Genomic DNA, 118,566 nt, shown 5'->3' on the forward strand with positions numbered 1-118,566 from the left:
AAAACGCTGCTTAGGCCTAATTCAATCTTGTTGCCATAGCAATAATCACAGAGTGACGTCACACAAGGTGAAGTGTCAATTGTTTACACCCATCGAGGTAAACAAACAATTATTCAGAATAATCAATTGCTAACAGCTGTCCTCTGGGTGTAGGGATGGTGAAACGCAGTCACATAAGTGAGCATAGTTTCCATAGAAACATCTCTAGTGATGACGTTACATGACGTAAACTATAGTATGTTTACTTTCTTCAAAACTAGCAAAGAACGATTCGAATTTATCAATTCCTAAACGATTCCCCCCGGTGGGTAGGGGTGGTGACGCACGGACGGACGTACGCAAGGACGGACGTACGCAAGGACGGACGTACGCACGGACGGACGGACACTCAGTGTACCCCTTTGACGCATTAGAGAAAACTCGCTCGTTTCGATCGCTCTCAAATTACTGCTTTGGTTGGTACGTGTTGCCAATTTCACACCTGCCAACATGAAACTCTGCTGCCTGATGCTCCGAAGCTTTAGCCGCTAGACAAGCTCCCTAGCCCTTCAAAGACATCCAGTTAACTTAATTTGTCTTTTCGCTTGTGGCATTTCGAATTTCTGCTATAAACAGGGCGGTGGAACGACTTGCAAGTGGAGGGCGAGGCAACTACGAGCCTATCGTTTTCTTACAAAAAATAGAGGTTATACTCAAAGTTGAGGGCTCCCTCACTGTCCATGGTGAGAGTGTTGTCATTTTCGTTCACATAGTAGTGTACGCAGCCAGCTGAAGATGCCTTCCAGTTTCATCTTGACTTGTGATTGTGTTGGTGGTGGAGTAGATGTAAGATTGAGCTGACGTTTTCTAGGAAATAAATTTATAAATTTGATTGACTTAACTTAATTAAGCATATCAAAATGACATTTACTAGTTTTACGGTATCCGTAGGCGCTTTGCATTGGTGAGTAACACGTCCAACGGAGTTTTCTGTCCGTCTGCTGCAACGCCGCATCCTAGCTAAAACAAATCTCAAATTTCTCCTCCCCACGACCACGTTTCATGATAGGACCTACCTTAAAATATCGTTTCCGTGTCCGACTACAGATGAGTCTAAGAACAATTCGTGCAAGTGTCCAAATGGCGAAGAAAATGCTTCATGAACTTCCGTCGCCCCATCCTTTTGTATTGTAGCTAGGGATTGTGTGTACTTGACAACCAAGAAACACCTTCAGGTGTTGAAGCCACCTACAGTCAACTATTGACACGTCCCATACAATCAATCCTTTACTACACTGTGCTGCATCTAACACTGTTGATAGTCAATGTTTGCCGATATCAATTTCTATGTCAGTCAATACCATACCACTGTCGTTACAACGGAACAGAGTGCATACCTAGACTGTACATTTCAATTGTCTTGATCACGATCGCAAAACGACGACTACCTATACCAGGCCTATAGACGTAATATAAACTACTATGAAGTTTGCATGTTTACTGAATGACAGCTAGGGTTTCAACAAATACATATTGTCTAGCTAGGACTCGGCATTTCAGTAGACGGTCTGAAAACTCTGTTGGACGTGTTACTCACGAACGCGAGGCGCCTACGGATACCATACAACTAGTGAGGGATTGATCATACTGTAGTACGGGACGTGTGAACAGTGACTATAGGTGGCATTCAGCTTGTGAAGGTGTTTCTCGGTTGTCATGTACACACAAATCCCTAGCTACAATACAAAAGGATAGGGCGACTGACTTTATGGAGCATTTTCGTCGCCGATTGGTCACTTGCACAAATCGTTCCTATACTGATCTGTAGTCGGCCCCGAAAAGGATTTTGAAGTAGGTCCAAAATGAAACGTGGTCGTGAGTAGGAGAAATTTGAGGTTTGTGTATATACACGGATATATGTATGTATGTATATATATATATATATATATATATATATATATATATATATATATATATATATATATATATATATATATATATATATATATATATATATATATATATATGTGTATATGTATATATATATATATATATGTATGTATGTATGTATGTATGTATGTATGTATGTATGTATGTATGTATGTATGTGGTTCAATTGGTTAGAGTGTGCAGTTGGAGATTGGCAACATCCGGGACCTTCGGGTCAGAGTTCGAGTGCGGGAGGGCCACATACATAAGTTCCCTTGGGCAAGGAACTAACATACACTTGTCTCTCTCTCCGGAGTGTCAGTTCTGTTCAGCAAGTTTGAAGCATGAAGTATGAAGTATGAAGTACAGCAAGTATGACGTACATAGTGATATGATAGTGTGACTGCTGAAAGTGTAGAGTATAGCAAGTATAGAAAGTTTAGAGTGTCTGCAGTAACCTGGGCCCTAAGGGTCCTTGTAACAAAAAAATGTATGTATGTATGTATGTATGTATATACACCGAGAGTTCGATAGAGAGCCATATAGGACCAGGCCCCTTTTTGATGTGCGACCCGGATTAAATCCCTCGGTATGCTCGGCAAAAATATACTGAATTGTGACATCCAGAGGGAATTTCGGAAACGTACATGTATGTGCTACTATAAATTTATGTTTCACTATCGTCTCGGAACAAACAGTACTTGATATGTAATTCTGCATGTATGCTACTGTCAATGTGACGAGAAATAGTAGGTGTTGTAGATTTACCGCACATGTACCAGCTTACCGGTGATGTGCTACTGTACCCTAGTGATCTATTACCACCGGATGCAGATCACCAAGCATATCTATGGAGGTTCGGGTGTATAACGAAGCGACATACTTCAGACGGAGGTCCGTTCGTACTGTACACGATCAATGTGTGTGCAATATTTGCACCAGATGTAGAAGTTGTAACTGCTGAAGTGCTAGGCAGGGTCCCACGTTCATGATGTACCTGTATAGATCGATCTAATAACGTTTAGACTCCAAGACAAGATCAAACCAATCACTAGCTTTATTCGGCTTGTCTAAGTAAAGAATTACACAATCCCTTAACAATGTTATAACATCACAATGGCAGCAACCTAGGCAAAAAAATTTACAAACCTAATGTTAATAACCACTCCGTGGGCAAACAGCTTAGTTCCATTTAAACTCAACAAATAGCATGCAGATAACCTACTCCCAGCAACAACCAGCAAACACATGCAATAATGAACTAGACACTAAGCAAATAGATGATAAGCATATAATGAACCCGGCACTAGATTGCAGTTTTTGGAATGAGAAAGTGTTATTGAAGCAACATGTCGGCAAGATCCTGTCTCGATACTTCATCCGACAACAACGCATTTGCCAAGTGCGACTTTAACTGACTTGCTTCAGCAGTTCTCTTTTTATTTTTCCATCGTTTGAATACCTCGCATGCATTTCCTGCACACCATAGATTGCTTCTTCCAATCCTCTGCAGATAGTATTGATTTCTTTCTTATAACTTCTGTCAAAGAAACAAGGCCGTCGCGATTCAAACTTTGGCAATTTCCTCTTTTGAATCAGATAATACTGTAGCTAAAGAGACAGATTCATACAAGTCTGTAGTTTCCACTATTTCGCAAGTAGATCCCTGAAAAACACAGTCTTGTCAGTATAATTATTGTCTTTCTCTGCAACTTGACACACATACAAGATCGTCAAACTTTGCAAAGCCGTTTGAAACGCGGACTGAATAATTTACGAGTTTGCAACTGTAGTAGCCAATTGACGGACCTCCTCTGAAGACATTCGATTGCGTGTTTCCTGACGCTATGATTCCCAAGGCAATTGCGACTAGCGCGCGTGCGAATAATAGATGGCATGTGGGTAAGATTTCAAGTACAAGCTTTATATGGTTCTCTGTTTTTTCGTTTGAAAGGGCTGATCAATCATACGAAAATTCATGCCCTTTTACCTCCACAGCACGGACGAGCGCCATTGCTTTCCTCCAATCGTCGGTAAAAGGAAATATTCGTGGTAGCGCTGATGGAGTATGTAGTATACACATGTTAAGCATGTGTACACACAAGATTAACTAAGCTGACTGATTGGAACTTATGGAAACGAGGCGTATCTGCTTGACACGACTACAAAAATTAGGGAGACTAAAGACCCACAGGCCCTCTGACTCCCTAGATACCCGATGTTTCAAGCCAATCAAATTCGAGTGTTTCAACTGCATTTGTCACCACCCAAACATTTGTAGTAGATGGTGAGTAAGAGTAAATGGTGACGGTGCAAATGGCTAAAAATTATCAAACCTAACGCTATTATGTTGGTGTGCCTGCGAGCCTTCATTGGGTGTTTCAAATATGACGAAGACTTTTAGTATATATATACGTACGTCTTCTTAATTAAATCTTTATCTTATCAATGCCCTCAATGGAGCAGCTAAAATTTGCTGTTGAATAAACAAACCTGAAAATGCCAATACTTTCAAACAAAGCTATTGTTCGTGTTTAAGTGCGCTTCTAGAGATTTAAAAAGAAATATTATGTAACTTGCGTGTGCGTGTAAGACTCGATGGAGAAATCATACGCAATGTCAGCAACTCAGCTTACCTATAGTTTAAAGAATAAACAAGATACAAATTGCGAACCTTCTGTTTGTCACAAATACAGAGCACAACCTCCAAGAATTATGTGTTGATTAGCGTGCGCTAACCCGACTACATATAAAACCAACGGATAGGTTTAATTAGTGTCGGACTACTGTTTTGCTAATTTATATAAGTATAATTTTTTGCAAATTATCTGTAGTAATTTTTTACTCTACGTCTGCCGAAAGGATCTATTTACTAACATTGATAACCCTAGTTAGTTAATTAAGATAAACTTTATTGAATGCGTTAGAAAGACCTAAGGCGTTCAAAATGCATTCTATAGCACCAACTCAATTGTTTATAATAGAGTAATTAATTTAGACCGTGTAAGGTTAGCTCAAATTACTGACATCTTATATCATTTGTCCAACATCTAACGCGCGCTATTTAACCGAATTTAACAGTGTACATCGAAGAAAACAGGCTTAGCTTATGGTAAGCACGTTTAAAGGTTAAACCTAATCAAGCGATCAAGAAAATTATTCCACCTTATTCTTTTCAAACCAGACTGAATTTAACAGAGCCTTTTTAACGCCAGACTGAATTTATTAACACGGATACTTTATTTAACACATTCTATGAATAATTTCAGTCGGTAGAACCGACTGAATTCTTTGTAAAACAGCGCACTTCTATCAGCTACACTGTCGCAATTGTACATGCATGCACTCATGGATTGTTCTACACAAGCAATAATGTTTATAAACTATACTACATTTCTTCCCTATGAGAAGACGTCTGGTCCTCGAGACTAGACGGTCCCATCTGATAGTCTTCCAGCCATAATATCTGGCCTCCGCACGAGCCTTCTATGCACTGCCAGGAGTCCGTCTTCTGACTCAGAGTTTTCACGACCATGAGATAAATCCGGAGTGTCGAACACTTATATTTCGAACCCGCGCAGTAAACTAGATGTAGTGTTTAGTTGATCGTTTGCAGTATCGTCGATGCATGGTCTCCGACTTCGCAGTCGTGTTTTGGTCGTGCTTGTCTGCTGTGACTTCTGCTGGAGCCTCCACGTGATCGTCGTCTTCACTCCACCACCTGTAACATGCTCAAAGATTGTTCGCATGTACGAGCTGCCCACCTCCTCTCGTATGTTTTATCAAGTAGTTAGTATCTCCTTTTAACTCTACCACTCAACAGAATCCCACGAAATGTTTAGAAAGTTTTCTGGATTGTCCTGCGTGTACCCACGTGTGGAGTCGTCTTGTCAACGACGTGCTAATTTACTAGTTATCGCCTAGTCCTGTTGTAATTATGAGCTCGACACTCTTGTGCAACGGTCCTTTCCTCTTCTGCTGCGTCTCTGGCTGTGCGTTTTCTAACCGTTATAACTCCTCAATACAAAAAAATGTTAGACGACTCACAGAATTATCAGCCGTACACATGCATCGCCGATGATTACCTTGTTGAGGAGTGTTTAGCCGACTGATAGGCGCCAACCACAGTAAGCAGCCATAGGTCCCAGTCATGTGAGCATTGAGAACAACGTTTGGCTAACATGTCAATAATTGTGCTGTTTATTGTTTCTACTAGACCATCTTTCTGTGAATGGTACGGGGATTTACGCATCTTCTCTATCCCTAAGCTTCTGCACATACAGCTCCCTGATGAGGCTGCTTTCAAAACTTCGTCCCTAGTCTGAGTAAGTATGTGTGTCACACCGTGTCTCGTTATGACACAGTTAATTAGTGCTCTAGCCGCCGTTTCACTATATTGGTCGGACAGTTCGACTGCCTCCACCCACCGGGTGAAGGAAAACGTGATAGCAAGTGCATACCTATTTGAAGTACGTGATAGCAAGTGCGTACCTGTTGCCTCGTGGCGTGCGTGGTAGCTCTAGAAAATCCATCGCTAGGATTTCGAATGGTCCACCTCTATCGGTATCAAACTCAGAGTTGCTTTGGAAGTCGGTCTCTTAAGCTTCCGTTTTTCGCAAATCTCGCAAGAGCGTATAAATTCTTCTATAACCTTGGTATGCCCTGCCCAATAGGTAATAGTATATGTACCTCTCGAGGATGTGGCCTGCTGTCTTTTCTACCCCAAGGTGTCCACTCAAGAGTTTTCGTGTAGTTTCGCGATGACCGTCTTCCTATAGTTGTGGTGGTAAACACAATAATTTGTTTGGCATTCTGTCGGAGTCAAGGTTGTCGTGAGCGGTTAAGCAATCCGTCTACTAACAATAGCTGTTCCATGCATATTAAACGATATCGATTGACGTAGCAAGAATTGCCGTCAGATGCCGTAGGAGATTTGTGGCCGGCCCAATCGTTGCTCCTTCTGTTCACAATTTCCTTCAGTATGTAGTCAGTTCTTTAAAGCGGGTGACGTCTGGGTTCCAATCGACTAACGCACATGAAAGCCTCGGCGTCTTCTCTATCGTAACCATTTTGTCCGCTACCACCTGTGCCGCCCAGGGTTGTAGTGGGTGTGGCAGATAGCCGCGAGAGGACGTTTACGTTCGCTTGATTTTGCCCAGGTAGGTACTTGACGGCAATCTCGTCTTGCCCCAGCTGCTGCAGCCAGCGCGGGCATGTCGATCGACGCGTTCTTTTATGGATCTAATATAAGTAAGAGGTTTGTGGTCCGTAATAGCGGTGAAGGTTTCTCAAAAAAGATAAGGTTTGAAGTAAACGATTCCCCAGACAATGACCAGCATCTCTCGTTTCGTCGTACAGAAATTTTACTCTGCCAGGTTGTGTTTTCAGCTAACGAAAGCTACAGAAACTCCATCCTTCCTCTGTGACAAAACTGCCTCCAAGCACTGCCTCCGCATTAGTCTTGAGTCGAAACGTTAGCTCAAAATAAAGATATTCCAGACCGGTACCAAACACATCCGGCTACGCTATACTTCAAAGGCTGCGTTGTCCTGTCCTTATACTAGACAATTAAAAACTTGCAGTTTGCTTGTACGGCCGATTTGGTTATTTCGGAATCAGAAAACTCTTTAGATTCACCGGCTGAATTGCTGATATTGCGCGATCTATGGCCAAAGAGGCGTACAGACTGTCAGTAATGTTAGTACGAACACACAATGTACAGCCGATGCTCGAAAACGCCAATATGGCAAGAGCGGGTTAAACTTTCGTTTGTGCGAAGACGGTGATTTGGTGTGGGTAGCAAATTACAGCGGGAGGGAAAGGAAAGTCTCGTACACTTGCACCACGTTGGACTAGCCCAAACGTCATCGTCAAGAAATTGTCTGACCTAGTCTACCGTCTACGTCGAAGGTACTCAACAATAGAAATCACTCTACATCACGATCGACTAAAACCATATGGCAAACGAAACCTATTCCTATTGACAGTAGAGCAATTGTGGTCGATTCAGACTCTGATGATGACACTGACGATAACAGGACCGTGCCAGTGCCAGCTGATGATAACAACCACGAGATATCATGTTAAGATTCCGACAACGTGCAAGACGTTCCACCACCAATGCGACGGTCCTCACGACAGCGGAGACTCCACGAGAGAAATAATTGTTTTTATGTGGATTTTAATGAGAAGGGTAGTGATGTAATGTAACATACTTTATAGTAGCGCGCGTTAGACATATATATTTATATAACGCCAAGTACATTATTAATTAATACAGTCATTCGATATATCGCCACACTTGCGTTCAATAGCGAAGATTATCGGTCTTACACAAGAAAACAATTTATGAAGTAGGTCTTATACTGAAACGTGATCATGGAGAGGAGAAATTTGAGGTATGTGTGTCTACACCGATATGTATACATACATACACACACACACACACACACACACACACACACACACACACACACACACACACACACACACATATCCCGGATATGTCATTGCGACGTCTACGCTATGATTCTTGTCTGCGATTTCTTCCTCTGTTTTGGGTCTTTGATAACTGTTATCTCGCTTGTTTACACAAGGTCAATGCATTCTTCAGTCTGCTTAGTTTCTGATAGCTGCCTGCTCGATCCCGTTCGTGTTGGAGCTATGTCTGAGTCTGATGAGGAAAATGATTTTCCAGCTTCCTATCCTTCTCAACGCTGCTCCTCTCAAGAAGTTACAAAGTGTCCTCTTTATGCGGTTGTCTCGAAGAACACATCAATTCATGTCATATCACTTATCGTCAGTTCCCGGATACGGATTTCCTTGAGTCTTACAATCGTCGCCTCTGTTCTGATTGTGGGTTTGCTTACGAGAAACGCTTTAGTCGGTGCCGTCGTTCTTTAGGATTAGGTATTTCCCGATGCAGAGGTGAAATGGTTACATCTATGTTGTCTCCATGGTTACGTGGTGGAACTTCACACCGCTGTACGTCTGAATCTGCTGTCGATGGTGCTGAAGCTGATGATGATGCTGAAGTTGCCGATGGTGCTGAAGCTGCCGATGGTACTAAAGTTGCCACTGAAATGCAAAGTCCTTGTGTTGAAAAGGTAATCACTGACATAGTTCTAGACGGTTTAGAAGCAGCTACTACTCTTGGCAAGCCCCATGGAGATGAAGAAGAAAAGTTTTATTCTGTTATGAGTGAAATTGCCACTTTACCTGTAAACATCATTCTGCACGTGCTAGCATCTGTCCACTTCTTGCCCAAGTTCTTGCTAATGAATTCAGTCATTGCAACAGCAAAAATGGCATCTGGGGATTTCCGAGGCTATTTATGTTTGCCAAAGCTGCTCTTTGTTCCCCGCCCAGAGGAGGCAGAAGTACACGATGTGTAGTGAAAACAATCTTGAATACTCGTTTACTACGTTGGAAGAAGATGATCTTTGTTGTTTATGGCAGGAGGCCAAGGCTGAGGCTAGACCCCGAAAAGTCTTGTCTGTACAGCACAGTAACAGTATTCGGGCACTGAGATTGGCAAAAGAGGGCAGGTATGGTGATGCAATGCGTTCCTTGAGCTCCCAAGGTTGTGCATCTCATGACAATGAAAGATGCACTAACAGATTTGCAACGTCGTCATCCAGATCATGTTCTCCCTACTTGGTGTGAAGAATTACCTCCACCAATGGTAGCTGATTCAAGTACGGTCCTGTCTTGTCTACAACCTTTTCCTAGAGGGTCTAGTCCTGGCTTTTCACAACTTTGTGCTCAACACCTATTAGATGGCATCAAAGGCACCAATGTTCCAGCGGCTAATACTTGCCTTGATAATCTCTCGAAGCTTATGAACTTGCTGTTGTCTGGGAAAGCTGATCGACGCATTGCACCTTGGCTACTTGGTGCACCACTAACAGCAATTCACAAAGCAGTGCTGTGTTTCGTCCTATCGCAGTAGGTGATACTCTCCGTCGATTAGCAAGCAGAATTTTTTGTTATTTGCAAAACTCCATCTTCCTGAGCTATTTCTTCCTTACGGTCAAGTGGGTGTTGGAATCAAAGGAGGCCTTGAGAGTGTGGTTCACACAATACGTACCATTATTGATCGTCATAGCAGTTCAGAGAATTTCGGCTGCTTCAAGGTTGACATGACTAATGCATTTAATGAATACAACAGGACTACGTTTTTGAAACGACTTGTGAAGGAGTTTCCAGAGTTGATGGCATGGGTGCAGTGGTCATACCACACAAAAGGAGAACTGAGGTTTGGCAATCACCGCATTGTTGCATCAGCAGGAGTACAGCAAGGAGACCGTCTAGGCCCTTTACTTTTTCGCTTGTTATTATGGAACTTGTGGATGAGGTTGGCACTATTCCAGGAATAGAACTCTCTCTCTAGTACTTTGATGATGGCACTTTGGTTGGAACCCGACAGGCTGTCAAAATGCTATTAGATGCTCCACTACAACAAGGCCCTTCATATGGCCTACTGGTCAATGTTGATAAATGTGAAGTTTTCTGGCCATCTGGCGATCAGACCTTTCCCGAATTTCCATCTGAAATCAAACGAGTCTACCAGTCAGCGGGAGGCGCTACTCTACTTGGGTCACCAGTGTACGGTAAAGATGATTTCATTGATTCAACCCTTGCTAAGATTGTCGATAAAGTTCTGAATTCTCAAAGCCATCTCCAAGATCTGGTCAATCCGCAAGTGGAACGACACCTCTTGAGAAGTTGTCTGGGTTCTTGTAAACTGAACAGTCTCCTACGAACCGTTCCTCCAAGTCTTGGCAGTGAGCAGTTTGTACGCTTCGACAAAGGACTCCGGAGATCTTTGAGTGATATAACCCACTCGTCTATCTCTGATTCTGCATGGCATTAGGCTACACTTTCGCTAAAGTTGGTAGTCTTGGTTTAAAAGAAGCTGTACCAACCTCTTCTGCAGCCTTTCTTGGAAGCTGTAACTTTTCTCGGAACCTTGTAAGCTTCTTCCGGGCAAAAATGCTTCCAATACAACTGACTTAGATGACATCACCAACAGTCGTTATGTCTGCATTCCAGGTGAGAACCACGCTAGGAACATATTGCCCAAGTATCTTGGAAGTGACACGATCACTCCCAATCTCTCAAATGCTTCGCAACGTCAAATACAATCAAGAATTGATTGTCATCTGTTGTCAAATCTTAATTAATACCATCTCTACAACTCATGCAGGAGTGTGGTTAAGGGCAATCCCTAACCCAAAGCTCGGCCTGGCCATGCTCCGACATGAACACATTTTAGCATGTAGATACTGGCTTGGAATCTCTATCTTTCCGGACAGTCAACAAGCGGCAAGATGTCCATGCGGACATGTCATGGACTGTTTTGGTGACCATGTTCTTGGCTGCGGACATGGACCTCTTCGCATAAAACGCCATAATGCAATCAGCGAGGTTATCTGGCATGCACTGCTTGTTGATAACAGAGATTGCAAACGGGAACAAAAGTGCCAATGGGAAAGCAATAATCGACCTAGTGATGCGTTTCACCCAGATTTCCTGGAGGGCCGTCCCGCATTCTTTGACGTGTCATTGAGGAATTTTATGCAACCATCCTATGTCTCCAAGGCAGCCATAAAACCAGGTGCCGCAGCAGAAGCTGGTGAAATAGAGAAAGACGAAAAGAATGACAAGGTAGTTACTCAAGCAGGAGGTCATTTCTACCCGCTCATAGCAGAAACTTTAGGACACTGGTCTCCCTCAAGTCTAGAGACGCTGAAGATCATAGCCTCAAAAGCATCATCAATGAACAGCATACCTTTTTCTCAGACATACTCAAATTTGATGGAACAGTTGTCCATGAGACTGCGGCAGTATAATGCCAAGCTATTATACAGTAGACTGAATCTGGACTTTGATGATTTGTGGGATTATCCTGTCACTGTAATGTAGTTATGTTTAGGGACTGGGTGGGTAGGGTAGTTTGGGTAGTCTGGGGCGTTTTGGAGTAGTTTGCATAGAAGAAGAATATTTAAAAATATATATACATATATATAATAATAATAATAATATATTTCACTTCATACCAGCAGATGCAGCCTCTCACAAATGAGAGAAATATACATACAAATACACACATACACATAGACACCTCAACAACAAACAGACAGCTAAGTATATAACAGAGAACGTAATTCCTTCAGCGATATATATATATATACCAAGAGTTTAATGGAGAGTCATATAGGACCACGCCCCGTTCTGTTGTGCGGCCCGGATTAGAAGCCTCGATATGCTCATCGGTGAAGTTTAGTAGAAATAATCTAAATAATAACAATAATTTAGTTAATTTAATTCAATAAGTAATATTACCTATTTTTCGGTATCCGTAGGCGTCTCGCGTTGGTGAGTAACACGTTGCAATGGAGTTTGCTGACAGTTTACAGCAGCCTACTGAAACGCGTCGTCCCAGTTAGACAGTCCACGTATTTGTTGAAAACGTCATGGAAATTACCGCAAACATGCAAACTTTTAGTAAAGTAAGAGACGTATAAATTGTTGACTGTATGTGGCATTCCGCTCCTGAAGGTGTTCCTCGGTTATCAAGTACAAATAATACATATCTACAATACGAAAGGATGGGGGACAAAACTTCATGAGGCTGTTTCGTCGCCGCCGTTTGGTCACTTGTACTAATATTTCCTCTACTGATCTGTAGTTGGACACGGAAACGAATTTTTGACGTAGGTCTTATATTGAAATGTGGTCGTAAGAAAAAACATTGAGGTTTGTGTGTACACCACCCACAGAAGCACACATGCGCGCGCACACACACACACACACACACACACACACACACACACACACACACACACACAAACACACACACACACAGCTCGGTGGAAAGCCCTATAAGGCCACGCCCCTTTCCGTTGGGCGACCCGGATTAGAAGCCTCGCTATTTGGCAACTAGTTTTATGGTCCGTAGGCGCTCGCGTTGGTGAGTAACACGTTCAACAGAGCTTTCTGGCCGTACTGAAACGCCGCGTCCTAAACAATACGCATTTGTTGAAATCCTGCAGCTGTCATGGAAGTAAACATGCAAACTTTCTAGTAATTACGTATGTAAGCGTGATAGGTAGTCATCATTTCGCAATCGTGATCGAGACAATTGAAATGCACAATATAAGTAGCTATGCACTCAGTTGCGTTGTAGCAACATTGGTATGATATTTACTGACGTAGAAATTGATATCGACAAACATTGACTATCAACAGTGCTAGATACAGCACATAGAGTGCAGTAAACGGTTGAGTACAGGACGTGTAAATATTTGGCTGTAGGTGGCATTCACCTCCTGAAGGTGGTTTTGGTAGTCAAGTACACACAATCCCTATCTACGATACAAAAGGATGGGGCGACGGAACTTTGTAAGGTTTTTTCTTCACCGTTTGGTCACTTGCACGAATCGCTCCTATACTGACCTGAAGTCAGATACGGACACGAATTTTTGTATTAGGTCTTATAGTGAAACGTTGTCGTGGGAAAGAAAAATTTGAGGTTCGAGTGTACACACACACGAATATATATGTGTACACACACACACACACACACACACACACACACACACACACACACACACACACACACACACACACACACACACACACACACACACACACACACACACAAATACATAAGGCGGAGAGCCATATAGGATCACGCTCATTTCTGTTGTTTGAACCGGATAGTGTCAGTAACACGAAGACCTTTTATGGTTGGTGGTGCCAACGATACTCCCGTTCCTGCGTCAACAACGCCTCTGCTTACTATTCACTATAGCATCGACGTAGCCGACGGTATTGTGTGAGTGTACTGGGGTGAGTGGCGTTACACGTGAAGCTGGTATTGGTTGTGACACGGACACCGAATAATTGGACGTGCGTTTAGTATACAACCAACATCACTATGGGCTTCCCACACGGAGGCTCATGGCATTTAGCACTTATGCGACCGAGCTGTCCGCAGTTACAGCCTGCGCCCTTGAATCGTCCGAAGTGTAGTTGATTGGCAGTCACCGACAGCTGGGCCAGTTTCATGGTCATGGCCTCCATCTGCAGTACTAGTGTGGTAGTCAACTCCATTTGTTTACCAGCGCGATAGTTAGTTCTGGATGTGTGATTGCTCTGCCAGGCGCAGCTACTGTAGGTTGCTGGACGGCGAGAACGCGCTTGGCGGCTCCTTGTGGCGGTCTCCAAGGTGACACTGTTGGACGTTTCAAAAGTCACAATTACATGTATAGAGGTAAGTATAGTGACTATTCAAGCCTTGAATATCATGGTAAAGGTTTGGAGTGTAACCCCCTCAGTCCCTCATGATCAGTTCCGACGCCTATGCATATCGGAGGCGTCGTACTTCAGAACTAATGCTTGCTGGTGGTTTCTAGTTGGATATAGAAGTAGGAAACTGAAAGAAGCGAAAAGGAGATACATTACATCAAAAGAAGAACGCTACGCTGGAAAATACAGACGGATTTTCGGCGATAATATGGAACTGTGTCCTCTTCTCACTACGTACGCTACTGCATGACTATACACAAGAATATCGATAGTCACAACTTCATATTGTAATAATCGTATAGCAAGTAACTTTGCTTGCGACTGAATATTAAACAACTCTAAGCTTTTAGTTAAATGGAGAAATATTGTAATTTCCGTAACATGCATATTATTCGAATGGAACGATTGACAAGACTAACTTGTTTTGAACACTCTATAAATTAAAACATACGACTAATATTAAACAGGCAGCCGTATGCACTGCCATGTCCACTAGCTACATACTGCTAATGTCAGCAAACAAATCGCATAAAAGTCATATAGGATAATACTAGTGCTACGATACTTCCCATTTCAAATTTCTCGTCTACACAAAGTTCCCTAATAGCTACATCTTGACCAATGCATTATGCAGCTTACCAATTGCAATTAATTAACCCTAACATAAGTAAAAGCGCAACATCACATACGTATATCATGCTCACAATTAATTACGCAAGTTACTGAGATTGAGCAGTTTCTGTTTGAAGCAACATGTCTGCAAGGTCTTCTCTCGAAACTTCATCGGACAGTAAGGCACTTGCGAGGTGCTGCTTGCGAGAATCTTCTGTGATACCCCTTCTCCTAGCGGCATCTTTCCATCGTATGATGAGCTCGCACGCCCACGCCTTCACGCTATCAGTTGTTTCACTGGCTTTCTCAGAAATGGTAGCAATTTCTTTCTCGTTAAAACCCAAAACATTTGCTAAAGATAAAAGGTCTTTTAACTCCATTTTGGCAGCGACATTTTCTTCCTTGGACGATGTTGTCGTTGTTGATATGATCGCTTCTGAGAATAGGTCTGTTTCTAAATCATCCACCATCCCACAAGATGATCCCTAAATGGTACAATGGTAAATTAAATATTTTAAAATGATATTAACAATAATGAGTTATGACTGGCCTTTTTTGGAAAACTATGCTGTACATACAAACTGGTTCCCAATAATTTAAACGAAACGGAAAACGTTTCTTCAGCAGTGTTTGGTACGCGATCAATTGTGTACTCGAGTGGCTTAGGACAACTACGAGGTCTTCCGCTGTGCTCTGGTACGGTGTCCTAAGGCGACATCAAGTTAATGCTTTCATCATATCACCGACAAAGACTTGTCGAACCTTCATGTCGTTTGCAAGACGCCATCCGCTGCCGACATTGCATGCAACACTCAACTGTTGAGAATTAGTTTTTGCCTCGCGCGGACCGTCGACTCGGTACCCAACGCGAATTCGACTTTTTTCCAAGTTGTCTAAAATCTGTAGCACAAACACTGCAATTATACCAAATAGAATAATACTTTATTACATCACGCTTCTACGCTTAGTAGAATATATACTGCACATACGAACGAGAATACTTAACGAATGCAATTTCTATTTAACATTAAGCATGTCACAAACCTGTAGTTTTTCGTTTGGTAGTACATATACTCTAAACTTCCATCCGGTTCCTTCCTTCGGACACTCTGCGGCATACAAACAAGCCACGAAATCACCAGAAATGGTGTTACAAAGTCCAGACTGGCACTTTGTCAACGCCCATAACCCAAAAAGGTCCTTTGTCTTAAATGATATGTTGCGCTTTTCTGCAGATGTCCAGCGACAGATGACCTTCTTCCAATTGGGCAACTGGTATTCGTTAGTTGAACTGTGCCACAAACAAACGTTAGAGTGTACTCGTGAAAATCCATCTGGCAAAGTGACGGATACTCGAAGTCTTTCAAACCGGTCAGATTTGCGAAATTTCCCAAAGTAAAACACAGGGCTCAGTTTGTATTCTCCATTTGCTAAAGTGCAAGGAGGATCCGCCTTACCAGGAGAACAAAAAAATGCCGTCATCTCAGAAAAACCTGCTGCCAAATTATCTGTGTCCGCACTGTCCTCTTCTGAAGCTTCACTGACCACGTCATGTAACTCACTAAGTTCCTGCAGACCTGATGGGTGCTCGTCCCTAACGGCAGTTTGGTCGGCTACAGTAGGATTACAATTGTCCATATCTGAAATTTCCATGCTTGCAGCTTCACTGTCACTATCTGCAACTACAAACTCTTCAGCCATAGATTTACAATACTTATTGGTACTTTCATTTTCTGCCGATCCCACATGCCTTTCCGCAAACACAACTGCATGGTCACACGAGATCTTAATAATTCTCTTCTCAATTTCCTCTACGCAGCTTCTTTCAGTTTTCGCTAGCTTCTCATGAGTAAATCGATATGGAAGTTTTAAGACCAACGCAACATCTTCCACGGCTAGACGTCTAGGAGTCAATTTGAATTCAGCTTGTCTGCTGATGTTTTCTGTCAGAGGGACGGCACAAATTGCTTTAGAGGTCGATGCAATAAAATAATGACCGTTCATCGGTGGTTTTGGTTCGTTATAAGTAACAGCAACCGCTTGCACATGCGTACAGTCAACATAGTCTACCAGTGTACGATCAAAAGCCATATTAAGTATATTAAACACTTCTTCAAAGCTTTTTTCTTTAGTCATCGAAGCTATCCAAGAAAGGTGTTGATCACTCATGCTGCTCCAATTAGAATAGTTAATATCAAGAAGTAGATTCAAGCACTGACGAGTACGTTCCGCGTTCAATGGAACGAATAGATCATGTCTGATAGTGGCATCAAGCGACCATCCAGAATTTTTTATTATCTTTCTTGCTTCGTTTTCCATATTCTTACTGACACTGACAACCATTTGTAAGCGTTTCTTACGCTTCAACAAGTTATCTATTAGGCGATGCAAAAATTCTAAGTTACTTTTGGATGCCGTATCCAGACTCTCAGCGTAGATAACTACAGAATTGTTTGTGGTATCAAGCAGCGATTGAAAAAAGATTTGCTGCAAAGAGCAAAATTTCAAAGTATTTGCTGCAATCCAAGTGTACCATCCTGCTACTTTGTGAGCAATAAAGGAAGAGATCCAATGACTCAGAGCATCGTTAGGACCAACAATGACAACACAACTCACATTCCCAGGAGATCCATTTTGCCTACAGTGCACTTCTATGCTTTTGTACTGGTGGTCTCCAATGAGAGTCGACAAAATCTGTTCGCGGGGCAGTTTAGCAGAGTAATAGCGAAATATATCGGACTCGACTAATATACCGCAATGTTGGGGATAACGGCTCATTTCTAAAAGTCTCCGTTTACCATCGAAATACCGAAGTGCCTGTTGTTTAGTTTTAATCCGATTGCAAAGATGCTCAGGAACAAAATCTGTACGACGGTTTTCTTCAGCTCTTTCCAAAATGAAGTCATCCTGCAACAAAACGTCGACATTGCCGCCGATTTCTTTCAAACACTTGTAAACGCTAGTTAAACTAGAGCCCATAAGTTTGTGCTGAATGCGATTTCGTGTTTCCTGAATACCAGAGGAAAAGCAGCAATTGACGATTTTGCCGATTTCTTTTCCTGTAGGATGAGAAATTTCCACAAGCAAACTAAAGCTGCTCAAAACTGGATTACTAATAACCCACGGGTTTGAAGATGTGCAACAAACGCACAAATCTACGTTTCTAGGAGGTTGCAGTTTGAGGAGAGCCAATTGAAGCAGAAATTCTGGTTCTCCATTGTCAGCATTATAACCGTCCCAATTGTAAAAAGCTAAATCCAATTGGCTAAACAGAAGTAAAACGCTAGAACCAGAAGCTGCTGACCTACCTCTTTTAAAAGCGTTTCTAATTTCATCACGTTGTTCTGCTCCAGAAAGGCCATTCAAGTCTGTTTTATCAACATAGAAACCATGAGACGATGCCAAGTCTTTCATAATCTCATTCAGGCAATCATGAGAACTCCCGTAAAGTAAAACAGAGGTATCTTGTCGTTCCCGGCCATGATCTTTGTGCGAAGTTTGTTTTGCGTATCTAGACCAGATTGGTCGCAAAAAGACAAGAAGTTTGAAGTAGACAGAACTTGACAAAACCAATCGAGCTGGCCGTGACTGTAACCTATCTGTATCAGATTGCTCCTGAATACAAAGCCATTCGACTTGCTGATTGTAGCCATCAATTAGTGGAACAACAAACTGGCTTTGTGCGCAGTCTTGTGCTATTTTCATAAACTGATCTCTCAATCCATTCCATGTCCGTCCGCACGGACAACATTCTACTTTGCAAGAAGACCTCTGTCCAACGAATTCCTCTTCAAGCCAATTTTTCATCTTAAGCAATAAATCAACAGCTTTTGTTTCGCTGTAAACCAAATACATTCTAGGAGGTTTGCAATTTAAATTTCCTATTTTCCTTATTTGCGTTTCGATATCACTGTTATCGGATGCATTGTTGTGACCATCAGAGAAAAACGCAATAACTGGAGTTTCGTCCGATTTCAAGTTTTCTTCAATAGCAGATTTGGCCTCTTTCAGACCCTCTGCAAACGACGTATTTCCTTCTAATGTAATATCTTTGTCATTGCTAACAGAGTCTGCATTAGCTATCATTAAGCTCGATAGGAAAGATTGGGAAGATGGTATATTAGTTCCATTCTGCAAAATGTCAGAAAACGTTTTATCTGCTTCATATAGTGATTTTCGCTTAAATATTGCAAGTCCTTCGGATGAAAACGTTACCATGGTCACTTGACATCTGTTTGCTATCCATTGATGAGACCGAAGCATCTCTAATGCACACCACAGCACTGCTCCAAATCGGTTTTGGCAGGTTTCATGGACACGAATATCAGAAGGAGGCTGAAAGTCCGATGTCGTCATTGATGCCGAAGTATCAAAAACAAATACTATATGAAAATTGGGAGTATGATTGCATTCAAAATGATGCCCATCAGAAGACACAAAGCAACGCTCGTTTAGACAAGCGCTTGATTGGTTATGCTCATTTTCGTCAATGTGTCCAAGCTTTCTTGTGCAGTAACTACTTTCACAAATTCCGCAACGAGCGCGACACATATTGAACTCTTCGTTGCGGCAAGGATCGTCAAATTCCATACGTATCCAAAAGTCTTCGTGAGAACATAAACCTTTTTGGTAACCATCGTCAGGAATCAATTCTGTTTCCAAAGGGCGATATTGCAAAGAATTCAAATTTGGATCGTCATCTATGTTACAAACATGAGAATGTCCCCTTCCTCCGAAAGCGTCTATCAAACAAACTTCAGCACAAGTTTCCTTATACAAGAAATCGGATATAGCGTATTTGGTTCCGTTATCGCTACTTTTTATTGGGTTTTGATTACTATTTCCAGCCAGATACGAATGCAACATTAAGCCATGTCCATTTTGAATACCATGTCTTCCCCTATGGCTACCCGTTTCGTTCACAGATTTAGTGCAAAGTTTACGACACAGGGGACATTTTGCTTGACAAGTATGGTCTCCTCTACAACTGTGCTGTTTTTCATGACTGAAACTTGAAACGGTTATGACGTTACTGCACTTGGCTACTTTAGAAGTCTGTATACAATACTCTTTAGAAGCCTCAACGATTTCCTGTGATTCAGAGCTAACATGAGTAAACAATATCAGAGTTTCGTCAGATCGGTTCATCCGTTCGCAGACACCTACATGTTGACAAAGAGCAGGACATTCGTGAGTATGTCCGCAAAGATGTGGCCTAGAATTGTCTGACACATGTCCATGAACTTGCACACAAAAATTCAAGCAACCAGGCAATTCACACAGATAATTGCAACGAGGCTCGCTGCAAAGGCACAAGCTGTGCTGGCAGTCAATTCCAAACTTACATTCGGCGGGACAAAATAGTACATTGCACTTGTTCGGGCAATTATGCCGATTTCCACAGTCGTGAACTCCATCGTGCTTTGCTGACTTGTTGCATCTCTCTTTACAACCATTTTTTAGTAAACGACATTTTTGCAAGCATTGATGATTTTCCGAACTGCATTTGTGTTCAACATCTCCGGAAATAGCGTGATGACCAGCCCCTTTTGTGCACCTTGCCTTTTCACCGTCTTCCCCTTTACAACCATAAACACAATCCTTTTGGCACAAATGTACCTTGTTTAAGCAGTTATGGCGGTTCCTTTCTCCAACAGCATGTGTGCAAGGCAGTAAGCAAGTAAAACGACAATTTTGTACACCACACGCTGCACCACAAATGCGAAACCACTCAGAAAAATTCTTATAGCGATGGTGGACCGCAGGCGGCATAATTCTAGTAAACGCTTCTTTCTCAACATGTACTTCCTTAGCCAATACTTCAAGCCACAACTTCACTCTATTACAGCGCCTTTCTACAATCTCTAAGATAAAGTCAACAAAGTTCGGCTGCCACTCATTCTTCTCATTGCTTTCAGTTCTCTCGCTTCCCTTTCGAAACATGTCAAGCACTTGCAGCAAGAATTTTTGTGCTCCATCATAAGTGTCTTCTAATACAAAAAAGTCATCACGTTCTATCAAATTGAATTCGTTTGCAGAGGCAAATTTTGGATCAATTTCTCCTGTTGAAGATACTACAACATGTGACAAAGGCACATTCGACGCATCTCTTTCAACAGAAAGTTCGCCTTTTTCGCTGTCGAGACACAGTCTTGTTACAAAGTTGCAAAAGCCTTTACAAGCAAACACAGCCTGACCCTTCCAATAACCAACCAAAAAGTATTTCTTGCCGATTGAGGTTGGTTTTCTAAGAGTAACATCTACAACAAACGGCTTCGTGCTAATTCGACTATCGTCAGATATTTCGATTTCACCAGCAAACGAAGAGAATCTGCCTCTCACCAAAGCATCTTCAATGGCCTCTGTCACGTGCTGCTTTGTTGTGTCAACGAAGTAATCTTGAAGAGACCTATTCTCGTTAGTCATCAATTGCCTTACCACAGCTCTTACTTTTCGTAAAAACCATGCTCCATTTTGAAATAGACACAAAGACGGCTCTACAACATGCAAGTATAGTTGTTCAACATCTTTGTAGTATTGTTGGGTTTGGAAAGTCCGTAACACTGCAGATGCTGTTTTCTTAAACAGAATTTTCAGTTGGGGAGTTCTGTTTTTAGTTTCAATCATTTCATCGTGAATCTGAAAACTCAAACTATCGATCTCATCTGCCTGTATATCCTTTAACAAAGGCACAAAAGTTCCTTCAAATAGAGCAATGTCGCCATAAATGAAATTTCCATATTTCAAACTAGTGTTTTCTGACAACTGGTGACCTTCAGGTCTATCCATAGAGGCTGTACAGATCGCAGAGACTCCAGATGCAAAGTTTTTCAACATTTTTTGAATGCCTCTGTCCAATGCCTTTCCACTCATATTTAGAAAGATTACTGAACTAAGAGAAAAGATTAACTGAGACAACAGAGTGTCGCCCCTAAGCACGCGATCTATCGAGTCAAACCCTTCTACATCAAACGCAACTAAAAGCGTGGGACGGCGACAATCTTCTGAAATTTCCATACAGTTGTTACACCGACATGTCGACATACAATGACAAGACATCCAAACACCGTTGGTACATTTGGTAGCCGCTACCTCAAAGAGTGATCCGAAGAGATGATTTCCAAGATAACTCTTTCCTGTCGAAGAACGACCGATGTTAGAAATCACCTTGACACGACCTCCATAGTGCTCTATCACTGACTCGATTGGACCAAAATCCATACCATCACAGAGGTTTGATCGATTCAAAACACGTGACAACCTTTCTAAAGTCATGACCTTTAACCCGCTGTTAATTGGCAAAACGTGACTTTCATTTGCTCGAACTATCTGCACAGGTAGCAAACAAATAAGTTCGATTATCAAAGTTCCGAAAATAGACTTCCTCGAATATTCTTGGGTATTCAAATTTTTCATCGACTTCACAAAAACATTCTTTACAAATTTTAATTTCCTTACACTTTTTCCTTGCTCTTTGACAGCGGAAACGATTTGTGATCCAAGCCATTTTCTCAAGAGAACTGAGAGATCTGACAAATCTTCATTGTCTTGTCGTACTACTACCAATTTTTCAGAAAATGTTAAATCTTTTGAGTCACATGGAGTCGTAGTGGGAAATACACGGAAACAGTCTCGGAGAGCAGTCTGAAATGCCTCAAGAGGCGTTTTGCTAATTTTGCGTTCATCGCCAGTGACCAATTTGGTATCAATCTTCCTTTGGTCCAGTGGAAAATTACAATGCTGAAAAACAGTAGTTTTGGGGCCCACAAACGATATTCTAATTTCATCTTTGGTAACGGCTGTAGCAAGAAAGTAGCAATCTGATAGTAAGCAATCCAAACTTGCGCACACATTAATCGATGACAGACGACAAGTCTCGTCTACTTGTCTGTCTCCTGGGACTGTACACATCCGGTAGGCAGAAATGTTAAGTTGCTTGCTATCGATGGTTTGGGCAAGTAAGAAATAGCAGCCATCTGGAGAATAAGATAAACAGTCGAAAGTTTGTGGGAAAGTAACTCTGAAGCGCAACTCTGGAGAATCAACTTTCCAAATATGAACCAACGAGTCTTCGTATAAAATGCTTAGAAGTCTCAAACGTGGAATAAACTGTATTCTTTTTATCTTCAACTGTTCTTTGGACTTTGACATTCGAGTTACGGGAAATGAAAAATAGTCTCCACTGCCCTTTTCGTTAGACAATACTTGAATCGAAGCAAAACTTGGTGTTACGGTTTTTTCTACCGAACTAGAAACCATGGCTATAAGATGTAGCTCATCAGACATATAAGCAGCATGCTGAATGCATTGCACGCTAGTTGGAAGAGCATGTACGGAAGGAGTGCGCCGATTCGAAATTGAATAGATAGAAATAGCCTTATCCAAGCTAATTCGGTTCTGTAATATGACGCAAACATAATCGCGAGAATTGAAAAAACAAAAAAGGACTTCATTTGCAGCAGCATCACAGCACAGCTGAGAGGAACGTTTGTGCACCATTAGGAAAGGTTGAGAAGTAATGGTAACTTTACCAGACAAAGAAAAATTAGTACAGCCTGGGTTAGTATCGAAACTAGTAAAATGAAGTTTAGCTACATCAGAGTCGCTCCTAAAAACAACTTTGCACAAAAGATGTGATCTGTGTGTAGTATATGTCTCTAGAGCAGTTGGGTGGCTTTTGTGGCTGATGTCAGTACGTTCTTCCGCACTAAACCATGTTATTTTCTTCAAACTAGACCAGCTGGACTTAGCTGTTTTTATTAGCCAGCGAATATGCTGCGGTTTACCGCTTGCTGGTTTTGGTTCTTCTAAGAAGCCAAAAAATGCTTGTCCAAATTCTTTGGAATTCATCGTGCTAGCTTTTAGCTTGTCAGCAGCTTTGGACGTGGCAGTTTCTAAAAGTTCCAGAAACGCAATGCATTCGCTCAAATCTTGTAAAAGGCTATCAGAAGGTTTCATGTCCTTGGCTTTATCCTTCTGTTTAGACAAGCGATCCCATTCCTCTACAAACCGTTCGTCAGCCCGAACACCCGTTTCATCGCATGGACTACATTTAGATTCTGCGCTGATACTATCACACGTTTTACAAAAGTATAATTGGGAATCGCACGATTGGTCAGGTGGTTCATCTATCAAGGCTGTACTTAACCTCTGAGTTAAGAGAGAAAGAGCCTCTTGCTTTCTAAACATAAATTCTGCCGTTGGACACAGAGAAAGCAGCAACTCTTCAGCTCCTTTCAATTTTTTTTCCAAGTTGGGGCTCAGGTTGAGCCTTTCTTGAGTCAAATTTGTTGCAAATAGAGTTGTAAAACTGTTTTCAAACTCTACTAAATAGTTTTCCAACTGCCTAACGATATCTGTAAAATCGCCACATCTTGAATAGCAGTCTGACACTAGTGGCTTTGATTCCGTCCTGTCTTCGACTCTAACGCCAAGCGTCTCAGAAAGAAGACAAAATCTCGTATTGTTAGAGATGACTTGGTAGCCATTATTGTCGATTTTAGACTCACCCTTCAGTACAAACGGAGCGTTACCAACCAATTCCTCAAAATCATCTACAAAAGTTAAAAAACATAAACCATTTACTGTATGCCACGCCCATAATTTCCGTGTACCTTGTTTCATCACTGTTGTCAAAAGCTTCACTTCAGTATCTTTCGTTGCAACACCCCTCAGAGTTTCAATATTAGTATTGTCAAATACCCACAATGCAGAAGTTAGTTGACACAATATTCTAAGCAATACTAACGCTTTTGACTCAAACGCACTGGAATCATTGGGATTCCAAAGAATGCAGAGAGCAGGATATTCGCCCTTTGAAGTACAAAAGTACAAACCAAACGGCAGACTGCTTGCATCTTTCTGTAAAGATTTTAAAAAACTGTCGGAAATTTCGTTTCTTTGCAGTAAATACTCTGCGATAAGTAAGCATTGACCGCACATTCCAACAACAGTGTACTCATTCGTCAGCTCTTCAAAGCGAATTCTCTTTCTGTTGGTTCTTGAACAAGTCTGCACGGATGTTTTGGTATGATCTTTGCACAGCCTGTAAAGCTGCTCCTCGTCAAATACCAATTGTTCCGACGCTATATCATAAGAATCGTGAGCTTTGTAAATTAGCCGATACAGATTACTTGGAATGAACGTTGGTTTTGGCTCATCCAGCTCTACAACAACACCATTTTGCTAAAAGAAATAGTAATACACAATCATTGAAGTTAAACATTGTTATTTACCATTTTGCAGCTCGTCCTCCATGCTCCAAAGGCAGTAAGATTTAACGAAACGTTGCACAAACAGGTCGTCAAGCTGTCAACGAAACGAAGAGTTACGGGAAACTTGTTGGATAATATACAGCTCATTAAAAATTGAAGAATACTCTAACACGCAACTAAAATATGGACGAGTTTTCTAGATCATTCGCACTAACTATAAGTCATTAAAATCAGATCGTGACTGTACTATCTTTGTTTCGTAATGTTTTAACAACATACCTCTCTACTTCAAATAAACTCAGGTAAAAGTTGGTCTCCAATTGTTTGAATGTAAAAAAGACATAAATTATTTAAAGTCCACTAGCTTGTTAATTTGTAGCTACGCCCGATTTGAAGTTTCAGCAATGTACATGTCTGTCTCAAATCACGTAACGAGATAATGAGCTACCTTTACAAATATCTTGCCTATACAATTCTCAATTGCTTATATTAAATTAAAGGAGCACCTTACATTAGCCTCGAACTTACAAACCAGACAGCGCGTGAAGCGCTCGACTCCAGTCTGGACCAGAACGGTACGGACACGATTTTGGAAATAGCCAATCAGTGTCTTAGATCCAGAATGGTGGCACCAAATTTTAATTGGTTAGGCAGTGATTGGTTATGCTAAGTGCACTAACGCTGGTACTCGCGTTGGAAATCCTCGTTGGCGGCTAAGTGTACGCCAGGGCCGTAAATAGAGACTTTGGTGCATGCAAGCTTGTTAGTTTTAATTTCAGCTCCAGTTCAAGCTTACGGTTATAGGACATGAACAGCAGCGGCGCAAAAATCCATCGCCTCGACTGGTGGAGCAGTTACACTAGCTAGCGTTCTGCCGCAGAATCAGAGTATTTGTTTCATTCCGTCCACCAAGGTATCGCCGCAAAAACAGCAGACGTCTCTTCTTTGTTCGTGAGATCTCGTGGCATTTACAAATGATATGTTTGCGTAATGCAAAAGCAAGGTATCTTTTCACCTCATTATTGGACTAGGTAAAACGACCCGAAGCTGTTAGACTACCTCTTCGATAAATACTTCCGAAATCATTTTAGCATCGTTTGGGTTCAGACTAGAGTCGCGCAATCTCAGGTCTAAAAGTTCGAAGGAAAGCGCTAATGACCGAGAAGTTGCAATTCGTTCAAGACAATTCATGTGGAGCATATATAGAACGTATGAACGCGACTGAGTCGCTTATGAACTGCAACATGTACTCTTTCACTGCCAGAGTTAGCTGAAGCGTCTGGATCCGTCTCTCATGCATTTAAGTAGCTAGTCCACAGCAAGCGTTCGGTCTGCAGCCCAAGACCTTAACGTAAGTTTTTAACATGCGTCAACGGATAAAATTTTTCTTTAATGAAGATAGGTGTCCAAACGAAAATTTATTTCTATATAATAAGAATTATACTTTTACGCAATCGCGAGAATAAAATAGAGAGAGTTGTTTCCTTACTAAAGCTTTGCAAACAACCAGCTCAGCCTTCTTGAGGGCATGTGTGGGCAATAGTTTGTCTAACTTTCCTGTTCGAAATTTTCGTTTACACACAACATGTGAAGTTCTTATACAGTTGCATTTACCGCCGAAATATACCGCTTACAAGAGATTTGAAGACTGCTATAAATGAGCCTCACAACTTCGGCAGCAGTGCAGAACAAAAAAATCTTACCAACTTTAGATGATGCAGTTGCTGGAAAAGCCAAAATAGGCTATAAGCAAGACTCCACAAGACAGTGAAAGATACGCAATTTGGAGCATTTATTGCAAAGCGTTCCACCAAAGAGGACCTGTCAAAGCTTATTAGTTGTAGCGGAATCCATTGCGAAAATGGCTGGAGACTATCCTATGCTAGCACCATTTCTCACATTCCAACGTACAGTTCCGAACTGTTGCGCTTTGCTGCTTCAGAGAAAGTCTCCCTCAGCTAAGTGACGTCCACAGCTGCGTTCTTCCATGCTAGGAAGAAGTAGACTCTAAAGGATACCATCTTCTCGCATGAAAAAGTCGCTGGAGGTCCGAATAGGCGACATAAACAGGTCTTTGACTGTTTTTAGGACCTGCTCAGGTCTATCGACTTCCGCTGAAAAGAGCTTCCAGCCCAGTTTGAGAAAAAATAACGTAGCGATATCGCGATCTACAAGTATAAAAATGTTAAAAAGCTACTATTAGATGTTACAGTCACTCATCCTTGTGCTGTAAAATACTGTCTGGAAGCATCACAAACGCGCATGAATGACCTCATTATTATCACTGGTATCGAAAGGTTTCAAGAGCTACCAGATGTCGATAATCCTACGTGTCAGTCTATGTGTCCAGCCCCCGGCCTTCTCACGATGCTAAGTAGCACGCCTGGCAGTCTGTAGTCCTGCGTGTCGTTACTTGCGTGTGAAGTAGCTGTTCTGTGTTGTTGCCGGCCAAAATCAGTTATAGCAGCCGACCCCTAGCGCATGCGCTCATTAATTGTTATCCCTGGTGTTAATTAGCGTGCCAGATGTCGTCAATCCCATTTTCAGTCAATGTGTCCAGCCTCATTCTCACGTTCTTCGTGTTAATTACCATTCACCAGTACAGTACGTGCAGCAGCTGTTCCGCAACCTATAGCGCTAGCAGCGAGGGTCTAAGTTCTTCGTTATTTCCAATCAGGTCATTACAAGAATGTGGGTTCCAATGAAACCAACAGAGAAATTACAATTAGCCAGCACTGCTGATGGCAATAGACACCACACCTCACACTGCAGTTCATAGATCTAAAATACGACTTTGCCAAATTCTGCTTAAAGTATGCAAATGTATCTACGACAGTCATTGATGGACCAACATAGCAGCAAGATCTTCTAATTATGAGACAACTATACCATAAAGATTACTGGTAAACAGCAGGGGAGAATAGCACAAGCCCAACTGGAGCTACTTGATAAATGCCCTCTTATAATGACAAAACACAGGATTGTTGTTCATCGAATAGCTTAGAAGGCTTGACCCAGAGAACTTTCAATCACTTTTTATCAATTCCGAAATAATGACAAACTTGTGCTCAAACCTGAAAAATACCATCACAACAACGAGAGTCAGGTTTGGCATCTCTCTTAAACAGCTCATGTTCTTGTCAAGTCAACAGGATATAAAGAAGGATGAAATTTATGTCTCTTTCTGTTTCAAAATTTCTCCTACTGTAATAAGTCTTACGTCTTCTTTCAATTTGGGTAATGCTGTAAAACGAGTTGCTGACAGCAATGTTGAGATTGACTTAATTTCTGTACAAGCAATACAACGATAGGCAACATGCAGACATTAGAAGCAAATCTAAGATCAGACACAACAACTTTCAGATGCTCGCAAACTACCAATAATCAACGATTGTAATAGTTAACTTACAAGTTACTCTAGCTGCTGTGATTATAAACAGTTTCAACCATTCACGTTAAATCCACGTACTTCCATACGAATAAGTGTGAAGCTGCTGTGAATCAAAGCGACAGTGGAGCGACTCGAAGGTGAGGGGTGTAGCATGGAAGGACACTGTTTTACATGAACTACGGAAATTTGTTGCTTGACAATCCAACTATCTGCTTACAAAAAAAGGTTTGTGCTCAGAGTTGAGAGGGCGCTGCACTCCAGTTCACAAGCTCCACAGCAAGCGCAATGGTAACAACTCGCTGATTCAAATCAGCAATCACATGTTTCTCAACGTCTATCCATTCAAGTATGCAAGTTATTGTAGACATCAATGGAGCAAAATTGGAAGACTGGTAGTTCAAAAGAAAGATGATTTGGTTTACTTAAAGAGTGCAGTGCATGAAGATTTACAACTACAGCGCATATGATGCTATGAATGAGTGAGTGTTTGTATTCTCCAAGTCCTATTATTTCCCTGATTCATGAAACTCCAAGTCCACAGACTTTGCAGTACACGTGGAAGCTGCATGTCAGCTGCCAGTGATCACTATCTTCCCCGTTCTGAACTAAATTCTGGCTGCCAAGACAAAAACAAACTAGCTTGTGTAGTTGAACGCAGTACGGTAGGGTTGAAAAGGCAAGTGTGGGACCACAGTATGGTATGCTGTTTTCCATACAATAGCGTTAGCAGATAGCTTTGAAATGCAAATAGAAACCCGTTGTCCCTCCTACCAATACGATTTGTGACAAGCAGTCAAATGTGGATCGAGAGGTTCAGTGACAACAATGTCGCGTCTGGTTTACATTATATGTATGCACTGCAGATTCTGATTCTTATCGACCAAGACTAAAGAAAACAGAGCAAACGCGCGTGCATGGATCCCACTGTATGCAACCCCACATTGATAACACCACCCCTTCCCGCCCTGCAACTTACCTTTACGGTGCCTTAATAGGCCAGGGCCGGTCAGAACACAACAGCAAAACTGTTCAAGTGATCTAGAATACAAAGAACATGATGTACGCACAAAACGTTTATGAACAAGGATTTGACTAACTTGTACAACCACCACCAAAGTTTCTCCGTGAAGAAAGCTGTTGCCAGGATTTAACTACAAATGCCAATTATTCAATTCAAATTGACGCTCTCTACAATGCCAGCTATATACATAGCTATACACTAAGAAAGTTGATTGATATGACAAGCTGGACTGATGTCGTCGCAAAGATTACAATCCCACACGAGATAGGTGTGGAAAAAGAGTATTACCGAATCGAATTGTCCACGTCATTTGCCTCGATCTCACGGTTACAGATTGTCATTAGCGGGAGAAATAGTATTTGATATGGACATGCTTATCGTAATGGCTGTTTGCGATAATTGACAGTCAAGCAATACCGAAAGCAACCGAATCGGTGGGTTTGTAAGACAAAGACGTTCCGTGCTCTCTATTCTGTGGGGTAAAATGTGATTGGAGTGCAAATACGTAGAACTAGACTAGACTAATGCAGAGTCCGTGCTGTACTGCGCAAGAGATCAATAATACAGAACAATAACACTGCATGCTATAAGAAATGAGATTGCAAAAAATTGAGTATGACACTCCAGAAGCGTTTACGTTTCAGAAGCTAGATAACTGGCGACGATGGAAGAAGAGATTTGAGCAGTTCCGCGCAGCGTCCGGGCTGTCGAACGCCTCCCAACCGCGTCAATTCCCTCCGATATGGCATGTGATACGACGCAGAGAACGTTCTAGCATCCACTTATATCACGGCCGAGAATGAGCAAAATATGCCAAGGTGATGGAGAAACTGGACAGGTTTTTCACAGTAACAAGAAGAATGTGGTCTTTGAGAAAGTTCGGTTTACAAAGTGACACCAGCGAAAAAGTGAGACAGCAGAGCAGTAAGTATATTACTGTACTCTACAGACTGGTAGAAACGTGCGAGTATGGCGACCTGAGAAACGAGATGTTGTGCGGCCGCATCGTGGAAGGCTTACCATATCAGACACTGTCTGAGAAGCTCCAAATGGATGCCAATTTAACGCTGTACAGGGCTAAAGGGCCGTACTGCAAAAAGAAGCGTTAGTTAAACAGCATCAGAAATTGGAGGATTACAGCAGCAAGAAGCACCCCATAGTGATTGACCAGGTTATAATTAGAAGCGTAAAGGTGGGAAAGCAGCCGTGAACGGCGGGAAAATATGTGCGACCGGCGGTAAAGTTGGCGCTAAATTGCAGTCACGCGCCCCTGGAAGAGACGTCAAACGGCAGCCATGCAAACGATGTGGCAGACCGCATAGGCCAGATGTCAATTGTCTTGCACTTACAGCAACCTGTTTCAAGTTTAACAGAAAAAGGTCAATACGGGGCACATATCTGGGTCAAAATATCTGCAACGGTGGTCACATCAGAGTCTAGCCAGGATACTGCCTACTTATTCCCCTTACATCAGGAAGGATCATTCATCGACATTTGCTGCGAGGGTGGCAGACTAGCCAAGACTTTCACGTTTGACACTGGGGCAGAATTTACGGCAATTAGCAAGAAGGAGTACCAGAATGTGCAAGCACGCCGTCTTGAGCAGTCTACTAAAGTTTTGTATACATGGTCCAAAGTCCCAGGCGCTGAAACCTGAGTTCCCGGGGACGCTCTCTACTGATGGAAAGTCAACAGAAGAGACTATCTATGTGGCACAAAGTCTCGAAACCAATTGTTTGGTCTTTATAATGTACTCAGACACGTGCTCAACTCTACGACTAGGTACGCCATTTGCCGCTCTCACACTTACCCGTATGTTTGCCCCGTATGTTCATATATAGCACTATTGAATACAATACATCCCTCCCCTTTAGATAAAACTACAGCTGCATAGGCACAGTCAAAACAAGATTACAAGTCTAAAAGCTGTGGTGGTCTCCTTGTTCTGTTAGATCGTCTGAGTTCAGTGGTTGATTCAGCTTGAGGTACTTCTGTTTGAGATACTTTTGTTTGTAGGCGCTCGTCCACATTGGGTACTTTGTCATCGTCCTGTATCACTTCTTCCTCTTGGCTTGGTAAGTCTAGAAAGGTCAGCTCTTGTTCTGGTAAGTCGTCCTCTCCTGGCGTGGATCCAGCTTCGTCTGCATTATTCCTGCGACTGACGGAATATCTCTCCCTTAGATAATCAATGTTTCGCTTAACCCTTCGACCGTCCCTCAGAGTGACAAATGGGAAAATGGTCCAAGACCTTGTGCTATTACTGCAGAAATCGAAAGTGGTCCTGTTTCAAAATTCCGGAGGTACGCTGTCTGTCCTACTTGCAGGCCCCTGTTGCTGTGTCTTTGATCATGGTAATGCTTCTGTTCCTCCTGCTCCTTGAGTACTTTTCCCGTCCGATTTGGCCGTGACAAATCTAGAACGACCTTCGGTTTCCTTCCAAACTACAGCTCCGCGGGAGATATCTCTGTTGTAGAATGAGGCGTATTCCGATATGAAATCAAAAAAGTTTTCAATTTCTCCTGCATTGTGCCTTTGTCAATCTTTTTAGACCTTGTTTGAGCGTTTGCACAGCTCTTTCTGCTAGCCCATTTGATGAAGGATGATAAGGAGAGGATGTTATGTGAACAATTCCTCTCGCCGCACAAAACTTGGCAAATTCACTACTTGTAAAGCAACTGCCACGGTCGGACACTACCACATCTGGCAACCCATGCACTGCAAAAGACACCTGCAGTTTCTCCACAGTGACCTGCGTTGTAGCCGTCTGTACTGCGTACGCATCTATGCACATAGAATACGCGTCGACAACAACTAGGAACATCTTCCCCATAAAAGGTCCTGCTTAATCTATGTGTACTCTGACCCACGGCTTACCGGGCCATTCCCACGGGTGGAGAGGAGCATGAGATGGAGCCTTCGCATGCTGTTGGGAAGCCTCACACGTCTTCACTGTTTGCTCTAAGTCTTGACACATCCATGGCCACCAGAAATAGTTCCTGGCCAGAGTTTTCATCCGGAAAATTTCCGGGTGAGCTTCGTGCAATTCCCTTTGTACGGAAGCCCTTCCAGATGTTGGTACCATCACTCGGTTGCCCCAAAGGAAACACCTATCTTGAACTGTCAGCTCATTTCGACGCTTGTAATAGGGTAACAAACTCTGGTCTACCAAGTCAGGCCATCCTTCATGACATGCCTGTAAATCTGACTAAGTAAGGGATCTCTTCTAGTCCACTGCCGAATGGCTTTTGCCGTGACTGGCTTCCCTGATAAGTAGTCAATCCTCAGTACTGTCTCTGATGCGTCCTCCTCTGCATTTTCCTTGTCTTCTAATGGTAATCGACTCATGGCGCCTGCAGAACAGTTGTCACGACCAACCCGAAATACAACGGTGTAGTGATACGCCGCCAAGGTCAACGCCCACCTTTGTATTCTACTAGAGACCATGGTTGGCACCGCTTTGCTCTCATTGAACAGGCTGACCAGTGGTTTGTGATCTGTTACAATCGTAAATGCTGTCAATAGCGGCTTCTGGCCAATTCCTCTAGCCGTCAGTCACAGCCACTAAAACATTTGCCACTGCTTATGGCAGATATTGCTTCAAGAAACTCCTTTTCGGAATTGAAAGTGCACAAGAATTGTTCAAGAGGAGGAGGAGGAGAAAGATGATAATCTTAAAAGGACTAGATGGAGTTGTCCGTTACATAGACGATGTTTGCTGGCACATGGATGACGCTCTCGTCTACGGAAGCAACAACAGAAAGCAAGACGGTTATAGCAAGTTCTGCGACGTCTGGAGACGGCAGGCGTCACTTTTATCGTGAATAATCTGCATTTGAGACTAACACTCTGAAAGTTTTGAGTCACGTAATTACAGCCAACGGCATTTAAGCCGATCCAGAGAGGATCAAATCAATACAAGACCTCGTAAGCACCAAGAATCTAACAGAGCTCCGACGCTCCTTAGGCATGGTGAATCAATTTGGGAAGTTTGCACCTCGATTAGCTGACCTCAGTCCGCCACTGCGTGAGCTGTTGAGTATAAAGACAGCATGGCTTTCGGATCAGCCACAGGATAAAGCATTTTCAAAACTCAAACAGGAGCTGACAAAACCAGCAATTCTCACTTTGTACAATCCTCAGAAGAGGTCAAGAGTATCAGCTGCTGCATCTTCCTGTAGATTAGGCGCCGTCCTGCCATAAGAGGAAAACATTGCTGGCGACCAATTGCATTTGCTTCAAGGCCAATGTGAATGACTGAGAATATGTATGCCCAGGTAGAAAAGTGAGCCCTGGCAGTTACCTGGGCTTGTGAAAAGTTATCATGGTTCTTATTGGTGAAACAGCTCGTAATATAAATAGAAAATAAACCTCTCTCACCCTAGGTCCGTGCAAAACCTTTGGACACTCTACCACCTCGAACTCAACAATTTCGATTACCGATGGGCAGGTATACTTAGACCATAGAGCACGTTCCGGGAAAGGAACTCTACACGGCTGATACACTGTCAAGAGAACCAGTGATATCAGAAGACCAGGAGTCTTTCGAGCTCCAAAATTTGGTGAAAGCTTTTGTGAAATCTGTGGCAAGCCGACAATTGAACCACGCTTGGAAGAATACCGCAAAGCTTAGATAGAGGATGGAATAGTCCAAAAAGTCATTCATGATTGCAAGTTAGGCTGGTCCAATTAGTAAACTGCAGCAACCTTAATTTACTTGTTCCATTTTGTCATGTGAGGATCTCACTATCTTTAAGGAACGAGACCCTGCTTTGCGAAAATAGGATTGTTATTTCAAACAGTTTTCGTCAAGAGGTCTTCCAAAAGATAGACGAGGGCCATCAAGGCGTGACACGCTGTAGATTGCGAGCACAGTAATCAGTTTGGTATCCAGGCATCTCCAAAACGATAGCCCAGTTGATCCGCCACTGTACTGTCAGTACCAAGATGAGCAGAAAAGTATGAAAGCCCCTTATGCCAACCATATTGCCAGAATATCCGTGGCAAGCTGTGGGGTCATATCTCTTGAGATCAACGGAAAGAGTTCCTACTATTCGAGATATCAGGAGGTATTCAAGTTGACTTCTACTACATCGGACCACATCGTGGCTACTCTGAAGTCCACTTTTGCTCGACATGGGATTCCCGAAGTACTGAGGAGCGACAATGGCCCCCAGTGTGTAAACGAGGCAGTAAAACCTCGCACAAAGTCCTATGGATTTCATCTTATCACCAGTAGTCTAGGCTATACTCAAAGTAATTGATTGACGGAGTGGACGGTGCAGTGGATGAAGATGATTAAATAATCAAAAAGTATCCATGCGGCCTTATTAGCACATCGAGCAACCCTTTATCTTGGTGCAAACTCAGTTCATCGGAATTGCTCATGAGACGACAACTTCGAATATAATTACCAGTAAATTGTGGAACAACTTCTACCAAATGGACCTATTTATCTCAATTTCGACGAGATGACGCAAGATTTAAAGAGAGTTATAAACAGCGTTATGATCAAAGACACAGTGTCCGAAAATTACCTATACTACCATGGAACACAGAGGTCTGGGAGAACTCTGAAGTCTCAACAACGGGAGGAGAGAGAGGACGGTAATCTCAAAAGCGGAAACACCAAGATCATATATCATTGCAACTCCTAACAAAGAAATTCGAAGACATCGTAGTCACATTATTCGAGTCTCACCAAATTAACCAAAAGCATCATCCACAGTCCATGATGTGCAGGAGAATGGCTGGCTCGGGGCAAAGAATGCAGACAACGCAGCATACAGGAAGTCTTCCCCACCCCGAGACAGACTACACTCGTGAGGAGAGAGGTAGAGGAACATGTGATTAGAATGAGCATGCGTTGAACTAAACTATAGTGTAGGCGGCGTTGTGTTGTGTTGTATTGTATTGAACAAGAGTTCTATTAATACAGCACAACAACACTACATATTCTACATATTACAGTAAACCTAAGTAGACCATAATATCTTTCGATCGGTCACATACGCGAAAATAGAAAGTGGGAAATCCTACGCTATCTTCCTACCCTATTTTTATTTACTGTGTGGTCATTTGCAAAGTGTCGTATATTTTAAAGTTGATAAGAATGGCGCTTATAAATACAAGATAAACTAGGCATGTGCATGATGTTTACTGTTTACTAGAAGTCTACGTTCCAATCATTTTGGTCGTTCAACGATTGCCATAGCATCGCTGCAAGCCATTGAAGAGCTTTCACCGGTTGGTCAGCTCTTTGTTCATCATCTCTGTCTCAAATTACTTGCTCGTGAAATTGCAAACTAGGTCCTGCAGCTTGATAGATGAGACGAGTTGTATCTAGGGCAATGTCTCAGTAGGAGCATGGCTAAATTCTTTATTATTCATGCTCATTTAGATATAGTTACTTCTGTCAAAGATTGTTATCAGACTAGGCAACTTACCAACATACGAAAGATATTCCGGGTTTCAAATATGGACACAAAGAGTTTGGGTTTCAATAGAATATCATATTAAATAGAGAAGCACTACAGTGTTAAACCCTCGGCCGGTGTATGTACTCATATCTCGTCACGTGATCACGCTTTGCATACTGAGGTATTTAGCCGAACCCACTGGTCTCAGCTAGGTTTCCAATGCAGGCGTGTGAACAAAGGGTGCAAAGCAACTCGTCTCCAGGCTTACGTACTTACAGACAGGTCAGTCGCTTTTTCCGACAAACAGACGCGCTGTCACGGACAATGTACATTTCCCTTCGCGAATTCCCGTGGAGCGCCTATTTTCAGTTGAAGACGACACTAATGATTGTAGCTGCAACAACATCGCTCAGCCACGCACACCGAAAATTCAAGTTAGCCGACTGCAGAAGAACTATTCAGAAACACTGTGGAACAAGCAAATGTTACAAGTCAGGTTTCATGCAGCTACGTGCATGTACCGCATGGTGCCTGAATCATACCAGCACCTTCGCTCACTAGACGCCTGGCTGTTAGTGGAAAAACATGTCACGTGCAATTGTAGATTAGGCGTTGTTTGTAAGTGCTAAACTCTTATGTAAAGCAAAGGACTAACCAATATGTACAGTATGGATGACCTGAGCAGCTAGCAAACAAGGAGAGGTTGAGACTTATGACGACATCACGTTTGTCTATTAGTCAGCAATTACACCACGTCTTGTCTATTCGTCGGAATAGCTTCATTTTCATCTGAGCTAATCGAGTTATATATATATATGTCTGTACGTACGGTCGGTCGTCACCAGACTACCGTACCCTTAGCTCGGATATCAGGGCCTCAGGTAATCACCAATGACTGATGCATCTCTCATTTCTAATAGTAACACTTTAAATCATGGATATAAAAACCGACTTTGCCAAATTGTCCGTTTAGGTAAGTAAATAACAGGCATTGATGAACCAAACCAGATAGCATCTAGATATGACAGTGCGAGGAAAGGGCTGGTATGAGGCTAGTTAGCTTAACTACATCTCATCCATGGATATGAATGAGTGCTTTCTAGATTATTCCCCAAATCCTATTACTTCTCTGACTCATGAAATTCTCATGTCCACAAGCTTTACAGTACACGGGAACTGCATGTAAGCTAACAGTGATCATTATCTTCTCTGCTCTGAACGAAATTATCGCTGCCAAGACAAAACAAAATAATTGTCTTGGTAAACGTAGCACACTAGGGTTGGAAAACCCAGTGGGAAACCCCCAGCATAGAATTCTGCTTCTTGACAATAGCGGTAGAAGATAGCTTTGACATGCAAATAAGAACCTGTTGTCCCTCCTACCAATATGGGTTGTGCCAAGCATTCAATCTTGGAGAAGTTTAGTGGCCAGCAATGTCGTATCTGGTTTACATTATCCGTATGCATGCACTTCAGATTATCATTCTGATCGAGGAAGTCAAAATAAAACGGATCGAGTGCGCGTGCATGATCCCGCGGCAACTCATGCGCACGCTGCAACCCCAAACTTCTCTAGCAACCGCTTCGTGCCTTGCAGCTCACCTTGACGATGCCTTAGTACGCAAATCCGGTCAGACCACAACAGCAACACTGCTCAAGTAATCTAAAATACAAAGAACATGATGAATGCACAAACCGTTGTTAACAACAACGTAACAAACGTGTAAGTAAGCAGCTACCAAAATTTCTCCGTGAAAAAGATCTCGTCAGTATTTAACTACGAATGGCATATATTCAATTCAAATTGACGCTCTCTACAGAACAATGACAGCTAGCTCAGACTCAAGAAACTTGATTGATATGATAAGCTGGAACCGCGATGATTTCAATCCTACACGCGATAAGTGTGCATGGAAATGGAATATGCCCGAATCGAATTGCCCACGTTATTTGCCTCGATTACAGCTAGATTGTCTTTAGTGGGAGAGTCAGTATTTGATATGCACATGTTTATCATAAGTGGCCTCTTGTGAGAATTGGGAGTTAATTAACCTAATAGCGATCGAAAGCAACCGACGCGGCGGGTTTGCAGGACAAAGACATGCTGTGCTCTCCATTCTACATGGTATATATAGTGAGAATACAAGATCTTTCGATTGGTGACATACGTGGAAATAAAAAGTGGGAAATCCTACGCTATCCTCCTACCTTTAGAATATAACTTGCTGTTTGGTCATTTGCAACGTCTCAAATATTTTAGAGTTGGTAAGAATGGCCTTTTTGGAATACAGAAATAAAGCATAAGAAGGTACGTACATGATGATTAGAAGTTAACTTTCAATTCAATTTAGTCGTGCCATTCAGTGTGGTCGTTCCAACGACTGCCATGGAATCATTGCAAGTCATTGAAGAACTTTCACCTGTCTGTATGCTACGTTTATCATCTGTATGTCTCAAAGTGTGCTCTCATACTCTACAACAACGGAACATCTCATCTCCGCCAAAATACAATCGTTCATACTCAAACGGATAAAAGAGTGCACATGATGCATGTGCACTTAGTCTCAGAGTATGCAATCTTATAAAGTTGCATTTTCTGTATTTGCAATCAATGCTGTAAATCTGTTTAATTTTTGCATCACTTGTTCATGAAGAACAGCAACAAATCGCACACTAGGGCCTCGAGCCTGATTGTTGAGACGAGTTGTATGGCAATGCGTATCAGTAGGAACATGGCTCTGTTATTATTAATTAAGCTCATTCAAATCTGACAACTATTGTCAAAGATTGTTGCCAGACTTGGCAACTTCCTAACATTAGAGAAAATTCCTGGTTTCAAATATGGACACAAACAATTTGGGTTTCAATAGAATAACAAACATATCACCAATGAATGATGCATGTCTCACTTCTATTGGTGATGAACACCATCTTGAGTCATTGATCGAAAAACTGACTTTGCCAAATTGTCCGTTTAGGTACGTAAATGCATCTACCACAGGCATTGGTTAACCAACAAACCAGACGGCATCTAGATATAACCGGGCGAGGAGAGAGTCTGATACGAGGCTAGTCTACCTAAACTACACTGCATATGATTCTATGAATGAGTGAGTGTTTTCTAAGGTATTCCTCCAAATCCTGCTACTTCCCTGATTCATAAAATTCCCAAGTCCACAGGCTTCGCAGTACATGCAGAAACTGCAAACACACTACCAGTGATCACTCACTACCTCCTCTGCTCTGAACTAAATTCCCACTGTCACGACAAACACAAACTCATTGTCTAGAATAACCAAGTGTGGGACTAGCAGCAGAGAATACTGCCTTTCAGACAAAAGAGGTGGCAGATAGCTTTGACATGCAAATACGAACATGCTGTCCCTCCTACCAATATGAGCTGTGCCAAGTACTCAACATGTCTCGAGATGTTCAGTGAACAACAATGTCGAGTCTGGTTTATATTATATGAATGCACTGCAGATTCTCATTCTGATCGAACAAGTCATAACAAAACAGGGCAACTGCACCTGAATGATCCGCGGCAAGCACACATTTCTAACGTCAACGCTTCGCGCCTTGCAGCTCACCTTGACGGTGCCTTAGTAAGCCAACGCCGGTCAGAACACAACAACGAAACTGTTCAAGTGATCTAAAATACAAAGAACATGATGTATGCACAAAACGTTTGTGAACAAGGAAGTAACCAACTTGTTAGTACAGTCACTCAAGTTTCTTCGTGAACAAATCTCTTGTCAATAACCCAATAGCGAAAGCAACCGAATCGGCGGGTTGGTAAGACAGAGACAAGCTGTGATCTCTATTCTACATATATGGCACAGTAAGCTACCAGTGATCACTACCTTCTCTACTCTGAACGAAATTCTTGCAAACAAGACAAAAACAAACTAATTGTCTTGTTGAACGTAGCACATTAGGGTTTGAAAACCAAGTGTGGAACCCCCAGTATAGATTTCTGCTTCTAGACAATAGCGGTAGCAGATAGCTTTGACATGCAAATAAGAAACCTGTTGTCCCTCCTACCAACATGGGCTGTGCCAAGCACTCAAAGAGGGAGAGGTTTACTGGACAACAATGTCTCGTCTGGTTTACATTATATGACCTGCAGATTATCATTCTGATCGACCAAGTCATAAGAAAACGGATCAAGTGCGCGTGCATGACCCCGCTGCAACCCGGGCGTGCACATGCATTTTCTAACGCCACCGCTTTGCGCCTTGCAGCTCACCTTGACGGCCAACGCTGGTCAGACCACAACAGCAAACAGTTCAAGTGATCTAAAATACAAAGAACATGATGTAAGCACAAAACGATCGTGAACAAGGAAGTAATAAAGTAACAGACTTGTAAGTACAAACACCTAAGTTTCTCCGTGAAGAAAGCTCTTCCCAGTATTTACCAGTATTCAATTCAAATTGACGCTCTCTACAGAACAATGACAGCTAGCCTAGACTCAAGACACTTGATTGATATGGTAGTATGGAACCGACGTCGCAAAGACTTCAATCCTACACGCGATAGGAGTAGAAATAGAATATGACCGAATCGTTGCCTGGCTCGATTACAGATTGTCATTAGTGGGAGTGATCTTATTTGATATGCACATATTTATCATAAGTATGTGGCTTTTTACGTCAACCCAATAGCGAAAGTAACTGATTTGGTGGGTTTGTAGACAATTAAGACGTGCATCACTGCTAAAACACGAGTGTCCTAGTGACACCATTTTGTGGTCGCCAGCGCAGTTTGGCGTAACGTACTACGGTGTCTCACGGAACATCGTGGTGTCTGGCATTCACTACCAAAGTGCGTACCTCAGTGTAGTTGCCGTGGCAACCACGTGCTACCTCGGAAGCACTACGAGGTGCCCGTATTAAGTACTTAATAAGTGCTAACTTCAATCGGGTAGTTGAGATATTGCATACATGCACTTTTATTTCAATCATAATAATGGTAGTAGAAAACAGCTCATGTCACAATTTTACAGAATTATATTCTATTTGAGCTGGACAAACTTTACTGCACTGTCAGATACCAACAAATTATGCAAACAAAGAGAGTGAAAGTCAAGCAATTAATCTTGCTTGACCAAACTAAATTCTTCATACTCTATGACCTCATAACTATGATAATGGTGGTTAAAGCACTATGAATCTGTCTGCAGAACAAAGACTATAAACGCCACTCCCCTTTCAGTGCCAATCACTATTTCTTTGACTTCACCAAATTCAGGAAAATCATCAACACATCGAAGAACCAGAATATCTCCTGTGTGATAACTTGTGCCATTTATGGCCACCGACACTGCTCTAAAGGTAGACGGTCGACAACATGTAAGACAAAGTTTTGCAACATCTGGGAGAAGACCTATAACTTGTTGACAGGCAGTTGATCATCAAGACTTGGCCCATGCAATTTCAAGAGTTCTTTATGTTCAAATTGTTTAAGTAGAACAGTAGATACTAGACAGAAACAAGTGAAGCACATGAAAAATGAAGAAATGACATAGATTTGGATTTACTGGATCCAAATTCTGGTTCCTTATTAATAAGGAAAATATCTGAAAGCTGGAAGCACAATTGAAGCTGGTGAGGAAAGGCTAATAATTTGGAAATGTTTATAAAGTTGTTGATAACACCAGCCAAAGTCTTGAACTACTTGTGCTTGGCCTCAAAGTGCGTGCACCAAACGTGTTGTAGTGGTCCAACTCTGAAAAGAAGAAAAAACTGCGTAAGTCACCATCAAACAAGCCAATCTTCACAGCATGGCCATATTCTTTAAAATAAAGATGTGTGTGTACGTATACTATGTTACATTGTATGTATGCAGGCATAGTTACTAACTGTATTTAATCTCTAGTCTGGGTGATATGAACTAAATGTGTGTATGCACGCATGTGTGTGTGTGTGTGTGTGTGTGTGTGTGTGTGTGTGTGCGCGTGTGTGTGTGTGTTTGTGTGTGTGTGTGTGTGTGTGTGTGTGTGTGTGTGTGTGTGTGTGTGTGTGTGTGTGTGTGTGTGTGTGTGTGTGTGTGTGTGTGTGTGTGTGTGTGTGTGTGTGTGTGTGTGTGTGTGTGTGTGTGTGTGACACATCCAGCACATGGACCAAGTCATAGATAAATTGACAGTACACATAGAAACATGTCCACTCTTAAATTTGACCTATCAATAGCACTTCATCGTTCTTGTTGGCGTTCCTACTGTAATGCCAACCCATTGTGAGTAGGGGCGAACTCAAGGTTGAAGGTGTGTGTGTGTGTGTGTGTGTGTGTGTGTGTGTGTGTGTGTGTGTGTGTGTGTGTGTGTGTGTGTGTGTGTGTGTGTACATTGCGTCAGTATCAGGTCTTTTCATCACTACCAAGTATTTTCAGACCCACCATAAAACAAAAAAAAACAGCAACATGTGCAGAATCATTGTCATCCATATGAGGAAACAAGTGCTGTCAGAAGGCACTCTACATGTCACAGGTGGTGCTGTGATATAAGCTTTTATTCTGGTGCTGAAACACTGCTACAAATCAGTGAACTACTTATAAATCTGACAAGGCAGAGTAAGTGTAACTGTTTCTGCACACATGCGTGCAAACACAGACACAAACACAGACACAGACACAGACACCGACACACACACACACACACACACACACACACACACACACACACACACACCGACACACACACACACACACACACACACACACACACACACACACACACACCGACACACACACACACACACACACACACACACACACACACACCGACACACACACACACACACACACACACACACACACACACACACACACACAAACACAACCACCCTCAGCAACCACTGTGAAATATGAATGTTGTAGTGCATCTTTGGAGTGACTCGTCTTGATAGATACAGTTCTTTAAACATTCTGTGATGTAGCTGGATCTTCTGTCGTAGCAGAGACGACTGTGCCAAGGTTGTTTTGGATGCCAAAACCAAATCCACAAATCCAGAAGCAGCAAAAAATTCTCATCAAACTCATTGTCCTCTGGCACCCATTCTCCAATCATAGTAGAAAGGTAACGAGCTAACCACCACAGTTTTGTGGCTTGGTAAAACCAGATGGTAAGAACTATTGATTGACAGGACTGTCAGACAGACTGTACTTGCCAGATTGTCCTACATTGTGACTGCCTTCATTGCCAAGACGTTTAGCACCAATTTCAGATGGTTGGTTTTTACTATCAGAATGGCCATAGTGAAAAGATCTAATTTGACCATTTAGGTCATGCAAGCTAAACAAAGGTGGATTGGTGTGGTTGATCAGTGATGCAACATCAGCTTCATCTCCCGTTCTTAATGAACCCTCTAGCACATCATGCATAGCGTCCATGACAACACCCTCAGTAACATGGAAGACAGTTGATCTGTTGAGAACAGAGTCCCTGTTCAAGCCAGATGTGGTGCTAAAGTGAACAGACAACGGTCTATTAAGCTCAGCACAGTGGTTCCTGTGAGTTTGTCGAGTTCTTGCTTCAAAGACTTCAGCAACAAACTGCACATTACCATTTTACTACCGCTAAATCACTAGCTAATAATGAAACAACACCAACACATTGAACTACACTCTACCAAATGCTTCATCCACCAGAACAATGCAAACACTTTTCAAACCTTTGTTATCATGTCGTCCTTTGTAGCCAAGCAAAAGCGACATCTTCTGACTGCTGCATGAAGACTTTTGTAGCCTGCCAGGGAGTGAGCCACTAGGTTGTCAGCACAGACCAGAGCCAGAGTACCAAACAGTGTCACTGCTTCCTGCCTGCTTCCAACAGTAAATGAAACTCCCTTGTAATCAAGACTTACAGACAGCAAGCCACATGGAGATGAATATCACAAATACCTGTTTGAGTTGCAGTATCGACTCAACAAATGGCTTAAGCATTTCATCTACACCATATTCATCAACCAGTTTAGTTCTAATTAACTAAGGTCACAAGCTGGATGACTCTCAGAGAAGATCTATGCTTAGGTTCAATGTTGCCTAACACATAGTAGAAAGCTCCTAAATTGTACAACACAATTAGTACAGGACAACTGTGAACGAACTAAGGAATACTATTTCAGAATGACCTAGTTTGCACTTTTTGACATTTGAACCTAGCGGATTGCATATTTCCAAATCGTCACAATAATGAAATATTTGTAGAGCAGTTGGGTGTTGCCTGAAGAACTCTTGCTCCTTGAACAAGGACCCATCACAAAAATCACGCAAACTACCATCAGTGCTGCAATGCCCAGTCATGGCCTACAGAACAAATCAATTTATAGTCAAACGTATAGCAAGCACACACACACAGTACTCTGTGACAGACACATTCTACCCAATTACGGCTACATTACATCCTTTACGCACAACTTACTTGTTCAGCAATTTGATAACATTTTAACAATGACTTAATGAAGCCACCAGATCAAAGTCGTAGGCACAGTGTCTTTTTTTGACTTGTCTCTTTCCAGGCGCTGTCCTTTCATGAGTCACTCCCAAGCACCGTTCACTAGGCTCCTGTTAACAATGCTGATATCAATTATATATAGAGGTACAGCCACTGATCAGTACCAGAAAGTTAAACTTTGTCTTGTAAAACTTCTCTTGCAAGTACCTAGTCTCAAATCCTTGGAATGGGTGTTTGATATGGCTGAATCAGAAAACAAAGCTGGTATAATTTCAGACCGTCCAGCTTCCAGTAGTTCTACAGTTTTAGCATGTAGCAGTACGAATGGAGATATACGTTAGACTAGACAAAGCTTAAACAGTCTACAGAAACTGTCCAAATTGTACGTACGTGGTTAACTCTTGCTTCCACCATCTGATCGATCTATTGCAGAAACTAGCTCATCACAAACCGATTGCCTAAGTTTTAGACCCTCTTTCAATTTAAGCAAGAATTTAGTAGAGGTGTATTTTAGTGTCCCTGGATCAAGACCCAGAGGTGGCATGGCTAGTGGTTCATGGTCATCATAAATTCCTTCTTCCTCGCAAAATTGTTCGCCTAAGTTGTCAGTTGCTTGGCTCTGACTGGTGCCTGCCTCTTCTCACCAGATGACATCGCGGTGTTTCCCGCAGACGTGAGACTTGAAGGAACGATCGAGTGTTTGTGAACACTGCTGGGCAGTGATTCACTCCACACACGACTCTAAAGTCCGCATCCATAGAGTGCACTTCCGCAATGTGCTGCAGTACATGCCAAAACGAGTACCGTCAAACGCCTTTACAGATTGAACAGAAGAAAATTGCCCTATTGGTAGCGTGCGCTATAGTTTAGCCCGTATGTATTTACTGACTGTTCACCAGTGTACATGTCTTCCTTTGACGATGGCCTGCGTCTTCACTCCAGTGTGTGCCGCCAAAAAGTATTAAACAGGTGATCAGAGGTCTCACATCAGACCTTGTGATTCTCGCGACTGTAGTCTTTTCCACGTGCTTCATGTTTGGGAAGAAGTGTGTCTGTGTCTGCTTCGGGCAGAGAAGGAACGTCGTTTCACGTTCTTCTTCTGATCCTGAGACCGACGTAGATCAAATCAGGGAAGCGTCACTGCGGGTCTTTCCCAGCCTAAGACCTGGGGCCAGCCAATATTTCAGCAGTATTCGTCAGAGTTCGAAGAATGGCTTGATTTGGAGGATGACACGGTGATTGACAACAAGGGTAAAGTCGCAGTGATTTTAGAAGTCAACCCTTTGGTGCTAGAGTTGACTATGTGCTTGATTACGTCATTGTCTACGCTTTCGTGTTGATAGTTTTCCAAACCAAGCTGGTGCCTATCTCTAGTTCAACACACGCTCACGCACTCTAAGCTACTGTGTTTGCAGGATGCCGCATATGCCCGGCCACTTTGTGAGAGTGCTGCTGGTAGCAATGGTGAGCCGTTTTCTTTGGTAAATAACAGCGTGTATCAGTTGCCGCTTCTCCAGGGTCGTCGGTTTTCAGCGAGTCCAACCTTCCGTATGTTGATGATACTGACCCAGACTTGCAGTCAAGTACCGGTATCCTTAGTATATCTACTGCACTTCAAACCTCGTTTAATACCAGTTGTCTTGTCGATGGTGGAAATAATGCTTCATTTTCCACATTGCCTGCAGATGGTTAGTTCTCAGCAGTGATCAAGCAGTGATTCTTTTGTAAATGTTATTGTACTAGCCATCTTCACTGACCCACTGTAGTGGCTTCGGTTCTTCTGAGAGACAATCATGCATATTTCATGTACCTATATGTATGCAATGTTAATGTACCTGTGCCAGGAGTCATTTACTATACTTGAGTAACACTGGGTCTGTTGCTGCTACTTACTAGCATCTTTAACTTCTTCAAGGCCCATATCTGCTGCCAGCAACATCTCACCTGGGCCATGTACGATGTGTATTTGAACAGTATGCCTTAGTACTATTCTAATGATTTTCTACTGTTTCCAAGAACGTTAGTTAAAGGGATTTCGTCGCGGTTGTGCGTACAGTGGTGTTTCAGTACAATACTTCACATTCAAACAGCCAGAATACTTGGTTGTTTGGCAAGGAGCTACAGTTGTCTAGACAAAATTGAAGTCAGTCGATCATTTTCATGGTGTAGCTTAGCTCATCATATGGGACAGTCAGCACTGCCCCTATTAGGCTGATCTACTGTAGACATTGCCAACTTCTTTCAAGACTTGTTAAAAGTTGTGATAAGAACTAAGTATACCTGAGCAGACATCGGCTTCAGACCGATTCCAAACGAAAGACACCACCCATTTTTGGGCCACATGCTCTTGCACTGATAGAGTTGCATCATTGATGATTCAGCTACTGAACAATGAAAATGACGTTGTTATGTTTGCATGGGTGTGATGAGCTTGCACACAATTGAGGCCACAGTCCCTATAAAATGGTTTGCCTTTACACCTATAATTTGTGATGCATAATGCAGTTCGTCTTGCATGCTAATAGATGTACCCATTGTTGAGATGGGTAGGAGCAAAGACGTGCTGTCATTGGAATGGTAATGGACTGTATACGACTAACCTAGGGCAGCTCCATTGTCATGGCATTTGCAAAGAATATACCAACAGTCATCAGCGTGTGTGAACAGTTGAATGTTCCTAAATGTTAGTTATCACTATGGGTAAATACAACCAGAGTAAAGGTGCATGCAGTTGTGTTTGGAACATGTGTTGCCTTATTGTTTATCATAATGTTTGTTGTGCAGACCGAGACCGCGAACGTCCTCTTCCTCAGCCTTTTCTGCTTCCCCAAAATTTTTCGGCAGATGTTGAGGCTGGTCCGAAGAAGGGGTCTATGTCTGTTACAACTATGGCAAAATTCATCACTGCTGTTGCACATGGAGTCTTTGCTTTCAAACGCTATCCATCATCAATCGACTTTACTCTGGTAGCCGATCAAATATGCACCAAGTACTCTTTCGTGAGGGATTCTGTTGGAAATGGACATGCAAGAAAAGTTGCAATCTTTTTGTTGTATCAGTCATATAGTTTGGTGTTTTATGTAGGAGTACCTGGTTGAGATGCTTCGCAACTGGTTTAAAAGGTTTCGGAGATCTGTGAAGTCTACATCAAGTGGTTGCCAAGAGTATCAACAGCCACAACCCAAAAAAAGAAAATCATTAACTGCTAAGTTCAAGGTCATACCCCACCTCAACCAGGAGATGTTCATTCCTATAATCGACACGTTAAGGTGCTTCAGGAGTTATACATAAAGATCAATCCCTCTAAAGAAGTTGTGGTGCAACTGATGAACCAGACTTTTCCTTTTCAGAAGGGTTCGGTAATGAGTGATCCTCAGGCTGTGTCAGCAATTCTTGCAACCCACCCATTTTTGAGATGCGTTGATGAAGTTAGCTAGTTTGAATAAGCTTTCCTTCTTATATGCTATTATGCTTCATGTATTTTAAGCTCTTCCTTGAATTTGGTCGAATTTTGAGGGAAGCTGATGTGAAGGAGACAATGTCTGTTGATTGGAAGACTAGGTGGTCTGGAAGATCATTAATCTTGCAAAGAGAGGGCAGCATCGTCATGCCATAGTGTTCGATGGACCTGTACTTTTCTCAAAGAGCATCAGAAGGTGGTGGTAATTTCTGTGCTGTACTGGTTAAAAGGGAATTTTGTGAAGTTATAGGTTTCTTTTTGGTGTAGATTTATTGTGTGAAGGAGGTCTGTTGTTGCTGGTGTCTTAGTACAGCGAAGAAGGCTAAGTTGTCTCATGTACTTCATGTTGCAAAGGTTAGTAACAATTAGACTAATGTCATTACTCGTTCTGTCTGGCTACCTTTCCTACAGAAGCATGTGGATTTAGTCTAGTACTGTACTAATTGTTTGCTTTCCATGCAGTTCTTAGCTTAGCTCTAAAGCATAGTTGGCTGTTCTAGAATTCAAGTGATGTTAATCAAGAAGCTTCAAAGCAAGAGCAACTGTCCAATGATTTTAGCGACTGATGGTAGTTCAAGAGAGTATTTTGTTGTCATTGAGAAGGCTATACTAGGAGTAGTTAAGGCGCAGCAGATATCTGTGGGGCTTTGCTGGCAGCGTTTTACGTTTTTTTTAATATTGTGATCCTGGAAACCTGCCTGGCAAAGCAGTCTTCAGAGAAAACAACAGTTGCCACAAAGTGCCTTCTAAGCACCATTATCCACATGGAGTGCTAGTTTGGACAGATTATCAAGAGCTATGTTGATATTGGTGTGATTGTTATTTCAGTGTGTCTTGTACCATGTTCCAAATGTATGGTATGCGTGTCAGTGGTAACAGTATATGAGTTGAATCAATGTGAATGTCCCAGTTGATGAATATTTTTATGAACATCAGTAGTGCATTCTATCATATATTATACCTGTGAGGACTTCTGTAAACAGGCACCCTAAGAGACAGGTTTTACACTACTGTTGTCTTCACAAATTGAGAGGAGCTGATCAGCATCAAAGAAAGCTATTACCGCATGTTCGAGGCTGTTGATATAGTGATGTGAAATGTGTTTTAGGAAGGTCCTGCGTGTAATTGAAGTTAGTTATGGTAAGACTTCAATGTGCTCTTGTTAGAGAACTCATATGGTCTGTTTTAGAAACCAGTGAGTGATGCATGCATCCATACTGCGACAGCAGCATTGTAATGAGTAGCAAACATCAGGAGGTTTTCCGCTTTCTGGCTTGCTTGGAATACAACTAACAATGACCTTGAAGGGACTACTAGTGGTTTTATGTCAGAAGATAATTAGCAAATGGCCATTGCTGATGCCACCACTGGTTAGCATTTTCGAAGTTTAACTAAACACTATCAGAGTAAGGCATTAGCAATTGTTGCAACAAGAAATGTTACTGTCAGTTTTGTGTTTCCAGCAAGGAGTAATCCTGTCTGTCACGTTCGATATACAGTGCTCTTAACTGCATGTACTGTACCGTGGTAAGAGTCCTGCATTCAGAGATTTTGTTGATGAAACTGCTACTATTTCTCTGTTGCTATAGAGACCAGAGATGACATCACTTCTGGAACTAATCTTCCATCCTGTGAGGACATCCATGCATGATGAAAGCAAACTCAGTAAGGAGCTAGTGCTTGTCATATACTCAAGCCAACCAACTTACATGATCTGTCATAGTGCCAGTTCAGTACTCTGTAAGGACATGGATAGAGTTATGAAATTACTTCACAGAAATACACCAGTTTTGATTGTTTCAGTTTGATGGCTATATGACTCCGTTAAGTGTTCTTGGAGCACCATCTGTGGTACACCAGTAACCCTAGGTGGTTATGCAAGAGCACCAGAATAGGACACCTGCCAGAGTACCCTACCCTACAGAGTGTCTACCAAGAACCAGATTTGGTGCTCTGAGAGCACCTTAGTTTTAGCAGCATGCTATGCTCTCTATTCTACATGGTACAGAAAACCTTAATGGATCCGTCACACAAGCGGAAATAGAAAGTAGGAAATCCTACACTATCCTCCTGCATTATTTTAACTTACTGTGTGGTCAATTGCAAAGTCTCGGATATTTTAAAGTTGGTAAGAACGACCATTGAAATACAACGCTAGAACTTAATTAAGAAATTATGTTTAGAAGATAACGTTCCCTTCAGCTTGGTCGTTCCAAGGACTACCATGGAATTGCTCCAACTCATTGAAGAGCTTTCACCGTGCGGTTGGTGTGCTTTTTGTTTATCATCTCTATGTCTCACTCCGTGCTTTCCTACTTTCCCGCAACGGACTGTATTATCTCCGCTAAAATACAATCCTTCACATACTCAAGTGGATAAAGAGTGCACTTCGTCTCAGAGTATATGTAATCTTGTAAAGTTGCATTTTTCTGTATTTGCAATCAGTGCTGTAAAGCGCGTTTAATTTATGAATCACTTAGTCATGAAGAACAGCAACAATTGCAAACTAGGTCATCGAGCCTGATTGTTGAGACCGGAGTCGTATGGTAATGTATCAGTAAGAGCATATATTATAGCTCATTCAGCTCTATCAACTGCTGTCAAAGATTGTTACCTGACTTAGCAACTTTATGTAGAGACATACTATGCATGGTTTCAAATGGACACAAATAATTTAGGTTTCAATGGAATAACATTAAACAAACATCACCATTGAATAATTCATCTCTCGCTGCTAATGGTAATGAGCAACAGCCATAGGTCATGGATATGAAAACCGACTTTGCTAAATTGTCCGTTTTTAAGTACGTCTAAATGCATCTACCATATGTACATTGGTTAATTAGCTAACAAAGCAAAGAGCACCTGAATATATGCTAAACTAATGATGCCTAGAAAGTATACTGTCAATCTATCATAATGTTGTCAATAAGCAAAGAGAATTAAAACACAGGACCAAAAGATATCCTTGATGAATGCCCTCAGGTGGCAACACGACAGCATTGTTGTTCACGACATTCTATATTAGACAAATTGATCCAGAAATCATTTCAATCACATGGGTACCAATTCCTGAAAAACGATAGCAACGTGTCTGAAAGCCTTGGCACTGTCAATAAAATTGAACGCATTTTGTGGCATCCATCCTAAGAACAACCGTCTAGCTCCTTTGTAGCTTCACCATGTTGAGAAATTTCCTGAAATCATTTTTTACTGGGAACAGTTGGACTTACATGATACGCCTGAAAACCTCTCCAACTGCAGTATGTACTAAAATGCAGTACTGAAGTTTCACCAGAAGCAAAACAAGAACGCGGGTAACATGCAAACATCAACCAGTTTCAAGATCAGACCCCAAACTTTCAGGTGCAAAAACCACCACCATAATAGTTTCTATTATAGCTACTTGCTTATAGAGTTTGAGCGTATCACGTTGCATTCACCTCCATACAAGAACAAACAGCTGTGACATGACTTCTCTAGACGTCTATCAGTATCTGACTAATTCTGATACTAAAATAGCCTTTGTGTCAAAGATATGTACAGTACTTCAAATAAACAGGAACACAACTGTTTTGTACTTTGGGTGACAGTTTTTCCAGAATTCTCTTTTATTCTAACAAAATAGTCTAATTTTACTGTGCTTTGCATTAAAAAGTAATTTTTTCTTGATTCAATCACAATATTGTTTATATTATCTCTAACAAAGAACATGATAATATATTTTAGATATATTAAAAATTAATTTTGAATCAATTTGCCCACCCGAGAGTCCCAGTTTTCCACAAAAGCAACTGTAAAAGTATCCTTGCATGCTCAACCTGCATGTCTGAATCAAAAAATCTAATGAACTACGTATTTGTTTGCATTTATAGAACTTTATATTTTGCAAAGTCTAATTTCAATTTGTTTTGTAATATTTTCAAATAGCTGTGGTCCAGCGTTTCATGATCGTGCCCAACCTCTTCTCAGATTCTGCATGTATGATGTTAACCCCCCTCCCCCGTAAGAAAGCTACCTTCCAAATTTTGAAGTCTGACATCTCCATCTTAACCCAATTTCTGATCTCTGAGCAACATTCTCCAGCCAATTCGCTTTAGAACAAAACTCTCATCCGTCATGAACAACACAGGCTAAACTGGTCTTGTCAAAACTACCATAATATATGGTATGACATCAAAGGTTTTGATACCCAGCAATGGAATGCAGCTTTCCTTTGACATGCAATTAATAGGCTATCTGTTTCCCCTCCTACAATTATAATAAATAAGCCGAGTTGGTGGGTGCCCAGATAGGGGTAAAGACCCCACTTACCCATCATCGAGGGGCACAGCGACACAATAATAAATTGTGTCAATAAAGACATAACCCTAAAAAGTCAGTTGTTTCAAAACAAATGACAATAAGATCGTCTCTACTTTATACATTATACAGTGCAGACTCTGTTAAGGAAAAATAGTAATGGAGATGGTAGTGATCCTGTCACAATTACACCATCTTCCTCACTAGACTGCTTCCCACCATGTAGCTTACCTTTCTTGCACATAATTAACTCGTACGTACAACTACTGGAACTAAAGCACAACCTTCAATAATTGATCTAGATACTAGATAAAAAAACATGTGCACTAACATCTTAATTACAACAAGAACGAATTAATTAATTAACCCTGAAGAGTAATCCAAATTCAACTTAGAAGCCTTACGGTAGATTCAAGATAACCGATTGATATCTAGATACTAGATAACATTCATCCAACGCTTTCCACAGTCTACCTGCAGCAGCTCATTTTATTTTTTAAATTACTTGCAGGGCCAACATCGTTTGCCATTTTGGGTCTGATACTTGTCATTCACGACCAAATGAGAATGACCCTTCAAGGCTTGTCTTTGCCAACTTGATTTTCTAGACGACGCCTCTGCATTTCATACAGTCACGTGACCAACATTAAATTGATTTTAATAAAGCTTCAACATGGCGCGATATCGTTCTTGTTGGCTTCTGCCTTGTGACAGACGGCATGAACCTGTACACCTTCCAAATGCAGTGTGTCGTACTGTGATGTGGTCCCATCCTACAACATAGAGAACGGCAATTGCTCTAGCAGACAAGGTCGATAAATAGATGTTACATTGTAGTCTACTCTAGAATATTCTGGTTTAACTTAATTGTGGAATGGTTATTTACTGTATAGTTGAAATAACTGCAAACTTTGGCAAAGAGGAAGTTTTACTGCGTCAAGTAAGAGCTGCTTTCATTTACACAAATCTCACACACACACACACACACACACACACACACACACACACACACACATCACACACACATCACACACATACACGCACACAGACACACACACACACACACACACACACACACACACACACACAGACACACACACAGACACAGACACACACATACACACACACACACACACACACACACACACACACACAGACACACACACTGATTGATATAAACCGATTGTGAAACTAAACCGTTCGCAAATCGTCTAAACCGTTTGCGAATTCGCATTTGGTTAGACCGTTTCCAAATTGATTAGACCGTATGCAAACACTAGATAACTCAATTGAGGATCTAAACCAATTCACGAATGGTGTAGATCATTTACGATTGGTTAGCACTCCTACAATTTCATGCGCACACACACTGACACACACACACACACACACACACACACACACACACACACACACACACACACACAAACACACATACTTGCACACACACACACACACACACACACACACACACACACACACACACACACACACACACACACACACCACAGTCCACACACTTCCACAAGTTAATTTATATATAAAATGATGTCATTCTCGGTACAATTGATATTTATGGTTATTGTGTGTGTGTGTGTGTGTGCACGTGTACGTGTGTGTGTACATATAACATTGTTGATATTAACATGTTTACACTCTTTCACAAACCTTTCACTTTGCACGGACATACTTACAGCAAATTATTACATGTAAAGTATAGTTGATAAGAAACGGTTGTTGTAATGTATGTGTTAATTAATATGAAGTTTGATTGTTTTATAAAATGTTTATTTTGTACTAAATACAGACAGCTGATGTTTGACTTGTTTGTATTTTTAATTTAATTTTTATAATTGTTCTTGTTTCCTTCTATTGTACATGTTGTGTTGATTCTAAATCAATTTCAGTCTGCCATCATGGACGCAGTGGAATTTACACATGCCTGGTGTCAGTTGGGTGTATAATAGAACGGGAGAGATTGAAGGCAGACTAGCGGTAGGAGGTGATGATGGTAATCTGCATGTTCTCACTTATAAACATGATAAGTGGGACAAGTTTGTCAGAAAGAATGGTTACATCGGGAAGGTAGTGTGTCTGGTGTTTGTAAAGGATGAAGATAAAGATCAGTTTGTGATTGAACAATTTTATTTGAATGAAGACAACAAGTGGTGTTTCCTCACAGTTCTACCAAACGAACTGCAGTTGGATGGTGTATCTGTTGTTCTTCATGACAACTCACTGTATGTGGTGTGTGGTAGGACTAAGTCATTGGAGATAGTGAACACAGCACGTGTGTTTGACCTTCACAGCAGTCGTTGGTCCAAGGTGGATGACATGCAAACAAAACGTAGTTCCTGTTCTTCTGTTATGACAAACAACACAGTGTTTGTAGGGAGAGGAATGACTGATGGACCTTACTTTAATAATTTTGTTGAGTGTGCAGATGTTCGTGATAGAAAATGGAGAACAATCCCCTCTACAACCACAGATTGGCCTCCACTAACATCAGTCAGTAACAGACTGTTGGGGACTGGAGGAATGACACAACAGTGGTTTGGTTCTCCTCCTTCTAATATTGTAGAATTATATGATGAGAGATCTACTAAATGGCTTCCTCTTCCACACATGACACACAAACGGTGGGGACATGCTGCATTCTCAACTCAGAATGGAGAACTCATCACAGCAGGAGGGGATGGTGGTGGATATTCAATAGAAAGTCTGAAGTGTGACTAATATTTTCATTTTCTTTCAATTTGTTTGTATTTGTTAGATTATAATCTTAATTAAAACAAAAATAAAACATTTGGTGTGTGTAACATAAACTAGATATTAACTGTAAATCATGTCATCTACGTTGTTGGGCTTTTATTTTAAATGTTCAACAGTGCGTCTGTACTGTTACAAAGTAGAAGCACATTAGACATGTGGCTGTTCTCATAATAATAGTCACGTGATATTCCTTTTGAACGCGCAAGGTAGACCATGGACAGGAAAAAGGAATGCAAGGCGTTAGACATCCGGGAGAGTTTGTTTTGTTTTAGCTAGATCTCTAGAGCATCTTACAAGAACGAATTAATTAATTAATGAACTTCGAAGCGTTATCCAACTTCAACTAAAAAGCCTTACGGTAGATTCAAGAAATCTGATTGATATCTAGTTAGTACGCCTAACATTCATCCAACGCTTTTCAGAGTCTATCTGCAACAGCTCATTTTATTTCTAGAATTACCTGCGGTGCCAACATCGTTTTCCATTTTAGGTCTCATACTTGCCATACTCGATCAAGTGAGAATGACCCTTTACTTGTCTTTACCAACTTGATTCTGCAGACGATGCCTCTTCATTTTATACCGTCACGTGACCAACATAAAATTGATTTCAATGTAGTTTCAACATGTCGGCGCGATATCGTTCTTGTTGGCTTCTGCCTTGTGACAGACGGCATGAATCTGTAAACCTTCCAAATGCACAGTGTGTCGTACTGGGATGTGGTCCGGTCCTACAACATAGAGGACGGCAATTGCTCTAGCAACAAGGTCGATAAATGTTACATTGTAGTCTACTTTAGAATATTCTGGTTTAACTTAATTGTGGAATGGTTATTTACTGTATAGTTGAACTAACTGCAAACTTTGGCAAAGAGGAAGTTTTACTGTGTCAAGTAAGAGCTGCTTTCATTTACACAAATCTGTGTCTATCTGTGTCTGTCTGTCTGTCTGTCTGTCTGTCTCTTTGTCTGTCTGTCTGTCTCTTTGTCTGTCTGTCTGTCTCTTTGTCTGTCTGTCTGTCTGTGTCTCTGTCTGTCTGTCTGTCTCTCTCCCTCTCTCTCTCTCCCTCCCCCTCTCTCCCTCCCCTCCCCCTCTCTCCCTCCCCTCCCCCTCTCTCCCTCCCCTCCCCTCTCTCCCTCCCCTCCCCCTCTCTCCCTCCCCTCCCCCTCTCTCCCTCCCCTCCTCCCTCTCTTTCTCCCCTCCTCCCTCCCTCCCTCCCCTCTCTCCCTCCCCTCCCCTCTCTCCCTCCCCTCCCCTCTCTCCCTCCCCTCCCCTCTCTCCCTCCCCTCTCTCCCTCCCCTCTCTCCCTCCCCCTCTCTCTCTCCCCCTCTCTCCCTCCCCCTCCCCCTCTCTCCCTCCCCCTCTCTCCCTCCCCCTCTCTCCCTCCCCCTTTCCCTCTCTCCCTCCCCTCTCTCACTCCCCCTCTCTCCCTCCCCCTCTCTCCCTCCCCCTCTCTCCCTCCCCCTCTCCCTCTCTCCCTCCCCCTCTCCCTCTCTCCCTCCCCCTCTCTCCCTCCCCCTCTCTCCCTCACCTCCCCCTATCTCCCTCACCTCCCCTCCCCCTATCTCTCTTCCCTCCCCCTATCTCCCTCCCCTCCCCTCCCCCTATCTCCCTCCCCTCCCCTCCCCCTATCTCCCTCCCCTCCCCTCCCCCTATCTCCCTCCCCTCCCCTCCCCCTATCTCCCTCCCCTCCCCTCCCCCTATCTCCCTCCCCTCCCCCTATCTCCCTCCCCTCCCCCTATCTCCCTCTCTTCCTCCCCCTCTCTCCCTCCCCCTCTCTCCCTCCCCCTCTCTCCCTCCCCCTCTCTCCCTCCCCCTCTCTCCCTCCCCCTCTCCCTCTCTCCCTCCCCCTCTCCCTCTCTCCCTCCCCTCTCTCACTCCCCCTCTCTCCCTCCCCCTCTCTCCCTCCCCCTCTCTCCCTCCCCCTCTCCCTCTCTCCCTCCCCCTCTCCCTCTCTCCCTCCCCCTCTCTCCCTCCCCCTCTCTCCCTCACCTCCCCCTATCTCCCTCACCTCCCCTCCCCCTATCTCTCTTCCCTCCCCCTATCTCCCTCCCCTCCCCTCCCCCTATCTCCCTCCCCTCCCCTCCCCCTATCTCCCTCCCCTCCCCTCCCCCTATCTCCCTCCCCTCCCCCTATCTCCCTCCCCTCCCCCTATCTCCCTCTCTCCCTCCCCCTCTCTCCCTCCCCCTCTCTCCCTCCCCCTCTCTCCCTCCCCCTCTCCCTCTCTCCCTCCCCCTCTCCCTCTCTCCCTCCCCCTCTCTCCCTCCCCCTCTCTCCCTCCCCCTCTCCCCCTCTCTCCTCCCCTCACCTCCCCCTATCTTCCTCACCTCCCCTCCCCCTATCTCCCTCCCCTCCCCCTATCTCCCTCCCCTCCCCTCCCCCTATCTCCCTCCCCTCCCCTCCCCCTATCTCCCTCCCCTCCCCTCCCCCTATCTCCCTCCCCTCCCCCTATCTCCCTCCCCTCCCCCTATCTCCCTCTCTCCTTCCCCCTATCTCCCTCCCCTCCCCTCCCCTCCTCCCTCCCTCCCCTCTCCCTCCCTCCCTTCCCTTTCCACTCCCCCTTTCCTTTCCCCCTTCCCTTTTCCCCTCCCCTCCCTTCCCCTCCCCTCCCCTCCCCTCCCCCCTCCCCTCCTCCCTCCCTCCCCTCTCCCTCCCTCCCTTCCCTTTCCCCTCCCCCCTTTCCTTTCCCCCTCCCTTTCCCCTCCCCTCCCTCCCCCTCTCTCCCTCCTCCTCTCCCCCTCTCTCCTCCCCTCACCTCCCCCTATCTCCCTCACCTCCCCTCCCCCTATCTCCCACCCCTCCCCCTATCTCCCTCCCCTCCCCTCCCCCTATCTCCCTCCCCCTATCTCCCTCCCCTCCCCTCCCCCCTATCTCCCTCCCCTCCCCTCCCCCTATCTCCCTCCCCTCCCCCTATCTCCCTCCCCTCCCCCTATCTCCCTCTCTCCTTCCCCCTATCTCCCTCCCCTCCCCTCCCCTCCTCCCTCCCTCCCCTCTTCCTCCCTCCCTTCCCTTTCCACTCCCCCCTTCCCTTTCCCCCTTCCCTTTCCCCTTCCCCTCCCCTCCCCTCCCCTCCCCCCTCCCCTCCTCCCTCCCTCCCCTCTCCCTCCCTCCCTTCCCTTTCCCCTCCCCCCTTTCCTTTCCCCCTCCCTTTCCCCTCCCCTCCCTCCCCTCCCCTCCCTCCTCTCCCTCCTCCCTCCCTCCCTTCCTCTCTCCCTTTCTTTCTCCCTCCCTCCATCCCTCTCTCTCCTCTCCTCTCCTCTCCTCTCCTCTCTTCTATCCAGGAAGTAAGAGTTATTTTTACGAACCGGTAAATGCTGGATTTGTTACAGTTTATTATAGGTGGAAAGTCAACATTTGCTGAGACACCTTACTCCACATGACTATTGTAGAGTAGACAGAGTAAGTTGTGGAGATGTTATTATCTGGTAATAGAGATCCTGTTGGTACTTGTTTTAGGATGCATTCGGTTAATGGCAGATGTGTGTTCAATTATCTGAATCAGCATTTCAACGAAGAAGGAGTGTTGTGGTGGACAACACAAATCTTGATGTAGAGTCTCGTGTCAGGTAGTTTGGACCATGTCTACAAATTGACCTTTCACAGGACGTAGTATTTCTAGATACATAAATGTTGCTGTGCATGCTAATATTCCTGCAAGGTGCTTTGTTTTAACAACAAGTTTGGAACAGTCAAAGCACAATAGCAAAGTATTTATTTGCAAAAATACTGTCATACTTATATTTCAATTACTTTTCTACTTGACAGTTTCTTGGTCTTTGTTCATCTTCTCAACCTGATCACAACCCTGTGGACGAACTTGCTTAAAACAGCTATAGGTTGATACATGGATATATTAACTGTATTCTAATGTTATACGATTATTGTATGTTGATGTCAGGCAGATCAAAGTTTGTGAAACCATCAATCTTTGAAGAAAACCTCTGGAGATCATTAATATCAATTTTATTCCACAATTCAAATGTGAGAGTGACAGGAAACTATCCTAATTTTTTTGTCTAAATGGTAATGTCAATAGCAGGATTGGTTTTAAAATAAGTTGTTAGAAGGAGTGATTGTTAATGAATTCTCTTTTTGTGTTCTAATTAATATGATATACTGTTTAACAAAGGTGTGAATCTACTAGGAAGTGGGTTTGTAGGGATCCTTGTAGTCACTCAGGGTTATTGTTGCTTTTTCATTTGTTGGATATCTGTTTTGATGTGATAGTAGCACATAACCCATGACAAAGTTTCACAGCGAGTTTTTAGTAGTGATTTTGCTGCGAGTCAGTAGTGAATCTGCAAGAAATCACAGCAAATCCACAGTGAATGCACAGCAATTGACAGCGAATTTGCGCATTGCGAGTTTTCAAAGTGAATTCACGGATATTTGTGGCGACTGGTCATGACTCACAGCGGATTCGTGAGGAAACTTTGTCATGGAATGTTATGTGCATGCATCAGCAGTTAGCATCAAAGTTTTATGCAGTTTTCTCCCCAGAAATCTTAGAAGGCAGAGCGGTATATTCTTGGTGAAGTGGGCGTTACCCAATGGCACACCCAATGGCAGTTAAAACTATATTTTACAGATCAATGAACCTCAACTGTATCAAGCTCTAGAAATTTTGTTGACCTTACCCAACAGTGCACAGGTTGCTTTCATATTAGTCCCCACGACCAAATAGTCCCCACAGGTGGCCGAAACCAAATAAGCCCCAATTAAACACTTTCGGGAACCAATAAGTGCGAGATAATTGCCAGAGACCAAATAGTCTTAGCGACCAAATCTTTCTCGTACACATGCTCTAGCAGACTTTGGCGAGTGATCGTTTTACATCGGATATTAATCTAAATGGCTTTCCCTAGTGCACATCTTTTAGTCCTAGATTGTGTCTTTCGACAAAAAGAGCACAGCAATGACTGTGTCTCCTTTCTGCTTCACTACAGAAGCCATGGGAAATCATTTAGCCACTGGCGATCTACTCCTGTTGTCCTGTGCTTCATCAGTTGCCGCTCGTTTTCTTTCAACAATGCAGGTGTTTTTATCTTCGACAGCGTTGCTCGTAAAGAAAGACTCAATAGCTCTCTTCGACGCCAACATGAGACATGCACTTTGCTGACATGTATATGTATATACCAACTTGCACGTGAACACCAGCTGCGAAAGCATGGTTAAGGGCTGCATGCCTGGGTGTAAAAGTGTTAGTGCTCCGCATAATTAGGTGCCATCCGCTGTTTTAGCTAATTATTTTAATAAGCTTACTTTGAGATCCTCAAGTCTTGGCATCTGGATGATCTACTTTACCTAAAAGCTTAAATTAGTTGCTTAGAATAAGGCAGAGCGGGCTGCTCTGCCGAAAGATCCTGGAGACAACACTGTTTAAATATGAATCTGAGCAAAATTGTTACTGCCTGAGCTGTAATTGTCTTCTTACCTTTGCAAGAATTCTAATGGTACACGTGATACAGTATATATCAAGCCACAAATGTCAACTTATAATTAAAGTATGGACAATGTCTAATTAATACAATTTCGTCTCTACAGTAGTTTGTATATACTCAGAGTTGTTTTCATTTGAACTAGAGCAAGTCAAGAATTTGTTTTTGCATACTAACAACAAGCAATTTTTTGTCTTGAGCTAGGTTTTTGTAGCTTTTTGCTAAAACATGAGAAATGTAAGCCACCCAACATCCAAGCATCCAAGTTCCGGATGGATATACTATGCCCTCTTCCCCCTACTATGTGACTGAAGGCATTACAACATAATAGTCTAATTTGTTATAAATTTAGTCTGTCTGGTGCTTTTATTCTGCTGTTGGAACAGCGGACTCGAGTCACTGTCTTGTTGGCAACCTAGACCTGATGCTCAAGTTGGTTCCATGTGTGTCTGAATTCTTCTAGATTCTGTTTTAATCTCCGGCAATGGTATCCTAGCGTCCTGTTCTGCTTGTTTATTAACTTTGTGTTGTGGTTGTTTTGATAAGTCTGGTGTGACATCCCACTCATTGGGTTTTCTCGGTGATATCAATGCTCCTGAGGAGGGTCTATCCTGTGGATATTGCGTTGGTATCACTGTTGGTTCCACTAGTAGATCTTCTGATTCCCTTCCTTCAGGTCTTCTATTTGAATGTTTTTCGAATCTTTTCCAAATGTTGTTTGACTATCCTCCCGTCTTCCAGTTTGATAGGGGCCTGTCTTGCACTGAACTATGCCATTTACCCAAGGATGACCTCTGTTTGTTGTTATTGGCACGTAAAGTCTTTGTATAAGTACATTATACTATTCTGGTTACCCTTGTAGAAATATTGCTGTTGACATGGTTTTTATGTACCATTTGCTCCATGTTGGGGTGCAACAAATTGAAACTTAATTGCAATTTGTGACCTATTAACAATTCTGTAGGAGATATTTCTGTCGTGGAATGTGGTGTGATCCGGTAGCTGAACAACACTTGTGTCAAGCGATATGTCAATGTTCCTTGATTTGCTAGGGACAGCCCTTCATTAGGTGCACCGCTCTTTCCGCCAGCCCATTACTTGACGGATGATACAGTTCTGTTTTAATGTGGTCGATTCCATTCGATTTTACAAAAGCGTTCAACTCTTGACTGGTGAATGCTAACCCTTTGCCTAACACTAGTTTTCAGAAATTGCATTAGTTGAAAAAAGTTTCCTAAATTTTTTAGTATATTTCTTGTCGCAGCTGATTCTGTAAGTTGTACTTTAATCCATTTTGAATGTGCATCAGTTAGTATAAGAATTTTCCTAGCAATAGTTCAGGATAATCTCTGTGCATCCTCATTCCACGGCTGATGGGACCAAGACCAGGGATGCAATGGATCTTTGGTAGTGTGTTCCTTGTTTTTGACAACTACAACAACTTTGGATCTTGCATCTGATGTCCCCATCCAGTCCATGCTACCAGACTATTGTTCTGGCTAAGTCTCTCATCCGTGCCATCCCAGGATGACCAGCATGTAACTCCTCCAAAACTTGTTGTTGACCTTGTGGTTGTACAATTACCTTATACCCCATAATACGGTTTTCTTTTCTATAGATAATTCACTTGCTTTCGCTCGTAACGATTCTTTGCTTTGATTAGGGGTTTTTTTGGCCAACCATGATTGACATAATATTGTACTCTAGACAGTGTAGGGTCTTGTTGCGTCCATATTTTAACGTCTTTTTCCAATACCAGTCACATGTCTAGTTGCTGTAAAATTGGATTGTCTCTGGTTGTTCTTCCTTAGTTGTTTATGGTACTTGTAAGGGTAAGGAACTGCAGGCATATGCATTGCCAATATGCGAGCTTGGTTTGTATTACAACTGTAACGCAATAGAATCATGGCCCATTGATGGATGCTCTCTGATGCCATTGGCGGAAGAGGCGTATTTCCCCCCAACAATTCTACCAGTTGTGTATGGCTTAATACTAGCTCAAAGTCTCTACTGATCAGATATCAGTGAAATCTTTGTAGACCAAAAATCACTGCCAACGCTTCTCTTTTCACCTGTGCGTAATTCCTCTCTGCTTTTGTCAGTCTCCTTGATGCAAATGCTACTGGATTTTCTTTCCATATTTTCCTCTGAGTCAGTACAGCACCTAACCCATAGGAGGTTAGGATTGACTCTTGCTGTGGATTAAAGTGTGCTATCACTTTGGCTGACACTAACCGTTGTTTTAGTTTGCAATAGGCTTGTTGTTGTTCACATGACGTGACAGAAACGAGTCCCAAGTTCTACTAACTAAGACAAGTACTGTATGCTTTGAAAGAGAAAATAGAAGAAGAATTGTTCAATCTTAGAAAAGTTGGAATTATTGAGCCAATACAGTATTTGGAGTGGGCGACCTTCAAAGCTAGTTCCAGTATTGAAAAGTAATGGAAAGGTCAGAATCTGTGGAGACTATCTGTTGACGTGAATCAAGTACCTAAATGCGATATTTATCCGATGGCACGCATTGAAGACTTGTTCGCTCAAATAGCAGGAGGACAGCAATTACACCGCTGGATTTGGATAGAGCGTATCAACTGCTTGTACTTAATGAGAAATGACGTAAGTATGTAGTCATCTATACTCATTGAGGACTATATACGTATAATAGACTACAGTTTGGTGTTTCATTGGCTTCCAGTATCTTTCAAAGGATGATGGAAACTCTTTTACGGATCCATGGAAACGGATCCACGGAAATGGATCCACGTCCAATATATATTTGGGCATGGGTCCAATAGACTGCAGTGACTGGTCTCGTTTTCTTTTGCAAAAACGATCTACTGAGTTGGGAGATCTCTAGCTAAAGCACATATCTCTAAGCTACCTGTGATGACTGGGTAGAGGGTCAAATTCAACTGACCGATTCTCGTAACTGTTCTGATTGAAATTTGTCGTTTGATATTTTCTACTGTGAGTAGATGAAATAACACAGATACAAGTAACAAAATTGGGCATGCGTCTACTGAGGTTCTGAAGACATTTCTGCTTGCAGATCGACTTTCTCACATTCTATAGCCATCTAGCGCCTGTACTGCGCCCTCACCCTGTCGCAGCGGCAAACAGAGAAAGCTGTGAAAGGGGACGTCGTGTGTAGATAGACTTGCCGGAGCCAACTGTGGTGCAATAACTCTAGCTAGGCACACGGTAGAGAGTTTCCATGGTTGTAAGACACATAAAAACTTGACAGATGGCGTCCATAGCTAGAGTTTAAGACTCCTTGTCACCCATCGCGCCACCCTGAGGATTATTACGTAAGTATATGGGAACGCTCAAAGCATGGTGAGCTTGTTACATGTCTAGATTGTACACCTTTCAGAACACCGGATTGTGAGTTGGAGTGCTGATAGAAAGAATGAAGCAACTAGTAATAGCTACAACAATAAGTGGTTAGCGACAATGGCTACCGCTCCATGGTTTGGGGCTTAGACCCCAGTGACGACAGTAAATTATGAAACTTGTCTGTCTTCTTTTCTCATGTTTCTCTAACTTTATCCATGAGACTATGACTTGTTTTAATCGTTGGGGAGTTCTGTTGACGTTGACGTTCAGTGCTTCCTGATGGTCATTAATATCCACTAGGCATGCTGTCCCGATGTTTGCGGTCACCATAATGCCTGCAGTCTATATCGAATTGGCTAGTCATTGATTGCCGTGTGGACTGCACAGAAACATATACCCTGCTGGGCTCACTTGCCGGGTTGGTGGGAGCCCAGATGGGGGTAAAGACCCCAGTTCCGCATCATGGAGGGCCAAACGACACATGTATGGTGCTACTAATCTCTACTGCTAACTTATATCTAGAGGTACAACTTCATAATTAATACTTAATATAATATAATTATAATAAGCATAATAATTAATGAAACATAAATGCAGCAGAAAGTGACAGTAACTGGGCAGTCTAAATCCGAGATTCCCAAATTTATATTGGACGTGGAGTCCCGTGGAGCTGTGGATCCGCGTTTTCCCCTCAGCCAATCTGAAGTAGTGTATTTGGTACATGTCATTCACAAAACAGAGTTATGTCAACTGACAAATTTAGGGCAATAACGGAAGCACCCACCCCACAAAATGTGACAGAATTGAAAGCATATCTAGGATTGCTTATTAAGGCAAATAGGATATACCGTATAAGATGATATATTGGCGGGGAATTCATTTTGGCGGATTGCCAGATATTTCAGCGACTGCCAGTATATATTCTGCTATTAATTTAGTCATCGTTATACGTTGACATTATCAGGCACGTGGATCAGCTATATGATGGTGACGTGGTGGTACCTACATCGTGCGAATGTTTCCATAAGATGGTAAGTAATCCCTGCTTGCTGTCTGTTGTGCCTATGAATGAGACTGTGAGGCTATGTGAATGAAGCTGGACTGTCACATTCACGCGTGTCACGTTCTTTGCACTTACACGTACAGCAGTTATTCATTACTATTCAGTAGTTGGAGATCAGTAAGTTAGGGAAATGTGAGCTACGAACCCAGCTGTCAATCACAAACTCCTCCAAGATCACCTATGGTAAGACATATATCAGCTATCAAGCAACGATGTCCAACTGCCAAAATGAAATCCGCCAACATACTTTTCCCATCAATTTCTTAGCAAACTGCCAAAGTACATTCCCGCCAATGTTTCATCTTATTCGGTAGTATGTACATGTGGGAACGTGAATTTTGGTACGCTAGTCATCTACCGACGATTGTCGCTAGAACGGTTTCCGTTGTATAAGAGTGCTAGTTAATCTATGCTGCAATCTTCTGAGATGCAACGTGGGTAGATGTCCACTATTTCACTAGTCCACTTGTGTCAGGTGTGTACTTATGGGGGTTCTGGGGACTTGTCGAATGAACCTACCCACAGCAGTCGTATAACAATGACATTATACAATAATGACCAATCTCAGGGGTGGTAAAAAGTGGAGAAGGAGGGGCAGGGTAACTGATTACCCTCACTGTGCCTCCCTTATTCTTCAATAAAAGTAGAGAACTGTGATCCTGTGAAATGAAGCGCCCATATGCAAGTGGACCTTGCCTCAGCCAGCGTGGAGGAGCATTCACGCTTTCCTTACGTATCCCTAGCTTATGGGCCTAAAGTGTTCATGCGCCACATCAGGGATTTCAACGTTTTCGGCCATGTTGAGAGCATGCAGAAGAGCAGTGTCACCCGCTTACCTCGTACACCATGCCTTTATATCAGCACACCACTCCTCTGCCTTATGCCAGCATGCCGGTTTAGTTAACCAGATGGACTTCCACTACTTTCTGGTAAAATTCAGTTATACCAACATTCATCAAGAATGATGTAGTGCCATATACGTAGAAATCAGCCATATTGGGAGTGACCTACACTTGTTGCCCATTGCATGATGCCATTCATGTATATTCTGCTGGGTTCTACTAATCACTGTTTGTCTGCTCATTCAAGCTTTCTTTGTAGTATCAATTTCAAAATTTATAACAAAATATGAACGCCCCATATGGCTCCATAACAATGCCATTTTTGTTTAGCCGGGATTCATCAAATTGTACATGTAGATCAAACTTGGGCACATCTTGAAGAAATGCCATATGTCTAGTTTGAACTTGATAACTGAGAGAGTCCTGAGCCTCTCTACAGTTGACAAGACAACGTGTACAGTCATTTTATTTATTCATTCCTGTCCCTCACCTTTCTATACACAACTCTAAATGGCTTTTCTGGCATCTCATGGTGATAACCTTCACTAGTGCAAAATTTTAACCGTGACAGAATCTCTTGTTTCCATGCATCTTTCATCAAAGAAGAAAGATCTCTTGGCCATTTAGATATCGTACACTAAACTACAGGCATGTGCAGAATGCTCAGCGTGTCCCTTTAATTAACATTGTTGTTGACGTACTTGATGAGTTGATTGATGCTCTTCTGTTTCTTGGTTGTGCCACAGCAAAGCAAGTGGGCAGAAAATGTGGGCTAAGGCAATGCTCACGCATACAGCACGTGACTGATCGTCTCACGCATCTGTTTCTTTTGGGATTCACTTTTGTCCAGGCGGTGTCATTTAGCAGCGATGATTTACCTACTACTGTAATGGAGTCGAGCGACATACATGCAGGAGCGCTGTCCAGACTAGCGACTCGAAGCTGGTTTAGTTAAAGTACCATTGGCCTATGAATTTGATACACCTCCTGTAGAGAACTGGGAAATGTTGTTCTACAGAAACACCCGAAGTTGCTTGCTCTTATTTTGATAGGCTTTTGGTGCAGATCATAGAGTATATAGACACGCCCACCAATGTTCGGAGGCTGCAATGCTATGCTAGCGAATAGAGCAAGAAGATAAGAAACTATAATTGTCAAATTATCAAGTGATAATATACATGTATTGTGGTTGCAACTAGGGTTAGATATTTTAGAAAAAACTACGTTTAATAGACCTATCAATATGTTAGATTTCTGCACAGGTTTAAGCCAAACTTGCTCTAATGTTAATTGAGCAAAATGTATTGTTTCAAAGACATCTACGTGTTGCTCACGCTTAAGCAATCCTGCTCTGAACGAACGTCTATTCAGTTGTTGTTGAGTCATCCATTGCCTTTGCATCTTTTCTTGAATACATCGAGCCTACTGTAAACATACCATAGTTGATTTGTTCAACTTACTATGCATGCATATTGAACTGTATGAATGAAATTTAACTAATTAATTAATAATATGGAGCTGTGTTCCCTGTGCCCACTATATATGCTAATGAATACATAGGAAGATCTAACTTCAACAGAAGTCGTCATGCAAGGTTCACTTTGGAGTGTCCTCCTACTGAGTAACTCCGATTGATCCTAAATATTTCTGTACACGAGAAGATCTTCATAGTCAAAATTTGGAGAAATGGTCATCGCCTTGACTTTGCTATAAATAATTGAAACAAAATTGACCACGTCGCAAGATTAACTTGTTTTGAATGCTCTAGCAATTAAAACATAAAACTAGATCAAACAGCTAGACAGCAGTTCTGGCATGTTGTAGAGCAACATACGACTAATGTCAGCAAGAATCACATAACAGTCATAACAGTCATATTGGCTAATACTGCAATATTCCCCATATTGAAAATCTCGTGTAACTGAAGTTCCCTAATTCCCATGCTGCTCTTGATTAACCAATGCATAATGCAGCTTACCTATTCCAATCAATTAGTACAAACAAGACAACAGTCACATAGGTATGTCATGTTCACGATTAATCGGGCAAGTCATGGAGAGTGAGCAGTTTTAGGTTAAAGCAACATGTCCGCAAGATCTTGTCTGGAAACTTCATCGGACAATAAAGCATTGATAAGATGCTGCTTGCGAGAGTCTCCTGTAATCCCCCTTTCCCTAGCCGCATCTTTCCATCGTTTAATTAGCTCGCTCGCCCACTTCGTTACACCTTTGTTTGCCTCACTTGCTACCTCAGAAATGGTAGCAATTTCTGTCTCGCTAAAACCCAAAACATTTGCCAAAGAACGGAGGGTTTTTAGGTCCACACTGCTGGCGACATTTCCTTCTTTGGAAGATGTTCTTGTTGCTGATGTTGCCAGTTCTGTAAATACGTTTACTTCTTCTACCATGCCACAAGACGATGCCTAATGGTACCAAAATAGCAATAAACATTCTGACATAATGTTCATAATAATTATGACTGGCCTTTCTCGGGAAACTCTGCTGTACATACAAACTGGTTACCACGTCGTTCTCGGTTCCCATCAATTTGAACGATACGGAAAACGTTTCTTCATGAGTGTCCGGTATGCGATCGATTCTGTACTCAAGTGCCTTAGAACAACTACGAGGCCTTCCACTGTACTCCGGCACGATGTCCTAAAGCAAGATCAAGTTAGTGCTTGAATAATATCACTCACAAATATCTATTGAACCATCATATCGTTTGCAACACGCCATCCGTTGCTGACATTACTCAAAACACGAAACTGTTGAAGATTTCTCCTTATTTCTCGAGGACCGTCTACTCGGTATCCAGCGTGAATTCGACCTGTTTCCAAATTGTCTAAAATCTGTAGGCACAAACACTGCAATTACACTAAAATACAACAAGAAACACTAATACTAATGTAAGAAGAAGTTTCTACTTTTATAAAATATATTATATGTATTGTATGTGATACATTTAATATGCCACAAACCTGTAGCTGTTCTTTTGGTAATACATATACTCTGAACTTCCATCCTGTCCCTTTCTTTGGACACTGTGTGGCATACAAACAGGCCACATAATCATAAGAAATTGTGCAGCTGAGTGGAGACTGGCACTTTGTCCATGCCCAAAACCCACTAAGCTTCTTTGTCGCGAACGACATGTTGTCATTGGAAAGTGTAACTGGTGGTCCTTTCGGATAGAAAGTGGTGCGTTTGTTTGCATCTGTGCAGCGACAGAGCTGTACCTTCTTCCACTTGGGTATCTGGTATTCTTTAGTTTTACTGTGCCACAAACAAACGTCAGAGTCGAATAGTGAAAACCCACTTGGCAAAGTGATCGATGCTCGAAAACATTCGGACAGCAAAGCTTTGCGGATTTCTCCAAAATAAAAGACAGGGCCAAGTTTATATTCTCCATTCGTAAAAATGCAAGGAGGGTCCAGTTGTCCAGGTGAACAAAAAAACGCCGTCATCTCAAAAAAATCTTTAGGCAAATTGTCTGTGTTTTCACTGTCGTCTTCTGAAGCCTTGCTGACCATGTTATGTAACTCACTGATTTTTTGTAGTGCTGCACGTGGCTCGCCCACATCTAAAGTTTGCATGCTTGCAGCTTCACTGTCACTGTCTGTAACTGCAAATTCCTCGTGCACAGGCTTGCAAGAGTCATTTATACATGCATTTTCTAGTGAGTCTTTTTGGATTTCCACAGATACAACTGCATAGTCACATGAGATCTTCAAAATTCTCTTCTCATTTTCTTCAATAGGAACTCTTTCAGTGTTCCCCAATTTCTCTGGACAAAAGCGAGTTGGAAGTTTCAAAACAAGAGCAACGTCCTCCACAGTTAGACGTCGAGGAGACAATTTGAATTCAGCTTGTGTGCTGATCTTATCTGTCAGCGGGACGGCACAAAGTGCATCAGATGTGGATGCAATAAAATAATGACCGTTCATCGGTGGATTTGATTCATCAAACTTAGTAAGAGCAACTGCTTGCACATGCGTACAGTCGATGTAGTCTACTAGTGTACGATCAAAAGCCTTTCTCAGTACATCCACAGCTTCTTGAAAGCTTCTTTCTTTAGTTTCTGCAGCAATCCAAGACACGTGTTCATTACTGATATTGCTCCAATTAGAATAGTTTATATCAAGGAGTAGGTGCAAACGCTGACGATTACGTGCTGCTGCTCCTAGTGGCAGGAAAACATCATTTTTGATTGTGGCATCTAGCCACCATTGCAATTCCTGAGTTGACTGTTTCGCTTTCCTTTCTCCATCTGCGCTTGCGCTGACAATAATATGTAAGCGTTTCTTACGTTTCACCAATTTCTTTGCTAATGAATTCAAAAAAGTCAAGTTATATTTGGACGCCTCATCCAAACTCTCTGTGTAGATAACAACAGAATTTGTTGTGGTATCAAGCAGCCGTTGAAATAAAATTTTCTGTAAATAGCATAATTTCAAAGTATTTGCTGCAATCCAAGTGTACCATCCCGCTACTTTGTGAGCAATAAAAGAAGAGATCCAATGATTCAATGCATCGTTAGCGCCGACAATTAGAACACAGCTGACTTTTTCAGCTGAGCTGTTTGTCATACAATACCTTTCTATTGTTTTATACTGCTGCTCACCGATGAGTGCCCATAACCTCTGTTCAAGAGGAAGTTTACCCGAGTAGTACTGAAATATGTCCGATTCAACTAGTACTCCGCAATGTGGCGGATCATGGCTCATTTCTGAAAGTCTCCTTTTACCATCAAAATAGCGGAGTGCTTGTTGTTTAGTTTGAATTCGATCACGAATATGATCAGGAACTAACTGTGCAGGAATATTTTCTTCTACTTTTTCTAACGAACTGTCGTCCTGCAAGAAGCCATCGACATTGCTGCCAATAGATTTCAAACATTTGTAAATGCTGCTTAGAGTACAACCATTTAGTCTTTGCTGAACGAGATCTCTGTTTTCCTGAATCGCAGAAGAAAAGCAGCTGTTGACAATTTTGCTGATTTCTTTTTCTGTTGGATGAGAGACTTCAACAAGCAAACTAAAACTGCGTAAAACCTGATTACTAATGGCCCATGGATTTGAAGATGTGCAGCAAACGCACAAATCCACGTTTTCGGGAGGTTTGAGTTTGAGAAGCTCCAACTGCAGAAGAAATTCTGGTTCGCCAGTGTCAGCACTGCCACTATCCCAACTGTGAAAAGCTAAATCTAATTGACTAAACAGAAGTAACACACGAGAACCAGAAGCTGCGTCTCGACCTCTTTGAAAAGCTCTAATAATTTCATCCCGCTGTTCAGTGCCAGAATGTCCACCAAACTCTATTTCATACACTTGAAAACCATGAGGCAACGCTAAGTCTTTCATAATCTCATTCAGACAATCGTGAGAATTCCCGTACAGTAAAACTGATGTTTCTTGTCGTTCCAAGATGTGCTGTCTGTATGAGATTTGGTTTGCAAATTTAGACCAGATTGGTCTAAAAAAGACTAGAAGTTTGAAGTAGACAGCACTAGACAAAACCAAACGGGCTGGCCGTGATTGTAACTTCGCTGTATCAGATTGCTCCTGAATACGAAGCCAGTCTAATTGCTGATTGTAGTCTTCAGTTTTCACAACAACAAACTGCCTTTGTGCGCAATCTTCTGCTATTTTCATAAACTGATCTTTTAATTCTTTCCATTCTTGAGTACACGGAAAGCATTCTACTTTGCAAGAAGAACTCTGTCCAATGAATTTCTTCTCAAACCATTCTTTCATCATGCTAAATACTTCAGCAGCTTCCCTTTCGCTGTAAATCAAATACATTCTAGGAGGTTGGCAACTCAAATTTCCTAGCTTTTCTATTTGCGTTTTGATATCATTATTCTTGCAGGCATTGTTGTGTCCATCAGAGAAAAATGCAATAACTGGAGTTTCGTCGTCTTTCAAGTTTTCCTCAATAGCAGAGTTGGCCTCCTTCAGACCTTCTACGAACGATGTGTATCCAGATAAAGTGATATCTTTGCTGTTTCTAGAAAATACGCCTGTATGCAGCATAAATTGGGTTACCATTTCTTGAAATAATGATGACTTAATTCCGTTTTTTAAAATGTCGGCAAACGTTTTGATAGCTTCTTCTAAAGATTTTCGCTTAAAAAATGCATGGCCTACCACTGAAAACGTTATCATAGTCACTTGACATCTGTTTGTTATCCATTGACGAGATTGAAGCATCTCTAATGCAGACAACAGAACGGCTCCAAATCGATTTTGGCAAGTTTTATGGATACAAATATCAATATCTGAAGAAGGCCGCCAGTCGGATGCCCTCATTGATCCCGAAGTATCAAAAACAAATACAATATGAAATTTGGGAATATGATTGCATTCGAAATGATGCCCATTGGTAGACACAGAACAAGCTTCATTTAAACAAGCGCTAGACTGGTTGTGCTCGACTCCATCATCGTGCCAAAGCTTTCTTGTGCAATTCTTAATTTCAACACAGGTTTTGCAACGAGCAGGACAAAGATCGAACTCTTCGTTGCGGCAAGGATCGTCAAACTTCATAATTTTCCAAAATTCAGTGTGAGGAAATAAACCTTTTCGGTATCCATCATCAGGATTCAATTTCATTTCGAAAGGGCGATATCGCAAAGAATTCAAACTCCAATCGTCATGTATGTTACAAACATGACAATGCCCTCTTCCTCCGACATTGTTGAGCAAACAGACGTCAGCGCAAGTTTCTCTGTACAAGTAGTCCGAAGTACTGTATTTGGTCACTCTGTCTCTACCTTGAAGAGTGTCATCTTTATTCATGCTAGCCAGATATGAATAGAGCATCAAGCCATGACCATTTTCAATACCATGCCTTCCTGCATGAATACCCGTGCTGCTTACAGATTTAGTACAAAGTTTATGACATAACGGACATTTTTCTCGACAAGAATGGTTTTCTCTGCAACAGTGTTGTTCCTCATGACTGAAACGAGAAACGTTAATCAATTTACTGCACTTGGCTACTTGAGGAATTTGTATAGAATATTCTTCTGAAGCTTCAACTGTTTCATGTGATGTATCGCTAACATGAGCAAACAATAGCAAGGTCTGATCAGATCGGTTGATTCGTTTGCAAACACCTACATGTTGACAGAGAGCAGGGCATTCGTGAGTTTGTCCGCAAAGATGTGGACTAGACTTTTCGGAGACATGTCCATGAACCTCTCTGCAGAAATTAAAGCAACCAGGCATTTCACATTGATAGTTGCAACGAGACTCGTTGCAAAGGCACAAGCTGTGCTGGTGGTCAATCTGCCGAGTACATTCAGCGGGACAAAATAGTACACTACATTTGTTTGAGCACATGTGCTGATTTCCACAGTCATGAGCTCCTTCGTGTCCTGCCGTTTCGTTACATCTTTCTGTGCAACCATTCTGACAAAAACGACAATTATGCAAGCACTTGTGATTTTTCGAGCTGCATTTGTGTTCAGAATCTCCAGAAATACCGTCGTGACCTGCTCCCTTTGTGCATTTGGCCAGTGGACCGTTTTCTTCCTCTTTACAATCATACATACACCCTTTCTGGCATACGTGAACCTCGTTTAAGCAGTCGTGACAGTCTCTTTTGCCTGTAGCATGTGTGTAAGGCAGTAAGCAGGTAAATTGACAATTTTCTCTACCGCACACTGCACCGCACATGCAAAACGATTCACTAAAATGCCTATAGCGATGTTGGATCGCGGGTGGTATAATCTTATCACTAGCTTGTTTTTCAAGACGTAGGTCTTGAGCCAATTCTTCAAACCACAACTTGACTCTATTACAGCGCCGTTCTACAACACTTAAAACAAATTCGAAAAAGCTCGGCTGCCACCCAGTTCTCTCATTGTATTCATTTCTCTTGTTCTCTCTTCGAAACAAGTCGAACATTTGCGACAAGAAAGTTTTTGGTCCATTGTAAGTATCTCCTAATACATAAGAGTCATCACTTTCCATCAACTTGAATTCGTCAGTAGTGGCAAACCTTTTAATAAGCTCTCCTTCTAATGCTTGAACTTGTGACAGAGGCAGCTTCGAACCGTCCCTTTCAAGAGCAAGTTCCTGCCCATCTGGATACACGTTTGTTACAAAGTTGCAAAACCCGTAACAAACAAACACAGTATTACCCTTCCAACGACCAGCCTGAATATATTTCTTCTGGTTTTGGAGAGTAATATCTACAATAAATGGCTTTGTGCTAATTCTATAGTCATCTGGTATCTCTATGTCACCAGCAAACGAAGAGAACCTGCCTCTCACCAAAGCATCTTCAATGGCGTCAGTCACGTGCATTTTTGTTGTTTCAATAAAATAATCTTGAAGAGACCTGTTCTCATTAGTCATCAGTTGCCGTACTACAGCTCTAAGATAGTGCAAAAACCATGCCCCATTCTGAAAAATGCACAAAGACGGCTGGACAAACTCAAAAAACAGATCGCTAACGCCTCTATAGTATTCTAGGGTTTGCAACGGTTGTAACATTGCAGTAGCTGTTTCCTTAAATAAAACGTTGAGGTGGGGAGTTCTGTTTTTAGTTTCAATCATTTCATCGTGAATCTGACAATTCAAAGCTTCGATCTCATTTCTTTGTATATCCTTTAACAATGGCACAAAAGTTCCTGCAAATAGAGCTTTGTCGCCATGGATAAAGTTTCCGTATTGCAAACCAGGATGCTCTTCACATTTGTCCAAGTCGGCTGTGAAAGTTTCAGAGACTCCAGATGCAAAATTTTTCAGCATTCTTTGAATGCCTCTGTCCAATGCCTTTTCTCTCGTATTCAACAAGATTGTTGAACTAAGAGAAAATACTAACTGAGACAAGAGCGTGTCACCCCTGAGTACACGGTCTATTGAGTCAAAACCTTCTACATCAAATGCAACTAGGAGGGTAGCAGCACGATGATCTTCTGGAATGTTCGTGCATATGCTACAATGACACGTCAAAGAACGACAAGACATCCAAATACCGTTCGTACATTTTCTAGGCGCTACTTCAAAGAGTGATCCAAAAAGATGATTTCCAAGATAACTTTTGCCCGTCGAAGTGCGACCGATGTTTGAAATCACCTTGACACGACCTCCGTAGTGTTCTATTACTGACTCGATTGGACCAAAGTCCATACCATCACAAAGGTTTGATCGAGGTAAAACACGTCGGTTTTCCTTTTTTGTGGACAATCTTTCCACAGTCATGACCTTGACCCCACTGTTAATTGGCAAAACATGACTTTCATTTGCTCGAACGATCTGCACAGGTAGCAAACAAATAAGTTTGATTATCCAGTTTCCGAAATTGAACATTTTGAGACATTTGTGGTTATTCAAACTTTTCATTGACTTCACTAAAACATTTTTTAAAAATGTTAATTTTTTAGCACTCTTTCCTTGCATTTTGATATTGGAAATGATTTGTGATCCAAGCCATTTCTTCAAAGAAATTTCGAGATCCGACCAATCTTCGTCATCCCTTCGTATCACTACCAGTTCTTCACCAAAGTTTAAATCGTTTGAGTCACATGGTGTCTGAATGGGAAATACCCGTAAACACTCTTGAAGGGCAGTTTGAAAAGCCTCAAGAGGTGCTCTTCTAATTTTGCATTCATTGTCTTTGACCAAGTTGGTATCAATCTTTCTGGGGTCCAGTGGGAAGTTACAATGCAGAATAACAGTAGCTTTAACGCTCACAAAAGATATTCTAATTTCACTTTTGGCAACGGCTGTAGCAAGAAAATAACAATTTGCTAGAGAATCCAAACTTGTGCGCACATTTATCGATGACAGACGACATGTCTCATCTACTTGTCTATCTCCTGGAAGTGTACACATCCGGTACACTGAAATGTTAAGTTGTTCCCTATCTGTAGCTTTGGCCAGCAGAAAATGGCAGCCATCTGGAGAATAAGATAAGCAATCGAAAGTCTGTAGAAAAGTAACTCTGAAGCGCAGCTCTAGAGAATCAACTTTCCAGATATGAACCAACGAGTCTTCATATAAAATGCTTAAAAATCTCAAACGTGGAATAAACTGTACACTCCTTATCTTCACCATTTCTTTAGAAGCTGACCTTCGAGCTGCCGAAAATTGAAAAAAGTCACCACTGCCCTTTTCGTTGGACAATACTTGTATTGAAACCAAACTAGGTTTATCAGTGTTTTCTATTGAAGGAGAGACCATGGCTATGAGATGTAGCACATCAGAGATATACGCAGCGTGTTGAATGCATGGCAAGCTACTTTCAAGATGATGTATAGAAGGAGTGCGCGGCGTTGGTTTCAAAATTGAAAAGATCAAAATAGCCTTATTCAAACTAATTGGATTCTGGGATATGACGCAAACATAACCACGAGAATCGACGAAACAAAAAAGAACTTCATTCGCATAAACATGACGATTTAGCTGGTAAGCAGAAGTGCTGTCACGTAACTTAAGTAAAGGTTGTGAACTAACGACAACGTGACCAGACAAAGAAAATGTTGCACATCCTGGGTTACTATCGAAACTCGTCAATATCAGTCTATCTATCTCAAAGTCTCTCCAAAAAGCGAAGCTGCACAGAAAATGAGATCTAGGTGTAGTGTATGTCTCTAGAGCATTTGATTTGATTTGGCTGCTTTCAATACGTTCTTCCGTACCATGTCCATTTTTGTACCATGCTTTATTCCAAAGGACAGACGGGTTAAATGTCCAACGTTTGCTGGACGAGTTCTGACAGGGTTGTGGTTTATCGCTTGTTCGTGTGAGTTCTTCAAACAATTTAAAAAAATCTTTTTCAAATTCTTTAGAGTTCATCTTCCCCCTTTTTTGTTTTTCAGCAGCTTTGTGCATAGTAGCTTCTACAACTGTCAGAAATGAAATGCATTCGCTCAAAGATTTCATAAGGGCATCAGCATGTTTTAAGTCTTTGGCTTCCTGTTTCTGTTTAAACAAGCGATTCCATTCTTCTCTGAAATTTTTGTTAGTTGAAACACCCGTTTCACTGCATTTGCTACATTTCGATGTATCGCCCATACTATCACAAATTCTACAAAAGAACGACTGGGAATCGTCCTGGTCGGGCGAGTTTTCCGTCAAGGTTGTGCTTGTCCCAGCAGTTAAGAGAGAAAGAGCTGCTTGCTTTCTAAACATAAATTCTGCCGTTGGACATTGCCAAAGCAGAAATTCTTCAGCTGCTTCTAATTTCTGCTGCAACTTGGAGCTTATGTTTAGCCTCTCTTGAATCAAATTTTTGGCAAATAGCGTTGAAACACAAACGTCATTAAATTCTACTAAAAACTTTTCCATCTGCGTAGCTATTTTGGTAAAATGGCCACTGTTTTGAAAGCAGTCTGACGTTTCTGGTTTTTCAGTCTTCTTGTTTTCGACTTTTACACCAACCGTCTCCGAAAGTAAACAGCATTTGGTACTGCTAGAGGTGACTTGGTAGCCAGTATTGTCGGTTCTAGGCTCACCTTTGAGCTCAAACGAAGTGTTACTACCAACCAATTTGTTAAAGACATCTACAATCATAGAGCAATAACATAAAAACTATTTACTGTAATAACCTGCTCACTATTTAAGTGTACCTTGTTTCATCACAGTTTTTGAACGTTTCACTTCAGTCTTTGTAGTTGCAACAGCCTTCAGGGTTTCAATATTAGTATTGTCAAATACCCAAATCGCAGAAGTTTGTTGACACAATATTCTAAGCAAAACTAATGCTTTTGACTCAAACTCAGTGGTGTCATTTGGATTCCAAAGAATGCATAAAGCAGGATATTCACTTTTTGAAGTACAAAAGTACAAACCAAATGGTAGCTTGTTAGCATCATTTTGTAAAGATTCAAAGAGGTTTTGGGAAATTTTGTTTCTTTGCAGTAAATACTCAGCGATAAGTGAGCATTGACCGCACAATCCAACAATGTCGTACTCATTCATCAGCTCTGCGAAGAGAATTCTCTTTCTGTTAGTTTTTGAACAAGTCTGCACGGATGTTTTTGTTTGATCTTTGCACAACCTGTAAAGCTGTTCCTCATCAAATACCAATTGTTCGGACGCGATATCACGAGAGTCGCAAGATTTGTGAATTATTGCATACAGGCTAGTTGGAATGTTCGTTGACTCTGGCACATCTGAATCTACCATATACGACAACACCATTTTCTCTAATATTAATCCAAAATCAAGCATTATCATTTACCATTGTGCTGCACTTTTGCCATACTCGAAAACGCACTGAGATTGAACTAAAGGCTCACAAAATCAAGTTGTCCAGTTTTTTACGCCACAAAACATCAGAGAAAACTGTCCAAAGTAGACAGCCCGTTCAACTTGAGAATACTGTAACAAACAACTTCGATTAATTAACAATAACATCTAACAAAGAGCACTAATTCCATCAATTACCAACAGTTTGTGACTGGACTATGTCTGTTTTGTAATGTTTCGGCAATATTCAACTTCCATTTAAATGGCATCAGATGAATAAAAGCAATAATTTTATATACCAAAAATTACGCCCATTTATTTGACTGTAAGAAAAACTTCAAAATTTAAAACTTGTTGAGAGAGAGGGAGAGATATTTTTCAAAGTTAGTGAACAGCAACGTTGGCATAACACCAACTACCTTTTTAATTCTTGGTGACATCTAAACACCTGCCTTTAGAAGTAAAATTGCAACATCATCAGTCAGGAGTTACTCTCTATTCTCAGAAGACGGGAAAAAGATCCAAACATTTGTATGGTTGATTTAGTCAGATGATTTAGCAACAACTTTACGTAATAGCTGAATTGCGTGTTTGTGTTCTAGCTGTACTCTTTATAGCTGATATTGTTTTGATGCTATTGTTGTCAGATGTGCCCGTATAGTCATACTGTATAGTGATATAGTTTCTTCTTTAAAACCTGATTTATGTTGAGATAAATAATCACTTCCTAGGAAAGAAGCGTCCAGATGTCGCTGTCTATGGTTATAATCAAGGCAAAAAGTTACTGTTGTGCATGACAATTACTCATCCCTGGGCTCTGCATAACATCAGATTGAGCAAAATGATATCAGGTTTGCTGCATCTACAAAAGAGCCATCAAAGAACAGTGAGTATTTATCCTCAGCAATAAACCTATATAAAGGACATTTGCTCCAACCTTTTGCACTGGAAGATGCTGTTGTGGTGCTGAGGGCGTTAACACTCTGAAGGAGGCTGCCAGTCTGGCACCAGCAGCACTGAACATGTCTTACGATGACTTTTCAAACTATTGACAGCGGCAACTGGCATGCAGTATTCGTACCATGCAAGATATTGAACATTCTCAAAGGCTTTGATCAATAACTGCTACCATAAAAAGACATTCGTTTCCAACAGTTTTTACAAAATTATAGAAACAATCAAGACACGCTTAGAATCGTCAACTGTGGAGGTTCCATTTCTAAACGTTGGCTGAATGATGTACCGAGTTGGCAGGCCTTCACTTTGACTTACGCGGGTTCGTGTTGCTGCCCTTTTTGGGACTTTGTGCCCCCATTCTAGCATTCGAAGTGTAGACCATTGTGTTGCACAACGGAAACAAGAAGTTGGCAATCATAGATATCACCTCTTCACTTGCAAGTAAAGTTGTGCATGGTATAATTCACATGTGCAGACATGATACAGAGGTCAATTGTGTGTTTGACATGATGAGGTCAGTCAGTTTCCGATGTCGGATAGAACTCACGAAACAGTTTGAGGGAAAGCAAAGACATACAAGGCGTTGCAGTAGTTGACTATCAGAGCTGGAAGCAATGTTGTTGAATGTCACCATCACGCACACTCAGAGGGAAAGTATACACATCAAAGAGCCACACAGCAGCCTGCAGGTTGCAGCAGCGGAAGAGAACAAGAGTAATACATGTAGAAATCTAATAAATTTATCTAATTATAAACAGTTCTCACTGTGCTCGTTTGGCAAGCACCAAAGAGCTGTTTGTTCAAAATGGTACAGGAAGTATCCACTACTGTGTAGTGGCAGAAGGCGTAATGTAGCATTTCTTTTGTTTCTTCAAAGGCACTTGAAGAGTTTGTACAAACACGAAAGCTCTCTCTCTCTCTCTCTCTCTCTCTCTCTCTCTCTCTCTCTCTCTCTCTCTCTCTCTCTCTCTCTCTCTCTCTCTCTCTCTCTCTCTCTCTCTCTCTCTCTCTCTCTCTCTCTCTCTCTCTCTCTCTCTCTCTCTCTCTCTCTCTCTCTCTCTCTCTCTCTCTCACTGCGATGTTGTGGATCAGATGGCAGGCACAAACAAGAACGTGAGTGAAAAGCTAAGGAAACGGTACACTCACGAGAAAACTGAAAACAGGAGGATATTGCAAATTATTCTGAGCAGTATTCGCTATCTGGGTGGAAAAGGTCTTACTCTACGTGGACAATATAAAGCTGATGACACTGCTGAGAAGATGGTGAGTTTGAATGTCATTTCTTGCAAGTTTTGAAGGTACACGCTGATCCAGCCTTCTAAACTGGATGAAACGGTTGCAACCACAATTTACTAGCCCAGATGTGCAGAGCGAGATTCTCGGTATTATGGAATTAATGACATTGAGAATTAAAAGTTGGAAGTGAGGAGTAGGAAAATGGTATAAGCTAGTTACCGGATGCCGAAACTAGAAATTTATCGAACAGGGGGCAAATAATATCAAGAAGACAAACCTGATGTCCACGATGAGGTAATAGGGCTTCACAGCTTGGAGTCTACTTCTGCAGAGATTATAGTAGCGACCATTCAAGATGCACCTTTCTACGCTTCAACCTGAAAATTGACAACTGTCGTGGCCATGCAGTGCTATAATGATTTTGGTAGCATGTCAGGAGCAAAATACGGTTAGTACACGTTACTTGAGTTAGAACCTAAAGCAGAACTGCAGCAGCTGGTCCGGACCACTTTTTCCTACATTGAACTTTCACCAGATCGAGGCCTTTCATCTACTTCCGTTTCAGATAAATAATCTATTTAGTCAAAACAGCTGACATTATTGACCACATACAAGCAAACTCCACACATTGCAACTGTCGACTAGATCCAGGTAATCTCAAACTTGTAGACTAATTTTGCAGCTGCCTGGGGCAGCTGAAATACTAGGCTACTTAACACATGCTTGTTAGAGCACATTAGGCCGGACCACTTTCTATTTGCTTGCTATAGGCCTGCTTAAAGCATTGCACATGCACTCATTGTTACAGGCATGCTTTAACTCTGTCTGCTCTGAATACTGTAAAGAGTATGAAAGACAAGGGAAATTCACTTGATACCGTATATAAAATAAACAAAATGCCCAAACGTGATAGCATTTTTAGAAGTTTAAAAATGATATGAGCAGTATCGGATCACCTGAAGTTGGTATCCTTTTCGGACATGCTGGACAAGTGAAAGCGTTACAAAGGAACTTTCAATCAGACTAGCGAGTAGCTGACATGTGTTTGGCAGTGCTGGAGTTTCTTTGTAATAGTTTACTGTTTCTCACAGATCCTGTTTTCCATCAAGTAATTGTTGAAGGTAACAACCAATGCTTCGTTTGTGCTAACCCTTCCTCGAAAGATGCAAAAGTACCAGGATATTTGAAGAGTCCAGGGTGCACTCTTGCGTATCTGCAAGTGCATCTACTACGGCCATTGTTGAACCATCAAAGATGATAGCATGAAGATATGATTACACAATGATGCTTTAGAAATTAGATTGTAAATTGATTAGAATGTCGTAAATAGGCAAAAAAGAAATGCACTAGCTCCACAAGAGCTCTTTGATATGTGCTCATGCACCCGTAGTGACAACATCACAGGATCGCAGTTCATCAAACAGATTAGAAGGCTTGACCCAAATGACATTTTAGTAATATGGCTACCAATTCTTAGAGATAATAACAACCCAAGCTGTCTTGAAATCTGAACACTATAAAAATTAGAGGCTTTTTTGGCATCTGTCTTAAGAACAAATTATGTAAGCCAGCCTGATTCTTGTCAAGCAAACATGATATTAAGAAAGATGACATCTATACCTTCTTCTGTAGCTAGATGATGCATGTTGAATTGGTATTATTATGAAAATCAATCTTTAGTCGGAAAATAGATGTCAGCAGTGATACCTCTCAAAAAATTTTCTACTGCAATAATACGTCTTCCTTCAATTAGGGTAATGCTATAAAGCGAGCTACTGACAGCAATGTTGAGATTCACTGAGATTTTCTCTAGAAGCAATGCGCTAATAGGGCACTTGCAGACATTAGAAGGAAATCTATGATCAGACGCCAGAACTGACGGATGCTCGCAAACTCGCAATAAAACTATGATTGTAATACTTAACTTACAGTTACTCTAGTTGCTGTGCTTAGCTTTTCAACCAGTCACGTTAAATCGACGTACGTCCATGCGAGTAAGTATAAAGCTGCTGTGACTCAAAGCGACGGGGGACCACAAGTGAGGGCGTGGCATGAAATTGTACAGGGACTACGGGATTTTGTTGCTTGACGGCGGTACTATTTGCTTACAATAACAGGTTTTAGTTTTTGTGCTCAGAGTTAAGAGGGAAGTTGGCCTCCAGCCCCAAGTTCCGCCGCCACTGCTCTACTGTGTAGACTGTATACAGCAAGCGCAATGACAACCCGCTGATTCAAACCAGCAATCACATGTTTCTCAAAGTCTATCTACCCAAGTATGCAAGTTCTTGTAGACTCCAATGGAGCACAATTGGAATTCTGGTAGTTCAAAAGAAAGCTTTGTTGGTTTGCCTAAAGAGTACAGTACATGGAGCTTTATTATATTACATGCAACTACACCACATCTGATGCTCTGAATAAGTGAATGCTCTCTAAAGTATTATCCAAATCTTATTACTTCCCTGATTCATGAAATTCCCAAGTCCACGGGCTTTGCGGCACACGCGGAAACTGTATGTAAGGTACCAGTGATCACTACCTTCCCCTCTCTGAACGAAATTCTCGCTGCCAAGACAAAAGCAAACTAACTGTTTGGTTCAATATGGAAAGCTGCCTCCCAGACAATAGCTGTACTAGATAGCTTTGAAATGCAAATAGGAACCTGTTGTCCCTCCTATACCAATACGACCCGAGCCAAGCAATCACTTGGATCGAGAGGTTCGGTGGACAACAATGTTGCTTCTGGTTTACATTATATGTATGCACTGCAAATTCCCATTCCTTTAGACCAAGTCATAAGAAAAGCAACTGCGCGTGCATGATCCTGTTGCATACAATCCCACACTTCTAACGCCACTCGTTCGTGCCTTGCAGCTCACCGTGATGGTGCCTTAATAGGCCAACGCCGGTCAGAACACAACAGCAAAACTGTTCAAGTGATCTAGGATACAAAGAACATGATGTCTGCACCAATCGTTTGTGAACAAGGACCCGACTAACTTGCTAGTACAGCCACTAAAGTTTCTCCCTGAAGAAAGCTCTTGCTAGGATTTAACAACAAATGGCAAGCATTCAATTCAAATTGACGCTCTCTACTACAATGCCAGCTAGCTGGACTCAAGAAGGTTGATTGATATGATAAGCTGGAACTGATTGCGCAAGAGTATAATCCTACACGAGATAGATGTGGAACAGAATATGACCGAAACGAATTGCCGGCGTTACTTGCCTCGATCTCACGGTTACACATGTTATTAGTGGGAGTAATAGTATTTGATATGCACATGTTTTCATAATGGCTGTTTGGGAGAATTGAGAGTCAACCCACTAGCGAAAGCAACCGAATGGGCGTGTTTCTAAGACAGAGACGTGCTGTGCTGTCTATTCTGTGTGGTAACCTGTGATTAGAGTGCGCACGCGTATAGTATATATAGACTAGATTAGTGTAGACGGTGTTGCGTTGTGTTGCACAAGAGTTCAGAACAATAACACTACATTGTATCAGAAGTGGGATGGCAAACATTAAGTTCGATCGACCAGAAGCGTTTTCATTTCAGACACTAGATAAGTAGCGACGCTAGAAGATGCGATTTGAGCAGTTCTGCTTAGAGTCCAGGTTACGGATGCCTCCGAACCGCGACAAGTGAGTACCTTCCTATATGGAATGGGAGAGGACGCTCTTCACTAATATTACGGCTGAGGAACGAGCGGAATATTCCAAGGTGATGCAAAAACTGGACGAGTTTTTAACGGTGACAGGAAGAATGTGATCTTTGAGAGAGAGAGATCGGTTTAAAGGGGACCTCAAACGGAAATACAACCTGATCTCAAAATGTAGGCTTTATCCTGAAACTTCGTGCTGCGCTACTTTCAGGCCAGCCGTCGCTTTGGCAACAGAGAAAACGCGTGTTACGTTTGGAGCATGCACCAGGCCGACACGTCATTGGCGCTAAGCTCTGCCTACATCAAATGAATTGACTGCGTAGCTTAGTTATCTTGCCCGTAAACTACACGCAAACTAAACAGGAATGGTAACTATAGAGGGACTTTGTGTTTTAAAGGCCTTAGATGACCTCTTTGTAACGAAAGTAGAGACCATTTTCTCCCAGCAGACTTGACCCTCTCCTTGCACAGAAGATGACGTTAGCGAAATAGCACTCAACAGTAATTAGCGTCAGTCTTCGCTCTATTGATCTACGAGGAGAAACATGCGCAAGGTTCAAGTATATGTCAGAGAAGCGTAGACGTTGTCTTCGAGAAACCTGTTTAGGCCGACACGGCTGTTCTAGTTGCTCTAGTGCTACTTCTACGTCAAATTTAAGTAGCAGTCCTGTGTACTCAGCTTTGGCGATCAGCATGGCTTCTAGATGCCTTATGAGCCGCGATAGAGGATTGAGTATTCGGGAATGACAAAGGGGCGGTATATTGCCATGTTCCAGAGTCTACACACTGCGGAAAGTGTAAACAACGTACGTACTACAGTAATAGCTACACCGTCTACATCATTGCGCTCGGGTAAAAGTCTAAGGCTCAATCAAAGCCATTCTGCACCTGTAACACTTCGCCCACCCGCTGTTTGAGAGGGGCGTGTCCGCTTACTCATATTTCTCCAAGAGAACTTCATATTTGAGCCCTCTGAATGTTTCTTCTCGTAGATCAATAGAACGAAGGCTAATGTTACTTACCGTTGAGTTTTACTGCCCTTGCCTCAGCTTCTGTGAGAGGAGGGGTTAAGTCTGCTGGGAGAAACAGCCTCTACCATCATACTTTCGTTGCAGAGAGCTGTTATAAGGCCTTAAAACACAAGATCCTTCTATTGTTACCAGTCCTGTTTAGATTCCGTGTAGTTTAATGGCATGATGACTGAGCTACACAGGCAATTCATTTGGTGTAGGCGGAGCTTAGCGCCAAAACGTGTCAGCCTGGCGCATGCTCCGTACCTAACCCGCGTTTTTTCCGCTACCAAAGCGGCTGTTTGCCTGAAAGTAGGCCAGCACGAAGTTTCAAGATAAAGCCTACATTTTAAGACCAGGTTGTATTTCCGTTGGAGGTCCCCTTTAACAAACGACAGCAGCAAGAGTGACCGCAGAGCAGTATATTACTATACTCTACAGCGTGATAGAAACGTGCGAGTATGGCGACTTGACAAACGAGATGTTGCGCGACCGCATGGGCTCAGACACTGTCTGAGAGCCTTCAAATGGATGTCAGTTTGAGACTGGGAAAGACGAAAGGGCCGTACGGCAAAAGGAAGTGGCAGTTAAGTAGCATCAGGAATTGGAGGATTACGGCAGTAAGAAGCACCTCATAGTGATTGGCGAGGTTAGAAGCGCGAACGGTAAGGAAGCAGCTGCAAACGGCGGGAAAATTTGTCTCTGCGACCGGCGATAAAGTAGACAATAAATTGCAGTAACGCGCACCTGGGAGAGATATCAAATGGCAGCCATGCAAGCGATATGGCAGACCACATGGGCGAGATGCCAATTGTCCTGCACATACAGCAACCTGTTTCAAGTGTAACAGAAAGGTCACTACTGGGCGCAGTGTCTGTCAAAAACACCTCAAACCGTGGTCACTTCAGTGTCTAGCCAGGGTACTGCCTACTTATTCCACTAACATCAGGGAAGGATCACTTAGTGCGAGGCTGGCAGGTAAGCCAGTGACCTTCAAGCTTGACACTGGAGCAGAAGTTACGGCAGTTAGCAAGAAGTACCAGAATTTGGGAGCACCCCGTCTTGAGCAGTCAACTAAAGTTTTGTATGGTCCAACATCCGAGGCGTTGAAAGCCGTATGTCAGTTCAAGAAGATGCTCTCTACTGATGTGATGGAAATTAGACAGGAGAGCCTTTCTATGTGGTACTGTGCAAGGTCTCAAAACCAGTTTGCTTGGTCAGCTATAGAGACTGCATGTGATCAATCATAGCCTCGCAAGCCAGGCTCTTCCGCGCAGTCGCTGAGCTAAACGCACGTGAATCACACGAGGAGGAGGAGCTTTTACCGGAATTGCTCCAGCGCGAGAAGAGCCTGGTCGCTTTGGAGAAAGTCATAGTGACGTGCGACCCAGGATCCGGTGTCATAGCTTGATAACGCTAATCGATTAGCTAAGCATGTAAGTTGAGTAGCACGCGACATCGCTTCACACACTTGCTTGTTTTGCGCGAAGTACGTAGTTGACATCATCGTTCACTTCTAGTATGTAAACAGCTCATCCATTTAATATTCTGCAGTGTCACGACTCCTTTTCAGCATTCAGTTTCGTCAACAGTACACCGCTGAATCTATATCTGCAGCGCGGTAGTTTGAGAATGAACTCATTGTACGCCGTTAGTGTATCAGGGAGTGCGGTAGGGAGTGCTACCGCACTCCCTGTGTACGGATGGGAAGAATCTAAAATGGCGGCCCATACAAAAGTATCCGAACCGGATCTCTCAGAACCCATTACAGAGATCTCGGACCCACGTGTCGCTCAACTTCAAACGGTCCTAATGGTAGCCAGACTATCTCCGCTGATACTAAGCGCCTCAGAAGGCAGCTATCGGCAAGTAAAAAACCCGATTTTTTCTTTCACATTTCACATTTCACATTTCACTTTTGTTAGCCAGGCTAGCGCCTCACTCGAAGCAGCTACAACAACGAGAGTCACACCAAACGATTCGCTCTTGTCCGAAGAATTGCACTGAACCAACAGCTAAATGTGCAAAGTCACCTTGTATCAGTCAACTGCTGCCATGCAATTCCACGTTGTTCTTGCCACAACGCCATGTTGTTCCGGTCACGTGTGTAGATGTGACTACCGTTTGGAAGCCTAGCTGCCACGTACACCTGCTGCTATATGCTGCTTACAGTTGCGTGTAGTTGAACATGTACGACTATGTTCAACGGCGCGGCGTCCTGTCTGACTCTCTGTGCATGTAAGCGTGTATCTCTTCCATGGAACCCTAGGTAATGGGAGTTGTTTATAGATGCAATCAGTGTTATTTCGTACATCCGTCAGCTGCTACGTTCTTCCGCGTATGCTGAGCGTAACGTGGGAGTTGTTTAGAGATACAATCAAAGATTGAAATCCCGGCCGAGCTGCACACGTTTACTAGGACTTTCATTACCATTTCAAACTAGACAAGTCTAAAAACATTTTGAGAAACTGATGGGTATGTAGGGATGGGTATGTACTTATGTCATTTATGCCCATCTCGTACACCACAATCTTTTTACCTAAAAAATAAAAAAAAACTTTTTGAGAAAATGATGGGTATGTACTTAATCATGCTCATCTCCTACATCACAATCTTCTTACCTAAATTAATTAAAACGCAGCAGTGGTGTGTGACACTCACAGTACTGGATTGTGATGTAGGAGATGAGCATGATTAAAAGTACATACCATCCCTACATACCCATCATTTTCTCAAAATGTTTTTTATTTTATATCCAGCAATCAGAGTCCGTGCATTGAAACAAGTCTTACGTAGTACATAACACATGCAACTACGAGTCAACTCTACACTTCCTGAACATGGTACACTGCACTGCTATTTTCCCATGCCTATATGTTTCCAGTTCACCGTGAGGAGAGCCAATATCATACAAAAGAGCTGCTTGCTGAGTCCAAAGTACCGTCAGCTGGACTGCGTTAGCAATACACGCCAATCTGATTATGACGTGGACTCCGTTCCACTGCTTTGATGAACCGTTGAGTGAAACAGGGTCGGCAGTTCTCATGCCATTTCCTTCACAGGCTATAGGTGTCAGAGTAAACGCGCAAGAGTGGTGAAAACTTCTGCGTCGGTTTCAATTCGCGCAAACCTGCATATGAGTTCAGTAGAAAGAAACGTTGGTGGAAAGAGTAGGTTCAGCGGACCAGTCCCATGTAGGCCATTCCTGGGATCATTATTCACCAGCACTTTGTCCATCAGCAGCTTCACTGGCTTTCGTGTTCAAGCTCTCTCCGTGGAGGGCTTCCTCTCCGCTTCATGTATCAAACGCAATTACATTATTGAGCTCTTTAGGAAATCGAATTAGTCTTATCCAAGCTATGAAACCGGATCCGGGGTCCCACGCCACTATGACGTTCTCGAAAGCGACCAGGCTCTTCTCTCGCTGGAGCAATTCCGGTAAAAGCTCCTCCTCCTCCTCGTATAATTCACATACGTTTAGCTCAGCGACTGCGCGGAAGAGCCTTGCTTGCGAGGCTAGATCAAGCAGCTGAATGCTACAAGCTCAGGAGAGGGGACGTAGTGTACAAGAAGTTTCCTAAACATTTATGGGCTTGTGAAATCTGAGTGAAGCTTGCGAGATAAAACTTAGTGAAGGAGCTAAAACTCACTAATCTTTGCTCCCAGTAATGTACAGCGGGTGAAAGTGAATGTGAGTTGCATGGAGAGAATGGACCAACTAGTATCAGCAAGAAAGTCAAACGACCAACAACATGGTGCGCGTGTTGCCCAAACAGTCAGGAGACATTAGAATCTGTGTCGACCTCAAGCCATTTAACGGGAATGTGATGCGTGAAGTTTACCTGTATCCAGAGTAGAGGACGCATTGGCCAAACTATCCTACATAGATAGATGCCAATGACGGCTTCTGGCAAATTCCTCTACCCCTTGAATCACAGCCGCTATATAACAACTTTTGTCCTTCCTTACGGCACGCATTGCTTCAAGAAACTCCCGAAACTCCCTAAAGTGCACCAGAATTGTTCCAGAGAATGAGGACTAGACAGAGTTGTCTGTCACATAGACTATGTTCGCTTCCACATGATGTTCTTGTCTTCGGAAGCAGCCATAGGGGGTACGACCTACGATTGAAGCAAGTTTTTCGACGTCTTGAGGCGGCAGGGCAGGCGTCACTCTTAATCGTGACAAATGTGTATTTGAGACTTACACTGTAAAATTTTGGGTTACGTCATTACAGCCAATGGCATTTAAGCCGATCCAGAGAAGATCAAGGTAATACAAGACCTCGCAAACACCAAGAACACAACAGAGCCGCAACGCTTCTTAGGCATGGTGAATCAATTTGGAAAGTTTTCACCTCGATTAGCTGACCTTAGTCAGCCACTACGTGAGCTGTTGAGTACAAAGAAGTCATGGCTTTGGGATCTGCCACAAGAGAAAGCATTCTTAAACCTCACACAGGAGCTGACGCAACCGGCAGTTCTCACTCTGTACAATCCTCAGAAGATGTCGAGAGTAGCAGCTGATGCATCTTCCTATGGATTAGGTGCCGTCCTGCTTCAAGAGTAAGATCATTACTGGCGACCAGTTGCATTTGCTTCAAGGTCAATGTCAATGACTGAGACAAGTTATGCGCAGGTGGAGTAGTAAGCCCCAGCAGTTATGTAGGCTTGTGAAATGTTCTCACAGTTCCTAGTGGGGACAGTTTGAAATCGAAACGGACCATATACCTTTAGTCCATACAAAGCATTTGGACACTTTACAACCTCGCATTCTGCGATTTCGATTACCTATGGGCAGGTATACTTAAACCCTAGAGCGCGTTCCGGGAAAGCAACTCTACATTGCTGATAGACTGTCAAGAGCACCAGTGATATCAGAATACCTGAGTCAGTGGAGCTCCAAGATTTGGTGGAAGTTTTTGTGGAGTCTTGTGTACGCTTTCTATGGACAACTGAACAACGCTTGGAAGAATACCGCAAAGCTCAGATGTAGGATGGACTAATCCAACTCGTCATTCATGATTGCAAGTCAGGCTAGTCCAATCAAACACCGCAGCAACCTTTAGTTGTTCTATTTTGGCATGCGAGGAACTCACTATCTTTACGGAACCAGAATCTGCTTTACGAAATCGCATTGTTATTTCAAACAGTTTTCGTCAGGAGGTTTTGTAAAAGATACAGGAGGGCCATCAAGGCATCACACACTGCAGACTGCCAGCATTGTCATCAGTTTGGTGACCAGGTATCTCCAAAGAGAGCCCAGTCGATCAACCACTGTCCTACCTGTAACAAATGAGCAGGCAAGTATGAGAGCCCCTTATTCCAACTATATTGCCAGACTATCCGTGGCAAGTTTTGGGGTCATACCTTTTGTAGATCAACGGACAGTGTTACCTACTCTTGGTGGATTATTATTCGAGATATCCGAGTTGTTGAAGTTGACTTCTATTACATTGGACAACATCATCGTGGTTACCGTGAAGTCCACTCTTGCCCGGCATAGGATTCCCGAAGTACCGAGGAGAGACAATGGCCCCAGCATGTAAACGAGGCAGACAAAAACTCGGAACGTCCTAAGGATTTCATCTTATCACCAGTAGTCCAGGCTATCCTCAAAGTAATTGTCTGGCAGAGCAAACGGTGCAGTGGATGAAGAAAGTGATCATATGCTCAAAGGATATTCGTGTGACCTTATTAGCATCCACAGTCCATGATATGCAGGAGAATAGACCAGGGCGAAGAATGCAGACAAGGCATCATACAGGAAATCTTCTTCACCCCGAGACAGACTAGATTTGTGGGAAAAGGTGGGGTAACATGTGATTAGAGTGCGCATGCGTAAAACTAAACTAGACTAGTGTAGTTGTGTAGACAATGTTGTGTTGTGTTGCACAAAATTCAGAACAGCACTACATATTCTACATGGTACAGTAAACCTAACGAGACTATAATCTTTCAATTATTCACATACCCGAAAATAGAAAGTGGGAAATCCTACGCTATCCTCCTACCATATTTTGAATAACTGTTTGGTCATTTGCAAAGTCTAGTATTTTTAAAGTTAATAAGAATGGCGTTTTGAAATACAAGATAAAAAAGGCATATGCATGATTTACTGTTTACTAGAAGTTTACGTTCCAATCAGCTTGTGGTCATTTTAACGATTACCATAGAATCGCTGCTATTCATTGAAAAGCTTGCACTGGTTGGTCTACGTTTTATTTATCAACTCTGTCTCGAATCACTTGGTCATGAAATTGCAAACTAGGTTCTCGAGTCTGTGCTTAAGACGAGTTGTATCTAGAGCAATGTCTCAGTAGGAGCATGGCTTAATTCTTTATTATTAATGCTGATTTAGATCAGGATACTTCTGTCAAAGATTGTTGCCAGACTTGTCAACTTATCAAGGGTCGAGAGATATTCCTGGTTTCCAATATGGACAAAAGAATTTGGGTTTCCATAGATTAACAAACATAATGAATAGAGAAGCACTACAGTGGTAAACCCTCGGCCGGAATATGTAATCATATTTCGTCACGTGATAATGTCTTGCGTATGCTGAGGTATTTAACTTAAGCCACCGGTCTCAGCTAGATTTCCAATGCTGGCGTGTAAACAAAAGGTGCAAAGCAACTCGTCTCCAGACTTGTGTACTTCAGATCAACCGCTTTGTCCGACAAACAGACGCGCTGTCATGGACAATGCACATCCCCCTCGCAAATTCCAGTAGAGCACCTATTTCCTGTTGAAGACGATACTACTATAAGTCTATTGTAGCTACAACAACATCGCTCAGCCACGCACACCGAAAACTCAAGCTGTCAGACTGCAGAACCACTATGCAGAAACACTGTGGAACAAGCAAAACGTATACAAGTCAGGTTTAATTAATGCAGCTACATGCATGTACCGCATGGTGCCTGAATCTTACCAGCACCTTCGCTCTCTAGACGTCTGGTTGTTAGTGGGAAAACATGCACGTGCAAATGTAGATTAGGCGTTGTATATAAGTGCTAAACCCTTATGTAAACGAAAGGACTAAACACGTACAGTATAGACGACCTGAGCAGCTAGCAAACAAAGAGAGGTGGAGACTTACTATGACATCACGTTCGTCTATTGGTCGGTAATGACACCACGTCTCGTCTATTGGTCAGAATAGCTTCATGTGCATCTGAGCTAATCGATTATAAATACGGTCGTACGCATGGTCGGTCTTCACCAGACTACTGTACTCTTAGACCGGACATCCCGGCCTCTGTTAATCACAATGAATGATGCATCTCTCACTTCTAATAGTAATGAACAACACTTAGGTCAAGGATCTAAAAACCGACTTTGCCAAATTGTCCGTTTAGGTACTTAAATGACAGGCATCGATGAATCAACAAACCAGACAGCATCTATATAGATATGACAACGCGACGAGAAGGTCTGGTACGAGGCTACTTTATTAAGTATGCCTCATCCGAGGCTGTGAACGAGTGCTTTCTAATTTATTCCCAAATCCTATTGTTTCTCTGACTCATAAAATTCTCGAGTCCACGGGTGGACAGTCCAAGTACACGGGAACTGCATGCATGTAAGCTACCAGAGATCACTCACTACCTTTCTGCTCTGAAGGAAATCTTCGCAGCCGAGACAAAAACAAACTACTGTAAATCAACAAAATTTCGTAATCAACACGAAATCAACAGAAAATCAAAGCCACAGCACCACGCGTAAGTATCTGCTAAGCGCCTAAGGCATGTGTACGTCCTAGCAGTATCTCACAGGTGTCCACGTGCGGACATGTCAAAACCACAGCACCACGGGGAAATATTAGGCATCAGTTCTGCCTTATATGTACAAGCCTGGCAAGCGTGACACGTGATGACTATTAGTACTCGAAGTGTCGCTAAAATCCAGAGCGACAAAAAATTATTAAGCATTTAACTTTGGTAAATCTGAGATCGCTTACGAAATTTTGTTTATTTACAGTAATTGTCTATAGTTGAACGCAGCCCAGTAGGTTTGGATGACCAAGTGTGGAACTCTCAGAAAGAATTCTGCTTCTAGACAATAGCGGTAGAGATAGCTTTGACATGCAAATAATCAAACTGTTGTCACTCCTACCAATACGAGCTGTGCCAAGCACTCAAACTTGGAGAGGTTTATAGTGGACAGCAATGTCGCCTCTGGTGTAATCACATTATATGTGTGCACTAGATATCATTCTGAAGACATAATAAAACGGGTCAAGTGCGCGTGCGTGATCCCGCTGCAACTCCACAGTTCTCTCGCAACTGCTTCGCGCCTTGCACCGCACGTTGACGGTGCCTACTACTAGTAGGCCAAATCTTAAAAAGCACATGACATGCACATAGGAGCCTACTGTCCCTCCTACCAATATGAGCTCATCCATGTATGGAGAGGTTCGGTGGACAACAGTGTTGCGTCTGGTTTACGTTATACGTATTTATATACTGCAGATTCATTCTGATCGACCAAGTCATAAGGAAACAGGACAACTGCGCGTGAATCCCGCTGCACCCCCACATTTCTAACGCCACCGCTTCGCGCCTTGCAGCTCACCTTGACGGTGCCTTAGTAGGCCAATCCCGGTTAAACCACAACAGCTAAACTGTTCAAGTGATCTAAAATACAAAGAACATGATGTATGCACAAAAATTTGTGAACAAGGAAGTAACAAAGTAACGAACTTGTAAGTACAGACACCAAAGTTTCTCCGTGAAGAAAGCTCTTGCCAGTATTTAACTAGAAATGCCCAGTAAACAGTTCAAATTGACGCTCTCTACAGTACAATGACAGCTAGCTTAGACTCAAGAAACTTGATTGATACGATAGGCTGGAACCGATGTCGCAAAGATTTCAATCCTACACGCGATAGGATTGGAAATAGAATATGACCGAATAGAATTGATCACGTTACTTGGCTCGATTACAGCTAGATTGTCATTAGTCGTGGGAGTGATAGTATTTGATATGCACATGTTTATCATAAGTATATGGTGTTTGCGAGAATTGAGAGTCAACCCAACAGCGAAAGCAACCGATTAGGCGGGTTTGTAGACAATTAAGACGTGCTATGCTCTCGATTCTACCTGGAACAGACAAACTAACGAGACTATATCGTTCGGTCACATGCGTGGAAATAGTGTAGCAGAGAGAACAGAAGGTGGAGCAAAAGCCAAAGACAACTGTGTTGGTGTGACAACACCTTAGATAGCTAACACAAAAGGGGAGTGGCTATAGTATACTCCCGTATAAATACACTACAACTCTCCTCCTCATGAACGAAGCCTAACTGAACAATACAAAGTAAAATACAACTACAACTAAAGAACTACGTGTGGCTAAACAAAACAGCCCTCAAAACCAACAGGAGTAATGTCAGCGGTCGAACGACGAGAACGTACTGGGTTATAAAACTGAATCACGTAAGCCCATTTATCATCAATAACTTGTTTGGACGTTCAAATTCTGCTCTATTGGCTGGTGACAAACGATAGGACGGTAGATTGACTGGAGGGTGGTCACCAGTATCTATAGAGTGAGTGGTAACGAGGTACGTACCAGATTGTCTGAGCTTTGTGCAAATACATCTGAATACTGATTGACAAAGCAGTTAACCGTTGTGTTTGAGATGGTGTAAGATTACTGTTCACTGTTGGCTTTCTGTTTTTGCAATCAGTACTCTAAAGTGTTTAATTTTATAAATCACTTGGTCAAGAACAGCAATAAATTGCAAACTAGGTCCTTGAGCCTGATTGTTGAGACAAGTTGTATGGCAATCTCTCAGTAAGAGCACGGCATTAATCAATACAGCTCATGCAGTCAGATCTGGTCACTGCTGTCAAAGATTGTTGCTTCACTTGGCAATATTAGAGACATAAATACTCCTGGTTTCAAATGAACACGGAGAATTTGGGTTTCGATGGGATCTGTAACCGACTTTGCCAAATTGTCCGTTTAAGTACGTAAATGCATCTGCCACAGGCATTGATTAACCAACAGACCAGAGAGCAGTTAGATATATGCTAAACCGATGATGCTTTAAAAAGTAGACTGTCAAACTATCATAAAATGTTGTGAATTAGACAACTTAATTGTTCCAGAAAACATTTCAATCACATGGTTACCAATTCCTGAAAAATGATAGTAACACGTGTCTGAAACCCTTGGCACTGTGGATAAAATTGAACGATTTTGTGGCATCCGTCCTAAGAACACACGTCTCCTTTTGTAGCTACACCATGTTGAATGAATGAATGCTGAAATCAATTTTTTTATCTGGGAACAGATATATCACAGGGTACGGTAGTACCCTGTATGTAGGGATTGCCCAGGTTTTGGAGCGTTGTGGGGGCGTGGTCGTCATTTTGCACGCCTAGAAAACATAGTAAATGTAGACTAAAATTTCTCAAAATTAACGAAATGAAATGTTTGCACGCTGTGTACTATATCCTATTTTTGTTTTGGTTAATAATTATCTAACAACCTAGAAAACAGTTGCTAGCCTCGGAGGCCCATGCGCCAATTTTGTTCTGATTTCTTCTTCTTCTCCACAGATATCTCTTTTTGTACATTATGTACGGCTGCGAAACTTTAGAAAGCACTTTAGAATTACCCGAACTCTATTCTTTTGTTGATTAAAGAAACCGAAAGGAATGTTGAAAAATTTGTGTTTCTTTCAAGCAGATTTGATCCTTTGACCGCCATCAATGCTGTTGCACAGTTCGGGCCAATCACAGAGCAGTGCTTGCGATGCTTGTCCATGACACAGAGACAATGGACGAAGCGCCAATCAACTATGCCCAGAGTCTAGGAAAGAGTCTACCACCAGAACTGTGTAATTTGATCATGTCTGTCTGCCATTGTCCGGTCTAGTCTGAAATTGTTTGCAATCTGCGTTGTACACAGGAGCAAAATTGACAAATAATTACGTACACAGTGCAATTTATACTGGAACCCATTATTTGCCACGCATATCCCATATGTGATAATCTTTGGCTTTGACTACTAGGCCAAGTTCTATTCCAACTGCCGTTGCATATTCAATTATACACGCACAGAGGAAAGAGCAATGCAAAGACACTAAAATTTAGTTCGTGCAACGTGCGCTAGGATACCATGGTTCCGTATCTACCCCGTAGACTTAGCTTGAGTTTGAGTAAACTACCTCTGAATCATGTCTAACGAAAGCTGTTACATACATGTATAAACAGGTTTAATTAACGCTAATGAAAACGCACTAAATCGTAGACATGCCTAGAAAAGATGTACAGGCCCTAGTGAAGACATGTACACCCTGTAGGTATATGTTGCTCGCTTTTGCGCTCCTAAAAACTTACCAAACTAGAATTTTTAAAAACTCTTTCTCTGAAAAAATAAATAGATGTAGGGATTGTATAAAAAGTAACAGAAACAAGATCTATAGATAATATGAACCAAACCCAGACATCAGTAGTGAATCCTTCCAAGCCCCACATTCCCTACATTATGCATTTTGGGGGTTGGAAGGATTCACTAGTGATGTCAGGCTTTGGTTGATATTATCTATAGATCTTGTTTCTGTTACTTTTTATACAATCCCTACATCTATTTTTTTCAGAGAAAAAGTTTTTAAAATTACACACACACACACACACACACACACACACACGCACACGCACACACACACACACACACACACACACACACACACACACACACACGCACACACACACACACACACACACACACACACACACACACACACACACAGATATACTTATACGCCTCAAAACCACTCCAACTCCAGTTCGCCTTATATCTTCTTAGATTTAGGTAGTGTTGAGCTTCTTAGGCTAAAGAAGTTGCAATCAACACTGTTGAGGTTGACTTGAATTTTAACTAGAAGCAAAACACGAACAGGTAACATGCAAACAAACATCAACCAGTCTCAAGGTAAAACACGAAACTCTCAGATGCAGACAGGCCATTAAAACCGCACCCATAATAGTTTCTATTATAGCTACTGTGCTTATAGAGTTTGAGCCAATCACGTTGCATCCAAAGCACTTCAAAGAAACAGGAACACAAACACCTGTATTTTACAAAGTAAGTTTGGGTCAGAATTGCAAAATGCTTAATTAAACATGACAGTTTTTCTAGCATTCCCTTTTATTCTAACAAATATTCTAATTTAATTGTACTTTTCATTAAAAAGTATTTCTGTCTTGATTCAACAAGATTTTTATTTATATTATCTCTAACAAAGAATATGATAATATATTTTAAATATATTAGAAAATCAATTTGAATTTATTTTGTCACCCTAGAATACCAGTTTCCACAAAAGCAAATGTAACAGTATCCTTGCCTGTTCAAGCTGTCTGAATCAGTCATCTAATGAACTATTTGTTTAATGTTGCATTTATAGAAATTAATATTTTGCAAGTCTAGTTTCGCTTTGTTTAGTGATATTCCCAAATGGCTGTGGTCCAGCATTTCATGATCGTGCCAACCTTTTCTCAGATTCTGTTTGTATGATACTATACCCCTGATAAGAAAGCTACATTCCAAATTTTGAAGCCTGACATCTCCATCTTAATTAATTAACCCAATTTCTGACGTTTGAGCAAAATTCTCCCTGCCAAATTCACTTTTTCAAAAAATCTCATCTGTCATGACCAACACAGGCTGCTAGTCTTGTCAAATCTACCTATAATATATATGGTATGAAATCAAAGTTTTTGACACCCAGCAATGGAATGGAGCTTTCCATTAAAATGCAATTAATACGCTATCTATGTCTCCTCCTACAATTATAATAATGGGTTATGTCAATACAGACATAACCACAGCAAGCCAGTTGTTTCGAAACAAATGACAATAAGATCGTCTCTAGTTTATACATTATACAGTGCAGACTCTGATAAGGAAAGTCATAGTAAAGGCAACAGATGGTCGTGATCCTGTTACAATTACACCATCGTCCTCATTAGACTGCTTCCCACCATGTAGCTTTCTTGCACATAACTCGTATCGCCTAGCTGTAAAACACAACCATCAAGTTGAATGGATCTAGATATTAAAAACATGTGCATTAACATCCTAGAATAAGAACGAATTAATTAATTAACTTGGAAGCGTCATGCACTACCAACTATATCAAAATTTATAAAATCAAAAATCTGTTTATGATCCAGTCTTTGACTAATTAGCTAGACAATGAAAACAAAGTGAAATGAAATTATCCAACTTCAACTCACAAGCCTTACGGTAGATTCAAGAAAACTGATTGATCTTCATCAAAACCTTTATCCAACGCCTTATTCTCAGAGAATCTGCAGCAGACCCACCCATAAATGCTCATTTATTTCTTTAATTGCGGAACCAACACCGTTTGCCATTTTGGGTCTGATACTTGCAACGTTAGCCATTCTCGACCAAGTGAGAATGACCCTTGACTGGATCTGTCTTTGCCAACTTGATTCTGCACATGACATTAGTCTCGCGTAGCCAGACTCTTCCCGCCTACACTCACGTGACTAATTAAAATTGATTTTAATGTGGCTTCAACATGTCGGCGCGATAGCGTACTTGTTAACTTCTGCCTTGTGAAAGACAGCATATGAACCTGTAAACCTTTCAAATGCACAGTGTGTCGTTCTGGGATGTGGTCCTACAACATTAATAGAGGACGACAAGTGCCTTAGCAGATGAGGTCGATAGCTGTTACATTGAGAATATTCTGGGTTAATTGTGGAATGGTTTGTTTACTGTATAGTTGAACTAACTGCAAACTTTGGCAAAGAGGAAGTTTTACTGCGTCAAGTAAGTGCTGCTTTCCGTTACACAAATCTGTACCACACACACACACACACACACACACACACACACACACACACACACACACACACACACACACACACACACACACACACACACACACACACACACGCACGCACGCACACACACGCACACGCACACACCTGTTCTGATTTATACAATTTTGTAGGTTGGGCTCAGTTCATCTTTTGTTTGCAAGACAAAACTAAGTGTAGGGGAAACTTATCAATTAGGCGTTGGTGGGACGTTTTTATTAGATAATCGATATCCGTATTTTATTCATTTTGGTCATCCACCCATAGAGTGGGCTAAACCGTCTTGGAAAGTAGTTGATAACAGTCAGTTTGAAATGAGAGATACATTCGAAAGTATAACTCATCGTGAAAACACCGGCAAAGGAGCAAAAAGTTACATTATATCTGCTGCTATAGACACAGACTCTATCAAATACTTTGAATCAATTCATCCAGGAAGTTGTGATAAATTGGAAACTAAACATGTTTGCACTTTAGTCGATGCAGAAACTATTAAATTACAAGAACTGGCAAGCAGCAAACAGTCAACAGCTCTGCTAGCTTATTTTAAGCGAGCCAGTAGTGGCAACAATCTAGAACAAAGTTCTAAAATGTTTATTAGTGACAAGTTAAAGTTATCCACTGAATCTGAGACAACTGAAGTAGTTGTGAAGAACTCTGGGAAGAGCTTTCGGAACTTGTTGTATTTACAAGTAAAGGAGTTCAACCAAGTAACAAAGTTTAAGATGTTACTGCTTTGCGGACAGTGTACTGGTTGTATTAAAATCTAAAGCATAGTTTGCTGGATTTGATCTTGATGGCACAATAATAACCAAGTCAGGAAGAGTGTTTCTACAAAGCCCTAATTATTGGAAGTAAGCGGTATGCATTATACAGGTGGCTGCAGTACATCACCTTTCAGTGTTTCTAGATTACAGTTTCCGCAAATCAAGACTGAATTGTTGGAGTTGCATCGTCTAGGATACAAAGTATGGTAGTAGAATTGGTAGGGTAGCTAAGTGAAAACACATGGTGTCAGGTCTATGCTGTGGATGTGACAGGAACAAGAGAGTTTTTGCTTGACAGGCATTTCCTGCTTTTACTTTGCTACCTCACATAGAAGGGTATTGTGTATATGCAAGAGTTTGCAACCAAGACGTCTGTACTATAAGGGCATGCCCTTGTGAGCGATGTAACCTTGAAACACCAGACATTATCATTGCACCACCTGTGAGCATGGGTGACTACTATGGTAGTGCAACTATTATACTGTATTGGTAGGCTGGTAGTGCAACTGCTGTGTCAGACTCCTAGATAGAAGTAGTTCAAGATATCATAAAACACTCATTTTATAGAATATGGACTTTCACTCTTAGGAGGAAACCTAAATTTCAAGATGAAGACTGCTATAGTGGACAACAAAGACAATGATGAGAATGATGATGATCGGAGCAGAAATTGCTGGTGATATTAATCATACGTAGTGGCAAACTGGTGAAGCAGTACATTTGGTACATTATTTAAGTTATGTGAATAGTTACGTTGGGTTAGAGTATCTATGCATGGGCAATAGATGTTGCAGTTATTCTCTCGTTCGTATGGGCAGTTTGTTAACCCTCACGCTGTAACGGCATGCCCTTCTATGTAGGTAATATGGTAATGCTACTGCAGTGAACTTTAGTCTCAAGTGTTGCATATTTCTTCTTCACTGTTCTTTTTTTTGTTACAGGTTGTTATTTCTACTAATCAGGTACATCACGTCACTTGTAGCCAAGGCATTGTTTTGTGCTGATCACTTTTTGTTTGTGACAATAGTTGGCTGTAGGGCACAACAAAATATGCATTAATGACTTTCTTTTCGAGGTAAGGGACGTAGGAAGAAGTATCGGAGTGCCAGTTCAAGTAAGGAAGTTTTATGAAAATTGTGTGGCATATTCTAGCTGCCAGGATTATTTTAGGTATTTACTTCGGAAAGTTGATGTAGTATGTATTGGAAACCATGTCTTGGAATGTGGACATTCATGACAGATGAAGCAAGTGTGTATGATTATACTAATAGTCTAAGTGTAGTTTTGCAGTCAATAAGCATAATTGTTGCATGTTTGGGTGTTTATTCCGCCATTGCGAGGATTATTTTTTTGTTATATTACACTCCTACCATAGCTACCCAACCACATGTTGTACATTTACCGGTCAATATACGTTTATATTGACCGGTCAGAATCTGTGTACTGCTTACTGACATAAAACACAACTAACTTAGAACAAAAAAATATCAAGAACAAAAACCAACTAGCAATCAATACATGGGCATACCTATTTTAGATTACAAGCTTATTCTTTACCAATAATAATGTTCACAGTACTACAGTTTATAAAGACTCAATCAGAAATGACAATTGGATTCTCTTTCCGTTTCAGGCGGGTGTTCAACCTGGACTACTTTGAGCTCATCTGCCTGTTCTGTTGTCTCTCCGGACTCCTTGACTTTTGCGTCAGTGTAATCTGTGTGTGCATGGCCATTATCCAAAACTTTGCACGCTGCCATTTGCTGCAATTCAGATGGCTCTTGCTATTGTCTCAGTGCTTGCAGCGTTATGTGGCCGGTTCTGCCTTGAATGACATGTTCAGGAACTCCCGCTTGAAACAGCCTTGTCACAGCCTTGTCACTCTAGTAGCTCAAAGGGCATGGTTGGTTCGAACTGGAAGACCAGCTTCAGCTGTCATCACTTTCATCTTTGTAGCCAAAGTGTTACGACCGATTACTTGCTTTGAATACCAAGGAGCAAATGTAGGTGTAGATAACAAAGGTTTATAATAGAAGGCTTCTCGAGAAAATCCTGCTGGCAACTTACTTATATAGAGATCCAAAACTTTTACGTGGCAACCGTCACCAGCTTCTTCATTAGCGTATCTGATAAACAACAAACCACAAAATGCTATTACCTTACAGAGTCACGTTGGAGCTTGACTATAATTTACCTTGTGACTTTTTTGTTTGAATGCCGTAAATCATGCACTTAGTCCACCACTATGATTTTTGGATCTGTGCTCAATGTAAATGTAACAGACTTTTTGACAATCCGTCTGTGGTTTGGCTGCATCTAGTTGTGAATCCTTCGTTGAAAGAAAGTCTGTCTGTCGGTACCTGCTCTTCTTGTGGAGCATCCTTGTTTCGATTACTTCTCCATGCTTCAAATATTTGCATCACCCAACTGTTGCAGGCAGTCGTGTTTTTGCAAATTTGTACCCTTGCTGTACTCGTCTTTTCAGCAAATCTGCTGTCAAGCTGGCTAATACTAGTGGCACGCATTTTGAAACCAACGAGTCTTATCTGTTGTTGTCCTGGTCAATATTACGGTCTTCTTTCTGATCCGACATCATGCTCGCAAAACATGTGGATAATGTACTGTACTAATACTTTTGAGTACGTGGCCTTATGGGGCTGACGTGCACGTCAACAAAACTTCACAGCTGTCAAAATTTGGTTGTTTGACATAAAACTTTAGCTGTCATTGCAATACACAACCACTCTAATTCAACTTAAATAATCTATGAACTCTAATTACAGTAGGATGTTAAACATACAACAAATAGGTTAATGCATGCTAGGGTCGACGATATCCAGTTTATTGACCTCGGTCTTTTCTGGGCTTTCTTGATAATTAGCCTCGGCTTTGCCTCGGCTAATTATCTCAGGAAGCCCCTCAAGACGTCGGTCAATAAACTGTATTTTGTCTTCCTACCATGCATTACATATATTTAATTAATGACATATGAAGACAGTAAAGAATCAGTTGTATGAAGTTGTGAGAGTGCAAATGAGTTAGAAGGCTGATGTGATGATCCTGATCAAAGCTAGATATACGTAGAAACATAATTTGTAATGAACAGTTAATTGTGCATGTTAATTAATATTTTGCTGTATTTATTAATTATACTTAGGTTTAGGCTTTGTTATTAGTGAGCTATACAATATTTTACAGAGTATTCTGTTATGACATTATCAAGACTTGTTCACTTTTACTGGCATTGTTCAGGTATTAGTTATGTTTTCATTGTCTTATCTGCACATAACTGATAGTGTCACAACCTACGAATGGTCATACTAGAGCTGAACAAGAGATTGAATACTGAAAACCAGAGAAATGAGGGCATATCAGTTGCTTTAACCTGTAACTTGTTTGTTGGAAGTAAGTATCTGTGCTTTCTATTTTAGTAGAATTCTCATTTATTTGGTTTTATTAATTAATGGCAGATGCTGCTGGTCGATCAAAAGGTTGGCCCCTGGAAGAAATAAAGCAGAATTCTTGTGTTCTTATCGCAAGGTACCAGTGGTACTCATGTTTTCATAATTGAAAAACCTGTTATATTTATTATATGGTTTTGTCCTAGTTTGCTCTAGATATTGGCTTGACTTTCTTTACGCCTGAAGAATACTTTTGGGATACCGACCCGCCTCATACAGTCTAGAACAGTTTGATCCTGTGAGACCATATAGGTGTATATTGAATTAAGAGGTGTTTCTATCTTTATGTGAAGATTTAGAGGAAAGCTGTGAACTTTCCAGGGCCATTGTGCAACCCTGTAATTGCTAAAGTAATCAGTGAAGGAAAAGAGGTGAGTTGCTTGAATATTGCAATACAGTATATATGCTGTATGTTCTTGTCATAACACAAATTGTGTCTTTTTGTAATAGGTGGTTGTACTAGTTGGTTATCCAGGAAGTAAGAATTATTGTTACAAAACAGTAAATACCTGATTTGTTACAGTTAGTATAGGTGCGAAGTCAACATTTGTTCTGAGATACCTTATTCTACGTGACTATTGTAGAGTAAACAGAGTAAGTTGTGGAGATGTTATTATCAACTTAGTTGTAATAGTGATGCTGACGGTACTTGTTTTAGGGTGCACTCAGTTCGTGGCAAAAGTGTGTTCAATTATCAGAATCAGCTCTTCAAAGAGGAAAGATTGTGGTGGTGGACAACACCAGTCCTGATGTAGACTCTTGTGCCAGGTAGTTTGGAACATGTCTGCAAATGGACTATGCAGATGACGTTAAGTTTGCCTTGCATGCTAATGTTCCTGGAAGGTGCTTTTGTCTTCACAGCAAGTTTGGAACAGTTAAAGCACAATAACAAAGTATCTTTCTATTTGCAAAAATACTGCTGTTGTTATATTTCAATGATTTTCTGCTTGGTAGTTTCAACTTGATCACAAACCCGTGGATGAACTTGCTTACAACAGCTATAGGTTGGTACATGACTTATCTGACTATATTCTAATGTTAAATGTTTATTGTATGTTGCTGTGCAGATCAAAGTTTGTGAAACCATCAGTCTCGGATTTGTGGAGATCATTAATATCAATTTTATTCCAGAATTCAAATGTGAAAGTGACAGAAAACTGTATGCATATTTATATTTTCTTGTATACTGTTAAGGTTGGTAGCAGGATTGGTAGTAATAAGTTGTTAGAAGGAATGTTTGTTCTCTTTTTGTGTTTTAATTTGATTTCATCTGCTATTTAACAGTGGTGCGAATTTAGTCTCACGTAGCCAGACCCTTGCCGCTGGAAGGATGTAGGCGGGAAGGATCTGGCTATACCATACTATTGTGAATCTGGTAGGAAGTGGATTTGTAGGCATCCTTGTCACTAAGGGCTATTGTTCTTTCTTATTTGTTGAAGAGCTGTTTTTATGTCATAGTTGCTTATAATCTTATATGCATGAAGCAGCAGTTAGCATCAAAGTTTTGTGAATCTGAATAAAACTGGTTTTTCACACTGCTTTAGAGATGATTATACGACTAAAGCATATCATTGCTGCTGAGCTGTAATTTTCTACTACTCTATTACCTTTGCAAGAATTCTGATTATACACTTGGTATATAGCAAGCCACAAATGTCAACTTACAATTAAAGTATGGACAATGTTCAATTAAAGCAATTTTGCCTATACAGTAGTTTGTATATATATATATATATATATATATATATATATATATATTATAGAAACTTGGATTTGTTGTCGATGGAACTAGAACTAGTCAAGAATTTGTTTTACATAGTCAATGACAAGCTCTTTTTCGTCTTGAGCTAGGTTTTTGGAACCTTTGCTAAAACATGAGAAATGTAAGCGTCTCAACATCATCCAAGCATTCAAGTTCCGGATGTATATACTATGTCCTCTTCCCCCTACTATGTGACTGATATTATCAAGAGGCATTACAACATAATAGTCTAATCTGCTATAAATTTGGTCTGTCTGATGCTTTTCTTCTTCTGTTGGAACGGCGGACTGGAGTCACTGTTTTGCTGGCACCTAGATCTGATGCTTCAGTTGTGTGTCTCTATTCTTCCAGGTTCTGTGTCAATCTCCTGCAATGGTACCCTGGAGTCCTGTTCTACTTGTTTGTCAACTTTATCTTGTGGTTGTCCTGATGAGTCTGGTGCGACATCACACTCATCAGGTTTTACCATTGCTCCTGAACAGGGTTTATCCCGTGGATATTGTGTTGGTTCCGCTGTATTGGTTCCACAAGTAAGTCTTCTGACAGACCTCTTCGGGTCTTTCTGTTTGCATGTTTTCCAAATCTAATTCAAATGTTGCTGGACTATTCTCCCATCTTCCAGTTTGATAGTGTATGGTAGGGTCCTGTCTTGGACTGAACTACACAATTTAATCAAGGACGACTTCTGTTGTAATTGGCATGTAGATTCTCATCCCATTGTAAAAGGCCATCATACTATTCTGGTTACCCTTGTAGAAATATTGCTGTTGACATTGTATTTTTATGTACCATTTGCTCCAAGTTGAGATGCAACAAATCTAAGCTTAATTGTAATCTGCAAGCTACTATTAACAATTGCAGGAGATATTCCTGTTGTGGAATGTGGTGTGATCTGGTAGCTGAACAACACTATTGTCAAGCGATATGTCAACATTCATTGATATGCAGGGGACAGTCCTACTTCAATACTTGTACTGTTCTTTCCGCCAGCCCATTATTTGACCAAATTTGAATTCGATACAGTGCTATTTTAAGGTGGTCGATTTCATTTGATTTTACAAAAGTGGTAAACTCTTGACTGGTGAATACTGACCCGTCTGATAATAGTTTTCAGGAACTGCATGAGTTGAGAAACTTTCCTAAACTTTCCATTGTATTCCTTGTCGTCGTTGATTCTGCAGATTCTACTTCAATCCATTTCGAATGTGCGTCAAGTAGTATAAGAAACATTTTTCCTAGCAGGGGTTCAGCGTAGTCTACGTGCACTCTCATCCATGGCTTTTGGGGCCAAGGCTAGGGATGCAAGGGAGCTTTTGTGTTGTGTTCCTTGTTTCTTAACAACTAGAGCAACTTTGGACCTTGCGTTCGATGTTCCCATCCAGTACAGACCACTAGACTATTGTTCTGGCTAAGCCTTTCATCCATGCCACCCCAGGATTACCAGCATGTAACTCATCCGAAATTCGTTGACCTTGTGGTGGTACAATTACCCAGTACCCCGTAATAGGCACCCCTTTTCTGTAGATAATTCACTTGCTTTTTGCTCGTAAGGATTCATTGCTTCGGTTAGTGGTTTTTATGCGAACCATGATTGACATAATATTGTGCTCTAGACAGTGTAGGGTCTTGTTCCATCCATTTTCTAAAAACATTTTGCCTATATTGGTGATAATTCCAGTTGCTGTAAAAATTGAATTATCTCTAGTTGTTCTTCCTTAGTTGTCAACGGTATTTGTAAAGGTAACGAACTGCAGGCATCTGCATTACCAATATCCTGGCCAGGTTTGTGTCACAACGGTAACATGATAGAATTATGGCCCATCGATGGATGCTCTCTGATATCATTGGCGGAAGGAACGTCTTTTTCCTCAGCAATTCTACCAGTGGTTTATGGCACAAATTTTCTACTGATCAGATGTCAGTGAAATCTTTGTAGACCAAAAATCACTGCCAATGGCTTCTCTTTTCACCTGTGCATAATTCCTCTCCGCTTTTGTCAATCTTCTTGGTGCAAAGGATGGGCTCTTGCTGTGGATTGAAGTGTGCTAACACTTTGGCTGACACTAACAGTTGTTTTAATTAGTGATAGGCTTGTTGTTCTCAAGCCTAGTGACAGAAACAATGAGTCCCAAGTTCTACTATCTGAGGCAAGTACTGTATGCTTTGAGAGAGAAAATAGAAGAAGAATTGTTCAACCTCACAAGAGTTGGAATTATTGAGCCCATACACTATACCGAGTGAGCGGCCCCAAAGTTCCAGTTTTGAAAAGTAATGAGAAAGGCAGAATCTGTGGAGAATATTTGTTGACGTGAGTAAAGTACCCAAATGCAATGTTTATTCGATTCCACACGTCGAAGACTTGTTTGCTCGAATAGCAGGAGGACAGCAATTACATTGCTGGATTTGGATAGAGCGTATCAACATCTTGTACGTGATGAGGAATCACGTAAGTATGTAGTAATCAGTACTCATTGAGGACCATATAAGTATAATAGGCTACCAGTGGGTGTTTCTTTGGCTCTCGGTATCTTTCAAAGGATGATGGAAACTTTTTGCAGACAATTCCAGGAGTATTGGTCTACGTAGACGACATTAATAACAGGGAGAAACGAACAAGTGCATTTGTCTAACTTAGGAAAAGTGTTAAAAGAAATTGGAAGAGACTGGACTAAGTCTGAATAAAGACAAAGGCCGGTTTTATGCAATCTGAAGGAGTGTATTTGGGACATGCCATTCACAAAGCAAGGCTGACATCCTGACAAGGGACGAATACAGGCAATACCGGAAGCACTTACCCCACAAAATGTGACAGAACTGAAAGTGTATCTGGGATTGCTTATTACAACAAATAGGATATAGTATATACATCATTGTTCTCGCCAGTACCATCAGTATCGTCATTTTGATGGTTGGGACAAGGAAGGGGGCATTTGGGGAGGGGAAACAACAATTATCCACAGTTGGGAACATAATTGGACAGCTTTACCACACGTAGTGTGGGATGTCTTCCTACAAGATCCATTGTGGATCTATTTTACCTTTATTGGTCTTGATGGTCCCAACATTACTACAGAACAATCTCATGACATCTAAAATCTTTGGGCGTGGTCTCTTTGTTAGTGTTTGGGGACAATTTCCATTGACCTTGCGCACAGGATTTTCTACTACAATGTAGTAATGAGACTGCGGTTGCAGCAAGTGTTCTACTAATTACTGTTTATCTTCTATCTCCTGTTTTGTACATACACCTTTGCAGATCTCTTTACAACGCAGTGTTCTCCCCAGAATATCTGAAAGGCGTGGTGGTGTAGGCGGGACTGAATGGAATGCACTTGTGGGCGTGGTTGTTTCAAACATGGGCGTGGTTATCTGCGTGAGGTTTGCTGGCTTTGCGGTGCAGTGCTAGAGCAACATAGGGTGCTTGTGTTTGGTCTAAAATGTTAGCTGTTCAACATTTCTATGCTTGGACAGAGTACTGCACAAGCTAGCTATCATTAATTAAAACCCTTTATCGCCCCACTTTCATCCAGGCTACTTTCTAATCTGCATACATGTCGAAAACCTGCGCTTCCCAATACATTCCAAGCCAATACAAATCACAAAATCCATTGTAATAACTTTAGTTAGTAACTTAGCACTAGTAGACAAGTTCGCTAAGCAGTCGCAGTTCGCTAAACAATTTTCCATGCCGATATTGACACTAAAGACGTGCACAGCGTATCGGCATGCTTGCCGAGATCTACAAGTTTTTCGAAACTGCAAACGTTTTTACACTAACCTGAGCAATGCTTTAGCTAACTTTGGCTTTGGGCCAATGCCGTTCAAGCGCGTTTTGGCGTCTGTAATCAGTGCATTGATTTACATCCTGTGTAGGGTAATGCCTCCCAGATCGACTTCCGTTGGTTCCAAAAACCCCACTAGAAGAACGAGAAATTGGGCTATCACTTGAACAACACAATTCGACGCATTGATGTGCTTTGTCTTGCGACTTTGTATTCTCTCAACGCACCTATAACAACTCCACGGCATAGACGGCTGCTGAGGGTGTGACTCACATACAGATTGGAATGTGGGCGAATATGCCACTAAATGACGTCGGATCGGAATTGAAACAACGTCATAAGTATATTTTGGACATAATGATATCTATGACGTTGCTTTTGGACTTTCCACAACATCAAAGGTGTTTTATTCCTAGATACAAGAACCCAAACCACTGGCTTTCCATTTCTTGCCTAACACATAGATAGTAAGGCGTGGCGGGCATAAGTCAAGGCATGGTGGCATTAGCCAAGGGATAGCAGGAATGAGTTTGTCCTTGTAAAATTTAGCCATGACGTTTGAGATGCCTGGGGAGAATGCTGCAACATAACCATGTAACTGGATGTATCTATTCACTAAATCGTTATAGTTATAAAAACATAGTGATCCTTCCTCACAGCACGCTTGCAGCTAAGAATTCTCAGAGCTTTTTGTATGGATTTGACACATTAATACGCAAATCAATACACTAGACTACTAGAAACGTACCGTCTTAGCTATGGTCACAAATGATGAATGGTCAGAAGTCATAGGTATGCCATAGTATCCTTATACTATTCATTAAATAATCATTTCTTAAGTTTGACGGCACAGTAGCCAACGTATATACACAACTTACTCTTTTAAAGCTCAGCTCACAATCCCAGTTTTAATTAAGTTAAGTCAACTTTTCATTGTAATAATCTAGTGTATTATCTGTCTGTTTGTGTTATGGTCAACAAAGTTATGTTCAATGAGGTTTATTCGACAAGTTTTGAGTAGCAATTATATTGAATAGTCTACCAATCATGCAACAACTAATATACATGCATCAGACTCTACGCAGTACAACTAGGGAAAAGATAAAGTAAAAGTCTGATGTTATCACCAAATATGTCAACATTAAACGTTTGATGACATCATTGTTTGACATCATTGTTTGACATCATTATATTTGATGACATCATAGACGGTTGCCAAAAAATCCTGTCTAGTACACTGTACATCTGGAAACTTGAAATATGTTACGCTAATATCTACCGCCAATTGTGACTAGAACAGTTTCCATCATATAGAACTTGTTTCTTAGTGATTCCATGCTCCAATCTTCTGGGATTCAAACGTGGGTAGGTGTCCACTATTTCACTAGTACACTAGTCTCAGGTGCATACTTATGGGGTTTGAGGGAGAAGTAGTCGAACGAACCGACCCACATTAGTCGTAGGTCTGCTCGTTACCTCTGTATAGCAATGACATTATACATGTAGGACCAATCTTGGTTGCTGTAAAACCGGGAAAGAAGGGGCAGGTGCCTCTCCAATGTTATAGTTGGGGGCATCATCCCTCTAATATGGCCACTATATAATGGAACTTTATTTCAGCAAACGTTTATCGAAGGAAATACTTTGGAAGTTTTGTTGCTTGCAAGTAGCAATAATGTTGGTGTTGCAGTTCAATGATCAATATAATTTTTTCTCATGAGCCAGACAAATGTCAGATCAAATTTAATTTTGACCGGCCATTGGTAAACTTTATCGGCCATTTTGGTTCAGTGTACGACATCAGTAACTATTTATGCGTCTGCTTGTATTGACCAGTAGCTGAAAATTATGGGCCAAAAAGAATTTATCTATTTACTGTACTGAACTTTCAATTGGCAATTTTAAAAGCTGTATTGCTAAGTAAGCAATTGACACAGATTGCTCAGTAGTGTGAGATTTTGGTCTCACACAACATGTATGATACGTAACAAGTAGGTGATAGAATATACATGACTATATGAAGAGCCACTATCTTTATTACTTCTTAGGCCCTGTAGAAAGGAGACAAACTACTGTTGAGTTGGAGGTGTCGTTGACTTTCAGCTATGTAATGGACAAATTGTTTTGCTGCCTCACCTGTTTGATAGGCATGACCAAGATCAACACCATGTCTTACCTCTAATGAGTGAATATTTGGGTACTTTGTAAAAGGCAAATTCTCTCTTGCCATTAAATATGAAATATCAAATTTCTTTTGCATGCGCTCTTTCATCAAGTCATCCATTGTTGTAATAGCCTTGGCTATCAAGCTGTATGCTGTCATTGGCTCATCCTTTTTTCTAGCTTGATCTTCTTGTTGTCGTGTGACAGCATCCTTATGCTGGTCACACTTCGCGTGATCCATAATACTGCTGTAGTTTTCTGATTACTTGATCCATCAAGCCATACCTTGGAAAAGTGTTCTAGTCCACAAATTTTCATTTCATAGTGCCAGCACAATTCACACCAAAGTGATGCAGCAAGAGACCTGTTGGTAGCATCTACGTCACAGCGAAGCCATAACATTTTTGGTACTCTTGCACATAGGTTCGTTGCCATTTTTTAAATGTGTCAATAGAGACATGGCGTCTTTCTGGGTGGAACTTGACATTAGAGTCTGTTGTTTTTTAGGTGATGCAGAGCAAGCCAAATCCGGTTGTTCGGTGTCTGAATGACATAGTGATATTCTCTGAGAAAGAACTATTTCGTTTTGTTTGTCGTCTTTCCTCTCCTTTGGTGTTGTTGCTAGCCAGGAGGTTAATGTATTGCAAATTTTGGTCTGATTCATTTTCTTACTTGCTGAGTGTAACGGTCTTCTCAAAGGATATGCGAAGGCGTGGCACGCTACGACGTTCGACGACGATCTGGGTCGATGATACACACACACCTTACGTGCTTAGTCACCACAACTTCCACGTCACACACTAATTCGCTCTACACAACTGGCGTATATATATATATATATATATATATATATATATATATATAGCAATCCTACCCCAGTCATTAGTTAACCTCACCCAAATTTCCCTTATTTGGTAACCCAAAAGCCAGACTGTGGCTTCTCGTAAGACACGTGTTACACCACACCCTCTCGAGTCGAAATTCACAAGTTTCTGCTCCATCTTCATTATCAACGTTGTCAATCGAACGGCTCAAAAAGTCAGCTGCATTGTTTTCTTGTCCCTTAATAGTTTCGATCTTCATGTTGAATCTTTTCAAATACAGGGCCCAGCGCATGATTCGGTCGTTTATGTACTTTGCCCTGTTTAGGTATTGGAGCGGTTGGTGATCCGTTACGTTTGCGAACCACCACAACAGGCGATGAGTACGGCGACTCCGACGGGCGTATGACGTTCATGTCTATCATCCTTTGGACATCCTCTTACAAGGACGTGCGTACACTATAGGGGACGACGTATGGTTTACAGCGCACTGATATATCAGCCGTCAACCGTATGCGATGTTCCGTCAAGTTCATTGTTTCAGGAAGATCTGTAAACGCGCACTCATATTCCTTTACCAGTCTCGCTGCCTCCATCGCTTGATCGGAACTTAGGTCACTCCCATATTTTACGTCCTCAAAGGTCTCAGTAGCCAAGCAAGTGCACAAGTCAAGCAACTTATCGTTGATCACTGCTTCTCCCGTCACCCTTTCCGTTGCTTCAATGACGGCGGAACAAACGGTATTTAACACCGGTCCTCCCTTTATAACAAAATGCTTCCTTCTCCCGTTCGTGAAATCTCTTCAGAAGATTGATGTGGTACACCTTGGTTTTGCTCCCCCCCCCCCCCCGACGTCAATTCTATAGTCATTCAATCCGACTCTCTCCTTCACTAGATAGGGCCCCTTTCATTTCATTAATACTTTTTTCGTGTCCGTAGGTAGAAGAACAAGGGCTTTGTCACCCACCGACAGTTCGCGATGCCTAGCTTTCAGATCGTAATACCTTTTCTGGTGTTGCTGGGCCTTCTGTAGCTCCTCGCGAGCTATCCGTAACGTGTCCTCGAGTCTTTCTCTTAGCTCGGTGACATATTGGTAGCTCGTCCGCACGTCCACATCGTCTCCTTGTGTCCATAGGTGGCGAAGAATACGCATAGGACCCCGCACTATCCGTCCATAAATCAGTTCAAAGTGCGAAAACTCTGTAGACTTGGGAGGTGCTTCTCAATACGCAAATAAGAGTGCGTCTATGTACCGGTTCCACTGCCTAGGCTTCTCCGTACACAAGCGTCTTAACATTGTCTTCAGTGTGCCATTAAACTTCTCCACCAGACTATTGCACATTGTGTGGTATGGTGTGGTGGTGAGTTGGCGTATACTCAACAATCGAGAGACTTCTTTCATGCAATCAGAAATAAATTGGGTGCCTAGGTCACTTAGCACTTTCTCTGGCACTTCCACTCGGCTATAGATGCCAACAATAGCCTCAGCCATCGACTCGGTACTAATATTCTTAAGTGGGATGGCTTCTGGGTATATGGTAGCATAGTCAATGAACGTCAAGATGTACCGGTGTCCAGCATTGCTAGGAGGGAAGATCGGTCCTACTAAGTCCACTGTCACTCTCTTGAAAGGGACATCTATCAAAGGAGTACTTTGCAACGGTACTCTGGCACAATCTCCTTTCTTGTCCGTACGCAGACAAACTTCGCATGACTGGCAAAATTGTGACACGTATTTTCTCACTCCAGGCCAATAGAAGTTGCTGAAGACTTTGTCAGCAGTTTTCTTTGATCCCAAATGGCCACTCAAGATAGAATCATGAGCCGATTCCATAACTTCGCGACGGAGCGGTCTAGGAACGATCACTTGCTTCACTGGCACTCCACCATTGACTCTGGGATGAGCGTATGATCGATAGAGGATGTCATTCTTCACTTCATACGTCACAACTTGTTGTCCCTTGGTCTTGAGCTCTGTAAATTGCCTGTACTTCTTGATTGTGTCATCACCCCTTTGCAATTGCATCAAACGCTCCCTGTCTATTGCAACCGACTGCCTCGCTTCTGGAACTCGCAATGGGACAGTGTCTCTTTCCAACCTCGCCTGAGCTCTGGTCACCACTCCAGCCAAATGATGATTGGCATCTGGATCTTCTGCTCTTCTCGCCCCTGGGACGTTGCCTATGATTACATCACATGTTGGGGTTTATAAACACAAAGCCTCTACTGTACCCGACAAGTAGGGAGTGTCAATTTCAACACGAGCTATCGGCACTCTCCTGACAGTATTGTCGGCCAATTGGATAAAGCCGTATTCTCCCGTGTACTGATCTTGTCTTACGAATTGCTGCTTGATGATCACTCCACTGCATCCAGTGTCTCGCAGCGTCTCGACCTTGGTGTTACCCACCCTTCCTTCAACAATGGGCATCTCCGCACGATTAGTCCGCTTCCGTATTCCGGCGCTGCTGACGAAAGGAACTCTCTCTCCTGAATCCAACACTAAGTATCCCCTAGGATTATAAGGGGATAGGTCAGGGACAGAAGCAGACTGCGACTGATCTCTTGATGAAAGACACCCGGCGCCCACGTCTTGTGACTCTCTCGTTTGAACCTCTTGCTGAATTCCCTGTTCATGCCGATGCTTTCTTATGGCCGTCGCCGCTTTCTGCCGTGACTTCGCATCACCGGCGGTCCCACGCTGATGAGGCCAGCGATCTCTTGCCTCATACCCCAGTTTGCTGCATATGTAACACACTCTTCTAGGTCTAAACTTGCATTCCGACGCTTTGTGGCCGAGTTTCTTGCAAAGGTAGCACTGAACGCTTGGATTCTCCAGTAATGTCGCCTTAAGCTCGGTTCACAATACGACGCTGACGTTGACGCTGACGTTGACGCTGACGCTGACGATGACGCTGGCATGAGCGTCGTATTGTGAACATGTCAACGTCGACGACGTTCGTCGCAGCGTTCGTCCAGCGTTCTTGACGCTGGAGTTGACTCGAGTTCAACTCTAGCGTCGATTCCGGAAGTGTACCAACGTAACCGGAAAACACGTGATTACTTTCTACAAATCAAAGAACAGTCACGAGACATCCTTAGGTAGCGAATATGGCTTTCAGTGTCGTTCAGCCTCACCTCTGCAAGGAGATTATAAAATTCTCCCTGTTGCCGCCTTCGTTGAAAGATTGGTCTGACCCACATTTGCCGTTGTTGATATTCTCTAACTCTACGCCTACGGCGACGAATGAGAAGTAGAAGAATTACAATTTCTTCGTCCATCTACGATACACACGTGGTGTTACAATAACGTGCGTTAGCATGCGCTCAACGCTCGAGTATCCAGACAGGTGCTGACCAACGTCTCCTGACGCTCACGGAAAAATATTGTGAATGGTACAACGTCATCGTCAGCGTCAGCGTCAATGTCAACGTCCAGCGTCATCGTCAGCGTCAACGTCAACGTCAGCGTCGTATTGTGAACTAGGCTTTAGGTTGAGCACAGTTGTCTTCCCCTGAAGTCAGAGAGGGGTTTGATTGATGTGTGGTCGGGACAGTAGAACTTGTGGTTATGGGCTGTCAAAAATCTCTCCGCTACCTGCGCTAACTCTATAACATTGGGTATCTCTCTCTCACGAAGATGCGCTGCTAAATCTCTTGGACATGCGTTGATAAATTGTGCTTTTATGAACAGGTCCTTGATGCCGTTCGATGTGTCTGCAGTATGAGACAACAAGATCCATTTGTCAAAATATGTATTCAACCGAGTAATAAACTGCTCCGGGTTCTCGTACAACTCCGGGCGACACTTCCTAAACTTGTTGCGGTATCCATCCGTCGTTAAGTCATAGCGCTTGAGTAAGGCTTTCTTCAGTAAAACGAAGTTGAGAGTGGCGTCGTTCGACGTTCTGGAATACACGTTTAAAGCCTTACCAGTGAGCAGCGCACTTAAAGCTGTTCCCCATTCAGAGTCGGGCCAACCATTGCTCTTTTGCAAACCTCTCAAAACGTTGCAAGTAGCTATCTATTTCATCACTACTTTCCTGAAAGGCGGTAATTTAGGAAACCCGCCTGGTCGCTTACCACTACCAACTCCTGGCTTGGTGGTTATCTTCACTTCTGTGGCCGATTCCCTTGCTACTTTCTTCATCTCCAACTCGTGCTTACGATCCGCTTCTCTTGCGCCAACTTCTAACTGTAACCTCTTCAAGTCTTTCTCTCTGTCTCTCTTCTCTTTCAATTGATTGCTGCTCTGTTACGAATTCTTGCAGCGCTTCGCCAATCAGGCCCATTCTCTCTCCATTTCAATTAATCGCTCCATTTTATGTACTTGAGTTTACCCACTCACCTTTCACACTCTTCTACTTGTGACCCTCGTCTTACTTCTCGAATTGCTGCAACGTTTTCGGCACACGTTCCTTTCGCTTTTCCTTTCCCGCCTGAGCCCCCATTGTCACGGTCTTCTCAAAGGGTATGCGAATGCGTCCCACGCTACAACGTTCGACGGCGATCTGGGTCGATGATACACACACACCTTACGTGCTTAGTCACCACAACTTCCACATCACACACTAATTCACTCTACACAACCGGCGTATATATATAGCAATCTTACCCCAGTCATTAGTTAACCCCACCCAAAATTCCCTTATTTGGTAACCCAAAAGTCAGACTGTGGCTTCTCGTTAGACAGGTGTTACAGTGAGGTAGCTTTTCTGCTGATAACGTCATATTGCGGAATATTCTTGGACCGTGAAGCAGCAGTTGAAGTACTCCTAGGCAGTGTTTCTGACAACTTCCACTTTCTTCCTCTAACTTCAGTGAATCCTTCTGACTGATCTACACTAGACATAGGCAACAGTGGCACAAAGTGATTCAGCTCAACATTTTCTTGCAGACTGATTGGTAGAGATAAACTAGACCGCATTATGTGGATGGGTTGCATTGGTTGAACAATGGTGTTAAAAATGGCCGAAAGCGTTTGTTCATTTCTGGACAGTGAACATAAATGGGTCTCTTCAGGGCATTTGCTAGTGCCCAGATATGGTGGATACCGCACCATCTACCATTTAGCACTGTCTTCTTTCCTTCCTCCACCAATCCTCTCGCCAGGCTCTCTTCTAATGTATAGCTGCCACAATCCATTTTAGACGTAAACGTGTCCAAAGTATCATCATGTAACATGGAGCCAACTAGCAGGTTAGATGTTTCCATATTACAGGCACAGAATTTTGCCTTTGCGACAATGGAAAAAGCAATAGATATCGCATTGTGTTGTAGTTCCTGAGCTACTCGCTTTTGAAGCTTGACATGCTCACCTTCAGTGCACCCAGTCAATGCCAGTGATGCAGCACGGAAGAAGCGGTTGCCATCCCCTGCAACCTGGAATGGTTGGTGAGTTAATGGAGCATCAGCTGGATACAACTGAGCAGCGACTAGATCTAATTACAGTCTCATTCTCAATCCACAGTCAGACAAATGCAAAGGCAAAAGTGCCTGTGTAGCTGCTGTACTTTCCCTTTACTTTAATGTCAATCATGAAAACTGTTCTAAAAGGAGTAACCACAACACGATGTGAAATAGATATCTGTTACTGGGAAACTTGAAAGATCTAAAGTAAAATCTGCTACATTGAGAATATTTTGGCAATGGGAGGTCTTATGTCATGTAGCTACAGAAGAAATATCAAAACAGCTGCTCTTGGTGTTCAAACAGAATGTTGTAAAGATCAAACTTTGTCATACTTCCATATTAGGTAATTATAACATTAGAAAGTGCTAACTTTCACATGTAGTAATTAGACACCCAACCACGAAGTTTGCAAGACATTCATGGTTTTCATTCAATCCATGCACTCATTCACTCACTGCTGCAGTCACTGAAATTTACTAATGAGTCTGGTGACAAGCACTGACTGAAGGCCTATTAATTAGAAACAGTTTTCCTGTTGTAGGATTGGACGCGCTATCTAAAACTACTTGTCTACTGTATACACTGCACGCTAATTGTGTGTGTGTTGTTCAGATTAGATCCTAATCCATCTGTGGTTTTTATGTTTTGAGTGCACTTCAACATAAACAGATGTACCTAAAACAGCAACATGCCAATCATTGCATGTACATGCATATGCGTGTTGTCTTCTGTTTGGTCGGCGAAATGTTAGGCTGTGGTCTACTGATACTAGCCAATTGGCATTTTTTGTCGGCCATTGGCCGATGGCCGGCTGCTATATTGATCCCTGCAGTTGAGTCGCTTGATACACATTGTCGTGATCAATTGTGTTCATGCTGTTCTGTCACTGACTAATCTATGACAAACCAACCATATTCAGTTAAAATCAAAATGGCGGAGGTTTGTACAAAACATTGCTCACCCAATCCTACATGAGATACTTACACCAGATGTAGAAACTGTATATAACTGCTGAATTGCTGACCTGGGTCCCATGTTCCAGATGCAGCAAAGTAGCTAGATCGATATAGGCAGATTAGACTCTAGGACTTCTTGGTGCGTAATGCATATAGGTGTATTCATGTGCAGTTTATATCAGTATTACGTTTATACTATGCATATTACCAATGTAATTAAAGAATAGATTAATATAATGAATTAAAATAGAGCATGTTGAACTGACTGGGAGTGTCACGTGTCAACAAGCCACTATTTTTGGGTTACTCAAATTATCATAACGTTTGGGAAAGGGGGAGGTACTTACATTGACTGAAGCGAAATGACTGAATGCCGGTGCCGCTCATGTATATATTCTACTGACTAGTATATTAGAAGTAGTTGTTGTAAAGTGGTGTTGAAACTAGTGGTACGAGTTATACGCCTATGTCTTTTGTCTATTGCGTGTTTTCCGCTGTGCGTGTGTACCGACTCTAGCCTTCCTTCAAACGACCCGTAACATTGGGGGCTCGGGCGGGAAAGGAAGAGAAGCATAGAAATAACGGGAAACGGTGGTATTCAGTGGAAGAAGTGACGTGATAGAAAGATAATCGATGGAGCGTTTGGTGGAACTCGGTGAAAGAATGGGACTGCAAGGTAAGGAGTTACAAACCTTTGTGGTTGAGCAGCAGTCGATTGAACGAGAAGACAGACATAAAGAAAGGGAATTGAGAGTGTTGGAGTTGGAAAACGAAGAAGCAACACACAGGCGCGAGTTAGAAATGAAAAAGATAGAGTTGGATGACGCTGCCGTAGGCATAGCAGCGGTTGAGCCAGAGCCCGGAAGCAAAGGGCGTACAGGCAAGTTTCCTAAATTACCTACGTTTCAAGATGGAATCGGCGAAATTGAGTTATTTACAGCGCTTCGAGAGGTTTGCGA

At 42.0% G+C, this 118,566-nt stretch overlaps 3 protein-coding genes and 6 long non-coding RNA genes across 27 annotated transcripts; 5 read left to right on the forward strand and 4 right to left on the reverse strand.

The window, feature by feature from the left end:
* Positions 1-14,628: 14,628 nt before the first annotated feature.
* LOC134178469 (uncharacterized) lies at positions 14,629-37,676 on the reverse strand. Its single transcript, XM_062645346.1, has 10 exons — positions 37,617-37,676; positions 37,480-37,540; positions 29,538-29,591; positions 29,417-29,478; positions 25,071-25,143; positions 24,450-25,001; positions 15,880-24,389; positions 15,598-15,735; positions 15,386-15,541; positions 14,629-15,320 (listed from the first exon to the last, which is right to left on the reverse strand). Exons 5-10 carry the CDS (start codon positions 25,090-25,092, stop codon positions 14,943-14,945), a joined length of 9,756 nt encoding a protein of 3,251 aa, XP_062501330.1. The 5' UTR covers positions 25,093-25,143; positions 29,417-29,478; positions 29,538-29,591; positions 37,480-37,540; positions 37,617-37,676; the 3' UTR covers positions 14,629-14,942.
* A 1,775-nt stretch (positions 37,677-39,451) lies between these two features.
* Positions 39,452-40,333, reverse strand: LOC134177880 (uncharacterized). Its single transcript, XR_009969569.1, has 4 exons — positions 40,243-40,333; positions 40,127-40,175; positions 39,589-39,702; positions 39,452-39,529 (listed from the first exon to the last, which is right to left on the reverse strand). It is a non-coding gene; the product is annotated as an uncharacterized LOC134177880 (long non-coding RNA).
* A 523-nt stretch (positions 40,334-40,856) lies between these two features.
* Positions 40,857-44,175, reverse strand: LOC134178938 (uncharacterized). Of its 2 annotated transcripts, none has more exons than XR_009969729.1 (5): positions 44,007-44,175; positions 43,777-43,938; positions 43,548-43,695; positions 41,420-41,607; positions 40,857-41,360 (listed from the first exon to the last, which is right to left on the reverse strand). It is a non-coding gene; the product is annotated as an uncharacterized LOC134178938 (long non-coding RNA). The 2 variants fall into 2 exon arrangements; XR_009969728.1 differs by having other exon boundaries at positions 43,548-43,721.
* Positions 44,176-45,278: 1,103 nt separating this feature from the next.
* Positions 45,279-47,350, forward strand: LOC134179019 (uncharacterized). The gene is made up of 4 exons (XR_009969747.1): positions 45,279-45,580; positions 45,673-45,793; positions 45,847-46,017; positions 47,114-47,350. It is a non-coding gene; the product is annotated as an uncharacterized LOC134179019 (long non-coding RNA).
* Positions 47,351-47,416: 66 nt separating this feature from the next.
* Positions 47,417-50,300, forward strand: LOC134179018 (uncharacterized). Of its 4 annotated transcripts, XR_009969744.1 has the most exons (9): positions 47,417-47,598; positions 47,680-47,757; positions 47,817-47,985; positions 48,057-48,143; positions 48,290-49,195; positions 49,253-49,316; positions 49,379-49,529; positions 49,593-49,917; positions 49,973-50,300. It is a non-coding gene; the product is annotated as an uncharacterized LOC134179018 (long non-coding RNA). The 4 variants fall into 4 exon arrangements; XR_009969746.1 differs by lacking the exons at positions 49,593-49,917; positions 49,973-50,300 and having other exon boundaries at positions 49,379-49,454; positions 49,513-49,591; XR_009969745.1 differs by lacking the exons at positions 49,593-49,917; positions 49,973-50,300 and having other exon boundaries at positions 47,817-47,991; positions 49,379-49,591.
* A 2,478-nt stretch (positions 50,301-52,778) lies between these two features.
* Positions 52,779-54,828, forward strand: LOC134179037 (uncharacterized). Its single transcript, XM_062645942.1, has 3 exons — positions 52,779-52,902; positions 52,985-53,031; positions 53,999-54,828. Exon 3 carries the CDS (start codon positions 54,030-54,032, stop codon positions 54,825-54,827), a length of 798 nt encoding a protein of 265 aa, XP_062501926.1. The 5' UTR covers positions 52,779-52,902; positions 52,985-53,031; positions 53,999-54,029; the 3' UTR covers position 54,828.
* Positions 54,829-55,707: 879 nt separating this feature from the next.
* LOC134179125 (uncharacterized) lies at positions 55,708-58,900 on the forward strand. 2 transcript variants are annotated; one of them, XR_009969795.1, is made up of 6 exons: positions 55,708-55,755; positions 58,192-58,261; positions 58,319-58,428; positions 58,482-58,569; positions 58,628-58,698; positions 58,761-58,900. It is a non-coding gene; the product is annotated as an uncharacterized LOC134179125 (long non-coding RNA). The 2 variants fall into 2 exon arrangements; XR_009969794.1 differs by having other exon boundaries at positions 58,192-58,428.
* Positions 58,901-67,241: 8,341 nt separating this feature from the next.
* On the reverse strand, positions 67,242-77,874 carry LOC134178471 (uncharacterized). Its single transcript, XM_062645347.1, has 6 exons — positions 77,739-77,874; positions 77,125-77,676; positions 68,522-77,058; positions 68,255-68,392; positions 68,025-68,198; positions 67,242-67,963 (listed from the first exon to the last, which is right to left on the reverse strand). The coding sequence occupies exons 1-6, from the start codon at positions 77,758-77,760 to the stop codon at positions 67,616-67,618; spliced, it is 9,771 nt and encodes a 3,256-aa protein (XP_062501331.1). The 5' UTR covers positions 77,761-77,874; the 3' UTR covers positions 67,242-67,615.
* A 20,279-nt stretch (positions 77,875-98,153) lies between these two features.
* LOC134178583 (uncharacterized) lies at positions 98,154-103,995 on the forward strand. Of its 14 annotated transcripts, none has more exons than XR_009969638.1 (17): positions 98,155-98,322; positions 98,386-99,336; positions 99,393-99,450; positions 100,191-100,211; positions 100,277-100,363; positions 100,420-100,498; positions 100,883-101,252; positions 102,448-102,501; positions 102,574-102,654; positions 102,720-102,789; positions 102,857-102,948; positions 103,004-103,081; positions 103,161-103,304; positions 103,369-103,478; positions 103,554-103,603; positions 103,665-103,714; positions 103,778-103,995. It is a non-coding gene; the product is annotated as an uncharacterized LOC134178583 (long non-coding RNA). The 14 variants fall into 14 exon arrangements; XR_009969641.1 differs by having other exon boundaries at positions 98,156-98,322; positions 100,883-100,955; XR_009969634.1 differs by lacking the exon at positions 100,883-101,252 and having other exon boundaries at positions 98,157-98,322; positions 103,161-103,188; positions 103,234-103,304.
* Positions 103,996-118,566: the final 14,571 nt, after the last annotated feature.

Source organism: Corticium candelabrum, chromosome 4 (assembly GCF_963422355.1).
Source record: "Corticium candelabrum chromosome 4, ooCorCand1.1, whole genome shotgun sequence".
NCBI classification, from domain to species: domain Eukaryota; kingdom Metazoa; phylum Porifera; class Homoscleromorpha; order Homosclerophorida; family Plakinidae; genus Corticium; species Corticium candelabrum.

Excerpts from the sequence above, each read along its gene's own strand:
- LOC134178469 (XM_062645346.1), bottom strand. The coding sequence starts at position 25,092 with ATGGAGGACGAGCTGCAAAATG. Across the intron at positions 15,542-15,597 it reads GTCTTGCAAACGACATGAAG|GACACCGTACCAGAGCACAG; the intron begins GTTCGACAAGTC and ends ATGTCGCCTTAG. Across the intron at positions 15,321-15,385 it reads AGCATAGTTTTCCAAAAAAG|GGATCATCTTGTGGGATGGT; the intron begins GCCAGTCATAAC and ends TGTACCATTTAG.
- LOC134179037 (XM_062645942.1), top strand. The coding sequence starts at position 54,030 with ATGCCTGGTGTCAGTTGGGTGTATAATAGAACGGGAGAGATTGAAGGC.
- LOC134178471 (XM_062645347.1), bottom strand. The coding sequence starts at position 77,760 with ATGGCAAAAGTGCAGCACAATG. Across the intron at positions 77,059-77,124 it reads AAAAACTGTGATGAAACAAG|ATGTCTTTAACAAATTGGTT; the intron begins GTACACTTAAAT and ends CTATGATTGTAG. Across the intron at positions 68,199-68,254 it reads GTGTTGCAAACGATATGATG|GACATCGTGCCGGAGTACAG; the intron begins GTTCAATAGATA and ends ATCTTGCTTTAG.